This window comes from Onychostruthus taczanowskii, unplaced genomic scaffold (assembly GCF_017590055.1).
Source record: "Onychostruthus taczanowskii isolate IOZ18803 unplaced genomic scaffold, ASM1759005v1 scaffold1, whole genome shotgun sequence".
In the NCBI taxonomy this organism is placed as follows: Eukaryota; Metazoa; Chordata; class Aves; order Passeriformes; family Passeridae; genus Onychostruthus; species Onychostruthus taczanowskii.
The window spans coordinates 17,464,983-17,609,161 of NW_024496525.1; the positions used below are offsets into that span (position 1 = coordinate 17,464,983).

At 38.3% G+C, this 144,179-nt stretch overlaps 6 protein-coding genes across 9 annotated transcripts in view; 3 read left to right on the top strand and 3 right to left on the bottom strand.

The window, feature by feature from the left end:
• Positions 1-37,186: 37,186 nt before the first annotated feature.
• SEC23A (SEC23 homolog A, COPII coat complex component) lies at positions 37,187-65,589 on the bottom strand. Its single transcript, XM_041399415.1, has 20 exons — positions 65,443-65,589; positions 61,752-61,991; positions 59,893-59,950; positions 59,549-59,635; positions 58,187-58,423; positions 58,010-58,089; positions 56,991-57,135; positions 56,489-56,647; positions 55,595-55,710; positions 54,100-54,223; positions 52,962-53,042; positions 51,168-51,257; positions 49,819-49,925; positions 48,679-48,832; positions 47,843-47,920; positions 46,711-46,872; positions 45,171-45,257; positions 43,529-43,684; positions 42,868-42,933; positions 37,187-38,631 (listed from the first exon to the last, which is right to left on the bottom strand). The coding sequence occupies exons 2-20, from the start codon at positions 61,970-61,972 to the stop codon at positions 38,542-38,544; spliced, it is 2,298 nt and encodes a 765-aa protein (XP_041255349.1). The 5' UTR covers positions 61,973-61,991; positions 65,443-65,589; the 3' UTR covers positions 37,187-38,541.
• Positions 65,590-68,515: 2,926 nt separating this feature from the next.
• GEMIN2 (gem nuclear organelle associated protein 2) lies at positions 68,516-76,683 on the top strand. The gene is made up of 10 exons (XM_041399180.1): positions 68,516-68,689; positions 69,209-69,293; positions 70,477-70,566; positions 72,507-72,566; positions 72,726-72,836; positions 73,412-73,456; positions 74,174-74,242; positions 75,545-75,655; positions 75,870-75,928; positions 76,246-76,683. The coding sequence occupies exons 1-10, from the start codon at positions 68,568-68,570 to the stop codon at positions 76,283-76,285; spliced, it is 792 nt and encodes a 263-aa protein (XP_041255114.1). The 5' UTR covers positions 68,516-68,567; the 3' UTR covers positions 76,286-76,683.
• A 735-nt stretch (positions 76,684-77,418) lies between these two features.
• On the bottom strand, positions 77,419-83,000 carry TRAPPC6B (trafficking protein particle complex subunit 6B). The gene is made up of 6 exons (XM_041399194.1): positions 82,301-83,000; positions 82,151-82,218; positions 80,971-81,088; positions 79,379-79,462; positions 78,228-78,321; positions 77,419-77,596 (listed from the first exon to the last, which is right to left on the bottom strand). Exons 1-6 carry the CDS (start codon positions 82,379-82,381, stop codon positions 77,565-77,567), a joined length of 477 nt encoding a protein of 158 aa, XP_041255128.1. The 5' UTR covers positions 82,382-83,000; the 3' UTR covers positions 77,419-77,564.
• Positions 83,001-83,315: 315 nt separating this feature from the next.
• PNN (pinin, desmosome associated protein) lies at positions 83,316-93,587 on the top strand. Its single transcript, XM_041398339.1, has 9 exons — positions 83,316-83,495; positions 83,773-83,844; positions 84,509-84,577; positions 86,016-86,088; positions 86,172-86,266; positions 88,172-88,253; positions 89,807-89,962; positions 90,045-90,183; positions 91,202-93,587. The coding sequence occupies exons 1-9, from the start codon at positions 83,383-83,385 to the stop codon at positions 92,485-92,487; spliced, it is 2,085 nt and encodes a 694-aa protein (XP_041254273.1). The 5' UTR covers positions 83,316-83,382; the 3' UTR covers positions 92,488-93,587.
• An 8,493-nt stretch (positions 93,588-102,080) lies between these two features.
• MIA2 (MIA SH3 domain ER export factor 2) lies at positions 102,081-137,089 on the top strand. 4 transcript variants are annotated; one of them, XM_041399610.1, is made up of 28 exons: positions 102,081-102,209; positions 103,467-103,553; positions 103,872-105,018; positions 108,205-108,420; positions 108,570-108,670; positions 111,437-111,568; positions 114,053-114,074; positions 114,192-114,280; positions 114,663-114,734; positions 115,411-115,521; positions 115,858-115,929; positions 116,344-116,448; positions 119,979-120,101; positions 120,625-120,748; positions 121,574-121,620; positions 121,803-121,893; positions 123,111-123,249; positions 124,876-124,977; positions 126,577-126,637; positions 126,953-126,988; positions 127,916-127,983; positions 128,671-128,753; positions 129,111-129,242; positions 130,763-130,903; positions 132,376-132,507; positions 135,023-135,099; positions 135,493-135,727; positions 136,524-137,089. In XM_041399610.1, exons 1-28 carry the CDS (start codon positions 102,081-102,083, stop codon positions 136,670-136,672), a joined length of 4,023 nt encoding a protein of 1,340 aa, XP_041255544.1. In that variant the 3' UTR covers positions 136,673-137,089. The 4 variants fall into 4 exon arrangements, with proteins under 4 accessions (XP_041255544.1, XP_041255527.1, XP_041255518.1 ...); XM_041399593.1 differs by lacking the exons at positions 102,081-102,209; positions 103,467-103,553; positions 103,872-105,018; positions 108,205-108,420; positions 108,570-108,670 and adding an exon at positions 109,797-109,954; XM_041399584.1 differs by lacking the exons at positions 102,081-102,209; positions 103,467-103,553; positions 103,872-105,018; positions 108,205-108,420; positions 108,570-108,670 and adding an exon at positions 110,285-110,414.
• Positions 137,090-140,625: 3,536 nt separating this feature from the next.
• Positions 140,626-144,179, bottom strand: part of FBXO33 (F-box protein 33) — a 19,223-nt gene continuing 15,669 nt past the window's right edge. Inside the window, exon 4 of the mRNA XM_041399622.1 lies at positions 140,626-142,608. Within this exon, the coding sequence (XP_041255556.1) occupies positions 142,337-142,608 (272 nt within the window). The 3' untranslated portion in view covers positions 140,626-142,336. The remainder of the gene's footprint in view (positions 142,609-144,179) is intronic.

Below are 144,179 nucleotides of genomic sequence, written 5' to 3' on the forward strand. Positions count from 1 at the left end.
GTCAACTTAAAAAGAAGAGAAACTCCCTAAAACTAAAACTCAAGAGTGCAAAAGAGAACAAGGTTCATAGACCTTGACCTCACAATGTAGACAACCTATATAACCAAGAGTTATTAACATTTTAAGGAGCTTCATTGCATATTTTATTAAGAATTTCTTTGAAATTCAGCTTTTAAGGGGAGGAGGAGTGCTATCAGTAAAAAGATGAGGGTACCAATAAAGGGTGCTTATAGAGACAAGTTTCTTCCATGGGATCTAAGCATCAGCAAGCTAGGAATAGAGAGCAGAGAAGTACCATACTTGAAGCAGTCCAAGTTTGCTCTGAAAGTGATACATCACTGGCAGGGTTGTTTAAAGTTATTGGTTTGGGGGTTTTTAATATCATTATTATCATCATTATTTGTAGTGGAATCACCATCTCTGGAAGTGTTTAAAAAAGCTTGTGAATGGGGCACTTGCAGACATGGTTTAGTGGTGAACATGGTAGCTCTGGGTTAATGGTTGGGCACAATCATCTCAGAGTTTTTTTCCAAACCTAGCAATTCTGTGGTTATTATTCCAATCAGTATAACATTTGAATACATTCCAATTCTTTGGTAATCCAAATACACAGAAATAATGGGGAGAGTTTTCTCTCATTTCAACCGTCAAAAGAAAAATCAGATACTGTAAGATTTGCTGAAGTACTAAGCTTCCAACTGACAAGGTAGAATAAAATGAAAAGGAACTTCATGTGAATGGGTTGATTGTCAGCTAAAACATGCGACTTTAAAATAGAGGGGGAAAATATAATAGCAGGTTAAAATGCTTTGAAGACTGCATTATATGCTCTGTTCTTAAATATGTTATTATCTATCACTGTTCCTACAAAATATATGGATGAAGGACATACTGGGGGTTTTTTCCTTACATTAAAATCCACTTACAGATCAGTACCATTTTTTTTCATATTTGGTACCCTATTTAATATTCTTAATTTAACCCCTATGATTTACCCTTTCTCAGCATGTCAAAGATTTCAGCAATATAGGACACATTCTTTTGGACATGAATGAGATTCCTGGAAAAACTGAAGGCTGGAAATGATCACAGAAATATAGTCTGCCTGATGCATTATTTTAAAAAATGCTATGAACTGCCACACAGCATAGCTCAGTAGCAAAGGAGATCAAGGAAGATCTTCCTTCTTTAAAAGTTTTGTTGATTTGGAGGTGGAGGTTGGGGAAGGAACTGCAGTCAGATTGCAGACTACTCTGGTGTAGTCTCCAAGGGTGTCATAAGATACTAATAATAATTCTGGAAGTTCAAGAAGTTTTGAAATGTTTATAGGCTTAACTTTTGAAAGCTTAGCTGTTGCCTCAGATTTTAGCACCTGTCAACTCAAGCACACTGGAGCAGAAGGTGGCACACTGGTGTAATAGCAGCGGGGAGTGTGAGCCTCTGGAATATCACAGAGGAGAACCAAGTGAAGAAGGTTTCTTTCCCAAATAAGAACTGAACATGTGAAGAGGACACCTAGACATTTATAGTGAAATAAAAATAGTGAATAAGTTATGTTTCCACATGAAGGAAACATAATTGAGTGTGACTAATTTTTAGGTGGTCTCTGAATATTTTGTTAATTTGTGTGGTTTGTTTGAATTTAAAAATTTTGTTTGTTTTGGTGTTTAAGGAGAATAAGCATTGCAGGAAGCAGCACTGCAAAGTCTCCAGACTGGTCCACAAGGAAGACACTAGACTGCTGGTCCAGAAGGAAAACATGACACAGCATGGAGGATAGAAATACATGAATAATAATAGATGAAATTGTCAGGATGATCAACAGCTCAGGACAGAAACGGAGAGCACGATGTGGGAGCAGCAAAAGAAGGATGAGAAAAGGGGAAAGGAGGGGGAAAATATTTTTTAAATTATAACTAATTACTAATGCAACTAGAATTTTTCTCCAAAAATTTTTGGAGAATTCTTCAGCATCTCTTGGATGAAACTGCTTCTTTGGGACTGCAAGACTGGTTCTCTCTTTTAAGTGTCTGGCATAAAACTCAGTTTAGCCCTCTGAATCAATTTTCAAATCTGTATAATTCATCACAATAATAGTTAAAAGACTTTAAGATAGCAAGTATTAATTCAGTATGTTTCACCTGCACATTACCACCAACAGTCTGTCCACTGTCTTACTACCTTGCACTGAACCCAGAAAAATATATTTTTCCTGGATCAGAGCTACTACACATCATCATCATCATTCCAGTCTGAATGTTTTTTATGCCATGGTTAAGTAACCATACTTGAGGCTAAGGATGTAATCATTTGTTGAGGTTTTATTAAATTTCACTTTGTTTTGTTTACCTGGCATTAAGTTGCTTATATCTATGTTGGTTTTTAAATACCACTGGTGATCACCGGATCATTATACTGGATAATTTTACTTAGTTTGGCTAGACTGCTGTGTAGTTTGCATGTACTACTACAACCATTGCTACAGCAGTAGTTAACATTTATTTTATTTCTACTGTTTAAAGGATATCACATAAGCAAAACTAACATTTCTTTTGCAGTAATATGTGAACTTTATCTCAAATAAAGCAAAAAACATTAAACACTTTTAAAGGGTAAATCTGCTCCAATAAATTCTGCAGAAACTATTATTATTAATAATTTAAATTAAAAAATAGTATTTCATTATTTTTGACAGTGAAACAGCAAGAAACTTATGCCAGTCTGGTTTTCTTCCCCAAGAATGTTTCATAATAGACTACTAATATTTACAAATTCTCTTGTCATAAAAAGAGCATATGAGCACTGATTTAATTGCTGAGAGACAGTATGTTCACATATGCTCTGGACCAAAACTGAGCTGTTTTTCAACAAGAGACTGTCACCATCAGTTTCCCGTAGCACACACACACACAAAATGCCAAAGTCTACTCTTCTTTGTACGAGGCCAGTGGAAAGTTTTAAGATTATTTGTACTTTGCACTGCAACTTTCACTAATCAAAAGAAATCATTGGTATGTTTTTTTAAGCACTTACTTCTCTTTGTGGCACTAATTGAGAGTATATGTATAGAACCAGCATAGAAAAGCAGATTACTTTTATTTTAAAAGCATGTTATATTTTTGCAAATATCAAAACTCTCTCTGCATAAATGAATCTCAGAAAATCTATGCAAAAAGACACAGATTTCCAAGAAAACTTCAGAAAGGGTCTCTCTGCAACTGATAAAAAGCCCAAAAAAGCACATTTTAGACCTAGCCACACTAGCTCTTCCTAGTGGCATGTATTTGCTCATCTCAAACTTGTCCCTTCTTCTTGTTATCCTTTGTGCAGTTTCCTTCCTTGTCTTGTACCTTCCTTGTCTTGCACCCCACCCTCTCTCCATTGCCCCTCAGCCCTTGGCACAGCAGATCACTAACACACCTTGTGAGTAACTTCGGGGTTTATTGTGTTTTTAAGTGAGCAAATACTCTCCCTCCACTTTCAGGAAATTAATTTCATATGACAGGTTTTATGTCACAGCCCCCCTCTTGCTCTGTCATATCAGGATGCTCTGACCTCTGGCTATGTCCAGCAACCGCATCCAGGAGAACCAAGCAAGTAATGCGCATTGTCCAGTCTCAGCAGCAACTATTCCTTGCCTCAGTGACAGCAAAGGTACTTGCTATATTTGCCAAGTCCTGATTCAAAAATCCAGACTGCTGAAGCTGTCAGAAGTATTAGAGAGCAGTATTAGAGAGAAGTATTAGAGAGCTCTTTCCTCCCTCCTGATCCCAAAAGCCATTTTCCACCCCTTCCCAACAGATTTATAAAAGGAGCAAGCAGTATAATCCAGTGGTTTGGGTACCCTTTTTTCTGGCAAGAGGTGTTTCCCCATCTGTTCTCCAAAGAAAGGAGAGACCAGATGGATGGCCCAAGCCATCTGCACTGCAGGTCTGGGTGCAACAGTTCCAAGCTGAAGGAGGCTCAAGGTTGTTCTCTCTCACCCATATACTTTCCTGAAATGCAAATTTCCCCATTTTGGATTTGGGCTCAGAGAACAGGGTCCTCATGTAAATTTGGGGCTCTAAGCACAAAAGGTAAAAATTCACTGGTATACAGCTGAACTTTTCAGGAAGCATTTGAATGATGCACACAGAAAGGTACACACAGATATAGGCTTTACATGCATTCTAAGGAATTTCTGCTCTTTCCTTATGGGGTAAAGCATACAAGAATGCAGAGAGTTAGGAAATAAACTACCTGGCTATAACATCCACACACTCTGTTTGCCTTAACCTGGAAGACACAATTGTATCTGTGACAGCAGTGTTTAGAAAAAATTTCCTTCTATCACTGGATCTGTAAACTAGGACAGGGTGGAGTTTCAGGGGTCTTTTTTAACATTTCAATCATTTTCTTTCACTTCAATTCATAAAGTGGAGACTTATTGAATCACCAAAAGTCATCCCTTGGTCCTAGGAGCAAGGGTCTGTAAGAATATAGTAAGTTTAGTGATATGAATTTGGTTCTCAAGCCAGACACATTAGCATTGTATTTAATAGAATTTGAGAAATCTTTCTAATGTTGATTTTCACAATTGCTCATCTCTCTTAATTTCCTGTGGAAAATCTTGATAAGATTTACAAAACTATACAAAAATTCTGCATTTCTGTTGTTTACCAAAATCTTCTGTTGGATAGCCCTTATACTCAACAGTGGATGATATTGTTTATGTCTTCAAAACATTCTGAATTTTTTATCCCTTTCATGTGTCTACCTCCTCTCTTCAACACAGAAGACCTCCATACTGTTTAAATTTTCTCATGAGAAGAGGGGATTCAAGTCATAGGATGGAACAGACAAAATTTTAGAAAAATATGTAAGGTACCTCATATTTTCTGTTTGCTTCTTTCCTACTATTCCCTAGTACTTCATAGTGCAAAAACCAGTGTTGATAAGATCTTTACTGGGCAGTAATAGATAGCTGAAAGCTCCTGACCCATACATAGAAAGTGATGATAACACAAAAGCTGAGATTTTTGACAGTCACCTTTCATCTGACTGCTTTGAAAATCTAGTGTCATTGCTGTTTTCCCACAGGATTACTCAGCTCCCAGAATCATATATGAGTAGAATGAAATTATTAGGTACATGCACAGATTTTTCCTACACATTATTTCCATTCTCCTCTACCTTGTTAAAAATGTCTCTGTCTCTTCCCTTTTCCTCTCTCTTTGTTAATTTTGTTTTTCAAAGTTCTGAGATAATCTAAAGACACCATAAGACAGAAAGGAAAGTTTTCTCACAGATCAAGAGTTAACTAAGAAACAGGCACAGAAGAACTGGAATAAATGGATGGAGCTCTTTGGTACAAGTAGTTGAATGTCCTCTGAATAGTGAGCTTTCAAAATTTTGCTTGCTTGGTTCTAGCCCTTGCCTCAAAAGAATAACCAAACACTTTAAGCCAACAAAATCTTCTGCTGTGCTTCCTTTTTTTTCTTCTGCAAACCCTCTTTAACAGCCTCTTCTGTTAATTTGTCTGATTTTTGTACCCCTCGCTGATGAGCTGATGGTATTTTTCAACTTTCTTTGTCTTCCCCCACCCCCAAAGCAAAAATACAGAGAACTTATTTCCTTTGTGTTTCCATTACTAATCACAATGGAATAATCATCAAGACTAAATTATCTCTGTTGTCCTGCCTGATGAGTATACACGTGAACCATTGCTAGTCAGAGGAAGTGTATTCATAGTACAGTAATTTTCATAGCAACAACTATACGAAAACAACAACATTCAGAGGAGTAGAATTTCCTTTAACTTTAGAATTTTTTTTATTGTTTACTTCTACCTAACCCTATGTCATTATCTATCATTGACTTTTTAGGAATCACTTAAGTATAATTAGTAATTTGGAGTATCTGTTCAACTCACAATTGAAAATCCTAAAACAGACATTGAAAGAAAGTTGTCTTCTGTGGCACACCAGCATTGAATTTCTGCTTTAAAGCCAAGTGGAGTATAGCAAAAGAATTATTTGTAGCAGTCAACAATATTAAACCAGAACATATCAAGACATATAAAGGTCTCAGAAAGCCTTGAAGCTGTTTGTTAATAATACAATTTCCACAGTTTGGAACAGAATAACTACATTTTACTGGCAATATTATTCTTAGATTTGCAATTCATGGGACTCTAAACACCTTAAGTGACACCACACAATTCTATTCTTGTGTGTTTTTTCCCATCTGGGTATTGCAGGATAGGAACATCTGGAAAAACTTGCCTCAGGGTTTCCAACTGAAGGTCCCATTTTCAATGCTGATAAGCTTCCTGAACTCTATGAGCCTGGACTAAAATTTCCTGCGCCAAAAGTGTGCCTTGGAACAAAAGGAAGAACTATTTTACTGTGTGAAGGAGTGCATATTGGAACAGATTGCCCAAAAAGATACCCAAGAACTGTTTGGAATACACAGCCCTGTGCCATGTGCTCTGGGATGAAACTCCTTGAGCAGGGAGGTTGAACCACATGAGCCCCTGTGCTCCCTTCCAATCTTACCCAGCCTCTGATTCTGTGATTTATTTCTGTGATTTTCCATTACACAACGAGCTTTTTGGGAAAGTGGAAAAAAACCCCAAAAAACACAAGAAACAACACTATAAGGTAACTAGTTTTTCACAATTAAGTTTTCATTAATGCCGTTCCTGCTATGCTCTTCAAGTTACACATTGCTGTCTTTGCCTAATCTGACTAATACCGCGTATGCACACAACAATAAACCGGTTTTAACAAACACATCCACGTGCTTTCTCTCCCACGTGATAAAATAGCACTGTCAGTTGCTATGATAAAAAGTCTTTTTCCTTGTTATATTAACTTTTTTCATGTGTGCCTCATTATTTCTTCATGTTGATTACTCAGTGGAAGAGTTAAATTCTATTTAAGGCTATGGAAAAGGTCACGGACAAAAGGGAACTCGAGTCTCTGTTTGCCATTTAAAAAGAAAACTACCACACTTGTGTTAATATTTGCTTTCACTTACAGCAGGTATACTTAGGGTATCTGAATAGCAAATGATGGTGGGCAGTGTGAATGAAAAAGTACTGAAGTTATTGATCTCAGGAGAAAGATGTAGACATGTAACAACTGATTCTTTTCCAACAGAAATCTCTGAAAATACTTGAGATTTTCCTGTTATGGTTAAAAGCTGTTCAGCTACCCAAACTTATCAACTACCCACTGCAGAGAAGAGAAATGGCATCATTTGTGTCTGATATCCAGAAAAGTAAAATAAGTAATCAGAACATGCAAGTTAAAAGAAAAATCTATTAAAATAAATGAAACTGAATGCTAAGTAAAAGTTGCTACAAAAAAATTATTTCAATAAAAATAAAGTTACATGAGCACAGGACAGGAATGACTTCTGGGTTTGGTCAGCTGGTTGATTACTTTTGGTGGGGGGAGTGAAAACATTGTGAGAAGAATTTTGGTGGCAATTCCAGTCGTAATTCACCAGACACACAGTCATTTTTAAATGCAAATATTGCCATCTCTTTCAAGGAATGGTGTCAAACCAGGTTTTCTAAGAGATAATAAAGGTCAGGATTTGAGATTTGCTGCCTGGATCCACTAATAACATTCCAAAGAACGGTGTATTTTATATTGTGAAAATTTATTGAGAGGCAATATTTCATAACTTGCAGAAGTGTTTGATTGCTACTTGTGAGAGTTTGCACAGACTGTAAAAAGGCTTCAGTCAGGTCAGGATCTTCTAAAATAGGCCCTGACAGATACAAGCAATTCTTACCTTGCCTGCTCTGCCTTGATATCTGCCTTGGTTGTCAGAAGTAACCAATGCAATATATCCCTTCCAGCATGATATTATCTCTTTCCTCAAAATCATTCATCCTTTTGCCATCTTGTCCATCCTGTAAGTGGGAGCGAACAGAGAAATTAAGCACAAGAAGATCAAGTCTGTCCCTGCTTCCAATTAGGAGAAAGGCTGTAAGCAAAATGGAAAGTGCACTGAAGGAATATGCAGAAAGACTATACTAAAAATGCAGTTATGGTCCAGGTAGAAGAAAAATGGCAGGAAACTGCATCTTGGAAAAGTTGATACAGAATGGTATTTCCTCCCACACAGTTTTGGTAACAATATGCTAATGCTGTATATTTGACAGTAGTCTGCTCCAGCCTCTGCATCTGTGACAGCCAAGGCATGAAACAGCATTTAAAATAGCATTTGCTTATTATTTTAAAGTATTATCTAAATTCATAGCTGCTATGGTATTAAAATATGACTCAGATAATCACTAGTCACTGTTCAATCCAAAATTGCAGTTAAACTGGAGTTACTTACATGAAAATGGAATCCTAACACATATTAAATTCTGCCTTTAGATGTGTTGTCTAAACAGACATCCTGGAAATAACACTTCATACATGTCAACACATCAGGAATGCTAAGGAAGCTTGCTATACCATGTGAGGCATGGTCTCTTGATGGGATTAATGTAGGTGTTATTTTGCCTTTTCAACCTAAATTAACTTCTTTTTTGCTTTTATAAGCTTTTAAATATCTATAAATGACAGCTTGGTTCAGCTATTCACTGCAGATTGACTTTTTCAGTCTAATTACTTCTTTTCTTATGTTATATGAAAGCATTACTCATATGTTCAATTTTACTGGATGACTGATCTAAAAATATACCTGCATCTCCAGTCCATTTTACACACTGAATGAACAGATGAACAACATAATTCATTTTCACCAAGGTATTTTCTTTAAGAAAATTGTACAGTTCAGTCCACAGAATTAAAAAAATGAAGTTGTACTAAGTGATTAAAAAGCACATAGATGGTTTTGAACTCTGCAGAGATTGAGAACGTAGAAGGCTGTTAAAAAAAGTTTCAGACCAGAACTACCAACAAGGGAATAACATGACCTGGGGTGCTAGGGGAAAATTAAGAGTTCAGGATTGTGTCAGAGACTGCTTCTAGTGACTCATTTGGCAAGAAGAGAATAGTTTCTTTGTATTAATCCTCAGTGCCTCTCAGTTCACCCAGAAGAGGGAACATTTTCTGTAACCTGCCCAGAATGCACTCTATTTCCTTTCCCATGGCCTCTCCCAGAAGCACATCATCAAAATGTACCCTACCCATTCAGCAGAGTATCCTGGGGAGCAGGGCATGAATGAGGAGAAAGTATCCACACCCAAAGCGAGCAAATAAAGTGACGGTCACCATGCCCTCTCCAGGAGGAGCTCAGAAAAAAAAAAAGAAGTTTCTGTATTGCCTCTTATTTTCTCTGTTCCCAATAACTTTTGAATTGGCTGCTTTCACAAGGCATACTTTTCACTATACTCATATCCACATAGGCAAAATGTGCAGACCAAAACCACAAAGAGGGAGAAGGGGCACACAGGGAGAAACAACTTCATCTATTTGTCAGTACCTTCTCTTAGTTGACCAATATAACAGTGCAAGAGTTTCTATTGAACATCAGTGGTTTGAAATATTTCAGGATTATTAGTAGGTCAGGGATAAAAATAATCTATTTCCAAGATTCACAGCACAATAGTTTATATAATTCTGCGTCTTTTCATACCTCACAGTTTTTATAATCTGACATTTTTCTTCTTTCCAAAACAAATTTCACCTTCCTTAGTGCATTGCTGCTTATTTTATTGCTTTCATTTCCATTTTCTCCCTTGCACTAAGATTCTACCACAGAGATTACATAGCCATTCATATTTTCAGCAGGGCTAAACACTTACTGGACAAATCCCAAACCATCTTACTGCCTGGGGGCCAAGAAAAGGAGTTTTCACAAATCTGCAAAACCATTCTTGGACTGGAATTAGTGACCCTGAGAAAGTTCATACCATCATCTTTTCCTGCTTGTTAATTGCACTGCTCATTTCCAATCAGCATGTTCCATCTTGAAATAATTGCACTCAAGAGATTACTTCTACAGTCATGTGCTCAATCTCAGAAACTTCAATTACTTGCACTCATCACAAACAACTTTGGCTCATTTTTTATGTCACTGAAAAAATTCTTAGAATTTCACTCTCCTTTCAGAGGGAAAACATGGAAAAACAGAAAAAACAACCTTGTCATACAAACTACTGCAGTACCAAAGCACTGTCACCATACCACCCTAGAAAGGGAATAGTGTGACAAGTGTATAATAAACTATTTAAGCTTCTTTCTTCTTCACACTAAAATGACTGCTTGCCTCACATATTAAAAAAAAAAAAAAACAAAGTATATAAGTTGCAGTTAGGACTGTGATTTCCCAAGCACAAATCCTAAAGTTGGACAAAATCCAAGTTTCATATTGCACTTCTGTGTTCCAGGTTGCAGGAAGCTCAGATTAACAGCCCTGGGACCACTGCTATTTGTGAACTTTAAAACCAGCTCTTCCCATCCTCAGCCCTGAGTTTGCCCTCTAAGAACAGTGTATTCCTAGATGGGTTCCTCTTCCTGGAAACAGGAAGAGTTTCAATCATGAACACTGCCTGACTCAAGAAGAATTTTGAACATCTGCAGTGTTACCAAACACCATTTCCTTTCTCAACCAAGTATTTTCATAGAATCATGGAATCATTTAGGTTGACAAAGACCTTTAAGACCATCAAATCCAACCCTTAACCTGGCACTGCCAAGTCCACCACTGAACCATGTCCCTAAGTGCCACAACTATAGGAGATGGTGACTCCACCTCTTACCTGGACAACCTGTTCCAAAGGTTGAAAAATCTTTCAGTGAAGAAACTTTTCCTAATATCCATCCTAAACTTCCCTTGGTTCAGATATGGAAGGGAGAATGGTAATGTGACACAGCTAGTAATGGTTGATTTACAAAGATGTAAAAAACCTAAACATATTAAAAACAAAAAAGAAGAACTGAGCAGGTATTTTGACTATCTGATGATGTACAGACATAGGAAAAAATACATCACCTTTTAAAACTGAGTTTTCACCTCTAGATTTATTAATAATTTCTTTAAAAAGCATCCTACAGAGTATATTATTTATAAGCTAGCATCAATATAAGGAAGAGATGTTTTAGGAGATGTAAAAGTAAAGTCACTATTCAGTGTAAAAGTAGTAACCAACGATCATCACATTCTTTCAAAGACTGCTGAAAGTTCTGAACACAAAGAAAATCTTTTAACAACCTTTGTAAAATGGCCACAGATTCCCCAAAATTATTCTTTTAACAGAGATAGAACATTGTATCTGCACAAGCCCATGGATACCTGAGGACACAACCATTCAGCCTGGTACCTGCATTGCAAGTCAGACTTCCAACCCTTTCTATGGCCTTCAGCTTTCGATACAGTCAATACACTTAAACATTCCATCTGCTGTTGCAGTGTAATTTTGATGTGTTGACTTTCTTGTTCTCTGTGACATTTGCTTTTCCCTTCCCTTATATATTCTTCCTCTGTCAGCCTAAGGCCTCCTTCGCATAGCTACCTCTTTCACTATGCCATTAAACCACTTTTTCCTGTGATTCATTGATTTTAATTCTTTCCAACTAATAATTGCATATTTCTATTTTATATGAACAACTGCCCACAAAACGGATTCCTGATTATATTTTCTGCTGAAAAACAAAGCAGATTCTCCTTTGTTCCAATCCACTTTTAATATAGCTGAAAATTGGGCCCTATATTCATATTTTCCCCTGAGATAATACATTTACATCAATATTTCATTATATAGTTGACTTGAATTTTGGGGATTCTTCATTTAGTTTGGCCACAGTAGATACCAGTGTTCATAATGTGTTCAGAGACTGCAGTGACTACTAGAAGTCACAATGGCTTCTCTCAATCTTCCAGAACAAGGGGTCACTCTGAAATAGCAGGACAAATGCAAGCAAAGAGCTTTTCTGAGGAAATAACCACAATTACTGTAACGTACCTGATCCAAACAGACCAAAGTAACAAAGATATATGGGCTGATTTTACTGAAGATAAGACATAATTAAGTCTGGTATCTTTTTTTAGAAGGAACATACTAAATCCTGTTTCTTCAGAGTGCCAGAGAACTCAAAAGGAAAAAAAAAAAAAGTCTTCTGAAATCTTCAGCTTTTTTCCACTGGTCAGTACCTAAGCCTCAACACTGAAATCCAGCATTTCTCTCAGAGGTTCTGTGTTCTGTAGGTATATTTTCAATTTTCTACTTTAGTTTGTCATTCCCCACTTTTTACACCAATACAGCAAGATTCCTCTGCCCATACAGTCCTACTTTCTGAAGGGTCTGACTATACCACAACTAAGCAGTGACACATGCAGTTTTAGATGGAACTTGCTTCTATTTAAGGAAAAATAGGTTTTTCCCATCATAATTGGCAAAAGATAGCATTTGCACATGTTGACTTTAGTGTCTTTTGCCCAGAACAAAAAACTCCAATAACTACTTGGAATTTCTATGTTAGATTTATAAGTGAGGACAACAAAGATTTTTAGACTTAGTATGAAACAGTGCAAGTAGGGGAAGATAAAAGGCTCAGCTGCCTCCTCTGCCATTTACTACAGTAAGAAATTCATGACACAGCTATTATTATTACCTCAGCATGGGACAGCTAACCATAAGTCTTACTGCTTGCATTGCAGTGGGAGCATGGACATTTTGTTGCCACTATGAAATAATGGGAACATCACTGTTGCACTGTATGTTCTGATTCAAGGATGACAAGATTGATATTTAGAAGTACATGTTAGCCTAAAAACACAACCCAGCTCTTCTGAAAAATGCGTATTCCATGTTTGGTACAGTGAAGTTTCCTGCAGTTGTAAGCTATTAAAGATTTGTGTAAAAGCTTATTTTTAGCAAAATACTTTGAAGTCACTTGAAAAATGCCTGTGTTTTCTGGTAATTATTGCAACCATTATTAAAACAGATATTAATTCCCACTTATCAGCTCTACAGCAGATGTTTTAGTCATTAAACTGCAAGTCAAATATTTCTCAATTGTTAAGCTACAGATCCTTGACGTTTACCAGGGCCAACCAGGACTCTCTAGTCTTCTTCTATTGACCCTTAGGTTCCAGGAACACTTAAGTTTTTTCAATGTATGGCCTTGGGTATAGGGAAGGCAGACTAACCCTTAGGCTTCCTGAGCTGAGATCATTGGAAAGCACTCTTTCCACCACAAAATGGGCAGATACAATTAGTTTTTAAAGCAGCATCTCTTTAAGAAAAAATGGTACACATGCAGTCTGAGCAGGTTCTGAAGTTATCAGTTCAAACCAATATCAAGTCAAAACATCCTGTTTTAATGGTAAAATTTTCCATTCATTTCTCATCCCAGACCTTCACTTATTAATCTTAGAAGAAAAAGTGAATTTCAGGGAGATCTGAAAAGAGAATGGTACTAATTATTATATCCTGTAGTTGTTCAACCTTACAAACCAGAAGAAATCAGAATGACACAACTTGCCATAATACAGCTAAACTCTTCGACAGATGAGTCACCATGTCACAAGAATGAAGAAATTCAAGTAATGCATTTACTAATCTTTCCAGAATTAAAGAAGTAACAAGACTGTGAAATAGAAAACTAAAGATAAAGTAATAAATCAAAATTCTTCTAGAATATTTGTTCCCTAATACCAAATACTATCACAGATATGATGTAATTTCAGAAATTCTGTTGTTTTCAGTTCCCATTACAATTTTAGGCAATTTCAGGGGTTTTTTTTTAACTCTTTGGCTTAGCACATGATTTTCACCATGGGTATCATTGTACAACTTTGGAAATATGCAATCTCATACTTTGAAATCATCAAATTTCGTTCCCTCTATACAAGCTTAGTTTTATTTTAGAAAATATATCTTCCCCTAGTGAAAGAAAATTGGTGTAAGACACAGACACCTAAGAAAAAAAAAGTTGTAAGAAATCTAGACTTGAGCAATAATGATTTCCTAGATTCATAGTTTCTAACTCACTCAGTAGGATTTTCAAACTTCTTACAGATCCCTGGGCAATGGAATCTTATGTTATGAATTTGAGGCATGACCTTACAGACTACTTACTCTCCTAGTCATCATATTAGAGAAAGTAATCTGGCCACACACACAAAAACCCAACCACAGCTACGAGCACTAACCAACAGAAAAAAGATAGGAGAGCCAAGCAGGGTAGAGATCAGTTGTAAGTGGACATAAATAGCTTTTAGAAACTCGGGTTAGAGAACTAACACCTTCCCACCATGTTTTTAGAACACTTTACCTCAGATAGCAAATGCATCATGTTCACTACCTATTTGGATTTCTACCTAGGAAACATTGGCAGTGAATTCAGAACTCTTTTGATCCCAGGAAGGTCATAGGAGAGCTACCTGCTTATGAAACATTCTTGTACCAATAAATTCATTTAACATCTCTTGTAAGCTGAAACCCTCATGGTGCCCCATTGAACCTCTTCTGCTTCGCTGCACCTTTTTTTATAATATGAGGCTATATTTTCAAGTTGCAGCTGTGTCTATAAACTCCACACAAAGTAAAAGGAAACCTAGCAATATAGAACATGGATTTTTTTCCCCACTTTTTTGGGTTTTTTTGGTTTGGTTGGGGTTTTTTTGGTTTTTTTTTTTTTAAGCTACCAGATCTCATGGGGAAATAATTTAGAAGAAAAACACTGCAATTTCATAGATGTCCTAGTAAAGATGAACAAGATTCAAAGTAACACATTTTTGCTGTGGAGCATGCATATATATTTTGTAGTATTTGTGACTGAATTTCTACACACCAAAAACTAAATCATACCTGTGACAAGATGACCCTCCTATTGGCAGCTTAGATCAGTTTTCCCATTTTCCCTTTCTCAGCCAGTTGACATCTACTGATATTTTATCAGAACACTTTAAGGTACTGCAAATGTTTGTTTTTATAAAGAAATACATACAAGAAGCACTCCCCAAAACTGATCAAATCTTGTATTTCTCAACACAGGCTTCGTTTTTCCAACAACAACTGAGAACTTCTGCACCATTACACAGCTTCTTGATACATCACAGCTGAGATAAAGGCTTCAGGATCTGTGAAACCTTTCCAAAGGACTGAACTGTCCTTGCAGAGACGTTCTGAAGTCTGTTTCAGAAGCAGAGTTATGGATTCCTGAAGAAGTGCATAGGACAAGTTCTTCTACAGGACTGCAGCTTGCTGTCAGCCTGGCACAATTCTGGCATATTGAAGCTGGTGTATTCTGGCAAAACGCACAAACACATCTCAGAGCTGATACATCAGTGCCAAGACCCACTCCCAGCTGGCAGGATGGACAGGTTGCACTAGGCTTGGCTTCCTCCCATCCTCTAAGACTATCCCAGACAGCTTCACACCCTAAAGCATACTTGCATGTTCTTGTGCCAGGCTCCGGGTTTTCATGCTACAAAGACATGCCATTTCACAGGTTCTAAATTCATCACTTCTACCCTGGATTATGTTTGAGTGGGACTGAGGCTTTGCATGGGGCTTGCAAGAGATTTATGGCAACTACTACAAGTATGCTGTGGTACTTGGCCTCAGTTCCCTAACACAGTTCCTGGCTCCATTTCACCTGGAACAGACAGAGGCTCAGATTTCTTCAGTCTTGTAACAGAAAGGTAATAAAATCAACAAGATGTCCTACTCTTTCACAGATGCTCCACTCATTCCCCACACCAACCTTCACCTACACCCTCAACATTCATGGAGGACAATAGACTCTATGTTTTGCTGTCCCTTGTATTCCCTCCTTCCTTCTTCATCTGTGTTGTGAACTTGTCAGCTCTCAGGTGAACTGTTGTGGTTTTGCACTGACCGGTGCAATTGTCTTCACTGCAGTCATCAGCTCAGCTATTCATTCCCCAAAGGAACAAAGTTATACTTTTTTTTTTTGTTCTTTTTTCCATCGATTGGGTTTTTAGCTGTTGAAGCACTCCTAAAGCCACATGTAACAAACTGAATTAATTACCAAAGCCCTAAGGCACAACCTCAGCATACAAAAGAAACTTGCCCATAAGAAAACAGATTCACCACCTGCAAAACAGGCAACAACAAAACAAAAGAAAAAAATGTAGAAAAGTCCAGTTACATCCTTCTACTGAGATTAAGTATAGCCACTGGCAAACCAATATTTAAAATGCCAGTTTGAAAAGTGCATACAATGTTAGAGTACTCTTTTTACTATGAGGTTTTAAGAGAAATGTTGTCCTTTTCTTTCCACCATTATCTGATGTCCCAAAACAAAGAGGGATAAAAGCCAAACACTCATGGCAAACAAAACATGCCATCCATCTTTAAAAAAAAAAAAATTAAGCTTGCAATTTAGAGAAAAATATGTTTGAGCAACATGTATTTAGACAAAAACCTCTTCAGTGGTTAGCCTAGAATAGAAGTCTGAGAAGCTCTCCTGCACCCAGCACCAGCTAACAACGTAAGATTTCCTGGACTCGAGACAGATATCTCTGATCGGTCACAGGGGAAGTGGGGAAGATGTACTCACTCCACCACTTCCAGCACAGCTGACTGAACCTGACACAGCAGCATTACTGGGGCACTGACTAATTGAAACAAATTAATATTGATTTTATTCCATTTTTCCAGCTCCACTCAAGGTTTTGTTTCCCTAGGTTTTGCAAATACACAGTTCTGCTTTCTAAATTAATCAGTTTTATAACACTATCCCATATAATACAGGTTCTTAACACTGGTCTCTGTAAAAGGCAGAAGGAATAATCACAGAATCATTTAGATTAGAAAAGATGTCAATGATCATTGAGTCCGACCTACTTGATGGCACTAAATGCCACATCCAGTCATTTCTTGAGCACCTCTGGGGATGGTGATTCCACCACCTGCCTGGCCAGTCCATTCCAATGTTTAACAATTCTTTCCGTGAAGGAATTCCTCCTGATTCCAAACTGTAGCTCCCTTGGAACAGCTTTAGGCTAAGTCCTCTCCTCCTGTCGCTAATGTGCAACCAAATGCCAGGAGAGGATGAGGGATGGCCAGAAAACCAAACCCAGTCCATTTTACTGGCAGGTCAGAGGGCAGGTGCTAAAGAACACAGATGGCAGCCATATCTAATACCCCAGAAACTTGAAGCCCAGAGCTCCCCAGCAGCAGCACAGACACATCACTGCTGAGCAGGCAGAGCAGATAAACCTGCATGCTTGCTCTTACATGGTGCAAGGGAATGTGCAGCTACCTTTCTACTGGAGCTTTGACGGAAGAGACCTACCCTTGTCTGACACAAACTGCAGAGCACACAGCCACTGCCAAATGCTTACGCAACATTATCAGCCTAGTTACCAACAGAAAGGTCGTTTCTGTTTAATAAAGATAAAACCAAAGCTGTCTTTTAAGCATAAATGAAGGGAGAAGATGAAACAAACACGCCTTTTCTCTTCATGAAACCAGGAAAATAAAAGACATTTGTAAGAACATGATTTATAGATCACTTTTCCTTGCTTTTCTCAGGGGAAGATCAGAAATAGCCACAAATAGACTTATAGGCAGGCTAACTCATTTAAATGTTAAATTGCAATCCAATCTGGCATGAGCTAGAGCATTAGTGCCTGGCTTTCCTATCTGTTGACATCCCAATTAAAATGAAATTTCTATTCTGCTGGTGATGCAGAAGGGAGTTTGGGTGGGGTTTTTTTCTTGTAACTTGATGCTAATGTTTTCCATTGGCCTGGGCATTCCTGAGGCATTAACTTGTCAGTGATCTGCCTCTTCCCCTTCCATGAAGAGTTTTGCTACAGTTGCTGCAGAGGCTTGGATGAGCAGGTCTCATCAATTGCCTTGCATTGCTCAGGTGTCAGATTCCAGTTCAGAAAGTCTCAAGGTCTTAAGGAAGGTGTGCCCAATCAAGACACAATTCCAGGGAATGGCAGACTGCTCAACAGGTCTGCCTCTTGTGTATTATTCACAACATCTCATAATACTTCTCTTCCAGGTACTTTGTACCCTCAGTCACTTCTATGGGTCAAACCTTTCAAGTAGGCGCAGTCTCCTGTGATGCACCACAATGCACCAGAGCACACGGTGCTGCACAGGTGACAGAGCTCAGGGCTCATCACTCCAAGGGACAACACAGATTAGTAAAGAGCACAGGGACATATGTTACCACTCCGTAGAAAAACTTTGGAATTTTGTGTTGTTAACCACTGTATTGCATCTATCCAAAGCTGGCAGTTGAATTAAACATATAATTTCAGGTATTCCAGAGAGAAGCTTAAATATTTTAGCATGTCAATGACGCAAAATTCCTTTACAGTTCATCCCTGTACTAATATTTGAAAATCTTTGCTAGCTAGTGGAGGTCAGGGAGGATAGATTGGATGTGTTTATCTGGGAGGGTGTAGCTTTCAGCACTGGCTTCCTTAGTAATCTATAATGAAGCCTCAAACCTAACACTTAATAATGTCTGTAATATTTAGACCACAAGTCATGAATCCTGGTGATGACATATGTAGATAAAAATTAGAAAATTTTAAAAATAATGAGTATAGCATGTAAGCAAAAATCCTGTCACTATGAAGCCAAGAATCTCAGCACATTCCTTAATAGTTTGCTTAAGCAGTTTTATCAAATTATCTCTTCTGCTTCCAAGGGCTGCACTAACTCTGCAATAAGTGGGTGTGCATTTAGATGTGATGAAAAACTACTAGTGAGCCCTAAAATTATGCTCCAGTTTCTTCCCAACACCATCTGTATTGAGATGGGATTAGTAGTTTTTTAGACATATTCCAGCCCACATTTCTTTATCAGTTCTCTTAGTTTTTCATATTAAACTTTCCTCCTGTGTTTCCTCTCAACGTTTAAGCACTCCCCTACTGTCCTTCTGCTTGCTATTTTTCTTGGTGTCACCAGTCTATTAGAGGAAATCCCTCACTTGTGGAAATTCTTCTATTATCAAGTTCCATACTGGTACTTCTCTTCCACCAAAAAACACAATAAAATATGGCTATATTGCATTGATACTTTACTATCTTGGAAAATCATCTTTAAAGAGAGGCTATGCTAAAAAGTAAATAAAAATTAATTAAAATTAAAATATAAGTAATGTGATTTCAACATTTTTATATTAATAGACAGAAAAATGAAACACTTCTATTTATTTTCCTTCAGTTCAAGAGATTTGTCTCTTCTTGTGCCAGCTGCATTACTTTGAAGTTGTACTTGCACACAGAGATCATTTCTACTCTCTTTCCACTTCCCCCTTGGTATTAAAAATATTTAAAATATTAATAAAACTTTGTACAGATAAATGCAAATACCTCTGGCAGGAAACAGAATCTGTAACTGTCCTAAAGATTAATAAGCTAGAAATAAGACATTGACACTTTGCATGGTTATGTGAAGGAAATAAGCATAGCATTCCATTTTCCATCTTGGAATGACAAAACAAGACACCTACAGAATTAGTGCTACCTGGTTTTTATTGGCTTTAAATGAATCTGCACAGTGGTAAACATTCCGGGGTAGAGATGTGTTTCAAGTGACTTACCACCATGAAAACAGTGACTATTTTATTGCTCTGCAAATATATTTACTGTAACATATGAAAGTTGCTGAGAGGGCTAATTCTAATAGAAGAAGGAAAGGTAAGAATTAAAAGGTCATTTTGCTTCTTAAGAGAAAGTACTGGAACTCGGGGCAGGAGTTAAGGGGGCAAGCAGGGAGAAACCAGTCATGCAGATAAGCAGGACCAACAGGCTTCCTTTGATGAGGTGGGTGAGGAAGTACTAATTTAAAAACCCAAGGTGAATGATAAAGCATCTACAAATAAGTTCAAGATGCTGGAGGTGCCAAGTGTGACCTCACCATCTGGAAGTCTTCCAACTTCTGAATTAGTCCATGGGGGCCTGTTCAGAACCCTTCTAAAGAGCATTCAACCATCAAAACACACAGATGCCAGCTATATCATGAATACCATAGCTGCAAGGCTTGTTCTTTAATACTCTGTGTGTGCATACATTGAAAACCAATGGGAAAACAATGTGCCTTTTTGATTATTTAACTTGACACTCTGCTCCATTATATCTGAACCTCATTTATTAAAATAAAAGTCAATGGAATATTTATAAGTATCACAGAACACTTCCAAGAATAAAAAGTGTTTCTATTTCATTCCTTGTGAATGTCTTTAACTAGCGCCAGACAAAGCATACCATTGTGTTAGCCAAAATGAAACTAATTGGAGAATTAAAATCCTTCCTGTTACTGGAACAGAATTCATTCTAATACACATCATTTGTAAATTAATCAGAATGGATAAGCCATCACTTATAACACCAATCTACTTGACAAAATTACTTCTGTAGTTCTGGGCCTGGTACTGAGCCATCTCCCAACCATTGCAATTAGCTCCCAGTCAAACATACTGGCTTCCATTCAACAGCAAAGTTTAGAAATGTCTGACTCTTTACTTTGTGACTGAAAGCATGTTCACATTTCTAAGGACACAAAGAAGGGCTGATAGAAAGAGGAAAAAGAGTGAAAAGAACATTATCAAAGCAGGTCAGTCGATATAGTAAACTTAAAAGTAACCTATTAAATCTCAGTCTGATCAGCACACAGGGAAGATTGCTGTCCTTTTTTCTTGTGTGAACTTGTACACTGGCAACTGCTATAGAAGAAGTATCTCGTAGGCCTTTCCTGGTAATGTTGTATTACTGGCAACATCTAAGAAATGAGATTTTCCCATATACCCCATGTGAGAAAATCAGTTCAAGCTACCAAGATGGTCAGAAATCTGTCCTGCATAAGCCATGTGAAAGGAAAAAAACAAACAGTAACTTTTTCAGGAACTTGGCTGAAAAATGCAAGAGTTACTACTTTTATTTCTTGTAAAAAGTTTATCCTAAATGTAGATTAATTTTTATTAATAAAAATTCCATTTTTATAATGGAAGTTGCATAGTATTGCATTTACATGACAATTTTATGTGGTCGTTAATATTTCCTATCCTTGTCACAGTTTATCGCACACAGGATGAGCTAATAAACAGGTCTGCTTCACCCACTAAAGCTCTAGACTGAAAATTCCACAGAACAGCTTATATAGCAGAGATGAGGTCACAAAACAGTTACTGTTGCTATTATAAGCAGTTTCAGAACTTAATTGAATGGTTTAAGTCATAGCCAGAAGTTTGGTGTAAGATCTAGGAGTCATGCACAGATATCTATCCATATCTCATGTCACTGAAAACCCTTTCTGGATACTGAGCAGTAATACAAATGTTAAATAGCAAATCAGCTAAGCCTGGGTAGGAAAATAATTGAGTCTAGTGAGTTTAAGAAAAGTGGGCTACATTAGAACCCAGTAATTACAGCCCTTCATTTCATCAGCATTAGTGAAATTCTTGCATACTACACCAAGAATAAGACTTTGGGAACATGGCAGCAAGAGAATGGTCCTGGAGGATTTGTTAGTATGAATGATAACACAGCTCACCTTATCTTATCTTTGACAGCTAGTGAAAGGGAAAGCTCAGGCTGAATCTCGGAATCAGTCAGGTTGGTATGGACCAGAGTGGGTCACCTGCTCCAGCCTCCCTACTCAAGGAATCCCTGCACAAGTTAAATCTCAGCAGTATTTGAGCTAGCACCTGTAGATGGCATTCCAACTCAGGAGCCTTGCCCACAGGGCATAGTAACAAACACGAACTCTCACCCTCACTCAGCAAAGGTCATCTGGAAAGCTGAAATTCGTGTGCTGAAGATTGAAAGATACTTGGATAGAAAATCTGTTACTCTTAGAGGTAAGAGGTTAGAGGTAACTTAAATCTCTATATTTCAAAGACTATTTCATATCTGCTGTTGTACAGCTGTATTTGTAATGAATTCTTTTAAAGAAACAATTTTGTTGGTGTGTTTTGAAAGCCAACTTTTTCTATTTATCTGTTTTCTGTTCAAGGTCTTATGCTTCTCCAAGCATACAAAAAATCCCACCATAATGACTGAGTTGTTAAAAACTATTTTTTTTTCCTGTAACAGGAATGCCTATACAGGTATGACACAGTATTTTCAAGCTCTAAGAGGAGCATGAAGACTTCGCACATGACCAGTGCTATATATAGCACATATCCAGTGCTATTTCAGTTTATATATGGTTAAGAACCATTAAATCTAAACAATCATTGCATAACTAAATTTGTGAACCAGTTCACTGAAACAAGCCAGAAAACACTGGGTAAGCAACACGCACATCGAGTAATTTTGCTATTGCAGTTGAGATAGTGGTCACCTCATCATAAACCAAATTGCAAGCAAATCAAAATTTTCTCAAAACTATTTTAGCAGTACAGACAAAAATTAGCAAAGAAATAAAGGAGCCAAAAATAAATTTAAATCTTGAGGCCCGATTTGACTAAATTATTATCAAGAAAACTATTACCACAACATTAGTTATGGCCTAGGCTGAAGCTACACACCCATTTTGAGAATAGACAAGTTAATTCTTTAAATCTTTATTCAGTTTTTAATCAGTACAGTGACATGATCTGAGGTAGATCCCTAAATGTAGTGGACGTGCTCTCGACTACCATGTCAAGAAGAAATATAACTTAGTCCACAGTCCAAAAAGCATCAGAAGGCAACCTTAGTTACTGTGGGTCTGAGGAGAGTTGTGCAATAATCCTATGATAGCACTGAATTAAGACAGGGAGCTCTACAGAGAATGACAATCAGTTTTTGTTTTGTGCATTTGAAGATCATTACTGTGTTGACGTATGTTTCGGGCCAGAATACTGAGGTGTCACACTTTCCCTTTAAGGTGGGGAGCATTCTCTTGGGATAAGATTACCTTCCTCTTGACATCAAAACTTTAGTGTTGGGGAAAATGGAGTTTACCAGTTCAGTTTGGTTTTCCTTCTACGTGATATCCCATTAAGATATCCAAAGACAGATAAAGATTTTGTTCCTCTTGTCAAGTCAAGGACAAAGACCATGCAGTCATGCCAGAAATGCCTCAAGGAAAATTATTTGCCAGCATTAAGTGGCAGCTGCTCCAGTTGTCTTCCTGGCTTGTATCCACACACCATCCTTCTGTTGAATCAGGAAATATCTACAGTGGCACAGACAAAACTCGTCCTGCCATACCATACTCAGAGGAATTTCTTAACACACTGGTCTGCACAACCGAGCTGGAGGCAACTTGTACAAAACACCTCTGGTGGATTTCTAACTACAGCTGAGAGTGGACTCTCAATTTTACATGAAAGATTATCAGTGTGGTATATTTCCTTAATGAAAAAAAGTTGCACTATATTTCATTAGGCTACTTCTGTTTCTGCTGTCATCAGCATCATCTACCACTTGTTATTCCGCTTTTTTAGCTGCTATGTAATATTGCTTCCCTTCCACACCATATGATTTTTTTTGCTTGAAGACTTCAAGATAGGTAAGGGCTGTTTAAATCTTACTTAAATATTGCTTGAAGAGGATTTCAACTAGGATAAAAATCCCCAAAAACTTTGAAACAGAGAAGGGCTGGGGCAAAGAACAAATAGGAATGGGAATTGTGCAGGATGACAAGAATTTCCCTAGCCACCAAAGTCTGGATTTGCAGCTGGACCACCAGAGGCTTATAATGACATTTCAGTCTGTTCTCTTGGAGGTTTGCTCTAAGTGCAACAAGGCTGAAAACAATCAGCACTGTTAACTGCAGGCTGTACACTGACATGAGCAAAGAAAATGTCTGAAGAGTTTCATGTTCACAGGGTCTTCTGTTCCTCTTTCAGTATCAGAGTGGGGATAATTATTTCACTCACTCCATATGGTGAGTTGAATCTGGACTATTTTCTGGACTCACGTGCATATCAGAAAACTCAAGAACTGAAGAGCAACTGTAACTCAGGGTACATAAAACATATTTAAACAATAGCCCTTTTTGCCATTAAGGAGCCCTAGAATTCAGAGAGCAGCAAAAGCTCAGATGTTTCAAAAAGTCAGAAAATTTCTGACATTCAAGAAATTTTAAGCCAGCCTCTGTTCTCTTACTTCACTTTCAAACTCTGTTGCTAATAGAGCATCATCCATCTTCCATTCTACAAACATAAAGTTATTAAACACTACGGCATTTAAGAAAATTAGTTGCTAATGTTAAAATAAAGAGTTTCCTGATTCTAAACACTGAGGCTGTTTAAACTGACAAGTCTCCCAGCCACCCTGGGTAAATGAAATTATTTGATACATTTCCCATATGTTCATGCATATTCCACTAGGTCCACAGACACTTTTGTTCTCTAGCTCCCTCAGTCCCATTCCTTGTTCTTGAAGTACTTCAACTGTGAACCTGTAGCTTTTGTTTTACTCTTTGATGGTAAAGGGAAAAAAATCCATTGTATTCAAATTCTGCAGAGTCATATGGGTTTTTTCTACCTCCTTCCTTGTCTACAATACATATTAGAATAATAGTCACAGGATTTCTATTACATTCAGGTAGCATTAAAGTAGATAATGAGAAAACGGATTTGTTTTCCAACATTGATAGTAAAAGTTTGCATTGGTTTATCTTGCAACTCAAAGCAAAAGGGTTATCAAAAGGCTAGGACTCCTGTCTCTACATCTGCTGTGAAAAAGCATTATGAAAAACAGATTACTACATAAAGGATAAAAGGAATTCCAAGTGTTATGGCCTACATAGTAGTAACACCGAGGATGTGACTTGCCACCAAAACTCAGGCATACCTGTGTCTTCAGTTATGTGTGTGTCCTGACAGCCTGAAGTAGAAAAGCAATCCTTTTCCACATTGAAGTATACATAGTCTTCAACCAGAAATGCATGCACAGTTAGAGCAACCAGGACTTTGCCACGACAGTCTCACACCTGAAACTCATTCTGAGACATTCTTAATACTCATCAGCATCAAGAGTGGCAGATCTTACAGGGTTGGGTGAATTCTAAATAACTGAGTTCACAGTCTTTATTCCTGCAGGAACTTTATTAGTCTCCTATGAAACCAAGTAGAAAGTAGCAGCACAGATTTAGGGGAAAAATTTCTAGGTCATGCTGTATTCCAAAAGCCATGTGCTGAATACATAAGGAAGTAGATGGGTTTGATTTTAATCAGCACTGCACTTCAAGCAGGCTCTCATCTAATCCCGTTTGAGGATGCAGTCACACTGAATAAGGGAGCTGCACTGAAGGAAGAACAATGCTGCACAAAAATCTGCTGTACAGAACAGGCCACAGTGGTGAGGTATTTCACAGCAGTACGCAAACTACAAAGAAGTTAAGTCACTGCTACTTTAGAAAGCAAAAAATTCTCTCCAAATTATTTCCTTTCTTCCTTCTCGGGTTGCAGGATAATGTTGAAAACTGCCCTTATTTCCAGCAAATAGCAAAATGAGCATTCTTTTCTGTAATGAAAAAATCACTGTAAAGAGTGATTTTTTGTCAGGTTCTGTCTCGGGTGCTCGAATGAATAACGGCGGCATGAACATATGCATGGCACCACATGCAGGCCTTGCAGACGTGCTCTCTACCCTCACTAGAAGGTCCTAGAGCAGCTTTAAATAAATCCTTCTCTCAGGTCCTGCTGGCACGCTGATGGGAGTCACCAGGAATGTACAGCCACCCAGCACCGCCTCACACAGGTGACATTCACCATGTCACCCTGCACGCGGCACCCGAGGCCTAGCCAGACCGTCTGGTGACCGCACTCCAGAGAGAAAACAGCTGCGCCAGCCCTTTCCTAGCATGGAACCCTGTGCCTGGAGATGCTCCCAGAGCGCACAGGACAGCACGTTTGGCCCTTGTCATGGCACCCCAGCAGCTTTCCAGCAGGGAGACTGTTTTTGTGCTTGAGGTGTCCGCAGTGACAGGAGGCCAGGACTCGCCTCACAGCAGGAGAGAACCCAGTGCTGGGTGTGCTGCAGAAATGGCATTTCCTGCACTTCCTTGGAGACTGAAGAAGCCAAATACCTCAGTCTCTGACAGGATGCCCTGACATATACTCCTTCCGCCTGAAACTGAAGGTAGAGCAGCCAGGCTGTGCTGCCCTCACAGGAGGGAGGACACAGCCAGGCTGGGTGCAGAGCAGGCTCCTGATCCAACACAGTAAGCAAAATGAGGTGTTACGTAAATCAAATGTCTTAGAGCCCTTTCCCACAGCTCTGTGGGTTCACAGCTCACTCCCTCCAAGAGACATTTCATGCTGTAAGACAAGCCTGAGCCTCTACATCTGTAGCCACAGTTTGGGAAATCAGCTAATTCAATCACACGGTGAGAACTGCTGCTTCATGGTGCAGCAGCTCCTGTCTGCAGCCTAACCTTTGCATGCAATAGCTGCTTGGCAAGTGAAATCAAATCCTGCCCTTACCAAAGTCATCGCTGGATGATCCTGTAGTAGAAGGTAATTTTACATTGCCTGGTTCTGGGTAGATTTTTTATTATATAATTTTCTCTGTTTTGAATTAAAATAATAGGTTTTTTAAAGCTATATATTCAAGCTATTTCCCAAAACACAGGGTCAATATATTCTTACTACTAGTAATGAATCTGAAAATTCATTCCATGATCACAAGTTACCACTATCACCTTTTTCCTATAGATTTTTCTTACAGTCAAAATTGCCTTTTTTTCATTGCTGAGCTCACTCTCCCTATTACTCATGGTATGGAAGAAGCCTTGACTTCACACTACTGGATATGCTGACCTTCAACGCCTCTTTTTCCCCATAGAAAAATCTTCAATTCTGTTTGACATGGGAAGACCTTAGCAAGGTCTCTGTAGTCCTCACATACATAAAAACCTTCTATCAAAATTGAGTTCTTGTGACCTGAGCCTTCCAAGCCAACAATAGAGGCTCTAATATTTGTGGAACAAAGATTTTCTTTTCCCAATTTGTGTACCTTGAGTGTTGTGTTCAAAGATAAAAGCATTGCTTTATCAAAAGCTGGGTCCACCAAAAGCCATGGCCTTATGCAATATGCATGTACAATAAACACATTCCGTGGTGTATGACATTAAAGACTTGGAGTTATTGAAGAATGTATTAGCAATCTGAATAAAGATAGGTCACCTGGATCTGAGCTACATCTGCATCTTGCAAAGGTTACAAGTGAATGTCACCTTAACTACATCTGCATTGCATTAAAGTAAAAACTCCCAGTTACTGAACAAAGAAACAGAAGGGAATCATTCAGATTTAAAGTGGCTCCTCCAGGGCAGGATTGTCATAAAAACTGGGTCACAAGATCTGTGAGTTGGCCAATGGCAGAATTTAGTCTAAAAATAATAAATTGATAGATGTACCAAAAAATACCCTTGAATTCTAATTAAAGGCTAATTTTGTGTACTGCCAAAAACTTTGGCAAAAGGCCCAACTGACAAGGCAAGAAGCAGCTAATGAATTAAATTTTTTTAAAAAAATCCAAAAAGCAGGAACAAGGACAGGCAGCAAAGGAGGACTATAAAATATTGCTTAGGCAGTCAGGGATGGTGTCAGTAAAGACAGAGCCCAGTTGAAGCTCAAGCTGTCTGGGGCATAAAAGGTTAAAGGAAAAGAATCCTGTAAGCAGCCTAGTAGCAAACTGACATTCAAAGGAAATGTGAAACTGGTGTTTAACAGGGAAATATGGAAAGATTTTTTTGCCTCAGTCTTCAAAACATTTCCAGACCTCCATACACACCTGCAGTTTGAGGACTGAGGAAACACACAAGTGAGAGAGTTAAGGACTATTTGGAGACATTGGGTATATTCATGGCTACAGAGATAGATGGGACATAGAAGGATGATAAAAACCCAGGGGATATGATTGTGAAGCACATCATTATACGCACATGTAATCATCCAGGGAAGTCCAGGGAAAGGGGCTAAATATTGTAGTCATCTTTAAGAAGGCTGCAGAGGATCTGAAGAACTACATGCTGGCCAGCTTCAACTCAGTCCCTAGAAAGACCTGCAGCACAACTCTTGAGGATCCATTTCCAAACAACTGAAGGACATGTAGGCAGTGAGAAAAATGTGGATTTACAAAGGGCAGATCAGCGCTGATAATCTGCTTTCTCTTATTAAATTACTTGCCATGTGGACAAGGAGGCAGTAGTGAATAGGATATGCACACCACAGTGACTCCATGCATCAAAGCCAACAGTTTTACCGTTGTAAGAACTTCTCCCATAATGTGTACAGGTCACAAGTACCATGCCTCAGCTGCAAAAACATCTATGGCTGCTCCAGCCCTCCACAATCATTTGCTTCTCTTTCCTGAGCCTTAGAACCTCCTGCCTCAGGTTTGCCTGTTTTCACAGAATGATAAAATGGACAAGATTGGAAGGGAATGCGGTAGGTCATCTGGTCCAATCTCCCCGGTCAAGCAGGGTCATCCTAGAGCACGTAACACAGGATTTGTGTCCACGGGCTTCTTGAATATCTCCAGTGATATTGGAGTATATTGGAGACTCCACATCATCTCTGGGCAATGTTACAGAGCTCACTCACCCACACAGTAAAGTTTTAACTCACGTTCAAGTGGAACCTCCTGTGCATCACATTCTGCTCGTTGCCTCCTGTCCTCATGCTCAGCACCACGAACAGCATGGATCCAACCTCTTGACACCCTCCCAGGGGAATCGGCTGCTCCTCCCCACTTTGTGTCCTCAGTGATCTTGCTGAGAAGGCATCTACCCCTTCATCCGAGTTAAACAGTACAGGGCCCACTATTGAACCTTTTGGGATGCCAAGGTTAGTGACAGGTCTCCAGCTAGACTCTGGTTTTGCCTGTTTCATGCCATAGAACAGCCCCCAGATGAGTATTCTGTAGAGATGCTTCACTGTACGAGACGTAGAACAGTGATTAGGTGTGATGGTCCTCTTGTTCTATGAACTAATAATTCTTTATGTATTCCACAGGGTTTTGTTCCCAAAAATGAACCTGGAGTTATCAGAAGCATTCAATCAATCCTAAAAATCCTAACTTAAGAAGTTTTCTTCAGGTCATTTTACACCTTCTAGATAATTGTTTTCTTATATTAGTTCCAGCTGAGTAAACATTTTGGGCAAGACTGTGACCAGCCCCTAGACACAACACATCTCATTTCCTGTAGTCAATCACAGCCCGTTTTCCTATTTTCACAGATATAAAAAACAAAAACATGCATGCAAATCACTGTCTGTGTATTCAGTTTCTTCTCATTTCGTTTATGTGTTAGAAGATGAGGATGAAAAAACAGGATCATTGTGCTGAATTCTCTCTTTCATGTTTATTTGTGCACATCTCAAAAATTCACCTTTTTAAAAGAATATGCTATGTTACACCTAGGGGAATTTCAGTTTTACATCAATTTTTTTTTAACTCTTTTTATATTATTTCTTAATATAATGTCAAAAATCATTATGACAGGTTGTTCCCTTTTAAGTGTTGTCATTTTTACCATAAAAGTTCAAAAAAGTTCTTAAGAAATATAGAAAGAAAATATTCCTGTGTTTTTCTAAGTGAATGTGAATTTAAGTGAAATTCTACACTGATTGGGCCCACACTTTTATGGATGTGTTCTGGTTTCAGCTGGGATAAATTTATATTTCTTCCTAGTAGCTGGTACAATGTTGTGTTTTGCATTCAGTATGAGAATAGTGTTTGATAGCACACTGATGTTTTAGATGCTGCTAAAGCCAAAGCAAAAGTCATGAAGATTTCCTAGTGCACAAGAAGCCAGGAGGGATCCTGGCCAGGATAGCTGACTGAACTGGCCAAAGTGATATTCCATGTGACAGAATGCCATGCCCAGTATATAAACTGGGGGAAGCTGGCCAGGAGCTGCCAATTGGTGCTCAGGGATGGACTAGACATCAGTCAGCAGGAGGTGAAAAACTGCATTGTGCATCACTTGTTGCTCTTGGGTTTTATTCCTTTCTCTCCTTCTCCTTTTCATGACTATTATTATTGTTGTTTCTGGTTAAAGGAAAATGTATTGTGAGGCAAGTATCAGGACTTAATGTTAAATAAAGAAAGATAGCCCTGTCATTTGCATTCTGTGTTTTTGTAGGACTGCAGGAGCAGGGCAACTTTAATTTCTTTTTTTTTTCAGTTATTAAACTGTTCTTATCTCAAACCATGGGTTCTACCTTTTCCAAATCTCCTTCCTATCACAGCAGAGGCAGGGTGGGCAGTGAGCAAGCTGCTGAGTGGTACTTAGTTGCTGACTGGAGTTAAACCACAGCAGCATGTAAAAGAGGAACAATCAAAGACACTTGATTACACCAGTAACTAACTGGAACAAGAATCAGACCAGAAGCTTCATGTATCTACTGCCGTCTGGAGGTTTGCTCAAGGTAATGCAGTGATGGAAATACTCCCACTCACTGGGAAGCTGCAAATCCATATCACTATTTTCTCTGCAGTTGGTCTGCTACTGCAATTCTACAAAAACATGGAATAGCAGCCAGAGTGTGGTGGAAAGGGCTTAGCTGTTAGCATTAAGTACTGATACTCATCTAGACGAGAACATTTTCTTTTAACCAAAGCTCTGATCCTTCAGGAGATTAGCACACACATTTGATCCACAGAGCAAAGCAACCACTTGTTCCATTGGGATCAAAGCTGCAAAATCAAATTATTCCATTCCTTTGTGAAACTTGAGGCAGAAGCTGTAAAAGTATTCTCTGCTTCTTGCAAGGACTCGGGAACTGTCAATTGCAATAGGCAACACAGTATTTCAAATATTACATCTTTTTGAAATATAGTTCTGTCAGCAAATTAAATGGTTGCATCTAAGATTAAGAAAATGCAGAAATCTGACTAAAACAGATGTCCTATTTGTTCTGTTCAACTCAATTCCAATTATTTCAAGCTCTGCTTTGAATGGCATTATATCATACATTGCCAAATATAGCAACTCCAAAAATAAATCCAGACTTACTTATATACATTACTTAACTAGGAAAAAGTATAATTTTTCATGCTGATGCAACTGGTCTACTCTGCGGACCTGTCATTTCATGTATTTAAGAATCTCACACATAGGGAACAATTTAATTTTTTGTTTAATCTGCTTTCAGTCTACTTATTAATATGGATTTGAAAGCGCCCTGCCCAAGTGTTTTGTTTTCAGTTAAAATCATCTCTCAAGAATTACTCCCTGTGTGTTTATACATGTAGTTTTGCACCATGCCAAAAAGAGCATAGGAAGCAGAGAGATTTTGGTCCACCTCCTGCAGTTTGTGGGACTATTTCCATTTGGGCTACAATTATGCCGGATAACAGGTTCCTGTGCCAGGACTTCAGTTTGTGAATTTTCAATTCTTTTTCAAGTCAAAAAGAGCCCTCTACACAAGATGCTGGGTAACCAGCTGCAGGTGGGCCTGCTTGAACAGGCTGGACAAGAAGGTCCTTTCCAGAGATCCTTTCCAATCTTCACCTTCCTGTGATTCTGTGAAAAGTAGCACATACAGTAAAAGGATTCTACCCTGCAGGAGTTCATATGTAATTACCAAATCCATCCATTTTCTACAGTTACCTATCAGGGTTGTATTCTCCCTTTCTCAAGGAAAATGCTTTCATATCCCTTAGCCAGAAAGAGGATATGAGGTTAGTAAGTCATTTAATCACTTCAATCTGGAAGCTGGAGCCATCATTTTGTGCACCTGTGATCAAAAGTATCCTGTCAACATGTGACTAACGCATCTCATAAGTACAAAGTAAATCAATTTCAGGTATTCACAAAGGAAATTAAGTAACAGCAGAACATTTATGCACTAAAATTTCAGCACAACCATCTATTTTATTGTAGTCAGCCAAATTATAAAAATAGCAATCACAGTGTACTCGGCTCGATTTGCTTTTGATGGGCCAAAAACCAGAAAACAGAATTAAGTAAAGAACTTTTTGCCATGAATATACTGTATAATCTATTCTGCAAGGGCTGCAGTAGTCTGCTCTACCACCCATTCATGGCACAGCTGTGCTTCTGAGGCCTTTTTGCCTTCCTCGGAAACAGCCACTAACAACTGCTTGCTCTAGGATGCCAAACCGGTGCTCATAATCAAATGAAAGCTCCAGGGTGTCTTGCTAGCATTTCACATTAAATTAGCTTCCTGATTGGAACATAGCAAGGATTTTTCTGCTCTGGTTAGATTGGCAGGGACCTCCAAGGTACGCCATTTCACATGGCTAACTTGTTCCATCACCTGAGCATTTCACTTAAAATTCTTTGCTATTGCAGAGAATCCCAGACACTGTTACATGCCTCCAGTCTCAGCTGGTTTTTCTGCCATATCACAGAGCAAATTTTATCTTACATTTTTGTGAGAGAAGTTAGGTTTTCAATAGATGGTAAAATATCTTCTGTGGCTGACATCTCATTCACAGCAGAAACAGCAAAACATTGACCGACCTGAGCAAAGTCTCTGTTACTCAAGTATGACTGTGGGGACTAAGCTGATGGCAATCTCTCTTTCCAGCCCCATCTGCACTCCAGTGAGAAAATGCTGGATGTTCTGCAAATGGTTTTAACTCCAAGGAGACTGTGATAAAACCCTCAGTTTCTAAATGACACAATATACATTCTTCAGAGTTCTGCAGTAAGTTAGCCTTCTCATTTCTGCTTTTACAGGGCAAAAAACGGAGAACAGTTCCATCGTCTGATTCAATGCCATCATTTATGGGGGGTCACTGCATTTACCTCCTCCTCTAGAAGGTGAGTGGGAGCAAGTCTGAAATGAGAAGTTATATCCCCCTCATGCTCAAGCACTGCTCACACCACATCTGGGCCATCTTCCCCCTCAGTGCAGTGTGTAAACCCAGAGTGGAAGGAAACATCACAGCAACTTGTGCAGGAGGGTCACATTTTGATCCTAACTAGACTGGCAGCATTGCCTGAAATCACAAGCCACAATAGCCCCAGCCTGGCCCTGGAGAGGCAGCTTGGCCAGCTGTTAGTACCTCCCCTTGCAGTTTGTCTCTCACATCTGCTCTTGGACCAACGAGTGTCAGCAGCTGGGCTTCCATGCAGACAGCGACTGGGGTAGCAAGAAGAGATCTGAGGGTCATTCACTGCTCTTTTGGCAGTTTCACAGCACACCAGAAAAACACAGTAAGTAGTGTTCTGCCCACCTATAAACTTCCTGTGAGTTTTCTACAAAAGTTCAAGTCCTTTTAAAAAACAGGACTAACAAAAGTACACTCAAGGATGAATAAAGAGCAGTAGTGCTATAAACTCCGTATAAAAATACTTCATTAGCCAGGTGTGACAGATAGCTCAAACTCTTCATGTTTCAATTAGCAATGCAAGCTATCCTGTTATGCTGACATATCTAGCAGGAAGAAACACAATAAGAAAAAACAATCTGTCTCCCATGGAAGCACTTGCTTCAGGTCACACAGGATAGGGCCTTAAAATGTTCACAACAATTCAGAGCCAAGACTCAAACATATCTGCTGCTACAGAAAACAGCAAAATCCACACCAGGTCATGGTATGCAGCTGAAAAGGACCTCATACTTGAATGCTAAAAATAGAAAAGCCTCTTCTTTGGTACTTATTAAATGCAAGGGCTACTTCATATCAACCTAGTACCACCTAAGCTTTTCTAGGTCTCTGCCTCGCTTTAGTTTTTCACACATGGCTATATGCTCCCTTGCTAAACTTTTACTAATAACCCTATAAAAGCAATGCAGTTCCACCTGCTATCTGTAGACTATGAACTCTGGTACATGAGTCACTGGCATGCCTGCTGAGGTTGAAAGGTTGGTAACCACAAAGAGGTGAGTTCTAACCCACAAGGAAGTTCAGGGAGTTCAGAAGCATCTCAATTTTATTTTGACCCCACTTCATTATGGTTGTAATCCTGATCCTGATCATGTAATTTATACACATGCTTTGAAAGTGGTAAGTCCCTTGAGCAGTTGTCTGTTCCCAGTATTCAGGAAGTGAGACTATGACAGGGCTGTCATGCCTGGACTTTATAAGACACAGGTTCCTTTTCTAGTAAGGTATATTGGTATATTGGCCATTCTCTAGACAAAGAAACATTCCCTAAATGTGAACAGGTCCAATGCATTAAGCTGACTGCAGATCATGACAAAATGTACGTATTTCTCCCCAAGAAAGCAAAAGAACAGCCTATTGCTTGCTCCACACACATAAGCCAGCAAGCAAAGTCCTACCCTGCTTCATGGCAAGTGTACCACACAGCTGGATACCTCCAGGCAGTCATAGAAAAGGATGGAAGGACACACAAAATGGATGATCTGTAAGAACTGGGGACAGGCTCCCTTATTAAAGTATGTGGGGATTATTTTGCTTAATTTTTTTCTAAAATCAATTTATGGACATTGATTAAATTGTTTATCTTTTAGCATCGCAGTTCTTCCTTCAGACAAAAGCTTACACTATTAGGAACAATCTGCTATTTTAAACAAGATTTTAGATTAAATTCAGAGCAGAGCAACAGCTTCATTAATTTTTCCATCTGTTCTATTCAGGCTTGTTGGCTTTCATGTAACATTTAACTTTTGTATGAACACAAAATTCCAAAAGTTAAACTGAGCTCAATTTTATTGTGCTTCACAATCTGACAGAAGGTAATCTAATAATTTGTCTCAGATTTTGTTGAATAGGATAGGTTTCTCATCACTGTTCACCAACTATTCTATTTAACCAAGGAGAAAAGGAAATATTGAGAAATGCAATTTCCCTAACACTGATGGCAGCCATAGGACCACTTATTGATGTCACAGTTCCACACACCAAGACGTGAAGTTCTAGGAATTTAATAGGCAAATTATTCTAGGCAAATCCACATGCCTTTAAGCAACTTAACTTCAACTTTTGGCTGATCTTGTTAAATATGTGTCTAAACCTGGGAGTTAGCCCAACAGAAGACAGTCTACAGTTAACAATCCAGTACTTTTTCCTCAGGAAGAGGAAAGCAAATTATTAACAATTTATATTTTAAAAAAAACCCAGAAAATACAAAACTGAGAGTTGCTAAAAAAAACCAATCCTAGACTCTCCAAAAAAAAAAAAGATATCCTGAAGCTGTATTGCCACAGATTAAGTTACCGTCAAGTATTTTCAAAGATTCTTAACACACTGACTGCACCAGCCCTAGCCCTGTGAAGCAGAAGCAGCCAAAAGGCCAAGCCAGGGCATTTATCACAACAGCTCAGAGTCAGCAAGAAACTGAACAGCTGAGGCTTGATGTCTTGCTAGTGAAAGAACAGTGCACTGTCAAAGATATTCTGACCTTCTTTCTAGCATACTTAAATATCTATGTGGATGGCAACGATTCTCATTTTGAGTCAGAGTTTAAAGGTTTTTATACATATTAAATTATCATCCACATTTTAGAGTATAGCTTCTATTGCTCTAAATGGCTTGTTTCAAAATAATTAACCACCATCCTGAACAATGGGTAGCTCTCACACTTACAAGGTTCAGAAAACTTTTACCTAATCTTTAAGACACTGACAAAAGGAGCTTTGTGTTGTGGGCTGATTTAACACATGAATGGCATGCATATATATATATATATATATATATATATATATATATGTCATAGTCCATAATAAATGGACCTGACTTCAGGACTTAAAGGCACTGGAAAGAGAAGAAAAATTTAGATGGTTATGTAGCGTGTACTGCCTGTAAAGGTGTGCAGAGAAACAGGCAGCAGGCTAGAACTAAGCAGCTTATAGACCATGCACTATGTAATCATTGTCAATCAAATGTGGTTTTCTATACGTCCTAACACCAGACACAAGAACATCAAAGAACAGGAACAGCTGCTATATTGCTGTGAGCTCCATCTGATTTTATGATCCTGGCAAAAGTTTAACTTCAAAATCTCCCATGTTGCTCTCTGAGACGAATGTATTTCCCAGATGGCAATGCTTCAGTTTTATACATGTCAAGTGAGGAACTTCAGATCAAGAACAGATCTTGCACTGTTCTCAAACTCACAGCCTGCCTAACATGAAGAAAGCAGCACCTGGCTGCTTGTTCCCCTACCTCAGACTTGCCATGGCTGATTTTCAGTCTTTAACTTGCCAGTCCTTAACAGAACAGTCAGCACTGTTTTATCCCTTGTTCTGCAGGAGGTAAGCTCTTCCAAGTCTTTTTTTCAAAAACATTTGACCAACTCTTCATCTGATTTCTGAGCTGTTTCCAGCCAAAATCATATGTTCAAAGGAATCATAAATAGATAATAATTTTGAGTGTCATGAATATTGCAGATTGGTAGAAACTCTTCACCAAGAAACCCAGTAATACAGACACTAGCAAGGACTTCAAATTGCAGCAATTTATCTTTTTTTAAACCATTTTCTCAAATGGTGTAACCCTACAAACACACTAATTTTAAATGTTGATCAATTCTCAGGGAACAAATGGCTTCCTTCCCCTACTGTAGCTCACCTGACCTATGCCAACGTGCAAGAGGTATTGGATCAAGCAGATGAATGAGATGTTACAAGTTACTGGGACTGGATGGCCTTCACTAAGGAATTCTAAAGGAAGTGAGACACAGAAGGGCAGACATGCCAGTGAACACTTGTAACTACCATTACAGGCAGTCCCTGAGTCAGACAACTGGCAAATCACTGCCCATGTCATTCTCATCCACAAAAAGGCCTGTTGAGGGAATCCTATAAGTCACAGACTGATGAGTCTGATTTCAATCCCTGGTAAAAATGTAGAGCCTGTAATAAGACTTATGAGCCTATGGATAGATATGAACATTTTGGAAAGAATTTACATGCTTCTAAAGAAGGAAAATCCTGTCACTAACCAGAGTCTCTGAAGAGGTGAATAAGCAGGAGGAAAAAGGTGATACATCAGACATATCTGGATTTCAAAAAAGTCTTTGGCAATGTTAAATACTTGATAAGCTAGTGTTGCTAAGAAATTGGATTTAAAAGAACTATTAAAAGGTGAAAGCTGGTTAAAGGGTAGGAATGAAAACACAAAAATCCCCATGCATTATCATGACTTGGTGATGAATCGATTTATTATGCAAACTACCTAACTATCAAATAAACTGAACATATTTAGTGTTAAAAAAAGTAGTTCAAGCAGTATTTAACTTAGTTTAAATTAGTTAACTAGTTAAAATTAGTTAACTAATTTAACTACTGGAAGTTAAATTAGTTTGACACCAAAAAAAGTGAAGTTATTCTAAATTTTATCACTACCACCTTTATTTCCACAGTTCATTTCAAGAACTGACAGAAACCAGCACAATAAATAAAAAAAGTGAGAGAAGAACATGTATTTTATTTGTTTTGAGGCAAAAGGAGCTCATCTCATTTAGATCAAAGAAATGGAGAGCAAATGATTGAAACAAGTTTTTAAGAATTTACAGAAAACAGAAAAACCATCTTCATGTTTATCACACCAATAAACAACTGAATTTCCTATGAACTCTCTATTCCTTTAGACTTGGCACATTTTTTTATTGCCCACTACCATACTTCACATCTTTGCTTGTCAAAATGTTATATTACCTATGTAAACATCTGTTTTATGTGTAAACTTCAACAAGTAAATGGGAAAGCCTACTAATTTATCCACCCCCCCAAAAAATCAAGTATGAACTAAATATCAAATTAATTACATCATATTCTATGTAATACTGTTTCAACAAGAACTATAGCCTGTTGAATTCATAACAAAAAGGATGCAGAAACAAAAAGCAGATGTGCAGTGTCATGCATTAGTGTAATAACATTATAAGGCAATAATAAAAAAGGTAAATTTTATTTTTAACTATACTTACCAAGACAAAAATCAAGCCTGTTCTCTTAGTTCATTTTGGTAGTGTAGGATTTCTTCTTAGCATAAGCTGAAAGTGTTAACTTTTAGCATATTCACCTGTTACTGTGTTTGATAATAGATACTTTGGTCAAAATACATGTGGATTTAAAATTTATGCAACAGTGGAGTTTTTATGTTTTTAGTTCAAATTCTTTATGTTGAAATAAAGAAAAACTCTGTTCCCAAAGAAACAAATACGGCAAATGGGAAGAAATACTTGAAATTAAATACCCCTAAAATAAACAATTCATGAACAGTAATATCTCTGCAGGAAATAGAAGTTCATCAGCCTAAACCAAAAGACTGAGTTAATACTATTCTTATAGGCTTTTTGTTGTTGCTTTGTTCACTTCAGGCTCAGACTGAGTGAACAAAAGTTATCACATGGCAGTCTGGAAAGCCAGACATCACCAAAGATTTCCTTTATTGTTCAATGGGCCTTTGTACTGCAGAGCATAATCAACCCCAACCATTTTTAAACAAGAAACTGAAATCACATCTCAAAGTTGTTGCAAATGAGCTCAAAGTAATTATAGTATCACAGTAATCAAAATGACTGTTCTTTTTCCTCTGCTTATAACTTAATCTACTACCTGTAATTTTTACAAACTGCAGTTCACATTAAAACATTTGCTGATAACAAAGCTTTTCTTTGAAAACAACACTGCTTTACATCTAGTCAGGCAGCTTGTGCATATCAGAGCATTCTGTCAAGAGAGACATGGAAAAGGGTAAAGGAGAAAAAAGCTGAAATATGGCTGCAGTTCATCTGTGCCTCCAATGCACTGCAGAATTTCAGGCAGCACTTGAGACAGCGAGTTTCTTCAGATGATCCATAAATACTTGTAAGCTGACATCATCAGTAAGAATGGGTGCTCCAGACTCCTATGAAATAAGGGGAAAAAAGAGAACTGATTATACACATTATGAAGAAAAAGCATTTTAAGACACAATATGTTCCACTGAACAAACATTTTATAAATTTAGCAAGATTTTAGAAGCGTATCATTGCTGAAATTCTAACAAAAAAAACCCAGCAGACTGTACATTTACATAAATTTTCATACATTTACATGAATTCAAGCATAAACCACAACTACATTCTCTTCCATTAACACACAGAGCAATGACTTGCTGGATAGCAAGATCTTTACATCAGCCACACAAAACTCGAGAGCTGCCAAATATTAACTTACAAACTTCTACATGTAAATAAAATTTCCATGGCACAGTTCCTGCATCATTCCTACCTCAGTAGAGCAAAAAGGAGAGAAACAGTAATATGCAAATGACACAACAAACACATCAGTATCAGTCAATGAAGCTCAGACATACTGAAATGGTGAAAGGAGGAAACAAATCCCCTAAGGGTCTGATTTGACACCAAGTGAAGGTCATCCAGCTTCCCTAAAGAGAGGTGGTCCTGTTTTCTCCTGTGGCTCTGGACCATGTCAGAGAAAGACTAAAAGCAGCTGAAAGTCACGAGCAATCAGATCACAAAAGAACTGAAAAAACCTTTCGGGTGGATTCTTGCAATTTCACAAATCCAAGAAGTTCAAAATGGTCACATTTTAATTCCTATTTTTAAACAAATTTACCAAATTTAACAAAGTCAAAATAAACAAGCAGTTGGCAACTCTGCAAATATTACACAGTAACTCCCTTAAGTCTTTTGAGACCAGTCTGCCACTATTTCCATTTACAGATATAGGAAGAATTCCTGAACAGCTCAACACTTAAACCTTTTCAAAAGTACTAAGCATCCATATTTCCAAATAAAACCAGAACTGTTGGAACTCTTGTAAAGTCTTCCAAACCACAGACATAAAAGTCCTAACGAGGAAGCTCAGAACTGGTGCTGGTTTTCTGAGACCTGACCAGAAACAGTTGTCAGTGAATGATCAAGAGACAAATCCAAGTGCAGCAAGATTTCTTGGATCACTACGATGCACAGCCTCTCTCAGGGAAGGCACACTAAATTAGCTCATCTGATGGCAGCAAGATGAGATTATAGATGCGCTACTTCCAAGCCTGTAAAATGCTAAGTCTGAGCTCTCTTATAAAAGAATCATAGAATCATTTACGTAGAAAAGACCTCTAAGGTCAGTGAGTCCAACCATTAACCCAGCACTGCTAAACCCACTGCTAAACCATGCCCCTAAATGCCACATCTACTCAACTCCTAAATACCTCCAGGGACAGTGACTCTACCACTTCCTTGGGCAGCCCAGTCCAACGCTTGACAACACTTCCTATGAAGAAATTTTTCCTAATATCCACTCTAAATGTCCTCTGGCATATTGAGGCCATTTTTTCTTTTTGTATTGCTTGTCATCTGTGAGAAGAGCCCAACTCCTACCTGGCTCCTTTCAGGTAGCTGTGGAGAGTGATACAGTCTTCCCTGAACCTCCTCTTTTCCAGACTAAGCACACCCAGCTCCCTCAGCCACTCCTCACAGGACTTGTGCTCCAGAGCCCTCACCAGCTCCATTTCCCTTTCCTGGACACACTCCAGCACCTCAGTGTCCTCCTTGCAGTGAGGGGCTCAAAACTCAAGGTGTGGACTCGCCAGTGCTGAGCACAGGAGGACAATCCCCTCCCTGGTCCTGCTGGACACAATATTCTTGATCCAAGCCAGAGTGCCATTGGCCTTCTTCGCCACCTGGGCACACACTGGCTCATGTTCAGCAACTGCTCATCAGCACTCACAGGTCCTTTTTGAAAATTTCAACTGCATCTTCAAACATCAACCACATAATCGAGTCACACAAAAAGTTTATCATTATTTTCTGAAAATGCTTTCTATATTATTAAGGCACCTGCCTGCTAAAGGTTAAAGAAAATCTTTACTTAGAATATTAAAAACCAAACTAGGCAATTCATCACCTCCTGAAACATATTTCAGTGGTGTGTGGGTGCCCTCTTCAGGTCAATGTGGACTTTCAGTTGTGCACAAAATAAAATATAAAACAATCCAGGAATGTCATGAGAAAAAAAAGAGCAAGATGCAAATCAGTTTTAAATTTCTTCCAGGTATAACATTTCTCATTTCATAATTAGTACTTCAACTTTTTTTCACAAAAAACCTGCAAATGCTACCATATGAAGTACTAGCACACTACCTTGAGCACACACACTGCAGTGCCCCTGGGGAGGTTAATACACCATTTCTTATGTTACCCTAGAACTAAATTCTTTTCAGCATTAAAACGGACAGCTATGTTTTTTAAGATGTATCAGTCTCACCTGTCCAGCATGAAACATTATCTTACAGATCAGTTGAAGATTTTTCTTTTTAAATTTACATTTGGAATACTGTTTCATTTGCTTATTAATTAAACAAACAGAAAACAGTTGTCCTATACTGAAATGTGGAAACTTCAAAAAATTCCAGGTAATATTTAAATTAAAAATAAGACTTCCAAACTACAGCATTTGTGTGTATGTTGAGGGGAAACATGATGAAGAGAAGCACTAATGAACTTCTGGTAAGATTACAAACTTTGGAAGCAAAAGAATTTGGGATTTGTGTTCAAATTATGGTGGACCTGACTCAGTACCAAATTTTCAAGTATTTTCACTCTGGACCTCAGTGCTCTTCATTGCCAGAAGCTTCATTAGAATCAATTCATCCCTATGAAAACGTAGCCTGATAAAACTTACTTGACAAAGTGACTGCCATGAAATTGCTACAGAACTTTCTCCCTCATGACTTCAATACTGTACATCATTTAGCAAAATACTCTAAGAGCACAACTAAAATGTAGCTTCAAATGTCTGATGCCATTAGATTTGCATGAGAAGATGTCACTGCATTAGCACTTGCTATAGAAGGTAAATGTGGAATGTAAATCATGGAACAGAGATGCGCCATTCAAGAATACAAGCTGCTATAGAATGTTTAACTTCTGAATAAAGCTTTCTAACCAAAGACTGAAAACTGATTCCTGATCAACCAGGCCACAGAAATTCTGGAAAACATCAGTACATTGGCACTGATGTATTTTCCAGTTCTTGCTTATAACTACCTTCAACACTTCTCTGCCCTATCACAAAAAAGTCCCTTAGACTTCCTGTGTGGAAAGTACTCTCATTTCCAGTATTTTGAAGGTATTGATAGCGATGAGCTCTAAAGCTCTGTGATACAGGTGGACAGGAAGATAACAATACAAGGCTGCAACATGCTGACTTAAAGAGAAGGCCACCAGCCGAAGGTCAAGCAGCCTTTCTAATGGCTCAGCCAGGCAGAAGAAGGAATACTGAAGTGTTACTGTTCTGTTCTGCCCTGGAGCAATTTTCATTCACAAGACAGCTCAGCCTGACTAAAGCTGCCTAAGCCCCCACTGTCACTAATTTATGTATGAAAAAACACACCCACAAATATGAAAATTATAAAGTGGCTGCCATTCTTACATCTTTCACAGCAGCAACAGGGAACATCCTATTTGACTACAGCAGGTATAAAATTATTCTAATTCCACCGTGGTGTAGACAAGAATATGATTCTATCTTTCTACCTTTCAGATAGGCTGATGGGTTTGCTCCTCTCTCCCTCCAAAGCAGAAACACTGTTTGGTAAGACCTGCATCTCTGCTACTAAGCAGAATGAAACTAAACTTAATTACTGGTGAAGTTAAGCTTAATGAATTATAAATGGTATATTTAGCTTAATCAATCATTGTCTAGCCTTAAAATATTTAGCACTAAGGCAGCAAGTGCATTTATCAGTGACTACTCCAAATCTTTTTATCTGTTGCCTCAACAAAATATCTGCTTTTGATTTTGCAAAACTGTTTCAGTGAAAGTCCTTGGAGGGGCTCTGTCAGGCAAACATCAAACCCATAGTCTTAAGACAACGCTGTCTAACAAAGTAGGCTAGACATGAAAGCAGCCTAACAGAAGCTTAAAATAGTACACCAGATCACTCGTGTATGAAGAAATAAATGCCACTTTTCTTAACACTTGTAATTTTGGTCACATCAGACCAAAACTGCACTTCTTTTTCAGTTTCAAGAACTTTGCAATATTACTTATATGTATATAACATGCCACCTCACTTGCCTTCTAAAATAGGGGGGGAAAAAATCATGTATACAAGCTTCATCAGGAGACTCATACTCACCTGTCCCCACGCATACATATTGTTATGAGTCTGAGAGGGATTTACTTTTGAAAGCAGGAAACGAGCCTTTAAAAAGATAAAACAAAGACAAGAAATTTATCTTCTCAAACATACTTTTCCTGCACTCAGAAAAAAATTGTGTACGTATGAAATATGTCATTTCTATTATCCAGAGATACAGACACTGCAAACAGCACCTCTGTAAATAAAGCCACTCACTGATTCCACAGCTCTAATGAAGAACTGCTAACAACTTTCTGATACAGCTGAAAGTAAGCTCTTGTATTTTTCCAGCACTAGGAAAGCAAATGTGAATATCAACAAGACATTAAGGAATAAGTTTTTAAAAAATGATGCAAATAGTAATTCTGGTATTGGTCTAGAGACCCAGACAAGTACTGTCTTTTCTGCCCTATGCACCTTACACAAAGAATCTAAGGGTCCAAGTCGGTATGATTAAAATAATAATACATAGCAGGATTCACAAATTAGGGAGAAAGCTACTATTAAATATCTTGTTCTGTAAAACCTTTAAGAGTCAAAACACTGATTTGCAATTTAAGTATATTTTAGCAGAGAAATGGATGTTTACTACCAAAGATATCTCACAGCATTACTAACATATCATTTCCAAGATTATATAATATACATTTCACCATACCTGGCTTCCTCCATGCTCTGTATCAATGTATCTGGGCATTGGAAATCTGGAATGGAGAATTTCTTGAGCATCGTCTACTGGAGCTTGCAGCAAGTGGTGGAAATTTTCATATTCTGGCATATCTTGGTAGCCCGACTTACGCCACTGTGCTATGGTCTGGGGACAGGAGAAAGAAAGAAGTTTAGAACTGATTCACCAAACTTTCTTAGAGAATACACAGGTCTTTTCAGAGGAGAATGTGCCATTGCTGGCCTCTTTTCTATCACTCATCCCTTTCTGCCCTAGAGTATGCAAGTTAATTTTTAAAAGCCAAGACATGCAGGTAACATGCTACTAGATTTTTTTTTTCAAACTTTTAACGATTTGTGGTCCATTTGAATTTCCTCTTTTTTTGTCATCTTTAACATGCCAAATATTTTGTTTGGAGGAGGTCAAAGATATTATTTACACTTCTCTAATATGCATGTCTGTGACATATAAGAAATAAGTATTTATACTGATACCTTTCAGAGTCTGTAGCACAACCTCACCATCATCTAGGAGAGAAGCTGCTGCTCAAGGTCAGCTCACTGATTCTGGCAGCCGTCAGCAAAGCCCTGGAGGGACCCTCAGCAGGGGCTCCTCCCTGCTCTGCTTGGCAGCTGCTTTTAAACTGAGGGTCTCATTCCTGGCTCCTGCCTGAGCTACATGCCTGGACCAGGCCATGTACCTACTGATCTGGACCCCCCATTCAGGACTTGACTTCATGGCCAGAACTTGGAGCTGCCTCATCCCCATCAACTTGTCTGGTGAGCTGGTCACTCAGCCTGAAGGCTGAGTCTGGCTACAGCCCACAACTGCTCTGCTTGACTTGCTCAGGTACAGTGGGGACAGGTCCTCAGTGACAAGACCCTGCCTGCCTTGCAGTGATGCTCAGCCCCTGTTCCCTCAGGGAGAAGCCCACCATTTCTGTTTACTGATAGCACCTCACAAAAATGAGATAATATTTTGCTACTTAAGAAGTGTTGAAGTTTAGTAAATATTTTTATCAGTGCAGCTACAGAGACATGATCCAGAATAGTATTTTTCAAATTCTCAGCTATGAACCATTTACAGCTGCAAAGTAGTGAAAACCAGCATCTCAATTCCTGCAGGGAGGCAGACCAGTAACAAGTCACAAGCACTTTAATTTTATTACTAAGGAATGTCTACCTACCAAACTGCCAGGAGCAGCTCCATTCCTCCAGGAGAGTACAAACAAAGGGTAACTATAAACTTGATGCTCTGACTACCCATCCCTGAAGAACCAATTTAAAGGTCTAAAATAAAGGAGTGAAAAGTGGGGAGGAGGGGGAGGCAGGGTATAACACTCTCTAAAGTAGGAAAAATATTGATCTAAAAAGATACTCTGCATATTAAAGCTAATTCATCTCAAACTCATCTTAAGAAACAGGACCAAAATGTCAAGTCATGTCAGGTATCTGCATATAGACATTTTAAACTACCAAACTACAAACATAAACCTGGACTCTGCTGTCAGCCACGCAGATAAGACGGCCAAGCATTGGAGGTGCATGAGAATTGGAGCCTGGCTTCCAGTGATTTCCATAATGTAGCACTCCTACAGAAAAAGAGTATTTGTGTAAGAAATGACAACTCTTACCTCTCCATGATAAATAAGGATTTGGAAAAAGGTGTCCATAAGGAGAATGCGATCTGGTAAAATGCTGCTGCTATCCAGAAGAACAGGCTAAGATTTAAAAATAAATTAAAATTATCAACTGATGCAGAATTGAGCAATCATATGGCATTGCCAAATTTTTTTAATCAGTAACTTAGGAACTTTTTCAATCACTTACTAAAGCTCCATATTTGCTCCTTTTCATGTTACACATCTGCAACCCACACAATTTCATTCTGGAGTTATCCTGCCTGATTCTATAGCTGAAACTTCATGCAAGTAATAAAAAATGTATTCAAGAGCTAAAACCCCTTTCATTATTATGCACTTTACTAGTCTTTCATGTACCTCTTATTTACCCACACAATGCCATTAATTTGAATTGTATTTTAATGCATAAAGATTCAGCAGTTCAAGTATAAGATTTGGGATTTGTGGGTTGTTTGGGCGTTTTTTTTAAGTCTTGTTCTTGCAGCATATTAGTACTGTGCATATATATCCCCCAATAGTGTATATAATAAATACTCATGACTTATGAAATGTAATAAAATATTTAAGGTTTTAAGTCACCTTTTTAAGGGTAGTGACACTGTATCAGTGATATATGATTTAACTGAATCAGTATTACTAGAGATTAAAAAAATGTTAACTATTTCAAGAATCAAGAAAAAAATATTATTCATGCTACACTGAGACATCAGCTCCTGTTTAATCATATTTACCCTTCAATCACCAATGGAACTACTTGTTTTTCATACATGGAAGACTTGCAAGCTGCTCTTCACAAGCCACCTTATTACTTTCATTTGAACTCCACTTCTAAAAGTCTTTTTTTTTTTTATATCCTCATGAATAATCTAAAAAAAAATCCTAAAAAAAGTTAGAAATACAACCTGCCAAGATCCTTGACTACTATGTTTGTTTTCACTGCCTCACTCTCTTTTATGTAACAGACTACTTTTGTTATCTGCTGACACAAAGAAATGCCTGATACTTCTTTCAGAAGCTTCTTGGAAGACCAGCTTTTTATTTTAAGTTTATACAGAATGTGCCATGACAAGGTCAGCTGGAAGGTTCTGTACTAAATCTACACATAATGGGAACCATACTAAAATTAGAAGCTTTGGATGAAGGCAATAAAATCAAAGAAATTTTGTCCATTTAAAAAAAACCTCAACTTTTCTTTCAGGCAACAGTGAAAGTACCTTTTAAATAAAATAATTTTTGTTTATATTTATATTCTGGCTCCACAAAGCCAAAAAAAGCTCTCAAAAACTAACAAAAAATACCATCTTTAAGTTTAAAACATAACTTCTTTACAAAGTGACTTTTATTCTCAAGATTGCTTCATCAAAATTCTGAGATATGCCTTATTCATAGCTGCTTTAAATTAAATGAATGTTATTTCTCATACAACAAATTTTAAACCAACACATTTTACAACATGCAACAGTGAAGACAGCAATCACCTCTTTCTCAACAAAGCACCTTTTAACCCACTATAGAGTTATTTTACTGATACCTCTGGAGGTCCATTGAAAGAGTAGGCATAAAGAATTGGCTGAACCATGATAAGCGACTGGGTTAGATCTTGACGCATAAAATGATGACGATAGTAGGAGCTCTCGTCTGGACTGTTGTTAAAAACTTGTAAGAAAGGAGATCTTCTCAAGTGAAACATGAACTGCAAAACAATAAACCACTGTTTTGAACTTTGACAGAACAAAAGGACAGTTGTACAAAGAGAGAAATATTTTCCACAAACTGCGTGAGACCAATGCCACAACAAAACTGAATTCCAGCTCCTTTAACATTTTCGATCTCTATAGGCACCTTTGCTAGTTTTTACACACTCCCATGACAGCAAGAGAGGTAACAGAATGGGTAAACCTACAAAGCAGCTTTGAAATGCATCCTTTACTGTAAGTTCTACCATTTCTATGAGGGAGGTTGCTGTTCTACAACGAAGTTATAGCACATGAACAGAAAAAGGAACATTAACCACAGCAAAGTCAAACTTTGCTAGTAAAAGCATATGCTTTCATTGCTGAAACAAATTCTCCACCTGCTGATTCAAACTCTACACAACACTTAACACCTACAGACAGATTAGTTCGTAACTGAAACAGAAATATCATGGAAGTGCATGAAGAGTCCAAAAGTGAATATTTGGAGCTATCAGAAGGGAGAAATTTATCTAGCAAAGAAACTATTTGAAGTTTAATACAGTGAAGGTCAAGTTCATTTTACACAGAAGTGTCTCTTTTCTGGTCAGCATCATAAATCTTATGGGAGAGAAACAGTAAAGCAAATCCATTTATTTTCCTCATGTTTTCTGAATTTCTTCATTAGAGCAGCCCTTTTAGAAGTGTCATTACATGAATTACAAATTCAGGTGAGACAAGGATTTCATCGTAGGAGAAACAAAAAATATACAGAGTTAGACATTTAATTGTAAGGGTAGAGGAAAAAATGGAATGCAAAAGCACAGACAACAGAAATGATTTTCCTAATGTCACATGCCAGACAGTAGTTAGGGGCAGGGTTTCTGTTCATCCTGATATGCCTTATTGTACTTAGTGTGACAAGGACTCTTTCTTCACTGAGCATTCTCTTCCATCCCTATAGACAAACCTTCCTATAGACAAACTCACCTGTGGATAAAGTGAAAATGTTTCTGAAAATCTGAAAGAGCTTGGATCATCCTTGTGATATTCTCCAAATTTCTGACACTGGAGTAAACAAGAAAGAAAATCTATATTAAGAAGTAGACTTGCATGGTCATGCCATTACTGTAAGTTTGGTTTTAACAGGCACATGACTTGTGGTGCTTGCAACTTTGAGAACAAAAACCTAGCAAAAACACTGACACAAGTTCTCTTTTTAACAAGCAGTGATTTTCTTGCATATGAAGCTTTAAGAACTTTGTGTGTTGGCTGTTTTCCCCTCAAAAATCACTAAGCAGACTTAGATGATTAAACAGCCCTGAAGAAATTGTTTAAAATTAAATTATTTATAACTAATTACTTACAAATAAAAATTAAAATACATTAAAAAGACCAGACAGAAAATTGAACTGTTGAAAATAAAAAAAAATCCATATGGTTTTCTAATACTTTGTCTCTTTTTTTATTTTGCTAAAAATATTTATTCTACAATATTATTACAGACAACAGAAAGCAGAAAAAACTACTTCTGAAAAAAAAAAATTCTGCTAATCGCATGCTGAAATTTCTCTTAATTCCTGGCAATTATAATATGCTGAGGAAACAAATAAATGAAAATACATGAAACATAAACTGAAAATACGCCTGCTCTTTTTTAAATTTAAAATATAAAATCTTTGTTAATTCTGTATAATCTCACATGGAAGTTAAGCATTCAGTTCATTTTTTGCTTTTAATTTAAAAGAAACGATCACTGAACAGTAGTCACTTCTGTGTCTGCAAACAAGAAACGCAGCTGAGTCATTCAAGACAGCTCGTTTTACCAGTCGTATAAGCTGTCTGTCCAGCCACCTCAGCACATCAGGGCCCTCCTCTGTCTCTGCCCTGTACACTGCCAACCTGGCCATGAGAATTGCAGCAGCTTCCTGGTCAAAAGATGCAGCAATGTTTTGAATCTGGGTCTGTGCATCTGCCCAGCTGCAAAATAAAAATACAGGGATTTGCATCACAGTGAAAGGAAAAAATCCAACCTCAAAACATCCCTACAAAATTAAGGCAAAGAAACCTTAACAGTTAGCAGTTCAACAAACTCATGCTGAAGTTTCAAAAAATCTACTAGACAGATTAAATGAGCAGCCTCCCAGTTAACCATTCATTAATTAGAAATGTTCCTTATTCATACAGATGCCATGCAACCAGTGAAATAAAATGTAATGCCACTAATAGAACAGGTACCGAATTTTTAAAAAAATTAATGATGAAAGGTTGTTACAGAAAACACCATCCACTAATCTAATCACACACTCCCACATAAGCAATTTTCTTGTGCACTTTGCCAGTTCTTTTTAATTTATAGAGTAAACTATTAATTAGACCTTTCATCAGTCACCAGAAGTCTACTAATACAACTAGTTAAGTTAACAACATAGTCTTTTTAACAATTAGGGCAATACTTTTTTCAATAAACTGAATCTTCCATTGAATTAACCAAGAAATGATCTTCAGCTTAGAGTAAATAAATGTCACTGGACATTGAAAAATGTCTTCAAAATATTAAACATAATTTCCTAAAATTGTGAAGCATATTGAATCAAGGAAACTGCAGGTAAAGGTTGTAGATAGAATACCAGATATTTACATCCCTCTGAACTGCAGTTAGCATTCTCCAGTTAAGCTATGAAGTGATTTTTTGCCATTCTCTAACTCCAAACATATCCTCAGTTTAGGCCACAGAATTTCATTCAAAGTTTCCCCTTAGTCTAAAATCACTTGGCTTTCTTCAGAGCACTCCTACAATAACATTATACAGCCACTGTAACCTCTCTGAGAAAAAACAGTCCACAGAACAAGAGAGGAAACTGTCTTAAACAAGAGACTGCTTACAAAATCTACAAAGTAAAAGGCATATATATAAGATATACACTCTGACTTTTCAAAAATTATTCACCACAAGTAAAACATACTTTCTGGCAACAGTGGTCACTCTGATACGTCTCTGTCCACTGGAATGCTGGTACTGAGTCACAAACTGGATTGCACCACGTCCTCCTTGAGGAATGGGAGCATTGTGCTAAGTACAAAAGGGAAAGAAAATGAAAGAGAATCTCAAGATTTTACAGTATAATTTGAAAATGTATAACTAATTACCAGAAAATTGTAACATTCTTTCCAACAGGCAGCCCAAGTTATATTAACTCATTGTCTGGTGCTTTTGTTATGTTGAGTACCTTTATAATCAACTTGGAGATTGTTCAGGGATGTTAGAAGCAGCTGCTGGCTTCACCAGATATCCTTCAAGCAACCAATGCCCCCTCCTCACACATGCCCCTAAAGATACTACATTTTCCAAGGGGGGCCTTACAATTCCTGGTTTCATCACATTCTATTTGAACACCATATGACTCACTGGAATTACAACATAAGAAAACTGATACTAGTCTAAAATATTGATCAGTGGATCTCCAATAGCACTGTCAAACAAAGATTGGAATCCGGGAGTAAACTGAAATTTCAAAACGCTGCTCAGTGAAAATACAGGTTTATATGCTATATAAACAATTTGAAAGAGAAGAAGAGTTGAAATCAACTATTACACTAAATAATGAGGTCAGTTTTAGAGCTACTAATAAAATGAGCCAAACATAAATACACAATAAGTAAAATCAAAACCTGGCTAATGTAAGTTCAAGTTTTCAAACCTTTGCATAGATAACAAACTATGAAATACAGCATACTAAATATACAGAAACTACAGTCAGCTCAGTTCCCGAGCTGCTTCTTGGAATAAGAAATGGTATGAGAATGAATACCACACTTGCTCCTCATATTTTCATCCTCTTTTCCCTGAGGGAAATAGGAAATCAGACTATTTGTCCTTCACGCATTTCAATGAAACCAATCTTTGCTTGCAAATAGCGAGCAATAAATTAAAATGTAACACTATGTAGTAATTACCTTGTAATTAAAACATCAGAGAAATACTGAAAAGCACTTTTAAATACACAGATTACAGCATTTCCACATAATGCAATTAAAATACATTCAATAAGTAACACATTGAAATAAAAAAAAATTAAGAGATTATGAACTCAAACCAAAATTTGTAGAGTTCTTTAGTGCTTATTATCACACACAAGAAGATTAGCCCATCATTAGCAGTTACTGTCCACCTCTAACTTTGACAACACAAAATGGCAACATCATTTTTATCCCTGTTACTGTGCTTGGGGGAATCACATAAAAATACAAGCTATGACAGTCATATAAAGTAAGATTACTGTGTTTGGTAGACAATTAGACAAATATTTATTACCTGGTTTACCACCTCAAAGTAAAGTGCAAGTGTTGTAGTAGGATTAAGACCACAAATCTTCCATTGACAAGTGCCTCCTGTTCCAATCTCCTGCAGAAAGATTTTGTAATACTTTTATAAACAAGAAGTATTTCCTGGTTTGTGAAATACAGCATCTAGCCATACAGGTCACTGTTTGCAACTACTCTCACCAGCTTTCCCCCCTGCTAACTCTGTCACCTTCTCAGACAAATACTGCTGCAAAGCAACTGCAGTGCTGGATGTAGGAATAATAGTAATAATAAAAAAGATTGTTGTTTTAAATAATTAATATATTACAAAGATCAGAAGCTGGCATTAGAAAAAGACTGAAAAAGCAAGTCAGAAACAGGAAAACACCAGATTTCGCTCAAGCAGAGGCAAAAAGCACATGCAAGTGGAATGATTATTCTAAGGTGCAGCAGTAAAACTTTAAGTAATAGCTTACACACTGTATTTTATTTGGTTACACAGTCTCTAGTAACTAACAGGGTAACTGTACACAGACAGCAATGTATTTCAACTAACAATTCCCTTTTGGCATCAAAGGAACATAAATATCCAGCAAAACCAATTAAAGTAAGCCATCATCTATAATGGACACAGGGAAAACAAATAAAACTTCTAAAGAAAACTATGCTGGCAATATTGTCACTGTGCCTGTATTCACTTGAAAGCATTATGGCTAGAGGACTTGTCCAGTTACCACTGAAATCAGCGCAAGCACTCTCATTGTTTTCATAGTCATTTTTAATTCAGATAATTTCAGCAAAAAGGGGTTTGTAATAAAAATTAATCATGATGTAACTGCAAAGCAACAGACAACCTCACAAACGAATTTCCATTACCTCCTATGAAATAGACATGTAGCTTAAATAAGGATATGTACCTTTAATTTATTTTTGGGGGTTTTAACGTTTATTGCAATGTATTCAATGGAATGAGAAAAAATCTGTACCAAATCATCAAGAAAAAAAAATGCTGGTTATATTGAATTTTTTATATTCATAAAGATGCAGTTATAAATACAAGGAAAATATAAGGAATAAAAGTGCTTGATTAAAGCAGGCCATTTGTGAGCATTTTCATACTGGGAAGTGCTCTATTATGCAGATTGTCAGGAACAGAAGTGAGACTTCTCAAATATAAGACATTTTGGTCACTTGCAGGAGTTGTTTTTTTATTGGAATCACAAGTTAATATTATCTGATAAGAAAATAAGTGATTATTTAAGTCTAATATAATTTAAAGTTATTACTTCACAAGCCTGCAATAGCTGGATCTTTCAATCAATTAATTAAGTGTGCATTTGGTGAAACAGCTACAGAAATGGGATGACAGAGTTCAGATAAAAGGGATGTTTCCAATCTTGTGTCTTCCTGTTCTGTCAAATCTTTAAAAAAATGTATTTTTATGGTTCACTTTGGATAAAAGGACACAGCTCTGATTTTAATACTAAAGCAGCTAACTCATTTTCTACTTGGTTTCTGCTACATCATCATATTACTTTTGTGTAATAATTTTAAAGCAACTAAATCTAAATAATCTAAACAAGTGGACAAATCTAAACAAGTAACAAGGGATCTGCAAGGTCTAATACAATAGAATCTGACCTAGCAATGAATGTAAGCTTGCATGTATTTAATTTGAAATCCGTAATAAGTGACCACTTTGTTCCATTTATGGAAGTTTCAGACTCTCTTCAAATCCAGAAATCTTAAGTCTTATTTTTCCATAGTAGGACATTTACCTTTATTTTCAGCAAAGTTTACTTACATTTTCTGAGACACAAGGTCCCTTAGAGTTGAGGGAGACACAGGGTCCAATTGCTCCAGAAATCTTTACTTCTCTTGAAGTCTTCATATTTCAAATAAAAATATACATTAACACGCCATACTAAAGAATTCAGTCTCATTTTATTGTTAGATAATTAAAATCTCAAGCATACTGCATTACTGATACCTTTGGGAAAGGTTATAATAATGCTTGATACATCTGGAGATACTTTTCACATGCTCAGTTTCTACACTTAATTATGTTTATTTGCTGTACTAATTAGTATATCTTAACAGCATGAACATAAATTAAAATATGGAGAAAAGCTGCTTGATTTATAAACACAGGAGCCTAGAAAGTATACAGGGTAATGTTTCCTTTCTAATGAAAGGATTAAAATATTCAAAGGTAAGATTAAAACTGAAGACTTTGTACTGTAAGATAAGCCGACACACACCTGATAAAGAATTTCTACTCCATGTCCTAAACATATTTAGCTAAATTAGTTATTTATGTTCTACCAATGTCACCTTCCTCTTTGAAGTGATCTGTAAATCCCTCTAGAACCGGGGCTCCCTTTTTACATTTTCTGGGATCTTTCAACAAAATTCACATCAATATGTATATGAAAAAAAAAGAGGGTTCAACTATTTGTCCTATTAGTAAAAATTTAAAGAGAATTTTACCAAAAATAAAAATATTGTTCTACAACATGGGATTGAAACATTTTTCAAGAAATATCAAGGAAGGCAGTCCCTGAAGCTACAGCATATTCAGCTCTAAGCTTATCACAATGATGGAGGCAAAAAACAACACTGTCAAGATGCCAGAATGGATTCTGCTAAGGATGGAAAGTGAAAGAAAATTTGTACATAGAGAAACTGACTTCCCTAAAACAAACCACTGAGATCAAAATCTAAACATTCACATTGAATGCAAGGTGAGAAGAACTACCATTATACCTAAGTCACATTTACGGAATCCCAGAACTACAGAAAGATAGCTAGGACTATGTACAGGCCCAACTTAATATATCTGTTTAGTATGTTCCTAAACATTCCTTAAAAGGGCACAGATTCCAGTTTGTAGCCATCCTATTCCATTGTTTCACTAACAGACTGCATTTTTGTATGCTTACCTTTATTTCTAATGTGCCACCAAATCCCATCTTAAATTGTCCTTGCATATCTTTAGTGAATACTCTCTGAAAAGTTTGTTTGAATAATGATGTATTGAAAGAGTCTCCCATTACCATGTAGCCTCTAGACAACAACACAAAAACCCATGAGTTGAGGTAAATTATGTATAGAGCTAATTTTTATGAGAGACTAAAACTAAAGACAATTCACTGTGAGACATATTTTTACCTTATTAAAATAGACTAATGTTAAATTAGTATTTTGCTACAATGTTAAGGATGAAAGTTTGAAGTGAGCTTCTTGCCCTATGCATCTTAAGATCATTATAGTATGTAACAAAATCTTTCACTGGGAAAATACTGTGGACTTTGAAAACAAAAGATGTCTCAAGACCCTGTCATACAAAGTCTTTACTTCTGATAGTTATTATTCCATACTGTAGTATTTTGTGTAGTTCATTCATTACTTCAGGGTTAAATCTATGCTCAAGAAGCACGATTTAGTTTCATGCTTAGTGATGTTCTGTGGATGTAACTGCAACAGTTGCCACTTGTCCTAAAATATCATACCCCACCTTTAGAAAATATTAATGGGAGATATTATTTTCAGTCATCAAAAATGTTAATTAAAACATTTTATTAAAATATGTCAATAGGTCAAACATTACAGCCAAAAGAAATTTCCAGGTGGATACTAAAAAATAGAAGAAAATAAATATGGATAGAATCAGAAATTCCTCCCTGTATGCAGGATAGCCAAAACCAAAATAGAAGAGCTGTAGGAGAAATAAACAAATTATACATTCAGGCTACAGAAATAGGGTGAGTCAGAGGAACAGACAGAAAGAACAAAACAGTATAAACAAAAACACAACTCAAGTTTGATGCAGAAAAGGAACAGGTGCCAAATATGCAGGTAAAATCAAATTTAAACATAAATATCCTAAACAGTGAAAGCTCCCAAGCTAAGGCTATACCACAGCTCCAAAGAGAAGCAGTGATTTGCATGGCCAAGCTGGCCTGAAACTCAGGAGCTGTACCTGATAGTCATCTAAACCACTAGCTGAACCTATAAACAACAATATATAAAAGAATGGCATAAACAAGACAGAAAGAATAACAGAGGGTTTTATACCACTCTGAAAAACAAGAAAAATATGAACAGGTCCTTATCTTTACTGAAACCTGCCACTTACACAGATACACAAGGAAAAACAGAAACAGTGTATCTGATAAACTACTTGTTTGAAAGATATCCATGTCATTCAAGCCTCAAAAACATCACATTAAAAGAAAGAAGCAAACCCGCTTCTGATTAAACCCAAAATTGTGGTGACAAATCTGCCAGAGGCCAAGATATTCTAAAATTCCAGTACAAATGCAGCCATCATTTACGCTTTTGTTTTTTTAATAGCAGAATTGTTTGCAAGTTCTTCCTGTTTAACAATTTTAAACTTCATCTTTATTTACTACAAAAAACCAAACAGACACATACCCAGTGTAGTTGGGACAACACTTCATCTCCAGCAGACCAGTCTGATCCAATGCACATGCATAGATGTCAATAACATGACCATTTGTTGCAGCTCGATTAGCCAGGGCTTCAAAATGCTAAATACAAGATGAAAATACAGTTCATATCAATTTACAATGTGAACTCTCCTCATCTGCGCATTAAATCCTAAGATCACAATATTTTTTCTAAAACAATATTATTAGATTCTATTTGCATAAAACTATATTTTTCCTAAAGTTAATAAGACTGGAGTTTTCAACACTTGGGGGGGTTTTTCCTGGTCAGCTGAGAGCTTGACTCCCACTAAAGAGAACAGTGGCTGCTACTTAAGCTAGAAAATTAGTTTGACCATCTTCCTTTTAAACACTGTGTTTAGTGCTAGATCCAGAACGGAACTGAATTTACTGTTCTAATCTCAAGTGCCTGCAACTGAGCTAATTGTTTAAGCTCCCATTAAAATCAGTCAAGATCACTTCCAACAGGTTTTGGATGCAGTTCACCAACCCAAAGCTACATTTTAAATTAAATTAGATACGACTAAACTCTACAGCCTAATCCTTCCCCAACTACAGAGACAGTTTTGAGCACCTGTCTCAGAAGCACCAGCCTTATAACACTAGATATACCATTTGGTCACATAAATTTCTTAATTAAACCAAATAACCTTAATGTGAGCTATACAAGTCCTAACTCAATATACTGAAATTTCTAAAGAAATTCTTGAGACACACCACTATTCAGAGCCTGGTGAACAAAACCACACAATTCCCACCTCTTTATACATTTGCTATTACTAACAGCATTTTACAGTGCCCGCCAATTTAAATGTTTACTTACTAGGAATATATATGAGATCCCATGACCATCTCTTACCTTAGTACCCTTTTTAACATATTTTGCATTGTCTTTTTCAATGTCATGCCATGATCTTATAGGTAACTTCAGTTCATCCCCTACAACCATGCCAGGTCCCTGCGTCGCTGGTCCTCCAATGAACATCATTATGCGTGCACCAGTATTAGGGAAAGTGCACTGCAGGAAATAAAAGGCAAATAAAACTTTTGGGTTTTGCTACAAATTGAACAAAAGAATTAGACATGTGGGTATTTATCACACTGATAGGATTGTAACAATAACACCACTTTTTCACTCCCAGAAGTTAAATCTGCCAGTAATTCAAAAGCCTCAATTTAGCCTTACTAAAGTATGTAAATGTCTATGAAATTCTAAGCATGTATGGGATGACATCCACCAGAATCATCCTACAAATCTAATACACATCAATTAGTAAGGTTTTTACACATTGATTGTGGAAGCTTTTCTGCAAGAAAATTATCTAGCTGTAGTATAACACAGCTGTAGCTAAAGCTCTTACCTCAAGGAGCCCAACAGCTATAGATAGGGCCACTCCAGAAGAACGTAAGGGCCGCTTTCCTTGTGGAACAGGCCAAGGATCCCGTTGCAGTTCACCCAAAAGATCAGTGAGATTCATATCAATCTTCTGCACTGGTTGCAAAAATCTATAAACAAATAAATGGAAGTAGTTTAGATTTAAATTATTAAATAAAAATTTTATCAATTGCTCACTAGCAATATATTAGACATATATTTGCGATGTGTAATTCTAGATTCTGGTCTGAATCCAGACCAGTGTCTCTGCTTCATCAAAATAAAGCAGTTTGCAATTACTACACACACACTTAGCTTAAGAAGTTGAGCAAAGAGCACACAAAACTGAAACTATCAGACTTACAGATACCACCACTATCCAGAAAGAGCCCTACCTAGCCAGGTGATGACCCATGAATTTCAAAAAGAAACACGTTTCCCTACTTCACTGACAATCAAAGACCAGGAGAAAAATTAACATAGTACGATCTCTTTCATGCTGCTGCAAACAGTCTACATATGCAGCTAATTTTTAGAGGGCAGAGACAGCAAAACTGTCTTTCAATAATTTCATAAATTTCTTCTATGTCACAGTGAAATACACAGGAAAATCAAACACCAGCCCGTGGTTTCCAAATGAGAGACCAAAGGGGAGGAACAGAAGAGGGGAAAAAAAAGGAAGGTACAACTGGATATCTGCATAAGGGGCACTAAAGCATCTATTAACACTTTCCAGCACACCAATAAACAGAAAAATCATTATTATTAATGTATCTATAATGTGCCTCTCAGAGCATGTCCAAAAATCATCCAGATAATATTACTATTACGAATTAAGTCAATTCTTCCCAGTACAAACTGTAGGAAAGAACAGTCTACTAGTAAATTTGTGCCTGACCAAGAAGTTTGGCTGTCAGTTTATTGTTTTAATGGTCATAAAACCTAGATTTTCCAATACAAAAGTGGAGTCAAGGTACATGTTTTAAGATGTTTAAAGTAGATTACCTGTTAGAAGGTGGTGGCTGCTGCACCTGAGGACCCCGACCGACTTGTGCAACAGCTACTTTTGTAAGCCCCAGCATTTCCTGTAATGAAATAAATAAGATTTCATTACAAAATTTGTTTACAGTTTATTTCACCATTAGCATCTTAATAATTTCTTTTTTTTCTTCTGTTCATTACCTGAAGCTGTTTTGCAGAGAGGTCCTTTGTTCCTCTGAAGACATAACTTTTGGAAATTCCTTCACAGCCAAGCTCATGAACTTGCACCATTCGGCCAAAGGTAATGAGACCTACTAATGCTGTTGGTGGCAGGAGACTGAGGGACATTTGCATGGATTCCTTCAGAGCTTGCAAGTCTTCATCTTCCATGCATGTATCCACAACATAAAGAAATATCAACGGCATCTGAGGACCGCGCTTTGAGAAACAAAATTAGAATCATATGAAAAACAACTCTTGCAATATTTAAAGGATCAAAAATGAACAAGTAAGACACATCTCGTAAAAGTTTTCATTTTAGTCACACCAGTAATGTCAATGTTCCATCTAACTTAACTGTCTCTCAACTAGTAATCAGGATCCAGGAAAAAAACCCCACCAAAATGAACTCCGTACAAAAATTAAATGCTTACAACAGAAGAAAAGAAAAAATCCTTTCAGGATATCAGGTAATTTTGAAGCATGAGCCAATTATATACGTCTTTTACAATACAATGACCTTTTATTGCTCCAAGTGTTAACAGTCATATAACTATTCACAATTATAAAAGATTCTAGCCTGATGACAGTCCATGGTATTTCACCTCCTAATTTTACTCTAGAGATTATCTGTACTTTTTATTCTATCTAAACTAATTTTGCTATACTGTAAGCAAACATTCCATTTACTGTGCATTACAGGAGTTGGTAAAAAGTAGATTCTGTTCAGTATTCACTCTTCATTCAGATTATGATTTGCCTCACTGAGGTCTTACAAATTTTAATCCTCAAAAATTAATCTGGAAGTTAAAAATTTGAAATTGCAAATATTTGCAATTTAGACATTTAAGTCCATTTTTTATTTCTATTCAAGTAACCTCTACCCTGAAAAAGGATGAAATTAAAATTCAAGCACCTGAAATGAATATGTATTAGCTGTTGTCTCTAAACCAGAACTACTCATCATTCAAATGCAAACATAAATTCAAATGATTAATGAGAGGTGAATGAACAGTCAAATCTGAACTGAAATTACTTCAGCAAGCAACAGAGGCAAGCAGCCTCCTGACACAAACACAAATTAAATTCATTGTAAAGAAACAGGCCTAATGGAAGTATCACCTTTAGAGGAGAACTCTCTTTTTCTTTTGAAACCAGTCATATAAGTCATCCTAACACTCTTATAAAATGCTTTATTTTTCCAACTGATTGCATCAATGTTCAATCTATTAACAAGCACATAAATACTCAGTCACTAAATAGAGTGAAGAAGCCAAACTGAAATTTATTCTTTTTGTATATTGCAGGGTGTTAGATGTTCAATATTCTATTTAATGATTTTACCTGTACTACATATTCAATGCTGGAGAATTGAGGTAAAAGTTCAGCTGGCTGATTCATTTCAGATATGCCAGCGTAAGTAGGAGGAAACTGCAAATAAAAACACAGAAATTAAATGTAAATTAAAGACTACAAATTCTACAATGGAAAAAAAACCCCAGACCTTTTTAAACAAGTATTCACTATTGCTGTTATGGAAAAAAATCTCAACGCAATGTCTCAAGATACTATTGCACACTCCTGCTCTTACTGTCAATTTCAGTTTGCAACTGTAATTTGAAAAATCAAGGTTTCTATTTCACCTCGTAAAGAATATTTTCTATATACTGAACATTTCATTTTCTTACCTGGTTTCTCTGATAACAAAAGTTGCAAGCCCAGAGCTTTGCTCGATAATCCACTTGGCTATAAAAATAAAACAGGAAAAGTTTACATAGCATGAACAATTCATTTTCCTCCACTGTCCCTAGAATACATGTCTTTAGAACTTTAAAAAACACACTGACTTTAAAAAGGTTCTTTCAAATATACTTTCTCCTAAATACTCACATTACAAACAGAAAATAAGTGGAGCCTTATACAGATGTATCAGGCAAATTATTGTGTTTAGGGAGAAATAATGGTTTTCAGGAAAAAGACGCAAATAAGAAAATTAAAACTACAGACTCAGCACCTATTTTAGAGCCTTTCTCCATGGTTTTAGCATATCTTTTAAACTCTCCCTTCCTTTCAATTTTTCATCTTTTTCTGCCTCTATCTATTAGCTGTCAGAGTGTGGGACTAGCCCGAATATACTTTATGCCCTAAAAAAACAGGTTCCAACATGACAGCCATCTCTGTAACAAAAACAACATTGCTTTCAAATGATGAGTCTACCTCCTTTTGTCTACATTTTTATTAGTATTCAGACAGGTAAAATAAAAAATGCAAATCCTATATTCACCCCACAGAGATGTCTTAAAGTCCTAATCACTTCTTAAGGTAAAGTCACCTTAATAGTTCTCAATGTACACTTCTTGCTATTACATCTTCTCTGTCTACAAGAGCAAAAACATTTTTCAAATATCATTGAATCTTCAGACAAGTCCCAGCATGCTGTAAACAAAACGCAGATGTATTGCTCTCTAATTATCTTCACCAGTTACAGAGGCTGCAAATTACCTAGCCCAAAGTGCCACAAAGGCTTCAAGTCTCCTCAGACTGAGCCTTTAACCACCCTTCCAGGAGAAAAAAAAAATCCAGTCATTACTAGCACATACAACACAGGAAAAATGTACACAGTTCACTATAATGTCAGTATCTGTCTGACCCTTTACAACTTTATCTTGTCATTGTTTTTCTTCCAGCCCTCAATAAAAGATAATGCTTCTGACAAAGTTAACTAAGTCTGACTCCCAGTATAACCAGCCACTGCGGCTGCTTAATACTGAAACACAATTTTACGTCTGCTTTGAAGCTGTCTTTTCTCCCAAGCAGGGACAAGTCATTCATAACATTAAATTTATTCTACAGGTTCTCTGACATCATGTCTAATCTCTATCAAACAGGACCCTTCCCTTGCCTATTGAACTCCAACCTAGAAATCATTCTGCTTCTTTTCCATACTTCTATGACAGCAATGACATATGAAACCCCTCCTCTGCTTGCAACCCAAACTTACCCATGACTAGTCCACAATGATTTGAGCTTGTGCCAACATCACCCTTAAGCTTAAACAGCTTTCTAACCTCTTTCATGCCTACTTCTGATGTTCTATATCCATCATCTGTTTTGGTTAACTAAAACAGATAACCTGCTTGGGTCCACAGATGAACTAATATCAGTAATAAACGTAGTTTATTTCACTTGGAAATTAAACTATATCAGGGTCCAACAGTTCAAAAGATACAGTATTGTAACTTTTTACCCAAGTCACTTTCTAGAGGCAAAATGCAAGAATATACTAAATCCCAAGATGTACAGTTGCAGAAAAATAACATACCTAATCAATACTAAGTACATTGAAATGACTCATTAAATGAAAGCTATGTTTTCAGTAAATATGTTACATATGCAAATCTATGTGCAGAACCTTCTAAGGCTTCTAAGTCTGCGCTGTATAATGATACTTGCACTTCCATACACCAGATCCTGTGCACAGTTCAGCCAGCACTGTCCTCAAGATTCTAAGGCAAAGAACTGGAACAATAACATGCTTTAAGTTTACCATAAGGGATTCAGAACAGCTCGGCACGTGGTCCTACTGCACAACACTGGCTCATACTGAATGGGAGGCAAGTCCGGCCGTTCTTTCAGGGGCGTGAAGAGGGCAGCCACCGGCACTACCATTCTTGTAGCTTCAAGACGACTTGAAGGCCAAACATTCCAGCTGAATCTAACTCCATCTCTGTCCTCATTCTGCTGGATGAACTCCAGGAAGGTTGTCATGGTCAACTTCTCTCTAACACTAAAATAAAAAGATACCCATCAGCAGAATGTTGACACGCAAAGACTTTTAGCTACTAAACGCTGAACGCAGGTAGTAACAGTCACACACTCAAACACTGTAACTGAGTTACAGTCAATAAATCACTGAGTAGAGCTTCTTAAATCCTAAAAGCAATGTGCAGAATTCTAAGGAGAAAGAAAATACTGCTGTATAATTTTTTTAAGAGTTTCAACCATATTTTTGGTATCTCATGATGCAGCCTACATGCAAACATAAAGGAATAACAACATGACATTCCACAGGAGCACATTCCTACAGCAATGCTAGAAAGTAACTTTGTAAGAAATACAAGTGCCATATTCCAATATATTATGTACCAAGAAGCACTTTTCAACAATTCTTTGAATTCAAATTTACCATTTTGGCCATTGACTTAAGGCTTTCAAAATGTTCTGCTATGATTACTCAGAAGCTGGAAAACTGGGGAGCACAGACACATCTGAAAAGGTACCTATGAACATCTGGTAAAGTCACCAAAGAGCACTCCCACCTCCAATCCCAAACTCTCTCAGCTATATACACACTGTTCCAGAGTATCTGCTGCAGGCTACACAGTACCTTTTATAGAACATACAGCACAGGCTTTTCCAGGAACTAGGATATCTAAACTCACACTCCCTAATAATTAAGGATTTCCTGTAAAAGCCCACATGAACCACCTAAAGGGAAGTAGAAATACTCCTAGGTCTCAATTTATACTGTAACAAGTTAATGAACAGCTATTATAAATGCTGGAACCCTCCTGAACTGGAATTTAAATCAGGAGTTCTCCCAAGCACATTGACATTCTTAGTTCTGACCTTACATACATTACAGCAGACTTACAAAAACTCTCAATTTATCAAAACCTACTTCTATCTATCAAAATTATAATGGCATCGCACCCTTAGTTTCTACGACAGCTAAAAACTTTTCAAGTTATTTTAAATAATAGCCCAACTTAACACTTTTATTCTAATTGTAACTTTTAAGAAAACAGATTAACAAAACACATAAAGCAAAGGGAAGTGCTGCATTTCACAGTTAATATCCTTAAGAAACAATCAAGTACAAATATTTTAATGGGCACATCTTACTAATATTAGGAGCAAATCTGCTCCTATCTAAACACATCATGGCAATTACAACACAGGGAGCATGAGGGACTTTGGCATAAGAGCATTTCCACCATTGCTTTTACTCAAATTTCTGCAAAGCAAGGGAACAAAACTGAGCAAAAGAGAGAGTATCTGGAAGTTGTAATGACTACAGAAAAATCAGAGACAGAAATTAACTCAGCTAAGAGAGGAAAGAATAGCCTGGCATTTGAAGAGGATATAGAATTTAAGAAATTTTTCTCCTAATAAATCAAAATCCATCCATGTTTTGTAAAAAAGTTGAAAAATGGGGTATTAATACAAGAATCTGCACAATGCAACTATCTCCACTATAACCACAAATTGAATAATCTCTCCATTTAAAAATTATTTCCTGAGAAGACAGAGAAAATTGCAACTTAAGGCTATTTCAGCCATTCACTGGCTGCAACTATAGACTCACAAAATCCAGCTCCAAATACTGCAACGTGTCACACTTTCTATCCTGGACTTCAAAGCATTTTCTCCTCATTTTGCTCTAGCTGTGTTTGAAATGGCTGCACAAGGATATTACTTTTACCACCCAGTTATTGCTCCTTAAAGGGCAATGTACAAACACCAGTGTGCAGTGACTAACCACATGCACATAGATACACAAACGACTTGCTGGATTTACTGAATTAAATACTGTTATTTTCTATAAAGTATGGATTTCCTGTTCAGAAGGCAAAAGTAGCTAATAAGTTCTCCACCACCTTCTCTTCTATCCTTTTCTTCCTGTTCAAGAGCCAATAATGCTTACCTATTTCATCATTCATCAAATACAGAACTCTCGGTCTGACAAGTTACATTCAGTGCCATTGTTACAGCTATGCAGACACTTTTTCTGAGATAGGTGTGGAGATGCATAATGCGGGATTGCATTATACAAGAACAGCAAACCCTCCTGGCCTACAGGCTACACACCAAATTTCGGACACCTCAATGCCATAAAATACACACTGCCCACCTCAGAAAACTTCAGAGCAGGGATTTTCAGAACAGCTGAATAGCAACAGTTCCCACTTTGTGGTGTCACTGCTTTACCTTTGCTGCAGATTAGGATATCCAGAAAAAAACAGAAGCCCTTTCTGGTTTACTTCCTCCCTCCCACTGCTATGGCTGAATGTACCTCGCAACCCCACACCATGACAATCTCAACTGTGTGTCACAAAAGAAGCAACATTTGAATTGCACTGAGAGCCACTGGTTGAATGTCAGCATCTTTAAATGTTTACACACCACAGATAAATATGTCCCAATATAGAATATCCCCAAAATAATATCCCCTAATCCCTGCACACATACACAAAATCAAAACATTTTTCTCTACAGCATTGTAAGAGTTCCAGCATAGATAGATCAAAGTCCCTCATAGCACCCTGTGTTTAACTACCACTAAATGAGCACAGTTCACTGGACACTTTTCTTACAACACACCTATTCTCTCAGTTTATTAGGCACTAACAACCTGGTAAAAGAGATTAATAATAAACCCTTAATTAATTTTTTATGCTCAAATTACATACCAGATACAAATATATTTCAGTTCCAAGAAGGAACAAAAATACACGAGCAGAATGGTTTAAATAGTTATCTAAAACAAATCGCTGACATTTTCACCACTCAATCGCAGTCATCCTCCAAATCTGCTCCCCCAGACTTCTCACTGAAAACTTTTTTTTAAACAACCACGGTATGTGATAACCCACCTAGATTAAAAAAGCAACACAATCAAACGCAGCAGGGCCTGTATCTCTTGTAGTTTTACCTACACTGGAAGGCACCCTCGTCAGTGGCACAGCGGCATAGCTACAGCGGAGCTCCGGGACAGGGCACCACAGGCGCTGCCGGAGTGCCGCCCTTTACCCCCGGCCGTGGAAAGGCCGTGCCCCGCCGGCCCTACCCGAGCGCCGGCAGCCCCGGCCGAGCTGGGGGCTGCCGGGGGCCGCTCGCCCAGCCCCGGCCCGGCGGGCTCTCCCCGCCGCACGGGAGGCCGCGGGCAGTGCTGATCAGGGGCCGGCGGTAGCCCCGGACACTCAGGCCGCCGGGGGCCCCGAGAGCAGTTTCGGGCAGCCGGAGATCCCCCACTGCCATGGAGGGGACGCGTGGAGCTCCCACCACGCTCGCTCCAGGGCCGGCAGCCGTGCGGGGCCCCGCGGCCCGCGGTGCCCCCCGTGCCTCCCGTGGCAGGGAGAGAGACTACCGCCTCTCCTCCCCGCGGCACCCCAGCTCCGCCGGCTCGGGCTCCCCGCGCCCTGCGCTGCCCCCTCAGCGCTGCCGTGCCCGCTCACCCGCGTCCCGGCCGCCGCCGCCGCCGCTCCGGCTGTGCTCGCTCTCCCCGCCCGCCCGCTCGCAGCCGCCCCGGCGCTGCCGACGCATCAACATGGCTGATGGGAGAGTCCGCCACGTCAAGGGGCAGAGAGCGGGGGCGGGCTGAGCTCCGCCGCTCCCCCGCCCCCGGGGCAGCCCGCCGGCCTGCCCGGCCAGCGCAGCGGGGCTGGCCTCAGCCGTCCCACAGCTCCGGCTGTCGCTCGGCCGCCGTGACAGCTCCTGCTCGCGTGTGTGCGTGTTCGCTACTCTGTTCGGCGTTCTTCTGAAGGTCGGTCGTCTGCATCTCGATCCCAAATCCATTCAGGAAAAAAGGCATCCCGAGCACCGGGGGCAGTTCTGCCGTCTCGGCTCCGCCGTGCTGCGCCTGTGCCCGCGGTACCGGGGCTGCAGCTGCGCTGCGCTGACCGCTGCTGCGCTGTCCGGCACGGAATTCCTCGGGAGCGGAACAGCCGGGCTTCCCGCAGTCCTTGAGCTCACCCTGCTTGTTCCCATCTTCCACCATGTGTACTTAAGGCAACTTTTTAATCTGGAAGATTGTTTACATGTTTCTTCTGAGTGCCTAGGGAAAAAATATATATATATATTGAAATTATGTTCCTGAGGATTTTAGCCTGAAACAATCCTTTATCTTGTTAGTGTGGTCAGGTTTTTTTCCCCTCACTCAAGTTACAGGGACTGTTCAGTTTCAGGAATTGTTTTTAACAAGCCTGTCATAAAAGGCCAGAACAGTAACCTCTGCTTTCCTGAGATGTCTTAGTGCAATTAATCCAGACATGGAAGAGGACTGAAAAACATTCTGCTGACTACCATATTCTCCCTCCCTCATTGCAACTCGGAAAACATTCTGGGACCACCAAGCAAATACAAATTACTAGAACAACCTTAGCCTCTTTTCTTATATGTCAAACGTGATTATGATAGAATTTCTTTGCCATTACTATCTCCAGTAAGGTTTACCAGTCCTCTTCAGACTAAAAACATGAACAGTTAAGCAACAGCGGAATTTACAGGAGGGATTTTAAATTTTCTTGTCCACAAATCTCACTGCCGTTTGTGGGAGTATTAAACAAGAGCTTGTCCATGACATGTACCATCCTCACTCTGAACTCAAAAGCAAAAAAGGAAAAGAAGACAAACCCACAAACTGCACAATACTGTGAACTTCAAACAGATGCACAGAAAGTGACTCGGGGTTGTAATTTCAAAAGCATTCAAATACCTTGTGAAACAATTTCAGAAAAAAGAGGCAAGTCCTGAAGTTTAAACTGCAGGATGAACTCCGTAAATAGGAGAAAAAGAGGCAGCTGACATTTAAATATACTCAAAGGGCAAGAAGGGAAAACAGCAAAGTATACTACTCTGAAAGTTCACTACAAATAAAATATATTCAGTACTTTTAGTTAATCTTCAGCACAATTAATTTTCACTCCGTAAGAACTCAATCCAATGCTCTAAACTTAAAGTCATGCAGCTGTTATGATGGTGTGAACCACAGAGAAAATCAAGGAGAAAGAAAAGAAGTAGAAAATAGGTATAAACTCATTTACTCATTATAAGAAAATACTTTGTTAGCTCTCTATATTCATATCTAGAATGTAGATTTGAAAGCATTTTAATTTTTCATAATGCAGAATTTATGTTACTTTGTTTTGTTTTGGTTTGTTTTTTTACTCAATGGGACATGTCCATTAATGCAGCTCACCCTTTCTTGGGAAAAGTACTCTTCCTTAATGCCTAAGCAGTTGAGAAGAAATAGATACATTTCCAGTTTCATTTTCCTCTTTCTCCACTGAGTCATATTTGCTAGTCATTGCATCAGCATTGTTGATAAGACACGTTAGGAATAATTTTATTACCTGTGGAAGACTATCTGCAATAATTAAAAATATGTTGCTTTGCTTAACAAGTATCAATAGTAAGTTCCAGAAAAAGTAATCTAAAGATAGAAAGTATATTTAAAGTGTATTTATATCTGTGGATTCTCTTTCTGTTCATAGTTCTGGACTTTACTGCGAACAGGAAAAATAAGTTCTGAATATTACTAAAGTATTAGAAAAGAACTTTATATAGCTGGACTCACCAAAGTTTTTGTCTTGATCATCAGTCAACCTTCCCAGAATTATCAGTGTAGGCTTAAGTAGGCAGGTTTTATTTCTAGTGGCGACTGCAATTGTTGCATACTCAACTAGGATATTAGATCCGGGTTTCAGGGAAAAAAAAAAAAAAACTCCCTGGTACACGTAGGTGCTTTTGGAAACACCTTAAAACAAACAAAAGCCATTGGAGAGGAGGAGTTAAGGTAGATGTTTATTTAGAAGTACTGAAATACAGACTTGCAAGGGATTTAAAGAAAAATTTTTATTTTTTTGAACTTATGTCCGAAGTATCTAAAACTACTGTGAAATATTAGATCTAAATAGACTTTGCATGCAGAACTATATACTGATGGACATTTTGTGTAACAGGAATTTCATAATACACAATGTCAATGATTGCAACATCATTCTTCTGCTCCCTATTTTATCTGGGAAACAATGCCCCCTTGTGCAAATGCTGCCTTGCTCTCTGCCATGTGGATGCTCCCACATGATAGCCTTCAGAAAAACTCACACAGCAACAACTGACCCTTCCAGAATGGGAACTCTGTAAATTTATAATCAACTTCTGTGTAAGTGACTTTAACCACCGATCTCAAAGCATTTCAAGGAAGGGACAAATATTATGAGTACTGGGTGTTCACAGGTAAAATAAGAGCGTAGTAATGGGTGAGCTTTAAAGAACCTTTGTCAAAAACTTCAGTCTATTAGAATAATGGCACAGAGCCTAATGAAAGAAGTTATTAAAGGTTTACACCTATTCATCACAAAAATAGGCCTAGTCTGATGGGCGGTGAATTGGCAAACCCCTTTCTGCCACTGCTCTTTGGCCGTATTTCCTTTATTCCCCTCCGGCGCTTTCCAGGGCAGCCACGACGCCCGAGCAGCCCGCGGCCCAGCAGCGCGCAGGGCCGAGGCTCCGGCCCGGCCCGCCGCTCTCGCGAGAGTTGCGGCAGGCGAGCGGGCCGTGCCGCCGGGGCGGCGCGGCCATGGAGCCGGGCCTGGAGGAGCTGATGCCGCGGCTGCTGCCCGTGGGCGACTGTGACCTGGCCGAGGACTTCGATCCCACCGTGCCTCCCAGGACGCCGCAGGAGTATCTGAAGCGCGTCCAGTGAGTGGCGGGGCGGTCGGGCCGGGCCCGTCAGCTCTCCGCGAGAGCGGCGCGGCAGCCGGTGCTGCCCGGGCCGGGCTCCGTGTCCGGGCGCGCCGGGGCGGCCGTGGGGTGCTGCCCGTGGCCGGCACGGGCGGTGTTTTACACACCTGCAGGAGGGGCGGGTACCGATCTCTTCCCTCTCGTGACCGGCCACACGGCTCGAGGAAACGACACGAAGCGGTGTCGAGGGAGGTTTAGGCTGGATGTCAGGAAAAGGTTCTTCACCCACAGGTGGCTGAGCGCTGGAACAGGCTCCCCAGGGCAGCGGGCACAGAACCAGGCATGGCAGAGCTCGAGAAACATTTGGACAGCGCCCTCAAGCACAGGGTGTGATTTCTGGGCTGTCCTGTGCGCGGAGTTGGACCAGTATGATCTTGACTGGTCCCTCCATGGTTTTATGAGTATTTCAGAGACATACGGTATATATCGACCTGTTACAGGAAGAAAAAATGCAGCCCACTTGATTCTGTTTTGTAGGATTGAAGCAGCTCGATGTCCTGACGTGGTCGTGGCACAAATAGATCCCAGAAAATTGAAAAAGAAGCCGACAGTAAACATTTCAGTAAGATTGAGAGTTTTTACACGTTTTGAGACGAAAAAAAGGGGGGGAAGATGTTACTATAATGATGTTTTTATTAATTTGGGGGAGTCATTGACATAATAGCACTGCTAGATTCGAAAAGCATCCACAGAATTAAATATCTGTGTGTGAAGAAACCCCTGCTCAACTGCTGGGTAACAGTAGTTTTTAGTTTGAAAGACTGCTTTTAGTCAGTTTGATTAAATTGAAAATCCCCATACTATTTGATATGCAGCAGATTATTTTACTGTCTGAGGAAATCCAATGTTGCATTAAATCTTACAATTATTTAATCATAAAACCTGCATAAATTTTAGAAGAAAAACATATCCATACCTGTCTTTGGGTTTAAGTCTATATCTAGCATAAGGGTAGTAAGTGCAGCTAAGCTTTATTAAAGATAGATGAAATTCTAGCACCACTTCTTTCCTTTTGGAAAGAATCTTTTATTGGAACTTCTCCTTACTGTTGAAGCAGATTTTTCTATTGTTGCATTGCCCTGCCAGCTTGGTTTTTTAAGCTACTTTCAAATAGTTTGCCTTCCTACAATGACAATGATGTAATCTGAGATTTCACTACTAGATTTCTCAAAGAAAGTTTCTAATACTGATATGACTTTGTAACTTCTGTAGCCATTCTCTTCATTTGTCTCATTTGTAATGATATTCTTAAACACTTGTAGAAAGATTTTGTTTAATAACCCTTTCATGCTAGTATTTAAAGCAGTTATATCTACTTAACTATCAAACCTAATTTTCTAGATGGTTTTATAATCTTCTGTCTTCCTCAGCTTACTATCTTGACAGGTAGAATGCCTAAGATTGATACTATCTGTCCCAGATAAGGAAACAGCATCCTGCTTTTTATGAGCAGGGAGATCAAAGCAGAACAATTGCTGAAAGGAAGACCTTAAGTAATTATTTGACAATGTATTTTGAACACTTAGTTTTCCTTCTTATCTACCTATAAAAAGAGTTAAACAAAAAAAAATTGTCTAAACCAAAATCTTAACTCAGCCTTGGATATGGTCATGAAATTACCTTTCTTAGATGAAGATTTCAAGGATATTATTTACCTAACAGTAAACATTTACTGATTCTGTTGTTCTTAAGGATTCTTCTTATAAACCTCCCTTACATTATAATTATTGCCAGTGTTTTCTCAGATTTCTGGATGTCAGCCTGCTCCTGAAGGATACTCTCCAACGCTCAAGTGGCAGCAGCAGCAAGTGGCCAATTTCTCAGCTGTTCGTCAGGTACAAGATAGTCTGTGAGGGTCTTGCACGGTCTGGATAGAACATATCTATGCTTTACAGGGGATAACTTCATGTCTAGCATAGAAGTGTTCTGATTTTGTAGAAGGATAGATGTTTATAGGTATGAGTTTTAAGCTCTTGAAAGCTAGTTGAGGGTATACTGTGTGGCTTTTAAACCTCTGATAAAACTCTTGAGAGTCACGTTTAAGAAATTCTCCTTCAACAAAAATATGTCCATATTTAGATTAAATTATATAATGTAGTTGAGGAAGGACAAAAAGCCCAGTGATGTTATGCAGTTACATTAAAACACAGTGCTAGCAGGAAATGTTCTGCAGAACTCAACCTCAACGTGAACTAAGAACCAAGTGGATTCTAACCCATCAGGAGACTGATAAATTCCATTCATACAATCCATTTAGGAACACCTGTTGACAGAGGTGGCAACCCATTATGAGGAGACTTACTGATTTGGTAAAATGTATTTGTAAGGTTGTAGAGTTAGCACAGACTTTAATCTTTCCTGATATATTTGCACCCTTGAAGTAACACAACAAGAACAGAAAATTAAGCAGTCTCAAAGGGTAAAGGTTCTAAGTTCAGCTAAGCTTTACTAAAGTTTTAAACTGAAGGATGGTTGATTTAGATTAGATATAAGGAAGAATTTTTTTACAATGAGGGTGGTGAAACACCAGCACAGGTTGCCCAGAGAAGGATGCCCCATCCTTTAAAACACTGAAGGTCAGATTGGATGGGGTTCTGAGCCTGATCTAGTTGAAGATGGCCCTGCCCATGGAAGAAGGGTTTGACTTGATGGCCTGTGAAGGTCCCTTCCAACCCAAATCTATGATTCTTCTATTCTGTATGCACATTTCAAACAGGGTAAATGGAAAATATAATAAAAATGTAGGTAGAGGTCATTTGTGACTCCAGTGCTGCAGACAGCGTGTTTACAGTGCATTGATGCTGCATTGTAGGAGTACGAGGTGTGACCAGCTATGATGTGCTCTAGCACTGAACTCTGCATGAGCTCATGTACCATGTTTTTTTCAGGGAGGAAAATTTAGTGAAGGAGATCTGTACTACTGCATCTACATTGTAAACAGTTAACTGAGCTACCCCTGTTTCTGGGATCACATTGCATCCTGTATATTAGGCATAGTCTAAGGTTTTAGTGGAACTAAGGAGACTGACATCTAAAGGCTTATTCACTGAATAGGTATTTCTTTTATGCTCAAATCAATTGTCTTATCTGTGCCAGAATTAACACTGTGAAATATGAGACTATCCTAAAAAGTATTTAAAACAAAAAAAAAACCACCAGAATTCACTTGTTCAACCACTGCATCAGCTGCTGTTACTTTGAGTGTTTCAGTGGTCTTTTATATAGCTACAGGAACAATTGGAGTGGGAGACAAATTCCTTCTGCCACAGAACATTTACAGCTCTCTACAAGTTAAGCAGGCCAGTTTGTCTACACAGGATTCCTGCCAGGTAGAAGAAATGTGCTAAGAAAGCACACTTGCCTTCTTTCATACAATTCCGTAGACCTCTGATACAGATACAGACCACTGTTGGAAACAGGATATTGGCTTTATGTGTGCTTTTGGATTAAATCTAAGTAGGCTTTTTCTTAAGATTGTTCTAACGAGTCTAGAAGACTGTTAAAGCTTACTACATCAGCTTAACCTTATGTAATAGACTTCAAAATGCCTTCAGCTTTAACATTACTTCCAAAATCCCAGCATGAAATTCTTAATTAAATTTCTGCTAAGAGGCATGGGAATTATTTAGTCAGTTGTGCTGGCTATATATCTACTGATTTATAGAAAGTCATAAAATATACTTTTCATGCATTTTAAGAATAATGAAGAGCCCTTGTGGCAAGGATAAAACATCTGCAGAGTTAACTGAGATTTGACTTTGTTTTAATTACTCAGAGCCTGAACAAGCACAGGAATCACTGGCGGTCACAACATTTGGACAGCAATGTTACTATGGTGAGTAGAATTCGTAACAGTGCTCTGTGGTTTGTTTTCCCAGTTATGGAATCCACAGTTAATCTTGCTTTATACTTGCATGCAACACTTCTAAGTCTTTTCTCCAGTGTCTTCAAGACACAGTATTACACAGTTTTCATTTATTTTTATTTACTTCAGCCAAAATCGGAGGATGAAGAAGGCTGGAAGAAGTTCTGCCTTGGGGAAAGAGTATACTCAGAAATGGATGCACTATCTGATAATGAAAATTTCGGAATTGATTACTTGAAGGTGAGTATAGGACTTCTAGTTAGTTTTCAGCATCTATTTTCTAGACTAACTGCCGGAAACAATCCTACTGTTTATTACCACTTTGTGCCAAATAGAAAGTAGGCTCTGGTGAGCCCAGAAAGTCCCATGTACATTCTTTTTATGCAGAAACCAAGTGAAACAGGAATTAAGTCTGTGTCTTCTGTCAAAATTTGAAGAGTTCCTTCATCTCTTATCAGCTAAAGTCATTATTTTGTTCTCACTGAACTGGATGGAAGCTTTCTTCATAGTCTGCTTTAGTGTTTTGTTGCATAGTGATATGTGGTTACCCTCCTTATATGTGACACCCTACAATCATTTTCTTTTCTACATCACTTTGAAAAACCAAAACTTTAACAAGTAACAGTAGAAGCAAGCTGCTCTGATACTGGACGTTTAACTTTCTTGAAGATACTTTTTTAATAAATTTTAAAGCTCAGAACAGACTTTCAAATCACTAGAAGTGTCTGAACATCAAATTAAAATCTTAGTGTGTTCTAAATTAGAACAAAGATGTTTGTGATAATGTTTACATTTTCAAACTTGTTTTTTTTCAGGTGGGCTTTCCCCCTTTGCTAAGTATTGTAAGCAGGATGAATCAGGTAAGCCTACCTCTTAGAATCATATAGTGACATTGTCTAAATCATTGTTTCTCATGTTCTGTGGCAGAAGGCTTACATATTTTTCTTTGCCTAGAAAATTGCTCATTACAAATTCTATTAATTGTACACTCAGAAGAAAAATATGTATTTATATTCACATTCAGCTACAAATAACTTTACGAGCAAAGATTTTTCATTTCAAGACTAGTCCTGAAATTATTTTGTTATTGTAGTTTCTCTATAGCACATTTAATGTTTGAATTCTTGCTGAATATCCCAATAGGTGCTTTACAATGTTTTTAAATTTCTCATTTAGTGTTTTAAGTGCAGTCCTTCCATTTGATTGTGAACTTTTATGTACATTGCAAGGGTAGAAAAATCACTATCTTTCCTTTACTACTTTTCCCACTGCCACCATTATACAAAACCAACCAACCAACCAACCAATCAATCAATCAATTGGTGTGATGGTTCTTTCCTAAACTGTAGCTACTTATCCATAACTTTTCATTAACACAGACAAATAATTCATTTAATACAAAGTTATTTCCAAAATGTGGTACTTTAAAACTTATTTTACCCTTACATGTAACTTCAAACTGAAATAAATACTGTGGAGTAGAAATACTTTTTATATAATAAAATCCTTCAGGTAGAAGAGCAGCAAAACAAAACATTGCAGATACTATATTGTCTCTTTCTGTTCCTCTTTTGAAGGCAACAGTAACCAGTGTCTTAGAATACCTGATAAGCTGGTTTGGAGAGAAAAAATTTACTCCAGAACTGGTAATTTTTAATTTATTCTAACTACTTGCACATGAATGCATTAAACAAAGAATAAATTGTTTTCTATTATTTTAATTTTCTAAAGAGTTCTCTAAATGGTTGTGTCATATTGTTACTTTCAAAACATTATTGATTAGATACTGAGTATTCACATTTGTTTCTGGAAGGTTAAAATTAGAAAACTTAACAGATACAGACATAAAAAGTACTACTCAAACTCTTTGTAATACTCCCTTTGTATCACTTGCCCCACTAACTTCAGCCATGAGGCTTGGTATCAAGGTTTAGAAGAGAGATCACAGCAGCTTTGGTTCTGTCGGGATGCTGCACATTATTTACCAACACCTCCAGTTTAGTTTGGAGGTGCATTACAGTGTGCTGGCAAAGACACATTTAATCCTTCCACATGAAGCACAGACCAGAAAGCTTAGCTGCATTCATGTGGTGACAAATCAAACCTTCTAAGAACTCCTGATTGACAGGCTACATTGGCATGGAGCTTGGCCACAACTAGATTGACCAGCTGTGTAAGAGCACCATATCTACAGCAGACCTCAGTGGTCTCATCTCCTTCAGTACCACAAAGCAAAAGAGTAGTGAAAAATTAGATGATGCTTATTATAGTTTCACTGGTTTTTTTTCAGTCACTTAAAGACCTTTCATGTTCTGTCCTTTCCTGTAGAAGACTGTTTTCTTTTTAACCAGTACATATGTTGCAGAGAATGTACCCAGTGATTTTAGGTTAGGTCCCAGAATGAAGGCCACTAGACACTGTGATTAAATTATGAAGTTAGGCTGGTACCAGAAATTAGATTTGTAAGAATGCAGTAGCATTCAGAGATTAAAAACTCTTAAAAAAGGACATATTTTCACAGTGGTGCAAATCTTAAAGCAGATCTAAACACTAATTCCATAAAGATCTGAGTTCATGCATTCAGTCTTCAGGAATGTTTTTTCACAGATTGTGAAGTTAAACATTAATAGCCAAGTAATAATGTTTAGATATTAGTAAAGTAATCCTTCCTTCAGACTATAATAGCATCAGCTGTAATAATTTATATCTTGGCCAGCATTCAAAAAAATGCCAGGAAACCCTGTAGTGCTCACAAGAATCTTATCTAGAGACACAGAACTCTACCATGCAGTGTCTAATGTGGTTTTGAAAATTTAATTATTGCACATAGCACTTGAATGCAGTTTTGTTTTGCATCCTACACTTCAGTCCTGCTCTATATAATATGAATTGCTTGCATCTTCAAGGAAATGCTCAGAATTAAAACTTTGTTATTTGAACCTTCACAGGGTAGATGGCTTTATGCACTGTTGGCATGCCTTGAAAAACCTTTGCTACCTGAAGCTCACTCCCTTATTCGACAGCTGGCAAGACGATGTTCAGAAGTCAGGGCACTGGAGGTAAGATTTGATTTAATATAACTGTGCACAGGGCTTGGTGAATTTAGCAGGTAAGGAGGATCATTTTTCAGAAGTCTTAATAATTAATTTTTCACGTCTTAAGTTTGTTTGAGAATGAAGGGAAGACTACAAATACACATAACATGGCTTGTAACAGCTTCTCTATTTGACACAGGTAACAAAAGAATTGCTGTAATATTTCTCTCTTTTCCAGGAGAGCAAGAATGAAGAACAAATATCAGCTCTGAACTTGATAATCTGCTTAGTTAGTAGGTAATGCAACTTATACACCTCCACTGGTAATGCATGTCCAGCATAAACGTCTGATTATTTGTACTAACCTACATCCTTTTAAAAGTGAAAGTCAATAAAAGTACCCTGAGCCAATGCAGCAAATATACTTAGCTGAAAGGATTTAAGATATACCTAAAAGTATGCTTATTCCTGTCTTCAGATGAGCCCCCTGAACCATGAAGCCATAATTATGATAGAAACACTAAAAGATGAGCTAGAAAGCAATGGGTCAAACAACTTGAAGTAAGGAATATGTTGCATTGGAGGCTTCTTACCATATTCCACTTCCTTCCTAGGTACTTTGATCAACGTGACCTGGCTGACGAGCCTTCCTAGGCTGTTTTGAGAACATCCAGTATTTTGCATTGCCACAGTACAAACAGCATTATCAGAGTTAACAGCAAGACACTGCACTGTTCAGACCTGAAATATTACACAATCCCTTCAGAACACCCTCACACAAATGCATTTGGGACAGCTGTGAATAACTTCAGCTGAGTTGTCAGTGTCTCCAGTACCATCATCACCATCGTTGTCAAGTGGTAACTGAAGTGTCCAGCATCATCTCTCAAGCTCCTGTCTTTGACTACATTCTTGGTTAGAAATTTCTACAATCTGAGTAATCGATGGACACTGCTATTAGGTGAAGTCTGAGGTTACATTACAAATTATTATTCTTTTTCTAACAGACTTATTGGGGTCTTTTTTAATAAAGCTAAAGGATTTTAAAAGACTGTTCTGAAACACTGTGGGTTTTCTTACTCCCTATTGTTTAACGGCAGCCTTCCTGTAGAAATCCAGAGTTAGGGCTGAATGTGTTTTTGCAAGTTTTGGTGCCTGAATTCTAGCACTGCTTAGCAGTTCAGCTACAGAGCCAGCAAGTTACTGAAACAACTGTTTCAGTAAAACGTAAACATTACTGCTTTTTGAGTAGTACATTACAGAAGTAAACCATAGCTAGCAATTAAAAACAATTACATTGAGTTTATGCACAACAAGATGGAATAAATTTCCTTCTTTGGCCAGTATAGATGACCTTAGGCATAAATCATTCTAACACAAGGAACAGTTGCTAATTTTAGGGACGAGAGAAACTCCTGAATTATGTAAAAACAAGATTTCTTGTATTGCCCCAAACTACAATCCTACAAAGGATTAATGATGTGTAAGCTGTTAGCTCACATGTTAGCAGGCTCCATCAAAGAAACACAAAAGCACCCACTGCCTCCCAGTTCAGAGGGAGTGTGGAAAGGTAGCAGTTGGGCATTCAAGTTGGGCAACACAACAGGCATTTGTTTCTTATTCAAATGTAGTCTTGGTCAGGATTTTTCTCTGTTCTCAAACTGTCTCTGGTCTTCCAGGCTCCTTTGGTAATTGAAATGTTTTGCTGAATGTATGGAGTACACGGTTTTTACCGGGTATAAATTATTACTTTAGTACAGAATAAATTTCATACCAAGACACAAGCATAGTGTTATTTCAATGAGCATTTATTATATATTTTGCAATTGTGCTGCACACTGCTATAATTTACATGTTATATACAAGACTGAGCCAAGATACTGAATCCACATACAAAGCCTTTTTAAAGTAGATACCCAGATTTGAATGTGCTCTACATCTTCTGTATCATCACCTGGAATTTACCTGCAGGAAAAGCAGAGTCAGATCACATTATTACCATTAGAATTATTTCTCCAAGTAATTACTTTCTTGTAATTTTTTTAAAGAAATAGTAAGGAGCATTTTAATCTTACAGTTTAATTGTAAGCAGTTCAGCCATTATTTAAATTTAGCATTTAAATTTTAATTCCACACTGAACACCTTTCCTCTTTTCTTTTAAGTTCACCATGTCCCACATCACAGAAGTTTTGTCAGCTAAACCTAATATTTGTGCTAAGTCTGTGGAAACTTTTAATTGAGCAGCTTTTGTAGTTACAATGTAAGTCTTCACTTACTAACATCCTTAATGGCTCCTATAGAGAAAGAGCTTCATTTGTGCAAATAACCTTCTGGACACACATCCTTACACATCTGATGCTCCTAAATGTAAATACAACTTTTTGGTTTTGCTTTCCACTCAACATCATGGAGGCTTATCCTCTGTCAGTATTTTCTAAATACTGAAGGATATAGTAGCAAGCCATATCCTGAAGTTCACATGGACTCCTATGGCCCAGCAGCTTCAAACAAATCCCACCTTGAAAAATGCTTATAACAGCAACACAGCCAGTCAGAAAAGTGAGCTAATAATTGAATACTCCAAGTACTACTTACATGCAGGCATTGATGAAACTTCAGCTGTTACAATACTCTTTATTCCCAGATTTGATAGGCCTCCTCTGATCAGTCCACAGGTGAATGCTAAATACTAAATAAAAAGTTGCACTTCAAATGAGTGTGTACAGTGAACCTTGTTGATAAAGATTGAAAATAAGTGCTTAAGAACACAACTTAATACTTGGGCACCAGAAAACCATGGAGGTTTTGAGAAACTTTGTCAGGTCTCTAATAGATGAAAGCTCCAATACGTGGTAGAGTGGAGCTCACTACACAGACTGTTCTCATTAGAGGCAGTATTTTGAGTCACCTTCTCTTTCCATTAAACCTGTAGGAACTTAATATCCTTAAAAAGAATTATTCGCAAGACTTGGCTGAAATTAGCAACTGGTATTGAAATCAACAAAGGAGAAACAGTCCAAGACAGCATTCTTGTGCAGGCCATACCTTAGAATACAAACACCTGCAGATATTTAAAATGTGTGGTGCAAAATAGAATAAACATTTCATCAAACACACACACACACACAAAAAAAAAAAAAAATCCCATGGACAGCAGCCAATTGGGAGGACTAAGATCAAGAATTAAGAAACCATAAAATAGAAGTGAATGCCCCATTTTTTAATCCACCTGAACCAAAGTGCTCTATGACAGGTTCTGCAGAGGGACTGATTTTACCTGACTTATTACCATAACTCAGCATCTGCACTCAAAAGTATTTTTAATTGGTGGAAGATCCTTCTGAACATTCACATCATCTCAGAAGCTTGTTTTATGTAACAAATAGCATCTTCCAAATGTGTTCTGGGAATTTTAAAGAAAGTTTCTGAAAACACATGCTTCCCAAAGAGAAATAATCTGTGTGACAGTGGCAGGTAGTGGCAGAAGAGCACTTGCACCATGAAGTAACTCAAATGTCACAGCAGCAAGTTTCACAATAACCAAGACCATTTTTTGAAGTATAAATCCAATCCACTGTTCTAAAACAGGGTGCCTTTCTAAAAAGCACACAGGTTCTGAAGGCGTATCTTTGGGTGCCATTTAGAAGAGTTTGTATCTATTTAATTAAAAAATGTAAAGTTATTAATAGATCCAGGTAATTAAAATGAAACTGGTAGACCCTCCCCCACACAGAATCAAAGGGTACCTTTGGTGCATGTTCTAAATACTGCTTTCCTGCAGACATTTGTGTCAAGAGACGGAATTTATTGTCTTGAAGAACATAAATACCCTGTTTAAAAAGAAAAAGTTGAGAGCTTCAGTTAAATGTGCAGTAATATAAAACCCACATTTTCTGTGAATGGATTTGATTTGTAGATAAAATATATATGATCTCAGGCTGAAAAATAAAATTTTAGATTGAGGCATATGTGATTTAAGTTTAAATTGTATTATTTACTTACAAGGAATATCAAAAGGAAATATTCTTAATTGTGAGTAATTAAACAAACAAAAATTGTGAGTAATTAAACAAAAAAAAAACCCTAGATAATAATATGATCAGTTAACCCCAAACACTGTTTATGTACATTTCTTCTTGGAAGAGTCCTTCCACTGATTAGAAAAAATAGTTCCATACTAGAAAGTCTTTGGTAATATATCAAATGCATACTGATTTTTACATTCAAATCTATCTTCATTGGGTTTTGCACATCTCTATTCTTATTCTCAAAGTCAGTGGGAATTATTTTTCTTAATAGCACTACAGGCAACAACACCCAGCAGACAATCAAAGTAAAAGTCTGGTGTTTTCTACAATACAATTTAGTGCAACAGTATGCATGTTAATAAATTAAGTATAAACACAGTATAGCTTTAGCTACACCTGCCATGGTAATTTCCTTGCTACTGACTGTGCTACTTCAGAATTTCATAAGACTTGAGCTTAAATTAAGGCTGCATATACAATTAAGACCTTAAGCTCAATACTGCAGCTTTTTGCAATTAAAACCCCAGATTTCTAAAGTAATAATTACCTCTTATTACTTGATAAGTCACTGAAAAATAAAACCTATTTTATTCGGCACAATCCTTGTACAAATTCTTTTCTTCCTGATTTTACACAACAGGGAAATGGCCATAAGAAAACCAAGTGATTCAATTAGGAAAAAGATTTGGTTTTACTCTAGTAAAATGGCTCCTTAAGTTATTTTGATCTGGCTGTTGATATAGGAAAGCACATGCATACAGCACAATGTCACCAACATGCAAATCTGAGAAGTTTCTCTGCTGTTTCTCATATAAATATTTTCAATAGATTACAACTGTCTCAACTGCTGAAAATTCTTAACATTCTTCACAGTAAAAAAACCTCTTCACTGCAGCAATTCTATTTAAATAGATGTTAAGACAGTAATGTCACTTTTTCACTATTTTTTACTAACATTTATTAATTTATTTATTTAAGAGACAGATTAAAAAGTTCTTGTTTAAATGTTAATCAACTGTAATCATTGCTGTTCTTTCTGTAATGCTGCAACAGTGTATATGAAATTGAAAGCATTTAGTCTTTTCAAACAGGGTGGCAATAAAGACATCATAGGCAATTATTAAATTATATTCTAAAGCTACATGTAATATGAATATTGAAAAACACACTTTCTACACAAAACAAATATGGAACATTTTGGGTTTCTTATCTGGTAATTAATTCTAGACCAAGAAAAACAAAAAAATGCACTAGCAATTCAAAACTCTCACCACCTTTGTAAGTTAAATCTTAATCTACAGCATTAGTACCTGGTGATTAGTCCTTAGGTTATCTATTTGTTTTTTGAATACCGTTGTCCAAAAATCTTTGCAAATGAACTTCATAATATCTAATTCATCCTTGAACCTGGCAGTGTCTTTTGTAAACCTAAGAGAAAAGTGAGAAATATATCAATAATGATGGTACACATAACCTGACCAATTAAACAAAATAATTTTTTACAACACCATTTTTGAGGTTATTACAGAAATTAGTTTTCCAGCCTCATACAGTAGATCATACAGTATCATTCTAGCCTCACTGTCCATTCATCAAGTATTTTAACTTAAGAGCGACACAGTGTTATCTTAGTATCTGCAATAAGATAGCAGAATAAACTGTTTTAATTCCATGATTATCAAACATAGTTGACATACAGACAGGTGGAAAGTGCAAAGTGCTCCTTCAGTTTTATCTTCAAAAAAGTATCTAAATAGAAGATAAACAAAATGCTCACACTTATACTACTTCTTGGAAGGAGTACTTTAATTATGCAAAAGAGCTCTAACATAGGAACAAGCATATAAAACTTGTTCCCGTTTTTAATGAGAGACTCTTTCTCTTGCTTACTTCAGATTTCTCTCCCTTTATCCTCATTGAGGGTCTTTATCTGGCACTACGGGACCACTTTATTCAACAAAAGCATGACTTCAGAAACTCAGGAGGCTCCACACGACCTCGGAACGAGGGCTCCGCCTTGCATCGCCGGTCCCCAAGGGGCCCGAGCTGCTCAGTGGCGGAGTCGCGAGGGCTGAGAGCACTTTACAAAAATGAAATAGAGTAAGAGCCAATCATGAAATTATGCTCAAGAAGTAAATCAGAGAATGAATGAAGTCACAAAAGGTACCAGAAGCAGGAAACATGCAAAAGTCTACACAAAGTAGTATTAAAGATAATGGTAAGCATTAAAAGTAACCATGTACCCCGACTCGGTTTTCATGACGGCAAGCACTAGGAAAACAACACACTCCAAAACAGTCCCGTGATACACAAACACAGGTCCCCACAAGAATGAGATAGGAAAAGAGGAGATGCCAGAACAACTGATGGTAACAGGAACGCATTCTCCGTCCGGCCAAACCACCACACTGTGCCCGGCCAGGCGCGCTTTACCGGCGCGGTGAAAGCCCCGAGGACGAGCAGCGGCTGCCCGGGCCCGGCGGGACTCACCTCTCGATGAGCCCCTGCCCGACGCGGAAGCCCATGCTCTCCAGCTTGGTGGTGCAGCGCCCGTTCTCCTGCAAGACACAAGGCGCCGCGGCGGCCGCGTCAGCCCCGGCCGCTGCAGGACGGCCCCGGGGCGGCCCCGGCCTCACTCACCCCTTCGCCCTGCTCGGCGGCGCGGTACAGCCCCGCCACCATCTCGCTGTGCAGCAGCAGGAACAGCGCCTCGTCCGCCATCGCCGGGGCCGCCGCCCCTTCCGGGCGGGCCCGGACACCCGCGGGAGCTCCCGGCCGAGGCGGGGCGGCCCTGCAGTGTCGGCCGGGCCGGTTCTCCTCGCCGGGGAAGCTCTGGGAAAGGGGCTCTCGCGCTAAGGCTCCGCAGAGTCCGCGGACTCGGGCGCAGCCGGCAGCGCAGGGTCCTGAGCGAGAGCCGGAGCCGGGGATCAAACGCGCGGCTCCTGCGGAGCTGCTCCGCCCACCCTAACGCCGGAGCCAGGCGGCGCGCGTGTGTCACTGCCTTCAAGAGAGCGCCCGCCCCGCCGCGGGGAGCCGCAGAGCGACGTCGGCTGCAGCCGGCGAAGAGCGTGGTTTAAAGCCTCGCCGCCGCCCCGGGCGCCATGACTGAGGCGCACTGCGGAGCTTCCCCGGCACGCCGCTCCGGGCGGGATGTGAGGGCAGGAGCGGCCCCGGCACGCGCCGCCCGTCAGGCCGCCACCGCAGCCAGCGCCAAGTAACGGCCCCGTCTATTGGCTCGCCGGGCACAGGCCCCTCTGGTAGCTCAGCGCTGATTGGCCCGAGTCCCGCGCGTGCCGGCTCCTCGGCCCCATTGAGAGTGGGAAAGCAGGATGCGTCCCGGGCGGGTGGGAACAAGCGGCCTCGAAGTGGTTTTCTGATTGGGCTGTACGGAAATGACGTGTGAGTTCTCATTAGCTCTGTGTCATGTCACTCGGGCGGCCCCCTTCATTGATTCGCCAAGCTGGCAGGCAGAGCATTCCGCTAATTGGGCGGTCGGGATGCCAGTCTACCCTGGGCTCTGAGATTGGTGACCGCTTTTGGCGAGCCGCCCTGGCGGGCGTGCCCCTTCCTCTCGTGCCCGGTGATTGGCGGTCAGAGGGGGCCAGCGGAGTGCGATTGGCTGCGCCGTCGGGGCCCGCGGCCACCGGGGCGGGCGGGGCCTGTTCCCCCCGTTTCCCAGCGCTGCCTCGCGCGGGGCCCGGCCAGGCCGCGCGGCGGGCGCTATGGCGGTGGCGGTGCGCGCGCTGCAGGAGCAGCTGGAGAAAGCCAAGGAAAGCCTCAAGCACGTGGACGAAAATATCCGCAAGCTCACGGGCCGGGACCCCAACGATGTGAGGTGAGGCGGGGAGCGCCCGGCGCGCCGCCGTCCCGCGAAGGAAGGGCCGGGCGGCGGGGGGGGCGCGCGTCGGGCCTGCAGGGCGGGCGGCGCGGAGCGGGCCGCGGGTCCCCGCGTCCCGGTGCGGCCGGTGCGCCGATGGGGGAGCTCTGCCCCGCGGGGGTGGGGCACGGCCGCGGAGCGCAGGACGGAAGGGCCGCGGGCCCCTTGGGCCGGGCGGGCAGCAGCGCCCCGGGGCCGGGCAGGCACCACTAACAGCGCTTACCGTCTCTTTCAGGCCCCCTCAAAACAGGCTGTTAGCCCTCGCAGGCCCCGGTGGAGGTAGAGGGCGTGGGAGCTTATTGCTAAGGTAAGGAGGCGCAGGGCGGACAGCGGAGTTTCATCCATCCTTTCCCTGGCGCTGGTTCGTGCCATTGCCCTGAGTGCCGTGCGCTCCTCGTTCGCCTCGGCTGCTCGCTGCGGCGCTGTCTGAATGAGCGCCAGAGCTGCCCTACGGGCCTATGGGGGTTAAGTTTAAAGCGCTTTTTCCTTTTGAGTTGCAGCAAGTCTAAATGGGTGGTTTTCCCCGACCTTGTCAGCTGTTAGGCTGAAAAATAAGGGGAAACGTCAAAAAAGGCAGGTATTGCGTGGTGGCTGGGACCTTGACTTTGAAATCGTTCAAAATCAGTCTCTTGCTTATTAAAAAACTGGTAGGTGCTCTAGGAGGGATTTGGAAAAATATGTGGATAAAATCACATCCTGAAAGTTACTGCAGATAAGATTATTTGAACACAATTGGATGCTTTTTTCAGTGCAGCTACTCAGTTAAATAAGTGCAGAAATTCAAGGTAAAATTAGATGGTTCACAAGCAATGTGTTTGAACATTTCACTGCAGTACTAACAGTAAGTGGTGATAGAGCTGAGTAAAATTTATGTTTAATCGTGATTAAAAAGCAAAATTATAGTTCAGTCCCTGAAGTGGTCCAGGGATTAACCTAACTTTGCTCTAAGACCATGAGAGTTTTCTTTTTAGGCGTGGATTCTCGGATAGTGGAGGAGGACCCCCAGCCAAACAGAGGGACCTTGAAGGTGCATCCAGTAGGTGAGTGCAAAAACTTGTGGTAATCACACATCCTCTGAGCAGAGGGAGACAAAGCTCTCCCAGGATTTTCCTGGGAAGCTGTGAGAAAGCTCAGAGAAAGAATTAAAGCAATTATTATCTCAGTCTCTGCACCTGGCAGGCAATCTCTGTCAAAGATGGAGTTGTCAAGGAGTTGTCCCTTCTTGACCAGTAGGTGAGAGAAGATTCCTAAGGGCCAATCAGGTCTTAGGTCCACCATTGTTTCCATAAGAACTGTGGATTTCTAATAATAAAGTGTCTTTTCATACCTTCTGGTGATGGGGTCTCCATATCACCTTTGTCTGTCCCTGATACCCTCTCAGTGATAAAAACTAATGCAGCCAACTTGCTTTTCCAAATGAGAATTTGTAACAGTAAACCAAAAACTGGTAATAACTGGTGACTTCCACTGTCTTCTTTGGAGATTACTTACTGAAGACTTGTTGGGAATAATTTGGGTGATAGCAAATCACTCAGTGAAATCTTTTTCATACCTTAGAGCAACATTAAGATGGTAGCAATAACATATAGATATAGCAATGCAAAGATATTTGGATATTTTTTATGTTTTATTTGGCATACAGTGTGCTATATTACATTCTTCTTGGTTGTGACATTTGTTTGCAGTGAACACGAATTATGACTGAGATCTGTTCAGTAAATTGAATACAGGCAATGTGACAATGGACTTGGGTTTTGAGCTTTCACATCTGGTTGCAAATCCATCAGATGTGACTGATAATGGTGAGCTTGAGTGCTGTAGGCACTTAATGTGCAGTGGTAGTTCTTGACCAAAACAAAGCTTACTTTGGAATTTTTGAGTTAGCAGAAAATGAAGCTGGGAAACAGGACAGTGCTGTGCCACAAAGCTGAAAAAAAACTTCAACCTTAATTATTTATTTTAGGATTTATTTTATTTAAATTGTTTGTTTTAAAGTTGTTCTTTGTTAAAGCCTTAGTTCATCCATGTCTCAAGTGGTAAGCCCTCTGCCTCTCTCCCATAGGTATTTCGTAGGTAATTTGAACAGCATTTCCTGTTTAAGAAATTATACCAACCTGTCCATGTCAGTGCATTCAAATCTGTCTAGTGACAGATTATACCAGTAGCCATTTTAGAGGTTTCTGGAAAAGCGCAAACATTTAAAAGAATAAATTCCAAATGTATTTTTAAAAGTCAAGTATGGTATTTGTGGATTCTTCTGTTTTTATTAGTCTGCAATTAGTATTAAAATTTAAACTCATAGATTTTCACCAACAGTAGATTCCGCCTGTAAAATATTACTTACTGGTTGTTGGAACAGTGGGGAGGTTTTCACCAAAGTGTTGGTTCTTCTGACTAGACATGCTTGTATTTTCTCCTGCTGGAAGAGATTCTCTCCTAAATACATGTTCTCTAATGGCAGCTGGCTTTCTTCCTCAGGCTGGGTGGAGAACGCCGGACAAGAAGAGAATCACGCCAAGAAAGCGACGCAGAGGATGATGATATTAAAAAGGTAGCGTATAGCAAATGGAGCTGTGCAAGAAGGAACCTACCTGCAGCACCATGAACTAAGGAGTTTGTTTTTCTTTCTTGTAGCCAGCGTTGCCATCTTCTGTCGTTGCTACCTCCAAAGAGCGAACACGTCGAGACCTTATACAAGATCAGAATATGGATGAGAAAGGAAAACAAAGGTATGCAGAAATCTCTTTTACACTACCTGATACTTTTAAGTTCTACCATAGAAAGTAGCTTTAGATTTGAAAGATATTGCACACAAGCTGTTGTGTATCAAAGATTATGTACAACAGCTACCATTATGACACAAAATTTAATTTAAAAAGTATTCTCTGAAAATACTTCACAAGCAGCAACATGTGCATTGTTCACATAACTGACATGGATTCTGCTTTTTGGGCCACCTACAGGAACAGGTTTGCTAGTGCTGTTTTAATGTCGTTCGAGTAAGACAGAAATATCTGTAGCTTCATTGGTTGCTTAACGTCTTGGATTATTAGAGCTGTCTTGGCTCATCATTTATTTTGTTGGTTAAAGTAGGGTTTTGGATATGACTCCTCACTCCCTCTGCCTCTTTTTTTAAATGAAATAGTTCCATCGTGTTTCTTTTCTCGTACTAGTTTGATTTCTTGTTGTGTGTACACTCTTGCCTTCATTTCACCTGCTGCTTTTTTGATTTCTCCTATGTATATCTCCTTTTTCCTATATTTTCTTTTTCTCAGGGCTATTAAAATTCTAACTGAAATACAGCTGTATTGGTAAGAGGTATTTGAAAATCAAATTTGCAACTGTGTTTGACCTCTTGGACTCCATCTACTTCAGACTGCAAGTCACCTGATGCAGTGATAGTTATACCCCAAATAAACAGAAGAATTAGAACTGGAATAAGGAACTATAGAAATCTTCTCTAATAAGTCCCCACCGATCAACTGTCACAGAAAACTGGCACTTCACTTGCTTCTTTTTGTTATAACCCCACTTAGAGTCTTCCATTACTAGGTTCTAATTGCTTCCCTCACAGGGAGACTTCCAAAATGCTTACTGAACTTCCTACATCTTCAGACTAAAAGCTTGTTCCCTCAGAATTGTAGTTTTACTGCTTGTCAGTTCAGTAGTCTCTAGGGAGGTGAGAAAACCAGTGTTAGTCCCTATGAATTGTGGTGGAGGGAGGTTCTTTAAGAGGATAACATCCCCTGAACTCCTGATTTTGCTCAGTGTCTTCTGGGATGTTATTCATGTACAAATGCACTTTCAGTTTTTGATTTTTATCTGTTCCTGTTTCTATTATTTGATACACTTTTACCTTTCCATGTGAGGTTTGTGCCACTGTAATAGAGTAGTGCTTAGAGAAGACAGTAGCATTTCCTTTCTCACTTTATCAGGTTGAAGGCAAATAAGAAAGGCTGCATGAGGTTGTAAAGACTTTAATTTGGGATTGAATGAAAATAAATTGAAGGTGAAAGTCAAGAAACTAGTTCTTGCTCAGAAGAAGGGAATTTGTTGAAGAATTTTACTTATTTTTCTCAAAACAACGCCTAATCGAATGAGAGCTGTTTTCATACCACAGTGCAGTGTCTCATTGCTGGGCAGCTCTGACAGATAAGCTTTCACTCCCCTGTGGCTCCATTTCTCCTTAATAGTCTAAGCAGATTGTGGAGAGGGGAGTGCATGCTTTTTAGAAAACCCAGTTTGCTCCCTCATTGATAGCTCACACTGTATTTCCTTCACTTTTTTTCTTCAGTACTCTCTGCTTTAAGATTTTTTTAAAGTATTTCCTTAGTGTTATTATTTATAGATGAAAAATGTGCAGGCTGCCAGTTTTGCCAGTGCTAGCTGTTCTGTGTTACTCATAAGAGCTGTGTCTTACTCATAAGCAAAATGATATGTCACTGTAAATTATATCCTGGACTGTTGGCACAGTCAGTATGTCTTCTATTGCTAATGGCCTTGGGTACTACTGGGCCTTTAAAAATAAGTATCCTTCAGGTGGAAAATTTCTCTGATTATTTATACAAATAAAAATCTTAGTACTTGAACTGAATCTTAAATTTCTTTTTGTTGTGCGTTTGTTTTTTTTTCAGGAATCGACGTATATTTGGCTTGTTGATGGGCACTCTTCAAAAATTTAAACAGGAGTCCACAGTTGCTATTGCTACTGAGAGGGTACTTACTTTAAATTCTATCAGATTGTAAATAATAAAGCAAAATTGTTTGGTTAAGTTATTACAAGTAAGAATGAAAGTTCCCTACAGTGTAGGTTGCAGGTGCAGCAAATTGATGAGAGTGCATGGAGATTTTTGTTTGTCTTAATTCAGGGGAATGAGGGTGGGAGGCAGGAAAGGCATTCTTGCTATGACTTTGTAACCCTGTTTCTGACCTTTGTGGAAACAGAAAGGCAATGTTAAATGGAATTTAATCAGGTAACTATTTAAGAGGTCATAGGCTATTTTTGGAAATAATAGTGATGAAGTAGTGCCTACCCTGGTGTGTTCCAGATGTTTAAATTACAACCAAGTATACAGAAATCTATGCTTGGTTATGCTATCTGTCTAAAAATATCTTTTGTGTTCCAGTACAGATAACCAGAATTTCTGATTATAATTAATGAATGTGTCATTGTACTGAAGCAAAGGCTTCGCGTAGCTTAGTGATTACTTTAAAAACTTTTATATGGGATGGTGGTAACTTTATTCCGTTTTTAATTTGTAAAGACTATGGTATTTGTTTACTGTTGCATTAAATGGGTTATTCAGTTAACACTAATAACTTTTAGAATTAAAAAATAGTGTTTTAAAGGTCGAATTTCAGCAGTCCAGTTAAGCAGATAGAAAGATTTAAACTTAAAACGTTTTCTGTATAGTGTCAGCAGAGCTGACTCACAGTGCTGGTATTGATTATTTTCAGATGCAGTATTTGGGTGGTTTACCTAACTTGTCATGTGGCACATAAGACCAAAGTTCACTTTTGCCTGCTTACATTAGAACAAAAAGCTGTTTATCAGGATGGTCTAGAAACATGGAGTCCCTGTCTAATTTATAGCAATATGTGATTGCACAAAGAGACTTTGAAGAGTTACTGCTCCTTGCAAAATTTTTCTGAGAATACCTATGGAGATCTTTTTTTGTTCATACATATACACTTGCTATAAATCAAAGTTGAGGCCTGAGGGGTTTTACAACACAGATATTCTTTTGTTCAGGCAGTAAATTCTTTTTGACAGTTATTGTACAATCTGATCACATGGCAGTTTAGGGCATACAAACGGCATTCCTAGATATATAATTAGCAATTAATATACTGGAAGTGTTCAGAATCTAATTTTTGTTGGTCACAAACACCAGTCTGCAGTCCCTCATTTGTTTTTGGAGTAGTTTAGTTCTTTCCCAAGTGGGAAATTTACCTGATTTCCCTGATACTTCAAATACATTGCTTTTATTTTTCTGCCACTGAGGGGGAAAAAACCAACTTACTGACGTTTATATAGAAAATTTAAGTCCAAACTGAAAGATAGTAATGCACACAGAAATTCACATAACTATACAGTTAAACCAACAAAAAATTAGGTGCCAGCAAGCTGGAGTTTAGGAGGTATTTCCTAATATGTTTTGAGGAATGCCTTTAATGGTGTAAATAATTGAAAATTATTAAGTGGATCAAACTGGAACACATTCTCTTGATGTAGAAAAAAAATTAAGATTGTATTTCATTTATTTTAGCAAAAGAGACGACAAGAAATTGAACAGAAACTTGAAGTGCAGGCAGAAGAAGAGAGAAAGCAAGTTGAAAATGAGAGGCGAGAACTGTTTGAAGAAAGACGTGCTAAACAGACAGAGCTGCGGTTATTGGAGCAAAAGGTTGAGCTTGCTCAGTTGGTGAGTTTTTGTTTTGTTCTTGATCTTTCTCTTGTTTAAACTATTCTTGTGTATCTCAGGGTTATTTTCTTTCATTTCTCAGCAAGAAGAATGGAATGAACACAATGCTAAAATAATTAAATACATAAGAACAAAGACAAAACCTCATTTATTCTACATACCTGGCAGAATGTGTCCTGCTACGCAGAAGCTGATGGATGAGTCACAGAAAAAGATGAATGGTAAGTGGTCTTTGTGATACAAAGCTCCTTGTTCTTGCCTCCCTTTGTTTGCCATACAAATTTATTTTAAGTCTCTGCTTAAATACATTAATTTCATGCTTAGGACAAACTATATTCTTACATGAGTGTTCATCATAATTGGAAATTACTCTTTCAGTGACTTATTTTTATACTGAATGGGATTTGATTCTCTTACAAGAAGTCAAAAGATGCATATGCATAATTTCAGAGGTATGTGTTTGAAACAGTCCTTAATATTAGCTTTAGTACCCAGATGTATCCAAGTGCAACAACTTCATTTTTGAAAAGGCAGATTCTATGAAGACACAAGGAACTGCAGGTGTTTACAAAGCATTTGAGAAGTATTTTCTTAAGCATAACATTAGAAATTTGATGATTTTTTTACTTCAATGTGTGTTCATTTCTGTTTCACAGGATGACTATATTTTTCTTTTGGAGAACAATTTAAAATGCTCCGATTGATGGTAGTCTTACTGTTCTTTTTTTATTAAACTAAGAATGTATTGGTTTGGTTTTTTCTTAGGCGATTTTCTTTATTTTGTGGGGTTGGGGGATAAGAGAAGATAGCTTACCTGTCTGGATAGTCTACAGTAATTAAGCTTTCTTAATACCTAGCTAGCTTTTTGCTTTTTTTTTACTGTCTTTTGTTTGCTTTAGAAGTATAACCTTAATAGGTAAATATCAGGACATTAAGGTATTCTTTTGTTACACTGTTAGTTGGTTTGATTTTAATGAAGTCAAAAAGTTTTTGTTAACTTAGATTTAGGGCTTTACTCTTTGAATACTCAGCTGAGCTTACTTTCCCTTTTGCTTTGTTTTCTTAAGGTAACTAGCAGTCTTTTTCTTTATGCATGAATGGCTTGCTACTTCAGAAAGGACATGGTTGCAGTATTTATAAGTTGAACAATTCGATAACTTATTAGCTCATAGTTAAAGGGTAAGTAGACTTCAGTGTCTGTAGATTATCTTAACTATTATTTATGCATTTATTCCCTAGCGCTCTTTGAAAGCAGGAGAAATGAATTTGCAGAGCAGATTAACAAAATGGAGGCCAGACCCAGAAGACAATCTGTGAAGGAAAAAGAACATCAGGAGGTGCAGAATGAAGAAAAGAAGGAAGAACAGAACAAGGAGCAGGAAGAGGGTAAGGTGGCTCAGCAGGTGGAAGAGATGGAGACAGGTAATCAGCATAATGATGTAGAAATGGAGGAGGTAGGGGAGGAAAAGGGAAAAATAGGTTCAGGTTCAGGGCATAGTGATGCAGAAAAAGAACAGGAAGAGGATGAGCAGAAACGTGACATAGAGATGAAAGTAGAAGAGCCTACTGAGGTGAGGGAGAATGACAAGCAACAGGATGATCAGCATGAGGAGGTCACAGTTGTAAAAGAGGAGAGTGAAAACATTCAGCCTGTGGATAATGAGCAGGATGTGGCTGAAATGAATGAGACAGATGGTGTAGAACCTGTAGAAAATGAAAATGGCAAAGAAATAGAACCAGAAACAGAGTGTGATGCTCAGCCAGAAAAAGTGTGTAATGTTCCTTCTCCCAAGAAGGAGAAAGGTATCAAAACAGAAAATAATGCTGAATTGGAAGAAACACAGGAGAAAACACCTGAAGCTCAGACAGAATCTGTGGCTGAGGCTCTGTCTCAGCCACAGTCTGTGCCACTAGCACAATCACCTCAGTTGTCTCAGTCCACTCAGGATACGGAGCCCCAGACAGACAAGGATGAAAATGCTGTGGTGTCTGTAAAGGTGGTTGAAGCCCAGGCAGAGCAGAATCAGACAGCGAGTGCAGAAAGTAAGAGTAAGACTAGGAGTAGAAGCAGGGGTAGGGCAGGGAACAAAACTGGTCATACCCGCAGCAGCAGCAGTAGTAGCAGTAGCACTTCAAGCAGTACTACCAGTGCAAGTAGTTCCAGTACTGGCAGCAGTTCCAGTCGGAGCAGTTCCACCAGCAGCAGCACTACAAGTGGCAGTACGAGCAGGGACAGTAGCAGCAGTAGCTCCAGCAGTAGTGAGAGTAGAAGTCGAAGCCGAGGCAGAGGGCATAACAGAGACAGAAAGCGCAGAAGGAGCACAGACAGGAAGCGAAGGGATGCTTCTGGAGTAGATAGAAGTCACAAGTCCTCAAAAGGTGGTAGTAGAGATACTAAAAGCTCAAAGGATAAAAGTTCGAGGTCTGACAGAAAGAGATCTATATCAGAAAGTAGTCGGTCAGGCAAGAGAACTTCACGGAGTGAAAGAGACCGTAAATCAGACAGGAAAGACAAAAGGCGTTAACAGAAGAGACCAAGCTTCCTTAGCCTAATCTTTGCAGCAGAAGATTTATTTGAGTGAAAGGATTCCTTGTAAGGAGGAAGAGAAGGCTGCCTTAAGAATTGCATGCTGTAAAAAATCTTTTGGAAAAATGCAGACTGTTTACCAGGCATTCTTGTACTTTTTACATAATTTTGTAAAAGGTTACTTACCAAAATTATGTGAAGTTCCTGAAAATGTAAAAATAAAAGATTAACACTCCTTTGCATCTTTTTTTTAAATATCCTGTACTCATTAAGATCCTCTGTATATTTTAATAGGTAAACCTTTAAAGTAGATGTGATCATTTCTTCTGTATCATACACTTTTTTTTGTAGAAATAAATGTGCATTTTAAATAAATTGTTTGAGATGTCCTGTTGACAATTAAATTCCCCTTTTAGATTATATGTAGGAAGGCAGCGTTGCAGGAAATATACAGTTTTGCCTTTCCCCTCTATTCCTTGCAAGAGTGAGAATTTTAAGACCTAGTACAGCAAATAATCTCTCCAGTGCTGGGTAGGAAGGCAAAGTAATTGATTTTAATCTATTTTTTTTTTTTTATTCTGTAACTGCAAGCTCTTAGTCAATTCTATCTTTCAGTTTTATAAAATTTCCTATCTGTAGGCAAGCAGTAATTAAATGGCAATGTTAACACTGGCCAAGGTAGCTCAAGTCAGTCTGGAAAACCACTCTTACCTGCTTTCTGCAGGTGCTTTCGTAGTATTTGAATCTATGTTCTAGATATAGGTAATACCTCTTCAATGATGATCCTTGTTTTGGTGGCCAGTGGAAGAAAGGCTCCAGCTTGCTTCTCAACCACGATTCCTTTTGTTTTAGTTGCAGACTAATCTTTGATCCCTTCATACCACTAGGAATAATTACATTGCAGTGTTGGAGTTACCTGGGACTACCTAATACTAATGTTGTGTGCGTGCAAGAATGCTTTCTGAATGTATTTAATAAACCTAAGGTGGTATAGTGTTATCTATGAAGGTGAATACTGTTTTTATATAATTTTGTATGGAAAACTATAACATCTGTTGCTTTGTTCTGTACATGTGCAAATAAATGTGGCTTTGTAGACTACTTACTTTCTCGTTGCCCATGATCTTTTCTATTAACAGGTGTATTACCTTAATCTTTCTACACTTAAAAGTATGAATTGTAATTGCAGGTGGCTGTACCTTACAAGCTTTATATCCAAAATTATTCTTAAGGCTTTTAATTGTCTATTAACTGACTATGAAACTGTAGTGCTATAATCTATGCTGTCTTGACAGGAAGAGAATTGTGTTATCTGATATGCCAAATCACAGACCAGGAAATCCTAGAAAGATTTTAGTATGGAAGGACACATAAGCTTGGTTTAGTGTACAAAATGCCATACACCCCATTTTTCTGGAAGCTAGTTGCCAGGTTCTAGCTTGGAGTGTGTCAGTTTTCATCTCAACTCTACAGTAGTGACAGATTTATGTGTTCTGAAATGCTCAATGTCATAACAAGAAATGTGTCTAGTAAGGGATGGAGTGTAGCACAAATAGTCAATGGGAAAACATGGGCCTCCGCTTTCTCAAGGAGTTCAGATTCCTCAGTCCATTTGCTATTTCAATATCCTATCTGCCTCTGTCTCTTTACAACAGAGTAATTTTTATTCTTGTCAGTATTTTCCAACAATGTTTCCTTCCCTTCAGGGAATCTTGTGGTTTAACGTAATGTCTTTTTTGAAGGACAAACAAAAGTTCAAATGCCTTATTGAAGATGTTAAACAATGTTCTACCAAAAAAACTTAATCCTGAGTAACAGTAAATGTTATTGGTCTACATGTTTTGACTAATTTCAGGTTTCAGATTGCCTTTGGAAGCCATTGTCGTTTTTCAATTAATTGCACTTTTTTTGTAATGTTGAATAATTCTAACATTTTTTATTTTGAGCTTGTGTGATTCACTGCTGTAGTGCATTTGCAGGTTTAAATGGCTGGTACTGAGTCAGTTGTGCAAATCTTCTGACCTATTTCAGAGCAATGCATTAACAGGGTTTATGGAAACAGTAAGATGGGTCTGGTTGCTGAACTATGGACTGGATTGATCACATTGTTTCAGGTTATATTCCCAGCTGCAATGTATTTTTGACTGTGAAAATACAGGAGCTTTGTTGCTGCATACAAAGCTGATGATGTAGTTGATAATTTAATGCTTGTTAGAAGAAACTTACTACCATTGTTAAGCAGTGCCATTAGCATTCCTAGGTCTAAGCAGGTCAGTGTAATGTGAATGTCAGTGTGTGATAACTTTGAAGCTTCCTAAAATCTAAATATTCCAATCAATATTCCACTACAGAAATAGCGTAAGATGGTAATGTACTATTATCACCATAAAGCAGTAGTGTGTCTGGTAATTGTTACATTTTCCTTCAAGGTCTCTTCCTCTTGTCCTGAAATTATATCAGAGCTGTGGATAGGAATGAAAATAGCTGACAACTTTAAGACGTAATTTGATGGAACAGTTTGTATTTTCTATGTATTTAGTGCAGATAGCATAGAGGTAGGAAATGACTGAAACATTTTCGTATCCCTTCCTCACAATGGTGAGTGGAGATCAAAGGAAAAATGCCTTGTTCACTTTTCACTCAAATAAAGTGGACAAAGGAACAACAGTTTTTCCCCTTTTCTAAGAATGAAGTAGAGATGCATTATGTGAGCAGGGAATATACCTTGTATGATCTATGCCTGTCTTTTGAAGTGCCTCCATCACATGGTCCCTTCTAGCTTTCAGTATAGTTTAAGAAGGTAGTTGGTGGTTTAGTTGGTTTAGAACCTCTACACTATGCACTGACTCTGTACCATTACTTGCTGGTTTTTGCTTCAGTCCTGAGGCACAGATAAACTGCAACTCTCCAAGAATGTGTTTTTCCACAATGCTCCACTTGGAGTGCTTTGTCAGAGTAGATGTTACATAGATTGTTCATTGAATATAAGCTGAAACATGACTTTGGATAAAAGGCATACTTCTTCAAATTCCTCTTTTTTTAGGGTGATATCTTTGTGCTTGGAACAGCTTCTTTATATTTTATTCAAAGGAAACCTGCACATAATTTTTCTGCAGACAGTAGGTATTAAAGAACTGAACAACCCCCTTCCAACAAAACAAATTTCAAAACCAGTAAATTTGCAAGTAGATTTCTGGAACATCTTTGATTTCTCAGGAAAGTAATGGTCTTGTGATTAGGCCCAGATCCAAGATTCACGTTCAGCTGCTGATTTTATAGCAATAACCGTGGTACAACAGGGTAAACAGACTCATTTCGATTTTATGTCAAAGATCTTCGCAATTAGTTTGCCTGGTCAAAGAAGAATTTCTCTGAAAGTACATGATGAGAGTATTTATGATGGGATGAAATGCTGCAGCAGTGGTGCATTAGTAACACATAGAGATCTGTGTTATGGAGTATGTTCAGTCTTGGGGTTTTTCCTCCTGTTTCAGGCAGTTTTTATTACATGACAGTATTCTATTACATGGCAAAATGTGAGGTGTTCAAAGTTTGGAAATGTGTTCTCAAGATTCAAAGTAATAAAAGTCACAATTTCCATTATTTTTTTAAATGCTCTGTCAGTTGTCATGTTTGTAACTGTCTTTGTAATAGAGAAGCAACAGTGGCTTTTTCTTGCTACTTGTTATTCTGGTTAAGAAAGTTGGTTTAGGTCTGGATGATGAATGACTGTTACATGCTTAGATTTGTCTAACTGAAAGAGTGAATTAGTGTTACTTCCTCTTACTTCTTAAAAGTTACTTGTTTAAAAAAACAACATTTTGCTGACATGACATTTTATTAAATGTAAAAGTCAATTTGTATTTTCATTCAAATATCCGAAATCAAGAGAACTCTATTGTTAAAAGTGCTGTGCCCATGGACTATAATCTTCCACATATTGTGCAATATTCTACACTGTGAAACTGCATTCTGTGTGGAGCCCTTTAGTGCTGCCAAAACAGTATAGCTAAAGCTGTATATTCTGTTCATAGTATGAAATGGGTATTAGGATAACTTCTACCAACTTCTGATATGCTTTGATCTTTATTATCAATGCAGATACTGAACAATCTAGGAAATGTAACATCTTCACTTCTACAAAGCCATGTCTTAAAAGAGCCATCCAGGGTGCCATACTACTCAGATTATTTCAGTTACTCCATTAATTCTGATCCTTCTTTGAATTCTAGTATGCTTTAAGAGATGTCTGCTTTCTACTTCAGTAGTTACAGTTACTAATGTGTCATTGCAAATAAAAATAGTTCCATTCTAATGAAAGTTATTGGAAATAGATATTTGTCATTATTGTTGTTTGTCTTTGCATGTGCAGTAATACATTCATTGCTTCAGTTCTCCAGAACAAAAATTAACTGAAGTCTCACTCAATCTACTATAAAGCTTTCAACTTTGTCCTTTGGAATCTAGCTATAATAAACTCCATGAATCTTTGACTTCAGTTCAAAGGTGATTAGAAGTGCTTGATAGCCTATGCTATGTATAGGATTTGCACCCAAAAGATTTACTAGTGAACTTACTAGAGGAATAAATAACGTAGAACAGAGATCAGAGCAGTGTTTGTCAGCACTTAAGCCTTGAAGAATGCTTGTGGAGACTAAGCAACACAATGAGCAGTGCCTAGAGTAACTTGAAAATTTCAAATGTAGTTTTAACTGAGTAGCCGAGATTACTTCCATGTAAATATTTGGACTAAGTTTGGTATCTATATGAAACTGAAGTCAGTGCCATTTTCAGGGGTATTTTCACAAATACAGTAATGTACAGACCTCAAGGTGTGGGTCTGATTGTTCTCCCCCAAAAACCTACTTAAGTACGTAAATTTAGATGTCAGAATACCTCACTTTTCCATTTTTAGGTGAATGGGGTCCATGTTGCCAGGCTTGAAAAGGGACTGTTAACCTTTCTAGGCCCATTGTTGCGTTTTGTCCCATGTTCTGTGGTTGGTGTGCAACACTATGAAAGACTTCTGATCAGTTTGATAAAAATGTCCTTTTTTTCTTCTTTTTTTTTAATTTGTACAACACTAAGTACACAGAAAGTCTCTCCAATATAAATTACTTGTATATTCTTTCTCACCAATCTGTTTTGCAGAGACTGGGGTGAAAAAAATGGGGCAGCATTAAAGTTAGTCAGGAGTGACAGGAGGTGCTGATCTGCAGGGTATTCCTTGGTGCTCTGTAGTGGATTACCTAACAGCAGAGACAGCTGGTGTGACAGGTCATAGGACAGGCTGCCTGACTATCAGCTCATGTGGCAAAGGAAGGGGCCAAAGTGTTAGATTGCAAGTGGGGGACATGTCGTTTCTGTAAAGTTTCTGTTTGCAGGCCACTGCTGGTTAAGGTGACCCTGGCTCACTTTGTGCCCTTTTTTGCTGGCTCTGTAGATCAGGCTAAGCACCAGTGTCTGGCTTTGAGAGACCACCGGGTCTGAGGTGTGGAGCAGAAGGAAACTATGCTGCAAGTAGGATACAGCTTAGGTTTGTGGAAGGAGAATACAGTGACCTTGGCATGAGTAATACTCAGGACTGAAGGAGGGGCAGGTTTACTAGGAACCTGCAATATATGACTGCAAAGAACAGGTTGGAAAGTAATGCAGATTCTTGGGGTGCTATCAAGAAGGCAGGGTGAAGAGGCTCCCTCATGCAGGACAGTGGGAAAGGAAAAGTGAAGGTTTTATTTATAGGTTAATAAGATACTGTGTTTAGGTCACCAAAGAAGTCTGGGACAATGATATGAAACCTTTGAAGCAAAGCCTGTTTCTGATGCAAACAAAGAAGGTGGAGACTTTTTTTTTACAAGTAGTCACATGTAAAAGATAATGAGTACAAAATTCAGAGGAGATTCTGATTAGACAGAAGAGGAAAATATTTCACAGTGACAGCAATTGGCCATGGGAACAATCTCCTCATAAAGTGGTGGATACCCAAACGTTTTCACATTTCTAAGATTCATGTAGATCATCTTGCTTATACCATGCTTTTACAAAGAAAAGTTGGACCAGATAAACCTTAAGGGCCCCTCCCAACCTGGTATTCTGATTCTCTACAGGTTTCCATTTATGGCAAAACTTCATGCCTGTATAACTATTGTACATCTCCCTGCATAATTACTAATTTAAAGTATAACAAATTTGAGAAAAAATATTTATAACTACATATTAGATAATAGGTTGCTAAGAAACTGTATTATTTAAAAAGCAGGGTTTGTCATTTGCATAGCTTGGCTGTATTGCTCTGTGATATATGATGCAGAGATAGCATATGGATTTTCTACTTGTCTTACAAGCCTGAAAACTGCCAGGCACCTTTAAGACTTTGGAGCCAAGTAAACATTCCCCATGCTAAAGGATGGACTGTACTTAGATGTAGTGCATAAGAAATCTCCAAAAGAATATGTGAAAAATATTGCTGTTCCAAGTTCCCAATAACCATCTAAAAATTATCTAAAACATATCAGTAAACAGGAAAAAAAATAGATTATTATAGAAACAAACAAACAAAAAAGCTAGAAAATTGTCAGTAGCTAGGTTAGTATTAATGCAAATCAATATAAATAATAGAAAATTGATAGTTCATCTATCATGTTAATGATATAGAGATTGACAGAGAATAATGAACCCTGCATTCCAGCTGGACCTTAAAGATCAGAGGGTCTGAATGTGGCTGGGCTTGATTCATGATTATAATCAATTTGGCACTATAGGTCTGTTGGTGCTCAATAAGAACTTTCACAAGCCCAGATTCACAAATAGTGCCACTTACCAATCCAAAACTACAGGTCAAGCTGTGCTCAGTAAGAACCTTCACTGTCCTAGATTCACACACAGCACACAGAGTTTGGTTTACTGAAACAACAGAAACACAGACTTGGAACTGCTGTTGATAAACAGCACTAGATGTGACAGAGCTCCAACAATAACAATAATATTGTGTTAGCCTGGGTAATAACAATAATCCTATGCAGAAGCTTACCAAGCAAGCATCTCTGCTTGTGAAGAGGGAAGAGTAACCCACCAACTGACTCCAAGATCTTTTTGGGTTTTTCACTAAGTACACGAAAATTCTATCCAGCTTACATACAGCCCCATCTTATTCTCCTCCTCCTTCTTTACATGTAGCACAATCTAGGTGGAGGATTGAGTAGTACAGTCGTGTATGTGGTAGCATGTACTTCAATAATCTTATTAGCATACTCAGGAGTGTGTGCTTTAATATTTAAATATTTAAACACTTACTGAGGCAGAAGTTACTTTTTTGGCCATGGTGTCCTTCAAAGTTCCAGTCATATGATTTTTTTCTTTTCTGTTCAGTTCTTCAGAGCCAAAACAGGACAATCCTATCTCTACAGGACCTCCTCCTTTGGCCCACTCATCCTTTCTTCACGTCAGCTATGCAGAAATCCATCTGCAAAGATAAAGTAGAAGGAAAGTGGTGTAGGCTGTAGATGGTAGGCTGTCTTAGACCTTACCAGGCTTCTTGGTCATCACACTACACCATCTTAAAATCAGATGAAAGAGGTACATTAAAAATGCATTCATAATCCAGAAATAATCCTATTACAACTGCTGCTGAATTTCCCCCAGCACAATCTTGTACAAACTCGGTACAGAAGAATCTGTCTGATAGAGGCTAAATTTTGATTTGACCAGAACTACTTTCTTTGTATTCAAAACATCAGCCTAGCTATCAGAACATAGTTAATTATTAATGCATGTGTATAATCAGGACACCTGACTCTGCAGATTCTTAGCAGGTTAGCATAGTGTACTTCTGTTTAAGCAGATCAGAGAAGGAAAACAGGATTGAAAGTTTACTTGCAATGTTTTGTTAGGCTAAGAAAAATGTTGAATATTCTTGCTAACTGCACATCAATGCAGTTTCCACAGTTTCAGTGCATTCTAGATTTGATCTAAAATGTCAAGGATCTTGGATCAGAGAATTCTGTTGTTAGTAATTTCATTTTCAGCAAGTGTGCAGAGTACAAAGGTACTTTCAAAATGGAAGAAGTGTGGTGATCCGGAATGTGAGAGTAAGTAAAACTTTGGCTTTTTCAAAGGGAGTCTGTGGTGTATATGCAATTATTAGGAATCATAATGTCGAAATTAGCAATGAAGCAGACTGAAAATGAGTAGCCATAGCAAATGTTTGTGATTAAGCTTAAGAGCAATAGGTTTAAAATATTAAAAAGAGAAAAAAAAAGACTTGCTGGATTGTTGTGTAAGGTTATACAGATCAAAGTTCAGTAAAAATATTTTTGAATAGCTAGTTTTCCTCAGGTGTCCCCAAAACAGGCAGTATAAAACAGCTTTAAAGTATTTTTAACTCATTGTTTACAGGTACAAAATGAAATAAACAAAATATAAATAAAATTTAAATGGTGGTTATAAACTGAGAAAAAAGACCCTTTATCATGTGTTTATAATACATTCATAGCCCATTCTGCAGAACTCTTGGGTTTTTTCCACCAGTAAACTGGTTTGGGATTTCTTTTGTAATCCTTCTTACAAAATACTCTGTTAATATTTATTTACTCTTTACTTATTTTTTATTCTTTAACATGAAGTAAGTACTGTAACTACTTATTGTGGTTCTCAAAGAGTAAATAACTCTGCAGGGGGCAGAGCCACTGAATCACAAGTGGACAAATACTGTCCTGTTTTACTAATGGTAATCCACCGATTACCATTGTGAAACCTGTCATAATAATAGTTGAAGCTGTTTCTAAGCTGCTTCCACTGGTTCAGCAGACTTAAGTGTTGTATTTTCAATGTATTTTCAATCTTCCATTTCCCCTGAAGTGGGAGAGACCTTAGATCTTCTCTGATGATGGATTTCTATTTTCCTGTGGAGCCATCCCAACTTCAGTAGGTTTTGGATGTTCAGAGATGTCTATCTTTGTGGAACAGTATGTGAAAGGGGCTTCAAACTGACCAGAGCACATCAGTAGTGGTTTCTGTGGGGAGACGGGGGTGGAGACAAAGAAAACTTAAAATAATTCAAACTGAATTGGAAACTTTGATTTTAACAACATGTTTAAGGTTTATATTCCTAAAATCTACGTCTTTTCATCATAAGATAAATGTATTCAAAAAAGAGGACAAAATCCCTGAAATAATTGCTAGATCTTAATTAGAAATTCTAAAATATAAAATTATACATATGCCTGGGAAATACTTTTTAGCTGTTTAGATCTACTTTATTAATTGAATTTGCTAATCCTGCATACATCCTTTCAATTTAAGCATTGAAACTTTGGCTAAACAAGCACTGAAAAATGTCCATATAGAACAAGAGCTTTTCCCCTTGATGTCTGCAGTACATGGGAAAGAAAACAACACAAGGCTGCTTTTTGCATTGGTTGATTTCCATGTGATGATATAAATGGATTAGTATTGTAACAAAGCACGTACATAAAAATTTTTTCTACTGCAATTCATCAGTATTTGATATATATGAGATTTCTTCAGTAACGTGACTTCAGACAAAATGGATGCTGTATTGTTTATTTCTTTCCACATATTGTTCCAGAGGCAATGAGCCGAGTTCAAGCCACTATCGACTACTTAGGGCCTGACTGCCGGTATCTTAACTTCACAGCAGGGGAGGAGATCATCGTATACTCCAAACTTTCAAGGGAAAATGAAAACTTGTGGATAGGAAGTGTAAGTACTTCAATCTGAAAGACTTTCCCCATAAATATTTTAGGCAAAGTAATAGCATAGCAACCGCAGTCTGCTTGCTTCTCAGGATCTTCTGTCTCTTGGAATATTAACCAGTCATAGGGAAATACAGTATTTGGGAGATGGGTCATTGTTACCATCTTTATACAGAAAGAGAAAATCAGATCTTGGCAAAGATCACTCATAGAGAAATTAAGTCAAGATCCAAATACAAGTTTTCTGTTTCCTTCATCTTATCATTTGGCTGTAATTATTTAATCTGGTTCCCTTGAAAACATTCAGATCTATGAGGTCAGGTTCCTACCTACAGGTCTGTGGGTAAGACATCCAGTATTGGGACCTGACTTCACAGTTCAGTGCTTAAGGGAAGCTCCCAGAGAAGTTATCATGCATATTTAATGACTTGGAACAAATGTCAATGAAATTAGAGCAGTCATTTAAGAAGGAATGGATGCGTTGATCCAAATCAAGTTTTACTGCTAGTAAAACCATGTAAGTGCTTCAAAACTACAAGACATTAGTACATTTGGGGTTTTTTTTCTGTAAATAATCTGTCACATCTATTGTTTAACAGTGAAATTCTGTCTTCCTCTTTTTTTCATCCAAGAGTATCTTTGCAGGTACCTCACTATTCTTTGCTTTCCAATATGTATCCCTCCATTAAGGGCTACATGCAATGGTCTGAGGTAAAGACAGAAGTGGTTTTTGGCCAGAGGGACTGGATTCTTCTGGGCCCTATAATTAACTTATTTTCTGTAGTGTTGCCATCTTTGTAATTTTTTCTTGAGCTGCAGTTAGTCTTATATCTGAATTTCATATCCTACTTTTCTTGTAACTTAATGTGGGTCATTAGTTATTAAGGCATGACATTTTTCCCATTTGAGACAATGGGAAATTTGCAGCCAATTTTAGTAGGAGCTGGTTGTGACCATAAGTGCATACAACACAGTCTTCAGCTGAAGCAGCTTTAAGGCAACAGCTCTGGTACCGCACAAACGCATGTCCATAAAAATAATACAGAATATAACAGCATGGAATAATATACTTCCCTTTGCTTTCTGAAATGGCAAGGGGAACACTTCTGTGAAGGAAAAATAAACCAATCTTTTGACAAAACAGAATTAAGGAGATAGGGGGCTGTTCTATAAGCTTATTCATCCATACTTTTCCAGCACATATGTAAGTACCTAACATATCACTGAAGTTTAAATGCTCTTATTAGTTTTATATTTTTTACAGAAAGGAAAGGATTTTGGATATTTCCCAAGAGAAGCTGTGAAGGTTGAAGAAGTTTTAACTGGAGAAGAAGTTGAAGTGCTCACTAAGGTAAATCAACATCACTAGATCTTCCAATGTAGTTTACGACAATTGAAAATCTAATATCCAGTTAGAAATTCAATGGTTGATGGATATTTTATTTCAGATTATTCAAAACATGTTTTTATAATTGTTCCATTTGTGTGTTTATTGTTCTCCAAAATAATTTCTATTGATACAGATATATCTGTATCTAGATACAGAACCTTTAGGAATAATGTAATTAATTACAGTTCTTTGTGTAAAGTTACAACAGAAAGAACAACAATATATTTTGCTGTAGAATTACACATCAGAACATTCTAAAAGTTAATATTATTCTTTTAGGAAACTGATTTCCTTTGTCTTCATGAAGATAAGTACACTTTTGAAAATGAAGATAATGCATTACATGATCACAACAAAGAAAGTGAATATTCATTGTCTGATGCAGAATCAAAGCAGCATGAAAACAAACTCTTAAAATATACAAGGGACCCCATGCAAAATGAAGAAAGAACTGAATCCGTTTCTGAAAATGACTCAGAGGAATCTCACATTCAGGAGTCTGTAAACAAAAAGTTGGTTAGAAAAGATGATACTGAAGAGCCACAAATGCAAAACAGTCTCCCAGTAGAATCTGTTCAAACTCAGTCTAGTTGGATTTCAGGATGGTTCACCACAGAAAGTGAAAATGATGAAGAGCCCTTAAAAGCTGTTACTGAATCTTCAGAAGCAAATAATTATCAAGGCAGAAAAACAGAAGTAGCAGCTGAAAATTACAGCTTCACAGATTTACAGGAGTCAAATGATAAGGAGGAACAAGAACCCCCTGCATCTGGTTGGTTTCAAGGTGGACTGACAAGCTTTCTGTATTTTGGTGAAAAGAATGACGATGTTGATTTGGCATCAGAAAAAAATGATCCACAAAACCATGATGTCTCTGGTGTGCCTGAGCATTCTAGTACTGAACAGGAAACAACAGTCACCAAGATATTGCCAGAAGAAGAAAAGAGTGGAAGACAAGAATCCAAATCAAATTGGTTTAATTTGGGTTTAAGTGATGTTCTTAATTTTGGCCAGGCTGAGGAAGCTACAATTGCTACAGAGGACCAGAGAAGCAGAGAAACAACAGATCAAGCAAAGAATGAGGAAGAGCAGACTTTAGACCAGAAAGAATTACATATGGGCAAAGAATCAAAGGAAATAGTTAATGCAGTGACAGGTGAAGATGAGAATTATGCACAAGAAATAACAGATTCAAATAGTAACAGGCCGAATCCTGGGGAGATACCAGCATGTGCACATACTCCCAATGACACCAAAAACACCTCAGGTAGCACAGAATCATCTGTTGATACACTTACATGTGACAAAGAGAAGCCAATTGAACTTTACAGTTCAGAAGAAAACTTGGTATCAGAAAGCCAACTGCTGAGAAATACTGAAGTTGAAAAGAAAAATCAGGAGTCAGAAAGCAGACGTGGCCAATCAGGTTGGTATACAAATATCTGTAATAGTTTTATTAATTATAATATGGGCAAACATGATAATCAACAGGAACATGAATCAATCGCATCAAATGTCTTGTTTTCATGAGTCTCTCCTAATTGTGATCCCTCAGACATAAAAAATACAGGAGAAAAGCCTGAAATATCTGAAGACCAAAGCCATTGCTTCTCTTTTAGTCATTTTTTTGAGGACATTCTGAAGTTTCCGAGTTCAAAAGCGAAAGAAGGGCAAGTGCAACATTATGGGGAACTACCAGGAGCTGCAAATAATCATGTAGGCATCAAGAAGACCTCATGTGACAGTGAACTGAGTCTTAGTCTGAAAACATCCAAGAAAGACAAACTAGTCAAATGTTATAGTGCACAAAAAATTCAGCATCAAAAAGCCATTTCAAAATGGATAGTACTGTAAAAGATTAAATTCACAAATCAGAGAATAAGAGTGTCTCACAGGGTTTTTATGAAAACAAGATCAAATATTTCAGTCATGACATTTTTAATGATGAACATCACCAGAAATCTGGGGAGTCCCAAGAACTGACTCCAGACCAACCTTCCTCTCCTCACCTCTCATCGAATGGGCTCAGTTTAACAGGTACCAAAACTTCCAAAGAAACTGGCCATTTGGAAAAATATGGAGTTTCAGAATGGAAGGTAAAAACTGCTAGCTGAGAAGAACTAAGCTTCCATAATAAAGACAGACTTTGAAAAGCCTTGATAAAATACCACAGGGCAAAGAAACTGAAGGCACTTCAAATCAGAAGGTTAAACATAGCATATCGGGTAACAGTAACACAAATACCTCCACAGATAATGATCTTTCCTCTTCAGCTGGCAGTGTGAAGTAACAAACAGGGCAGTGGAGAAAAAACTTCAACAAAATCTACCAAATGAGCAGAAGATTGGACAACTCTTGCTAATAGCAAGATGATCTTGATGATCTTGCTAATAGCTTGTCAGAGAGAAGCAATAAACAGAACAAATTCCTATAAAATTCCTCCACCAGGAAGGTGGAGGAGAACGAAAATGGGAAGATTCATGTTCCCAGCATGAGCTTCTGGTAGCAGAGAATGGACAGTCTTAATCTAGATCTCAGGAAGAAATATAAAAATCACCTGTGATATAGTAAAACAAAATATTAATCTGCATCCTCAGATTTAGGCCAGTCAATTCAAACCACTATGACATTGCAAGATGCAAAAGCATAGAAAATTAATCTGAGTTTTGAAAGGCATACTACCTCAAAAGACAAAGTAATACCAGTCTTCAGCTGAATTAATGCCCAAAAAAGTATTTATAAAGAAAATTTATTGAGAATAAAAGCAACAGTCATGTGATATGTCTGACCAAGTGTAAACTTTTACCCTTGGAGCTCTCTAAAATAGAAGACATTTTTAAAGAAAAAAAAATAGACAGCTAGTATCTTCTAAAGCCATTTAGCTAGAAAGACAGACTGCTATTAAAAAAAAAAAAAAAACTTTTAAACTGGATTAATTAAATCCTGGCAACCTGGGATTTTTCATAAACCTGGCTGATAGAGTAGATGTTGAAAAAAAAGATGCTGTTGCAACTGAAAGGATGAGTAATGCTGAACAAAAAATTGCTGCTACTAAAACTAGTTAGGAGAAGGAAAAAAGAAAGATTCTGAAAATAAGAGTCAAAATCCAGAAATACAAGTAATAGCAATTATATTCTAACAAAAAGGATTTCAGTAGTATTTTTACTAGACAATCAGGGTTCATTTGCAAATATATTTAGTAAAACTAACCATTAACCCTCTCAAAAAAAGTCTAAGCATATATGTTTGATCAAAAAACCCAAATGAGAATAGAAGTGACATTAGGACTAGTACACTTGAATACTGCACAGAAGAATGAGAGGAAGTTGAAAGGAATCTGACCAATGTAAGATACTATTAAATATAGAGAAGGTGCAGAAAAAACCAAAACCAGGCAAAAATACTGTATGATAAATAGATTTACCAAACCCATTAATTACATTTCAACAATTTTATTTAAATTAAAACAAGATGTTAAGCAACCCTTAGAGTATCTCTGTGATGGAAGCAAACTGCTGCAGCAGCACCAGCAATTTGAAAAGAATCATACTGAAATAACAGCTTACTCAACTAAAGATAATGCTATGTGGAGGGAAGAGGTCATTGTGTCTGCACAAAAGGGGCACAATTCGGACACTGAGCAGGAAAAATATACAGAAAAAAAGGAATGTTCTTCTAGAGCTGCCAGAACTTTTGTCTGCTATAACAATTAAGTGTGCTGCCCAAACTGCAGCTAAAGTTACTAATGTTTCACTAACAGGGATTTAGCAAGAACAAAATATCCTTTGTTGGCAAAAATAAAACCACAACAGATAGAACACTGTCTCCTGGTGATTTAAAATGAAGAGGTAGTGAGCCTAACTCATACCAGTTACGGAATGGTCTATGGTATTTCGAGAATCTGATAACACAAGTTGAGTTAATATAATGGTAACAGTTTCAGAGCAAACAACTCATCTTGAACTACTGGACTACTTCTGACTTCTGATGTGTATCTTTGGCCAGTATAGCCTTGAAGCATATGATTAAATTAAACAATCTGTACCTTTTTTTCTTTGTGGGTAAGCACAGTGTGGAGTTTTTTGCAAGCAGTATTTTATTGGCTTCAGACAATTTACTCCAAGTCACTAAAACTGAGGCAGCCAGGTGCCTTCAGTCATACTTCTACATGAACATGCCTGTGGTTTCTTGTATTTTGCAGGGAAGCTTGGTATCTTGGAATTTGTTAATCTTTAATCCTACATGGTATTTTTAACTGTTCTCGCTCTAAAGCTTACCCCACTTGTATTTGGATACAAAAAAGAGACCTACTAATCCTGACCAGGGAATCCATAAACTATCAAAATCAAACATATTTTTTCCTGAACAGTTATTTTTAATTACTTTACTACAATGTAAGTTTTGTTTAAAGCTCTATCCTTCAAATTCTGAGATCATTATTTGTGTAGTGTTTCTTAAGTCATACATCTGTAGCCCATTTACTCTAGTGTTGGGCTTTAAGTTAAAGAAAATAAAACCAAAAAAATTAAAATATCTGTAGAGGTTAATAGCTTATAGGAGTAAGTTGAATCCTCTAAAAGTAACCATGTTTTCCCTTCGTAATTATGTGCAGGAGTAGGCAGAAGAAAGCTACTAGAAGAAACACCAGAGAAGGAGCATGAAATCTATGTAGCTGTAGACAGTGCACATGACAGTGACCAAGATTCAAAAGCAACAGCCATTGCGTCAGTAAATTCTGAAACAAAAATGGAGGGTTCAGCACCTGACTCTGAAGCTGATGTCAAAACATCTTTCTCTGATGCCATCCAGAACTATGTTCCAAGTAATGGTAAGTGCTAAGTTTCATAGTTTTAAGGAAAATAAATTTGCAATCTTAAAAAAAAAGGCAAAGCAAAAATCAATTAATCCAGTTGGAATTATATGAAGAGGACAATAGTAATGTAAAACCTCTTGTTTTATTCCTTATGATCAAACCAGAAGGAGGCTGGATACAGCAGATACTTCTGTGCTTGAATGCTCTTGAGTTCAGAGAAACAATAAAATCTGCATCCTCAGCAGTGGTGATTATCATCGAAACGGTAAGAATCCTTTCTGCGATATAACACCGACATTAGTGCAAATTTAAGCCACATAGAAGTTATGTTCTGCAGGAAAATCCTCAAAAAATTAAAGAAAATCCTTTTAAATAAACCTTCTGTAGTTCCCTGCTTCCAGGGTTATCTGATACCAAATGAGACAGAGCACAAGGAAATGTTAGGTCAGCTGCTCATCATCTGCCCCTTTGCAGTGCAGAATCTGATGAACTTAGGGTGTGAGGATTTGGGGTTTTGTTTTGTGGGCTTTTTTAACAGCCAGGAAACACCTGAGTGGTGTTTTTAATGAAACTAATAGCTCCCTCTAGTTCTTAGAACAGTACTCATTAAATTTGCTTGGACTTAAAAAACTTGGCTTATGAGGAGTAAAATAACCAGACAAGTTCCCTTGTTTTTAAGGAGTATTTTCAAAGCCTTGATTCACAAATCCTCCCCTCATTTGTAATTGCATTAAAGATACGTTTCTACGCAAAAAAAAAATTATATATATATAATAGGAAATGGGGTTATTATTGCTATGGGGGTGTCTTAAACATCAAAACGTAATGCAGAGTGAAGGTGAACCTTAAGGGGCACAACTGCACAATAAACGACGCTCCCAGAGCACCGTGAGAAAAGGCAGCTCTTGCTGCACTGTCTCCCCTAAATCAAGGAGTGGTGGCCGGTGAAGGCTGAAGTGCCATTTGGTCAACTTCACTTCGCTGCTTTGGTTGAACTTCGTTTAGATGGGGTAATTGAAGAACCACATAAATTTATTTCTGATTTCCAGTGTACATATATAGAATATGGCTAAATTGCAGTTTAGGATGAGGAAAACTGAGGGCTTTGTCCCTCGTGACTGACCGCAACTCACTGACGGTTCCCTGCTACGGCCAAACTCGTTCTTGTACTGTTTGATACAGCTAAAAAAACTTTAAAAAGGCAATTCCACCTTCCACCGAACCTGGTCCCTTAGGTGCTTCGCAGCCCAGCAACTCACTTGGCTGTGTGGCATTGCACCTTCCCTTACATCTGGTATCAGCAGCCCGGCAGGGTCATTTTTAGCACAGGCACCCGGCAGAGCTCGGCCCGCCCAGCCCTGCGCAGCCGGGACCCACCTGCGGCCCGGCCCGGCCCTCCCCGCCCCGCCGGGCACTGCCGGCCCCGCCGCCCGGGCCGGGACACGCGCGGCGGGCGGCCCGCCGGGAGCCAGGCCTGCCCGGGGAGCTTTATTGCCGTGCCACCGCTGCCGCCCGGGCGGGCATGGAGGCGGCCAGCGCCGCCCGGGAGGTGAGCTTCTCTGAGCCTAACTTCAGGGAGGAACAGGAGCAGGTTCCGCGGGGCCACGTCTGTGCCGGAGGACGGGGGCGGGACGGTGGGCGCACGCCGAGGGCAGCTGCCGGTCCCTCCGGCCGGCGGCCCCCGTGCCCCGGGGACGCTCTGCCGGCAGAGGTGGGAGCCGCGCCGGGCGGGCGGGGAGAGCCGAGAGCCGGGCCCCGGCGGCTGCCACCTGTGCCGCGCGCCCCCCGTCACCCGCGGCAGCAGTGGTTCGTCCCCCGCCCCCCTGGCGGGCAGTGGTACGGGCCGGTTGTCAGGCAGCGGGCCGGAAGGGGCGCGCGCCGCCCGCGGGAAGATGGCGGCGGGCGGGCGCGGGGGGCCCGGGGCCGGCACCGGCACGGCCGGGCTGTGGCCGGGGCTGCGGGACAGCGCCCGCCGCTACTGCGGGCTGGCCTGGGAAGGGCTGCGCTGGGTGAGTGACGGAGTGACGCGGGGCTCGGCGCGGCCCCCGCGAGGGCCGGGGTCTTGTGCAGCGCGGCTGCCGAGGGGCTCGGGCAGGGGAGAAACTGAAATGAAGGCTCAGCTGCACGGTGCCGTGTCCTCAGGCACGGGTCACGTGCAGTAAATTTGAGCCACATGGAGAGCGTCGTATCTTTGAGCAAATAGATCCGTTTACAAATGAAACGTGAGTGTATCGAAGTGTTTAAAATGTGTTAAATCACCGGTGTGTTCAGTATGTTATTCTAGCATGAGGTTGGTTGAACAGGTTTTTCTACCAAGTAAGTTTTCTACCAGACGATCAAGAAGTACTTACTAATGTTGATTCTTCCAGCGGTGAAATGTGTAAGAGAACTCAAAGGAGAATTTTCCGTAGTAAGTTCTTAGTACTTCAAGAGGCCAACACAAAGGCTGGAGAGGCACTTTTTACAAGGGCACGTAGTGATGGGATGAGGGGGGATGGCTTTAAACTGGGGAGGGTGAGTTTAGGTTAGGTAAGAGAAGGAAATTCTTTACTGTGGGGCTGATGAGGTGCTGGAGCAAGTTGTCCAGAGAAGCTGTGGATGCCCCAGCTCTTGAAGTGTTCAAGGGCAGGCTGGATGGGGCTGTGGGGAAGTAGGTCCAGTGGAACATGCTCTTGCCAATGGCAGAGGGATTGAAACTAGATGATCTTTTAGATCTGTTTCAACCCAAATCATTCTGTGATTCTGTGATAATTGATAGTCTCAGAAAGAAAAAGTTTCAGAGCTTTATCTGTTAATTTTTGTACCTTGTTGGAGCTGCTTGCTTTTTTTTTTTTCTTCACTTGGTGAATTTATCATTTAAAAATCAAATTTTAATTGTTAACCATTTTACTGTTAACCATTTTCTCAGAGTTTTGAAAAAAAAATGGATACACAAGCCTTGCAGGTAAATGATGCCAACATGTAATGTCTTTTTCTGTGGATAATATTAATCTCTTTTCCTTTAGCTGAAGCTTTTTACTTTACTTTTCAGGCTGTGGCTTCACTGCCTGAAGATATGAGACCTGGGCCTGATCTGTATGGTTTCCCGTGGGAAATAGTGATTTGTGCTGGCATTGTTGGAGCCTTGACAATTCTCTTGTTCCTGTACAGAAGTTACCAGTCAGTAAGTGTTGTGGTCTGACCCCAGACAGCAGCCGAGCACCCACAGCCGCTCTCTCGCTCCCTCTGTCACATTGGAAAGAGGGAGAGAATCAGAGGACTGAAAGCCAGAAAACTCATGGGTTGAGATGAAGTTTAATAGGAAAAGCAAAAGCAGTGCATGCAACAAAGCAAAACAGGGAATTGATTCACTGCTTCGCATGGGCAGGCAGGTGTTCAGCTGTCTCCAGGAAAGCAGGGCTCCATCACATGTAGCAGTTACTCTAGAAGACAAACTCCATCACTCCAAACACCCCCCTTCCTCCTCCCTCCCCTCAGCTTTCTGTGCTGAGCATGATGTCAGCATGGTGTGGGTTATCCCTCTGGTCAGTCGAGGTCAGCTGTCCTGTGTCCCCTCCCAGCCTCTTGTGAACCTGCAGCCTCCTTGTGGGTGAGGTGGGGTGAGAAGCAGAAGAGGTCTCGACTCTGCGTGAACACTGCTCAGCAGTACTAAAACATCCAGGTATTTCCAGTGCTTTTCAGCACAAGTCCAAAATATAGTCCCATACCAGCTACTGTGAAGAAAATTAACTCTATTCCAGACAAAACCAGCGTAGAAAGTGTTCAAGTTAGTTGCAGATACATAGAGTGCATTATTAGTTTGCATTGAAGTTGTTATTCTTCCTGTTCAAGAATGCTTCTGAGTTTTAAATCTATTGTGGTTGAATTTAGAATCTCTCTAAAAGAGAAGTTGAAAAGTCTGTTTGTCAAGATAATAAGTGTTTGGATATGTAGTGAGTGACTGTTATAAGAGGAAACACAATGAACTCGCTGTAGTAAGGCTTCCTCTTTTCTTTTTAATTTCTGCACTGGGTTTTCAAAGTCAGCCCTTAAATTATTTTCTCGGGATGTAGATTTCTTCCCTAGGGTGTATGTATTGCTGTGTGTATTGATATCTGTGTGTGTATTGATATCTCTGACTAGTCTGGCCATAGCCAGAGCAGCTCAGGTCTTTCAAGCAAAATCAGTCCATATGGTTTCCTGTCGAGGGAGGCATTTTAAGACTCTTTGGACAGTGACACCTGGATTCTGTTCATTGCAGCGCTGGAACACTGAACCAATTTAACTGCATGCTCTTTGTAGGACCAGTTTAACTGTGTGCTCTAATATGATGACTTTGAGAATTGCAGTACTGAAACCTTTCAATGCACAAATCAGATTATATTTTTGAGGTAATACCTGTTTCTCTTGAGAGTAAGTAAAGATCTGAGTAATAAAAGTTGCCAACCACACTATGGAAATTGAGTCAGTATCTGTAATTCAGTATTCTAAATTTCTTCCCATTTTTCATATACTCTCATGCAGTCAATGTGATTTTGGTAGTAGGTGTAATGATACTCATGTTTTAAGACTGGTTCCATAGCTTTTTAGTTTTTTAGATATGAGCAACTGAATTTTTAGGGTTTTAACATGAATTAACCTTCTCTGTGAGGGGATCAGTGTTTGTGTAAGTTAATGTAGCTATAATTTGGTCATACCTTTTGTTCTCTAGAGGCATCCCTCTAGGTGGTACAAAAGGCATCTGAGCTGAAATCATGCAAGCAGCTAACCTGGTATTGTTTTCCTCCTGTACTTGCCACTTAAGGTAGGAGATATTACAGAAGTTATTGATAGCTTTTTCAGTCATCCATACTTAGAACTGCACTGACTGCTCCTTGAAGAATTGATGGTTACTGAAAAGTAATGGAGTAACTAAGCATCCATTGGGGATGATAGGATAAAAGCACACTTACAACTTCCTTACCCTTTTTTTCTTTATTTGGACTCCTTGGCTTTAAATTAGGAGGAACCAGGGAAGGTTTGAGGGCCCCACTGTTACATTAGGCACATGACCCAGGCCCAGCTGTGAGAGAAATACTGTGTTGTAAGAGTTCTGTGGGTTCAGCCAAGTTCTGCATCTCTTGTGCAAGCCATTTGTGAAAGATTTTGCCCTGCAGTTTGTTAGATTTTGATTCTAGGGCACTAGACCACACGTGGCAGCTGCTCACTTGGCACTTGAAGGATGCCCATCAGGGAGTACCTTACTGCAGCTTTAGCTGTTGTGAGTTGTAATGTGTGGGGGATCTTTCCCAAGAGGAAATCTGAGCTCATGTGTGGAGCTTCCCTCTCCCTTCCTTTCCTACTCTTCTGACTGTGTGTCAGTGAGGCAGTCGTGCTTATGTGATAAATATACAGAGGTGGGTTATTAAATTGATCCAGGTGAAAACTAATCTCCTTTCCCCTCTTTTTTCTGATAAGAGTAGGAGAAGGACGGGGCAAACTCCCAGACATGGAGGGGGTAAGAGCAGAGGATATGATTGCCTGTTTTTAATAGGACCCATATTTATATTCCTTTTTTAAGTTCCGTGGTTAAACTTGGCATGGAATCACAGCTTAAGAGATTAGTTTTCAGGTACTATGTGAGAGTAATTGATCAGACACTTTCAATATTTATTCTCTTTTTTCCTAGGTTAGAAGTCGACTTTATGCAGGTATGTTTATTTTTGATACTTAATTTTTCATATTTCTTTGGAGTATGACTTTATTTTTTCTTTTTTCACCTTTAATTATTTGGATGATGCAACATTTGCTTGTCTTTCACTTTTTAGGAAGGGAAAAGCAGCTTGCCAATAAAATTGCTGAACTAGTTGAAGAAAAATGCAAAATTCTTGAAAAACTCAGCCTCTGCAAAAAAGAGGTAACAGTCCTCATTTACTGCTTTCAGATGTGTTGTAGAAATGGATTCTATCAAGTAAGGTATTAAGTTTTCTAAAAGTAAGATGTTTTAAAGCTTTTAAAGGGATTCTTCAAATGCTTTTTTCTTAGTGCCTTTAAGAGCAATTAAGGAGTTAGCAAGTTCTCAGTACAATATATTTCACTGGAAGCAACTTCCAAATGTCTTTTTTTTTTGTTTACATCACTGGGATAGTGTAGTAGGGTTAAGGCTTTCCTGATTTTCAGCAAGGTGCATTTGTGAACACGTAGGTGATGTCTGTGTTTCAGAGTAGAGCATTGCAAATTAATGCTAGTATTTAATCAATTATTTACCTATATTCTGACATAAAGTAATTCCTTTTCAGTTTGAAGATTTACAGTTGTCTCTGAATGATGGTAACACTACGAAAGAATCCACAGACACATCTTCTTTTGAGGTAAAAAGATTAATGGAAATTGTTACTTCTACAGTATAAGGCAGTATTTTAGGAAACATGTGGCCCGTATTAAAAAACACCCAAACAAAGTAAAAACAATAGCAAAAAAAGTCAGACAAACCCAAAAACTCCAATGCAATAGTTTTAATTGGGTTACTGAAAATGACTTAAAATCAAAGCATTTAAATTAAGAAAAGCCTTCTTTAACAACTGCATTGAGGATGAGTAATACTAGAACAAATGGCATATTGGACAATATTTAAGAAGTAAATTGTTTCCATTTCTAGGAGACAGGGTAGTGCATTAATTTTTTTTTTCTCACATCTTATCTAATTCAAATAATTTCCACAGTCTACAGGTGCACAGTTTTAAAGAAAAATTCCCACTGCATTGTTTATATCCCCCAAACTGGGAATATATTCAGAATATAGAGTTCTGGATAAGTGTATCAAATACCTAATACGCTCTATAAAATTCATGTTAAAAAAAGCAAGTAGGTTTATTTCATTTTGCACCTCAGATCCTAGAGAGCTAATTCATGCAGCTTTTGTTCATGTAGGAGTCTCTAGAGTATTTGAGTGAAACTTACTTTGCTGTCATATTTAAAATATACTTGTCTTCTTCATATGTAATTAGTATCAAATGTTTTATTAACTCACAAACCAACTTGATTTAGGAAATGCATGAAAAGCTGAACAAGTCAAACTTGAAACTCAACGAGGAAATAGAGAATCTAGAAAAAGAACTGGAAGAAGAAAAATTGAAGCAGTCAGAAAATGATACCTTGGTAAGAATAAATAGAATTCTGTCTTTGTTTCTATTAATTTTAAAAAAATTCCCACAGAAAAAAAATTTCTGCAGATAAGACAAACTATTTTCTTTGTGTGTTCTGAAATAAAAACTACATTTTCCATTTTGTCTTCCCTCTAACATTAGAAAAATAATAAAGGAAAATACTCAAAAGAAGAAAAACTGGTTTTGTTGCAACGTGTTTTTACACACATTTTTACTGACTGAGCAGTAGAACTTTCTCAGTTTGAAAATAAAAATAGTTTTATCAATTGCCTAGACATTGTCAGTCAAACATGTGAAAGAAGCTGTATGACAACTTAATAATTTTCAGGTGGCTGAAATTCAAGAGAAAGTGGAGTCTTTAGAGAATGAAGAAAAATCAATCAAGTCACAAATTGATGAGGTATGTCTGACCTTTATAGTTTCTGGTTTCAAATCTGCAATTTCTCTATTCCCCATGCTGTTACTGCTTTAGTATTTTTTTCTGTTAAGGGTGCAGAGGTTATATGCTGTGTAAACCAAAAGAGTTTGTAAAGCTTCATTTTGGTGTGGCTTGATTGAGCAACTTTTAATTTCATATAGTGATTGGCATTTATTGAGAAGTAGTTACCTTGTCTTTTCTTGACTTTCTTACTCCTCAGTGATACATAGTATTGCAAAACTACAGTCAGCAAAACCTGTTGAAATTGTAGAGAAAATGTGAGAATGTGTATGTAGCACAGCCAGAAAACCTAAGACAAGTCCAGTAATACCATCATGACCCTGCCTATATCTTCACCAATACCGTTTAAACAACAGACTTATAAATTTCATTTAGGCCAAGTCCACCCTAAAAGTGTACCAGATTAATACTGAGAGACTCAAGACATCTGTTCAAGATGCACTAGATGAAAACAGCCATCTCCAGGAAAGTGAGAAACAGGTAGGTTCTTCCTAGTTATCCTTAGAAATACTGTATTTTCCTGTGATACTGATAAATAGGATTTCTCCGAAGAGATCATAGTCAACAACTTTTCTTATACCTCTTGTGTGTTTTAGTAAATGGAATGAGGAAGAATACGTGGTTTTTAAAACAATTTTACATTTGTCTAAAATAATTCTGTTTTAAAAGAAATGCAGTAGTTACAGTTTGTGGGGAATCGTGCATGGAGCTCAGTGGAAGGAGAGCATGTGGTAATGTAAGTCTAATAAGAACTTTGCTGAGACCTGTTGGAAAGCAGAAATATCTGAACAAGTCCACTGCTAGGATTCTCTACAGAGGCAGAGAGAAAATTATTTTACTTGATCTAGAAAAGCAAGGAAATTGAGGAATTGCACAGTATTCAGAAGGTGGGAAAAAATGTACACTAGTACCACTGTAGATGTATTAATTGAAAGTCAGTTATGTAACAGAGGGGAATAGAAAAGATTGTTACATCCCAAATTTTAGTAGTCTGTTTTCCTTAGTGCTGTAGCCAGATCACAAAGAACACTGAATATGTTAAAATATTTAGCACGTGCAATAGTTGTCCTGTGCAAGTTGCTTTACAGTGAAGCTATTTCGTTTTTTCTTACAAATAGATACTTTCTATGAACTTCTAATGTTCTGTGTAATGTTGGTTTGAGGTGGTTTGTTGTGGTTTTAATGGATATGTGCTTATTTTCCTGACTGATTGATGATCTCCCTGTTGTTTGAGGAATAACCTGATAGATATTTGCATGGGGGAAGGAGTAGTGGTGGGAGTGGAAGTACAGGCCTGTTGCTGTTTAGCAGTCTTGTAAGAAGCTGGGGAATGCTTTAGTCTTCTCTGTCAAAACATGGTATGTGTCAGGCTTAGAGGTTCAGAAAAAAAGAAAGGGATACTGGAATTTTTTTTTTTTTTTTTTTTTTTTTTTGCAGAAGGAATATTTCAGTTCTGCACAACTCTTTTAGTAAAATTTGATCTTTAATTCTAGAAGGAGTCTATGTTTGTGATTGCCAAAAAAGGAAGACAGTTTTATTAAGAGCTGTGGGTGAAGAATCAGTGGATTTGACTGTTATCATTGTGAGATTAAGTTGCTTGAGAATTATTTTCTTTCAAGAGTCTTTTTTTTCCTAATCTCTACATCCTCTTCGTTTTTGTGAGGAGGAAGGGTCTGGTCTCAGTGCTTTGTTTTAAATGTGACAGTATTCTTATGTAATAAATTCTGAGAAGCAATATATAACTTTATAATAGAGAGGAATTTTCTCTTTTTTCCCCCCTGTGGTCATTTCTTGGGTTCAAATAGAAGTAATCCAATTATTTGTGTGTGTGACGAAAATCTTCACTTTCCTTCCTTTTTAATAAAGTAAAAAATAGTGCTTAGAGGAAGATGATACAAAGTGCTGGCAATTGCCTGTATTTCTTAGGCAATCATTTTAGATCAAGGAAAACCGGGGGAAAAAATCAATAAAAACAATTTCCAGTGTTGGATTCCCATGTTCCTAGATGAAAAAAAGTTCTTTTGCATTTCTTTCAGATAAAACAACCAGGGTATAAGTATTTCCTTAACCACATTATTTAGGATTATTTGCTACACTTTGTTGTTAGCTGAGGCTTGTTGCAGTTTTTAGTAGTTTGAGAACATTTGTGCATATTGTAGTTTGCTGTGCTTTTTAGTAGATAAATAACATAATGTTAGTTGTTGCTGGAACCTGATAAGTAGAAAAGAGAAAGTGTCTGCTTTATTTATTTGTGTTCTCATTTCTGAGTTGCTTTCTAATTGTGAGTTAGTTTACTATATCAGAATATCCATATCCTACTTTGTTTTTCTTTCTTGCTTTTTTTTTTTGAAGATGGAATTTCACATATGTTCAAAAGGTAACAAAGGTGTTATTTGTTCACAGAAACTGGAGTCCTTTCTTCCTCTTGTTCATTTGCTTAAATGGGTCATAATCTTCTGGCACATCATAGATTAAACTTTATAAGAGATGTGCTGTTTTAGGTTTGTGGTGTGTCAGAGAGAGGATTGGGCCTTTTAGGTTGAACTGTTAATGAACTTCTGTGCTATGCTGGTTTTTTTTTTTTTTTTTTTTTTTTTTTTTTTTTTTCTTTAGGAACATTAGAAATATATATTGCTTTAGCTCATTACACATCCTTGCTCTTTCTCTTTACTGTAATTCTTACACGTGTATAAAATCATGTCGATTTATTTTCTCTTGGCCTTCATGAAGAAGGAATCCCTTAAAAGTCATCTTTTGATGATGACAATTAATGATAAAAATAGTTGTCTGTGTATGTCTTCTAATCCCTAATACGGTGTTTGCATGATGCTGCTAATTCATACGTGGCTTTTATGGCTTGGAAAGTAAAATTGTGTGCCAAGGGGCAATTAATTCAATTCTAGTCACATACCTTTTGTTCTGTGCTGTCTAGTTTATCTTTGATAAGTAGTGTTCAGGCTTGCTTGTCTATTTGCATGGCAGTTCCCCTGTTTAATTACCATTTTCTGGTTGTATTTTTAGTATAACTGCCTGTTATGTTCTTATTGCTCAACTTAGTTATTCTTTTTTGTACATTTACTGCTCTTTAATTGATTGCCTGTTGTGCAACTTCAAGCAGTATTTTTTGACACTCTTAAGACAATTTGGTTGTACTTTACCCCATGTTGTGGTAGCACGTGTTTTGTCTTAACAGAAATTTGCATCTGTTCAATTTTGTTCTCACAACGTCATTAGTTAATATGTTGCAGTGGTTATTTTTAATAGCTAGTGATGAGGTGTTCTAATCCCTTTATTCTGTAAAATATATTTTTGTGAAATGAGATTTTACTAGGGAATATCTGTAAAATGTAACCTTGGAACCTACCTTTCATCTTAGTTAAGCACAGTCAGTTGCAGAGGTACATACGAGGTGTTGATTATGCACAGCTGTGAGTTTCATTAATCGGGAGGCTTTTTAAAAATAAACTTTTAAAACTACTTCAAGAGGTATGGAGGAGGAGAAATAATGCAGTTTTGCAAGTCACATGAATATAAATAACTGCCTAAAAGCTTCCTGTTTTCCCTTACTTCTTTGACCGCTTCTAAATTGAAAAGACACAGGCACCATTCAGAAATGTGTGTTCATATTGGGGTGTGTTTTCCATCCATTCCCCAGTGTATGTCATTGTTAAATAAATTATCACTATTTTGTATTCATTGCTATTGTCACATCAAGGTTTTTAAACTCGAACAGAATAAACTGAACTCTTCCTATAAATGCTTAAAAATATCCTAACAACTAGTTACAATGGACAGCTATAGCAGCTAAAGCAACTGAACTAAACATAGAAGTCTTAATTTTCAGCTCTTTGGCTAACTTTCTTGTAGTCTTATCTCTGCTAATTCTTACTGGTGGGCGAGAGGTTTAAATCCTGCTTATGTATAGACAGTACATGTAACAGGCTCAGTACTATTCATCCTCAATTCTTGGTTTGTAGACAATCACACTAATCTGGTATTTCCCTTTTTAGCTTTTACAAGAAGCTGAAGGATGGGGTGAACGACTTAGTGAACTAAATGAACAAACAAAGATGTTTGAATCTTCTAAAACAGATGTAGAAGAAGTTTTGAAAAATAAAGAGAGCCAAATCAAGGTAAATTATGACATTTAGGATTGACTCAAGTTATTCAGACTGATGCTAATCATAGAGTTCCAAGAGAGTCTGACAGCCTCTCCTTGTTGCCTTATGCTCTTTTGGGCTTTTGTTTGCTGTCTCTGTTCTCTCGTCTAATGTTTCTGGCTAAGCAAAAAAACCGTGTCTGATAAAGACAACTAAGGAAAAACTCTTTTAGTTCTGATAGAGTATTGGCTTTCCCCCCTGTCCCCAGTCTGTACTGTGGAACTTGGGTGTATATTCTTATAGTTGTGTACCCTACATACAGAAGCCACGCTAAAATCATGCATGCTTAGAGCTGTCTGAAAATTCTTCACAAGGATGTGCCCGTTGACCTGCAGATACGTGCTTTGATAGAAAAAGTATTACCAGACATCTGGAATCTTGTATGTGAGGCTGACTTAATCTACTAAGGGAACTAAATAAAGGACAGAAAGCTTAGAAAGTAATTGTAATGATAGCTACATTTTCATTGCTTGTATTTGTTTGTGTTTTTTCTTAGTCACTCACACAATACATACTGAACATGAAAGACTGGAGTTCAGCAATACGAGAAGATGCTGACACTGAAGACAACCACTGGGACACAGATATAAAGGGGGAAGCAGACAGCGGAGAGCACTTAGGTATGGTTTCCCCATTTAAATAGTTTGCAGATGTTTTAGAAGTACAGAACTGATTAACTGCCAAGAAAGTTGCAAGATTAGCTTTATAGAAGTCAGATATTTAAATCTCGCCCAATATCATTCATGTTGGACAGTTAACTGATACTTGAACATCTCTGGAATAGCAACCTATCCTCCTGTTCAGCACTGTGTGGCACAGAGACTGTCATAGAGCAGTGTAAAGACTCAGTGGTCAGTCTCTTGCAGAATTCTGCACTATGTGCCTGTATATTAAGCAGTGACTTTGTGGTATTTCTTGGTGGAAATCTTGCTTTTATTTCTTCTTCAATCTCCTCCCAGCAGTAGTACTGAGGGTGCTTAGAGCCTAGTTTTTGCTTCTTTGTCCTTACAGAGGTGTTACTTGTTGCAGGCAGTGTGGTTACAGTGTCATCTAATGAGTGTAGTTGTGAGTCCCCTTAAACAGCAACACAGAAAAGCCTTTCTCCCTCCTCTTTCTTGCTGCAGCTTCTTTTTGTGCCAATGCTCATGGTACCATAGAGCACATGCCATCAATCTTACAATGTGTATTCTGCATCCCACTTTTAGCATGACCAGTCTGAGTCGTGATTGACTGGCAAACAAAGCACTACAATAGTGGCATATCTTCTCACACCCCTGCTTTCTTTTTTTTTTTTTCTCCTTTATCCTCCAAGTATGCTGTGCCTATTATTGTTGGCATACCTGTGTTGTATGTCGGCATTGCTCTTGTATAAAAACCAAATAATAGCTCTGCCACAAACCCTTTCATGCTTTTTACGTGACTTATTGTTCTGTTCCTTCAAGCAGATGATGAACAAAAACAAACTGTGAAGAAATTGATCTATGCTGCAAAGGTACGTGATTTTAAGAAACTTGTGGGTAGAAGAGGGGAAACTAATATGTAATTATTCTGGTAATACCAGTATCAGAGTTCAGCATATTTTAATGTTTAGTTATATCTTTTTGTGTGCAAGCACTTTCTTAGTCTTGTAGTCTTATAATATTCTCCTTTTTTTTTTTTCCATTTTGATTGTAGCTGAGTGCTTGTTTAAAGACCATGGAAGCAGAAAGAGACCAAATGTATTCAAAACTGTCTGATGAAAATAAAGCTAAAGGAGAACTTACGGGTAATTGAATCTTGGTTTGCCTTTAATAAGATGCTGCTTTGGTGAAATGGTGTTACAGGCTGCAAGTATTAATTCCAGTAAAAACTGAATTAAGTTTACAGCAATAACTACTTGATTTTTAAAATTAATTTTTAATTTGCTTAGCTATTTTAAATACATGATTTAGATGTGGAACAATCGAAGTTGCAACTTGATTGTACTCTGTTGGAATATTCTGTAACTATAAAGTTAGCTATAGAATCTTAAAATACAAGAACAGAGTGGTGTTAATAAATACATAATACCGCTTTTACATAATTTCTGGACATGAAACAGTGGAGTTTTAATCTAAATTTTAAAATCTTCTATTAAAAAGGTAGCTTAATTATAGTTAGTTTGTAGTGGATGCAAGCTCAATCCTTAAAATATATAAAGTACTGCATTTAAAGAATTGAACTTAAAAACATATTGCTCTGTTTCTTTTCCTCTGTTGTATAGGACATACTGAATTAAACCTTATGAAATGAAAACAACTCAAGTTCAAATTAAAACCTGTAATTCGGTATTGCTTTCATAACCATAGCTGGCAGAGTAGCCATCTCTTGGGAATGTATGGCTTTGTTATTTGGGTGGTGAAATGCTCTGTCAGACAGTATTTTTGAGTTTTTTAACAGTCCTTTAAACATATTTCTTGTGCTAGTGAGTTCTCCAAATTGACTGTAGCTCTGTCCCATGAAGATGTTCAAATTTACTTGAAGCTTTGTTGCATTTATTGAAAAGAGGCACAGGAATAGTAAATAGGAAAAGAAACATGACGTTGAATTCAATTTGGAAAGATAAAGGTAGTTTGACAAATCTGAGTTACCCATTGAGGCTGTTGAGGAAGACCTTGTGGGTAAATCTGCAAGAGCATATGGTGGTGCTAGTTGTACTCCTTTAGTCAAATAATTACAATAGTAAGAGCCCTAAATGAAAATTTAGATTCTGAATTACAAAACTGAGTTGTTTTCAAAGAAGTTACCTGGTTTGGAGCAAAGGCCTGAGACAAGAACAGGGCTGCACTTCGTGGCAGGTAGGGAGTATAGTTGCTGGTTTCTCATTGTGTCATATATTGAAATATGTTAACTTTATATCTTACGTTACTAAGTCAACATAGGATTAAAGGTTTTTACAGACTTTTTGTGTACTAAAATATTGCCAATGTGTTATCCCAATATAATTATCTCTGAATTTGACAGAACGCATAGAAAACCTTCAAAGCCAACAAGCTTCCTTGCAGTCTGAAAATGAACGTTTTGAAAGCGAGGTTCAAAAGCTTCAGCAGAAACTGAAAGTAATGACTGAGCTTTATCAAGAAAATGAAATGAAACTACACAGGTGCTGGTTCCTCTTCTTATCTTCCGTGCTTGCTGTTTGATTTGAATGTAACTCTGATTTGGGGGACTGAAAATTATTGAAAGTTTGAGTACTGCTTTCCAGAATTTTCTGAATTGTGAAGACAATTTGTTACGCTTTCATGTACATTTGTGTTTACAATAGTTTATAGAAATTGTTTGCATGAAACAATTCATTTTAGGACTTTACCACAGCAAGTACAGAAACAAAGAAGTAACAGATTTTTAATCTTTGAAATAAGGCAATTAAAGTAGGACAGCTTGATTTTTTTTTTATTTAATTGAATTATTATATGATGTAATACATATGTCAAAGTTGCTGAAAGAAAAGCAGAAGGTGCTTTAATTGTGAGAAATATTTTATATAATAAAGAGAGCAAGGAGTGTCAGAGGAATGTCAATATATATATATATATATATATATAAAACTAAAAACATAGGCAAGCTCTTGTTGGTAAGCAACATAGGGCCCTTCTGAATCAGGCTTTCCCCACCAAGAAAACCAGAATGTGAAGGCTGTAATATCTGCCTCACAATCAGAATGTGAGTAGGGGTTATAATTGAAATCAGAAATGTGTTTAGGATTAGAAATTGAAGTTGATTGGTCCAGGGCGTGTAGTAGCCTTCTGGAGTGTGTGTGTGTGTGGCAGCAGGGCACATCAGTTTAGGGCATGATGTACAATTACAGTTTTACTAATCAGAAATTATTTCTTCAAAGAGCAGGCATAATCTTGAAGGCAGCAAGAGAATCAGCACAAGATAGATCCTGTTCTGAACAGTGTGCAGGACCTTTTTGAAGTATTACTTTCAGTAACTGCTCTGTAGCATGCATATTTGTGTAGATATTTGGCATCTTTGTAGAAGCGATAAATCCTAGAAATCACTGCATTAGCATTTTGATTTTTAAAAAAGAGCAGGGAGGGAGTGGGAAGGAACCTGTTAAAAAGAAAATACAATAAGCAGGCAGAAAGCAGACTGTGTGGATGTTATTTAAAAATAACCTCACCAAAACTCAGCAAATATACACTGCTTATCAAAGAATTTTAGAAAAGCCAAAAAGGAGTGGGGAGAAGCAGGTGGGGTGATGTAGCAGCACAAAAAACCCTTAGAATTAATTAAAGCAACTTTTAAAAACTGGGTCTATTCAAACAGGGAAAATGAAACAGTAGGAAATGAAGACTGAGTAGAAAAGAAATTTAAATCATGTTCACAAGATCCATGATTTAGACAGTTTGATTGTTAAGAGCTGCTGTTCACAGGAAGATGACCAGTTAATCCATTCAGGGCTGTACATAGCAGTGGTATCCATGTGTGCTCTGCAGAACTACCTTGTGCATAATCTGTGGACTGGAGTATGAGTTTTTCTTCTGTAATGCCCAATTAGGCATAAGGATAAAAAGGAGGACCTGGAAAGACTTTTTTTTTTTTTAAATAGTTAGTAACAATCTTTTTTCCTCTAGAAAATTATTTTTAGAAAATACCAGAACAAATCACTGACCATTAGTGTAGTTTGGGTTTTAGTTTGTTTGATATGATTTGTGGCTGCTTTCACTTTCAAAATTGTTGACTTGAAACAAAATTAACCATAATTTTTGAATTTTGTTTAAAGGAAGCTGACAGTAGAAGAGAGGGAACGTCTACAAAAGGAAGAAAAGCTTTCTAAAGTAGATGAAAAAATTATTCATGCTGCTGAAGAACTTAACAGCTACAGGTAATTGCAGAATTTAGTTGTTGTAATCACTTGTTCCAAAGTGAAGAAAGAGCAATAGATAATTTTAAAAAACACAGCATAAGCAAATGTATTTTCTTCCAGTTTCTTTATGGTGTATGTGTGTTAGACACTAGTTTATGGGTTATAATACAGACTAAGGGTGGTTTTACTTTTAAAAAAAAGTTAAAATGTTAAAATATTTGGGTGTTGATTATGGCAACTGCTCTTCCATTAGAATCCTAATTGTACTGGTACATTAGCTTTAATGGGGTGGTAGAAGGGGGTCTCTAACCTAGTTCCCCTTACTGAACACAGCTAAAAATAAAAAGTTAAGAGGATGTTGTGAAATAAATTGAATGCTCAGTTTCCCTACAGAGCTAGCATTTTTGCTGTATAGTTAACAGTATTCTGTTTATGTTTCTCAAAGCTTTTCAGATAGTTCTGTTGCTTAGAAATTATTTACTAAAATATTATCATGGGTGAGTATTTGCTGCAGCTGTTTCTTAACTGCTTTGCTCTATTTTTTGTTACACCAGCTCTGTACCTCTGGGTTTTTCCCTGCATTTCCTCTAACTGTGGCATAATCTTTCAATATGTAATGTGTATTTGCCATTTAACTTCAGTGTTTATGGGGGTATTAGGCCTAACTGAGCGATAGTGATCAATACTTCTTTGTGGATATTCTTCAGTATTCATACAGGAGGACAGAATTCACTCTTCCCGATTTATCATGGATTTTGTAGGCATCCTAATTTTAAAGAGAATATTAATATTGCAAATTGAGTATAACCAATCAATGGCTGTGTCTTTGGCCCACCTGCTGAGAAAGTGTAGAACCTAGAGAGGCTGTGCACAGAGCAGCTGGCAGCAAAGGTGGCATCACACATGAGGTCTTGAAGTAGCTTCAGTGCAGCTGCCTGTCCCTCAGGACTGACTGTGACAGTGTGGTGCTCCAGCCACATCAGTTCCTGTGCTGAGCTGGGAGAGCCTGGCTGGTAGGGCATGTGAGGAAGGACAGCCTTTATGTTGGAAACATCACAAACCACTGAAAAGTTGGGGGTGTGTTGGGGTTTGGGTTCTGTTCTCTTGTTTACATCCCTGTTTGCCTAGAATATAAGGCCTAGAATTTCCACTGTTAGTAGAATTTTCTGTACCCCATGGGCCTAAGTGACATTTCTGTCTTTTAGATTAAAAAAAAAATCTTAATCTTAAAACACCTTGTTTATGGTGAGTTTATTTTATTCAAAACTTTCCTGCGCGTTTTATTACAATATTGTCACTATAGGACACGAAATAACGCGATGCGAACATGCTGCTGTTCTCAAGGTAAAAAGGGGAAGTTTATTTCCTGGTTCTAACATTTATAGATTTCCAAAGGTGACAGTGGATTGGAGGGTGAAAGTGCCACCTCTCCAACGACACTGGACAAACTAACAGTCTGTCAAATTTCTCCTTCTCCATAAAAGAATGCAAAACAATAAATTATTTACAGAAAGTGTGTGAGAAAGTTTGCTACAAGAATGTAAACATCAGAAGGCTTAGAAAATCTTAAAAAAAATCAGGGCAACACAATATCATAAATTCTCATTTTTGTTACAGAGAGCGAGCAAAGGACCTGGAAGAAGAGCTGGAGAGAACCATTCGTTCTTATGAGAATCAGGTATTTTCTGCTTTGTGACAACATCTGTGTAGGAGGGATTTACTGCAACTGCAATACCCCTTGCTGTTAGCTTGTGAACTGTATTTTGCTTAGCTTTGTTGGGTGTCTAATTTTGCCTCCCCCTCCCTCTTCTTAATGTCATCTGGTTTTGACTGACATGATTTCATAGCAGAGATCACCAGATAACTTCATTGAAAAGTTGAATTTTCAGTTTAGGCATCTCATTATAAATTACCCACAAATATTAAATTATAAATCAAAGCATATAATCATAGGTTTTGGGGTTTAGGTGAATAATGAATCTCTCTTTCACAGATTACTTCACATGAGAAAAAAGCTCATGATAATTGGGTAAGTTCCAAGTGTTGAATTTTCTGTGTTTTCTGCATCTTCATTTTTCATTATTTGAAAAGTTTGCTTTGTCACCTTCTGTTTCATACTAAAAACAGATCATCAAAATTATCTCTAACCTTTCACTTTTAAGCATATTTCTTGCAGAAATACACAGAAGCATGTTAAAAACACTTCTATTATATGAAATAGTTGGAAAAATTAAACTGGATACTTATGAGCACAGTAGAATGATAATCTTATGTCATTTGTTATAGCAATAAATCTGCTGGAAGAACACCATATAACAAATGTGTGATATTTTGCTAATAATGAAAGTTTTTGGCCTTGTTTCAATGCCATTTTGATATTTTCTTTGGGTGTACTTCACTTCTTTTATCTACAAGTGGAATACATTATGTCCTCTGAGAACAGTATGTTCCATTGACAGCTTCCTAAGAATGTTTCTAGAAAATCCATTTTTGCCTTTTTTTTCCGAACAAGAAAATTTAAAATATCTCCTGACTAATACATTCTTCACTTTCACAGAATGTCTGAGATAAAATCCTGCTAAAAGCTATGGTGCTTTGTGGTCATAATTCCAGAGATTTTATCTATCTGATTTTAAAATACAACAATCTTACATAGAATTTGAGACTTCATATCTTCTGTAGATGCTTCAAACCAGGTATAACTAAAGAATTCAATTTCTGAAGTTTTAAGAGTCTGCAGGAAAGCCTTATCAATCCTCCAAAATTGGGGGGTTAGAGCTGCTAATATAATATCATTTGCTGACGTATGTGAGGCTCCATACATTAGTCATGTCTTGTGAAAATGCAATCTATACACTTCACATAGAATGTCATAGACCTAGGAATTGTCATATTTATGAAGTATTTAATCAAAAAATAGCAGTATCTAAGCATCTGTTATTGTCCTTTCCCAAAGCTGACAGCCCGAGCAGCTGAAAGACACCTCAGTGATATAAAAAAAGAAAATGCACATAACAGACAAAAGTAAGTGCAGTTCTTACCTACTTCTAAACAAATGCAGTTTGACATGTGTTGGATTTAGGCAGTTTGATGTTTTCTGTTAATGTATTGTGGCCCAAACACAACAGAGAGATCACAATGTTTGAGTTCTGGAAGAAGGGGAGTCACTTGAGCTTTCCTGTAATTATCACATGCAAGAAAATAAGAACTTAGGAACTATGTGAAGTATTGAAATACCTCAGGAAAGATGCAGAATGTAGTACTAGAACACAAATATTGAGGGGGGGGGGGTATTGTTTCTTTGTTTGTTTGTTTGAAGTAAGTATGTATCAACCAGATATTGTGGTTACCTTATGATTTCATAGTTTATCTCAGAAGTTAATGCTGAACTAACAGTTGGTGGCAATTCAGAGGAACTTTCAGATGTGAGGTTAACTAATATTTGGAGGGCAGTTAGAGTGATGTCATATTAGGAATGTGACATCTAAAATGCAACTTCAGCTTCTGAATTACAGCATAAACATAGCAGCAAAGAGAAATACTTTCAGGCATTTTTAAATTCAGAGTACTGTGACATCCTTTGTCTTACTTATTTAGGGAATAAAATACTTGCTTCATTAACTGGTCAGGTAGAAAGCCTGGCAGTAAACAGCGTAGTCTGGTAAAGCTTTTGCATTTCTTTGTCATTTACTACTTATTGTCTCTTTGCAGATTAACTGAAGCAGAATTCAAACTTGAACTTTTAGAAAAAGATCCTTATGCTCTTGATATTCCAATGAGACCATTTGGCAGAGGTACAGTATTGAATTGTAAAATAGAGCCTAATTCTTTTGGTTTATGGTTTTGTTTCCCAAGACCACACATATTTAATTGTTTGAAAACTATCTTGGCTATGTGTATGTACAAATACCAGTCATTTAAAAAAAAATAATTGGGTCATAAGTGACTCTAGGACACATCAAGTATTTTGTTGAAACTAAGAGCATTTGTAGTATTGATGAGAGTAGACTGGGAAACGTTACACATGGTAATGAGAGCACAGTTTTCGTTTTAGCTACATAGTTTAGTCTTTAACTTCACCTGAGAAGTTATTTATACAGTTTGTTAAACTAAGTATTGTGAACTTGAGTATTTTGTTTTAACTGTTCCAGAGCATTCCCCATATGGACCCTCACCAATGGGCCGGCCTTCATCTGAAACAAGAGCTTTTCTTTCCCCTCCAACTTTATTGGAGGGTCCTTTAAGGCTTTCACCTATGCTTCCAGGTGGAGGAGGAGGAAGAGGTACAATTCTTAAACTTGAAAATGTATCTGTTCTGGATTTCTCTCTCCTCTCCTGTAAACGTGTCACACCTTTTCTCTTGTTAGTGGCAAAAAGTATTAAAACAACCAATTCAACATCAACAGTTAATTGGACAAACTCTTCCTGTTTTACAGCTTACTTCTAAAGCTTTTTAATGTGTTAACAATGCAATTGGAAATCTAGTTTTTATTGGTAGGTTGGTCAGTGGATTCATTTTAGAAGCATAAATTAAGAAAAGTAAAAAGCCAGACTTATCTATTGTCTTTTCTTTCTTGGACGGATGGGGTTCTGCTGAAATAAATATGATTATAAAGTAAAAGGGAGTCAGTTATTTTTCTGAAGAAAGAATACTGCCCCATCCATCTCATTGGTCTACAGTCCATGAGAAAATGTTGTCAAAACATGAGGCAGTTTTATTGGAGATTGTGGTATTAGAAAGTTACTGGTTCAGTAAATTGTTTCCCTTCTCTTTGTTCTAAATTTGAAGCAGCCATCATGCATGGAGAGTGTTTCTTCCCTGATGGTAGAAGGGACCAGGAAGTTTGTGTGTAAGGAGTACAGTTCAGAGATTCCAGAGTAGGTGAAAGTAAGCTGGGGTGACGTGGGTTGTAAGGGAAGAAAAATACCCTCCATTCATATTTCTTATGCTGATGGAAGCAGTGTAGGTAAATGCTAAAGTGAAGTTCAGCATCTGTTAAAAGTAATAAAGAAGCTACTGTTTATTTTATTTTTACCATTGCACCCATTGAAGCCTCTACTTAATTAGTGGGAAATATGTCCAAATTTCTACTCTGTAAGGATTTCAGTAAGTGCAATTATAGTACTTATCTCAGTGCACAAGACACACAATGGCTTCAAGTTTTAGGTTGAATTATAGCATGGAGAATTAGAGAATGATAGCAGAATTCAGTATTTCTGTAATTTTTCAGACCCAGTCTGTTTTAGAGGAAGCTTGCAATCTAAAATCACTCATTTTTACAGTTTTTATTGCACTTGATTATGTGTTGACCTGGCCTTAGAGGGTTTTTTCTTTTGTTTGGTTTAGATTTTTTGGTTTGGTTTTTTCCTTCTCCTTGAATAAAGAATTAGAACCAGAAGAGTGTTGAATGCAGATGGGTGTTTTATAATACCTGTATTAACTCTCAGCATGCTAATTGTTAGTTTGATTAGCAGCAGGTTTTTATCACTGAGAAGATTATTTATCATCAGGCTACTGGTTTCTGGTTCAAATTAACTGAAACTTGTAAAATGATTAGTTTTTTCAAAAGCATTGCAGGTCCTCTAAGTTGTGCTGTTACTGAGCTAAGAGTTTTCCCTGCACGCCTTGGAACCCTTCCCGTAGCCGTAGCAAACACCGGAGCGTCCCGTGGAGCCCGCGCTCCTGTATCCTGACAGTGTTGGTGTTCCATGAGCTGTTCCACTGTTTCCACACTCAATGAGGAAAGCCATAGCAGAGGATTTAAAGCACAAGGGTGAATAACAACTCCATTTCTTCGATTAGGATCCAGAGGGCCAACTGCCATGTATGAAGCTGGAAGTGAAAGAGGAGAGCTGAATTCTGATGCCCACAGACCACCATCAGATACTGGATCCCTGTCTCCTCCTTGGGAAAGAGAACACAGGATGCTTCTGCCTCCACCAGGTAAAAACTCTGCTTAGCTACTGTATCCATGGAAAAGAGGAGTTACTCACTTGCAGTCTATATATTTAACTATTTTGGGTTTAAAATATTAAATATTTTCTTGGACCTGCACGTGCAACTGAACTGGTATTTTTTAATAGTATTTTTTTCCTCTTTTTGAATACTGTAATTCACTTGCACTTCTCTGCTATCTTTTAAGTACATATTGGTATTATCAATGGACAGTCAACTGGTTTCACCATTTTACTGGGAGTTTATTTAGTGTGTTAAGAGACCTGTCTGGGCTGGATAGTTAATAAGACATTTAAGAAGAAAAAAGTTCTAATTTATTTAAATAAAAAAACCCAGGAAATGTTGAAAAATATTATTAAAAAAACCCAAAACATTTATATTAATAGTACAAGAGTACCATGGTACATTCATCCTGTCTGGCACATGTTTTCCTGTGGATACTGTCTCTTCAATGATTAACAGCAGCAAAATCAGTTTTCACTCTCACTTCTTCAGCTCAACAGCTGTATTGCGCTTAACCACTCAGGGAAGGCAGAGATGAGTTAAGAGGATTATGCTGGTATTTCTCAAGTAAAAACTTGGGGGTATGGACAACCTTCCTGGATACCTGTAATAAAGAAAAAAAAAATGTTACAAGTTTAGAAAAAAAAAGGCAACGTGCACAAATTTTAAGGTACCTCAGTTATTACTGCGGTATTTCTCAAGTAAAAACTTGGGGGTATGGACAACCTTCCTGGATACCTGTAATAAAGAAAAAAAAGTTACAAGTTTAGAAAAAAAAATTAGGCAATGTGCACAAATTAAGGTACCTCAATTATTACTGAAGCAAGCAATACACATCTGTGTGAAAGCCTGGTGGTAGAACTCGAGGTCCTCTCAGAATGTAGTTTCTCATCTGGCAGGTGTGGTCTGTTGACAGGATACTGCAGAGAGGTAGTTTGGTTTCCTTGGCCTTTCCTTCTTTTTCTTAGCTCACCTTTACCCTTGGATTTCACTGATGCAGTTTATCTTGTAGCTGCATGACAGATTACTAGATCTGATGCCAGCAAGTTGGTGGAAGCATATTACAGCACTGTGAAACATAATGGAAAACAGTATGCTTACCAAGAATGGCTTAAAACATATAGTACCTTGTTTTGTCTTCCATCTTCTCTGCTAGGCTGAACCTTTGTTTCAAGGCCCCACTGTTTATAACTTAGGCAATCATAACTTTCAAAATTCTGCTGTATGTTAAACCAAAAATCAATGAACTTTTTCTTTTGCAGCTCTTTAGAAACATAAGCAATTTGATATACTTGGTGGGATTCCTCTGGGTTATTTGTTTGCTCACCCTGATTGATAGACACTTGGTATATTTACAAGAGCTTAAGACACCCAGAGAATCTTTCTGGTCTAAAATGGTGTGGAATGAAAGGAATAAATCGTCACAGATCTGTTTTTTGTGATTTCTTCAATGTTAGGTGAGCCTTATTCTGATCCAGCTCTTCCTGCTCGAAGACAAGAAAGATTTTTCCCTAATCCTCCAAATACTGGAAGACTTTCTGGACCAGCAGAACTACGAACTTACAATGTTCAGTCTTTTGATAAAACAGGTGGGAGTTGCTTTCATGATACTCTAGAAAGGAAAATCTCTGTATAAGCTGACTGTGCATGGTAAGCTGTGGCAAGAGGACAGGTTCTTAGCTACCACAGACCTGAAGTTCCATTGTGTAAGAAACATTTGAACACCTGCTGGCCTTGATGCAGCCATTCCCTGTTGGAGCAATAGCCCTCCCTGCTGTCAGGTGGGTGGGATTCTGTGAATAGCAGTCATCAGGTATTTTTGTGGTCTACCCTCACTGTTCTGTATGTTAACCACTCATAATTGGTTGAGAGTCTGTTTTGGTCCCTCCCATGAGGCTCATCTCAGCATTAAAACATCAGAAACCCATACTTGCGTTGCTGTGCCACATTTGGTAACGTTAGAAAGGGTTGGACTCGCAAAGAGTGAAACAGAAACAGCCAAATGTTCAGGTGTCCACTGGCTTGGTGCACGGAGGTAGAAGGTCTGAGGCCTCTTCCTTCAAACTATTGGCCATAGTGGCAGCTTTTTGTACTTCACAGTGAATTGCTCCCATTTTCATCACACCTTTCACTGACCCACTCATTTTGACTTGGCTGATTATGTACATTTTAGTTTGTGACACTTGGCAACTGCCAGAAGTTCATAGGCAAAATTTTTGTCACAGAGACCTTATCACTGACAGCTTAAGAGCTTAATACTTACTAAGCAGTTTTCATCTTTATGTAATGCCTTGGTAAGTCACATGTGTCTGATTCATCAGCAAAGTGAAGCCATTAAATTCCCAGAAGAAACTTCACCACCCAGGAGTGAGTTCCTGACAGGATTAGTAGGAAGTTACCATCTCCCTTGCACCATTTCTGGCCAGAGGAGAGAGAAGTTTTGCTACTCAGTGTAACAGCGTGTGAGAACTGGGAATGCTGAATTTAGTTTCAAGTTGAAGGTTCAGGTTTCAAAGTGAATTGTTCTTTACTGGAAGGCAGTTCTGTCCCTCTACAGCTACTGACCTTCCCTCTTTCCCAAGCCTCTGTCCGTTTCACTTCTGCTTTCTCACTTCTGCCTCTAATACTTCATGTTCCACTGAGGTCTTTCCTCTAGCACCTGGCTGCTGGCTGAAGGACAGGAGAGGTGCACTGTCTTTGCACTTATTAATGCTTTTTTTTTTTTACCTCTTTATTCAGTCACTGCCAAGCAACAATTAATTTAATTTTTTAAACGTTGTAGTCAGTTCCTGGGCAATTCAGAGCCGCTTGAATGGAAACAGGGTTTTGGATAAGTTTGTTGCCAGCATTTAACAGGTCATTAAGAATGTGTCAGTGTTGCTTTTTAGAGACACATAATTTCACTAGAGTTGGCTGAGTATTTGTAAAAAAACCCAAAAACCCCAAAAAAAGCCCTTCAATTAAAAAAACAACCACCAAAAAACAGCCCATCCAGCACATCTGACTTCAGAACAGCAGAGTGTCTCACAGTACTGACATCAAGGCTCCTACTCATTAGAGTTAACAAGTTACCTTTCTTAGGAAGAAAATCAAAATATTATTTAAAGTGAACAAAATAATATGAATTTTCTTAAGATGGGGTGGCAAACTATGAAAACTTTGCACTTGAGGAGGTACCTGGAGGAGGAAACTTCTTGTCAGAAAGGAGAGTTAAAAGTTGACAGTTTGTGAGGAACTTCTAAGGACCTAAAATGGAAAGTGTTGTGCAACATAAATATCAAGGCATGAATATTCTCTGTGTGACATAGCAGTTGAAATGTTTTAGATTAGGTAACAACATCATCAACAAGGCAGGGCCTGCTTGAAATGACAAGTAATTTAGAGTTTTTTAAAAGACCTGTCTTTTCATTGAGAAAAAAAGCTTTGTTTGCTTTCAAAGAGTAGAAATACAACTTACACATAAAAATTCTGTCACTATTTAGAAGTTTTGGTTTGTTGTTTTTTAGTGTAATCATCTCTATTCAAGCTGAAGCATTAAGAAAGCAATATTTTTCAATTCCCAGATTTGGGGGGTTGTTTGTTTGTTTAAAGAAAGTTTATTTAGTGTATATTATGTATTTAGTATATTTTTATCCAGTCAGATTCTACTCTCTGACAATTCCCTTTAATAGTTTTCTTAGTTGTTATTGAAAATACTTTTTCCCAGCAAAGTTTAAAAGTAAAAAGAGTGAAGTTTGTATTTATCTCTTATAAAATAAATAAGGCAAATGAGAGGAGGAGGAGGAGGAGGATGATTATTATTTCTGACTACTCGTCCAAAAATGATGTAGTTCTGGAAGTTTACTTGATATTTGTCAGCCAAGGAGGGAATTGGTTTTTGTCATACTTGAATAGGATTGGTGCAAAGCTCTGTGCCAAAAGCATATCATAGCCCAGCCATTCCCAGCATGGGGCTTACTAAATAAATAAACTATTAGTTGGAGGGAGGGGGAAAATGGAACTGTTGCTTGCTGTTTGTTGCCAGTCTATCCTGAAAAAAAATACTGAAATCAGTGGAGAGAAAGAGATCAGCCCTGAATAACTTACTGTAACTTTTGCATACAGATGGACAGACATCTTCAGAACACAGTCCACGAACAGAACCCAGTGGAGATGGGATGAAGGATCATTCTAATCTTAGTGTAAGTAGCTAAAGAGAGGCTTGATTTAAAGAAGCTTTAATTTTCTGCAAAAAACATAGAAACATTTGTCTGTAGTCCATTGGTCACATTATATTGCACTCTTCAGTGCAAATTATAAAATTATATGTATACTTTACCACAACACTTATTGTCTTGTGAATTACTTTGATATATTACTAATATAATCCCTGTTGAAAATTAATTATATCCCAAAAGATGAGACTGTGATCAAGCAGATGGTCAGTACACATAGCCTTGCTCAGGATTGCACTGCAGCTGAGGCTGAGTTGGAACTAGCTCTTAGCTAGTGTCACACCTACCTGAAAGTGGGCCTGATGGGCCTGGAGATGTTCCCTTTCCCTCACTGACTTCCCTGGTTTCCTTGTGTTGCAGAACGCACTGCCTGATCAGTCGCTGGCACCTGAAAGTGAAGCTGTCGCTTCAGGGTTTGCACCCCCACCTTTCCCCCCAGTCAGACCTCCACTGCTGCCTGTGGATCCTCGAGCACCACCAGTACCTTTCATGAGACGAGGCCCTCCTTTTCCTCCCCCTCCTCCTGCTGGCATCTATGGGCCACAGGAATGCTTTCCAGTACAAGACTTCAGGCCTCCACGCCCTCCGCTGCCAAGTACGTGGCTTTAGCCAGCCTTTGTTTCAAGCTGATGAACACGAGTGCTTTGTGCAGGTAGTGAGCTACCACAGGGGGTACAGGTGTACATATTTGCACAACTGCTTCTCAATTGAGTAAACAGGGGGCATCTTTTCTGATTAAGGTTTGTTGTGTTGTACACTTACTTTTTCACAGCAGCTCATCTTGACCTTTTTATAAATATTAGCTCTGGCTGGAAAAGACACCTACATATACTGTTCAGCATTTAAAGGATTCTTTTTGAGGGGTAGGAAAGCAAGTAGGTGGTTACCTTAGTCCTTTTCTTCCTATGAAATTGCACAAATCTTAAGTTTCATCCTCTGGCTCTGAAGTGTGCTGGTGCCCTGCAAAGGGACAACCCCAAAACAACTGTTTTCCCTTGGAGTCTGCAAGACTGGGGCAAGGTGTAAGTATCAGAGTGCAGGACTTCTTTCTGACTCTTGCTGTTCTCTGAGTATGTGTGAAGAACTAAGCCCTTTATCTGCCAAAATGTCTGCAAGGTGTGGCACGTAAGGGATGCTGTGGCAGACTGAAGGGGCAGCAGCCCAGGGGCTGGCAGTGGTTGGCTGCTGCTTTGAGATTGTTGTGGGTGACTACTGAGAAAAGTGATGGTTTTGCCCTCCTCTTTCCTGGCATCTCTGTCTCTTTGGATCCTGACATGTGACTTCTAGTTGGATAAGCCTAGCTGAGTAAGCCAGCAAGAGGAGCAGGTGTTTACTGTTTAATGTTTACTGTTGTGATTGATATTAACTGGATTACTCTGATTCTCTCACAGTAAGAAATCCATTTCCAATGAGACCTTATCCTCACTATCCACCTCAACGACCTGAATTTTTGCCTCCACCACCTCCTCCTGAAAATAGAGTTGAACCATCTCAGTCACATCCATCAGCTGTAGAACCAGAACCACAGCAGGAGACTTGACAGTCATCTGGGGAATGTCCTGAACCAGTTTTGTGCTGTCCTACTGGCATTTTTTCCTTAAGTTAAGTAACCATTGTTACTTAGGTCTATACAAACTACTTCGCTCAAATTGAAGCTTAATAGGGAAAATTCTCAGGATAGTATTTTGTAAATAAAGAATTAAATACCTATGAATATTGTGAATAAGTGATTTCCACTGTACAATAGTCATTTTAAACTACGCATTTCTAACTTGAGTAGTCTCTTCAGAGGTGTATAAAATTAAATCATGTGACCCTTATTGTAAAAGTCCAGCTGCTTTGTGCTGGTTGAGCTGTACAGGGAGTCTCTCTGCATGCCAAAAGTGATGCTTGCTGCTTTCTGAATAGGATGTGAAAACAAATGGAAACAGTTAATAAAAATCTACAGAAAATGAAAGCAATGTCCCTGGTACCATGGTATAATAGATAGGTAAAGATGAATAACCATGATTCTCCACCTGAGTCCCCTCTGTTAGTGGCCTCATAGGTGATCTTTCTGCTCTCAAGCTCTACAGTGTGGCAGTTCTCCTGCCATGACACTGAGGGGGAAGAGGCAGCAGAAAAGCTGAGCAACTCTCCCATCCCTCTTCAAAAGCTGGAGTGGAGTAATGTTTATTGAAGACGTGTACAGGGGGTTTTTATGACCTGGGAGGAAGGAGTCATAGCTAGGATATGCTCCAGCACAGCCCAGCCCTTGCCTTTGAAGACATATGTCTGCAGCAAACCAATAGGAGGGGTGTGTTTTTACTGCCTCAACATGAATTTGGTTTATTAGGCTTCATAATTTAACACCAGTATTAGGAAAATGCTGGGCAGGAAAAAAGCAGAATTTAAAAGTACAAGAAGGAAGTGGCAAACTGCAGCATTAATAAGTTTTTGTCTATAAAAGGAGTTGGTGTGGTACCTTGTTCACCTCTTCAGGTTCCTGTGTGGTGCTTCCCTGGCAGGAGTGGCTGTTCCAGCAGGCACAGTGCACCCACCTGCAGCCAGGGCGGGGCTCTGGACAGAGCCAAGCTCTGCTTTTACTGGTGACTGTACAATCTAAAGACTTCTGCTAGGAGCTGGTGGCTGTTCTGACAGTTTGGCTTCAACTTGAAAACCATGTAAGGACTCAGGTCAGTCATTTGGTGAGGGACCCTCTAAGATAAAGAAGCAAACTGGTTTTAGCAACCCCCAACTCAGCAGCAGATCAACCACCAGCCTCCATTCTGCATGTATGCACATATAACACAGTTTCAGGCTTTAATGTAAATGCAGCCACCACGCCCCATAATTAGAAGTTACCGAAAAAACCTCCAGCCCACTTTTTTTGTAATTGCTTAGGTCGAGTCTGCCAAGGGAGCATTTTCTGTTGTAGCTCAGTCTTCCTGCTCCTAGCATTGTTTCCATGTTGGCTTGTTTCAGCTGTAGAACTCTTCTATGGCTCATTCCTACAATTCCTTTATCCTTTCTGCTTCTACTTTAGTCCTCAAAGCATTAAGGTAGGCATTTGTACTCCAGTGATTCAATGACAGATTCTGACAACAGACGTTTTAAAGCATCGTCCCTGTTAAATTAACCATGTAGTTTAACGTGGCTGTTGCATCAGCTTTAGCCAATTAGTTGATGGCTGTGGGTTTGCCTGAGAGACTTCACAAGGATTCTCAAAGGAATTACTGGGTTGTCATCAACCCTAGGAGCAACCAGAACTGCTAAATACAGCCTTGCCCCTGCACAGAGAACCAGGGTATAGCACAGAAATCCTGGGCTGATAACACTGCCATAAACCTTTTTCATTCCTTGCCAACTCACCTGGGAGGCTGCAAAAACTATTCATTAATGTATCTCTTTTCTGAGCAAACACAGTGTTTTCTCCACGTGGGTCAAATATTTGTTCTAAGTTAACTCTGAAAATTCTTCCTCCACAATGCCCACAATGGTACCGAAAGCTACAGGCAAAAGGAAAGATAGCTGGACTAAGAAAATGCAGGAAAAGCATGGATTGGATCATCGTGCAGAGAGAATGGCATCATTTGAGAAATTTTTTCCCTCCCCAGTAGCAGTCCAAAATTTTATTTGCATATTTGGAAGCAAGCTCAAGTTTATGTAATAGGAAGCAGGTAGATGGTAACCTGTCAAATGCAGAAAGGCCACACTAAAGTGTACATGGGGAAGTCCCTGTTCCACCCACCCCCAAAAGAATAAGTTTTGACAGATGAAGGCTTGTGTTCCAAGCTCCTGCAGCTGAACCTAGAATGCAAAAGACTAACTCGACATTGCCACCTCTTCAGGAAATACAAAGAAATAACAAAAGTAAAATTCCTTTTGGGACTATGCAAGTTCAAAGAAATTTCACAACTGTTTGTAAGGTCCCACTCCAAATGCAAGAGAATACTAAAATTATCTTAACTTCCTAAGATCACTTGAGATCGCTTCAGCTTGAATCCCTTCATCCTGCTATCACTAATAAAGACTACTGCTGAAAATACAGGCAGACAACAAACCCCACTTCTGTTTCTAAAACAGGAGAAAAATCAGGAGTGCATTTCTCCACCACTGCTCAAGGTATGGCTTTCACCACACACTCCTGCTTTAACAGACTCCTGAAGTTTCCAAGATAGAAAGATTCTAGCCATCTGTTTTAGGTACACTGACTTCCTCCCTGAACACGAGCCACACCCAGTGAGTAGAGGGCTGTGTGAACAAATCAGACCTGGAGCATTCTAACAATGCCCAGCCATTGCTAAGAGCCAGCTCTGCCTGCAGCTGCAGTGAGTGAAAGGGCTGCACAACCCCCCTAGTCCAGTCAAGTGGGCTGCTCCCCCTGCTCCTCATCGTGTCTTTCAAGATTAAGTTAATTAAAGCAGAAAATAGGTTAAACCAAACAGACTTTTTAAAAACACATTTATACAACAGCAAGGCACACAGGTCACTTCTCCACTCTGTTTAGTAAGGCAGAGCAGTAGCTTGCAGAGATAAAATTACCATTCTGCAACTGTTCAAACCAGAGGACACAGAATTTATTTGTTTCTGGCTTTTTCTGTGTGACTTCCTGAAATCTTAAATCCTTCACAACCAAACTTCAGGTTCAGATGCTGAGCAATCACCGTCAGATTTATCTGCTACATAAAACTCCCTTCTGAGGCCGAGCACTGAAAGGCACCAAAACAAGTCCCAATATTTCACTTTACTGGAACATGAAAAGCTGTATTTACCTTATCTTAATCACCCACAGCGTCTTTTTGGTATGTTGGAAGTGATCTTGCTTACCAAATCTGGAAGATCTAGGAAACTGCCTGAACAAGCAGTGCAATTTTCACACTTGGCAGCAGCTTGGGCTATCGTACCACGGAGTTCAGAAGCTCGAATAAAGTCCGTGCTTGGCACGCACACACTGACCAGCCACTCTGACAAGCCTCACAGCACAGTCAGCCTCTGCTGGGCACAGCAGCTCTCCAACAGCTGAGCAGACATTTGCAGCTTTCATTCAGAAGGCACAGCTGGGTACTCTGGGTACGGATAAAACGTCAAACTGAAGCGTTGCAGGTATTCATAATCTATTTAATAGTGGGACACCAAAGAAGTACTACACATTTTTCTTGAGCACATTAGATTTTGATTTAAGCAATTGCAATTGATGAAGTAATTTCTCAAAAATAGTCTTCTATATTCTACAATCCACAGTTTACTGTATCAGTCTAATAGGTCATATAATGATATACTGTTTGTGCTAACTGGTCTGATCTTTAGCAAAGCATCCTTCCCATTCCTCCACCACCCCGAAAAATGTTGACAAAATTCAGCCAAATTTTAAAAAATTGTGTGACTCATTTTAGATTTTTCTGCTGACCTAAACACAATGGGAGCTACTAGTTATACACATCTTATGAACGATGTTGCATTTTAATTCTAAAAATCTTCATGCTGATAACAATAAAGTATTTTATACAGCGATCAATTTTTAATGCTTTATTCATTGATTAAAAGAATATAACATTTAACATAAACCATACAACATCAGTCATCAATTCAAACATTCAGCTGGTTTCCTTACATTTTCTGTCAGGAGTTTTTTTTTTAATCTGATCACATTTATAAGATAAAATCTCACCACATCTGGCATATACACACACTGTGCCAGTGGATTCACTCTACTGATGTACATATAAAATCCGCATGGTATGTGCTCACTGGAGACAAAACAGCGCACACCTGTCAAAAGGTCATTTTAATATAAGATGGTAAAACCATTTGTAAAACACATATAAACTTTTTCCATAAATAGAATCATATCTGGACATCTGTTGCATAAATTGTGTTTTCCAAAGCTTACAATATAGCAGCCAGGTCTCAGCACTGCTGGGCACCCACGTTGGCCACTTACTTTATTATTGCAGACTGTCCTTTAAACATTAAATGCACAACATTCGTACCACTTAAAACTGGGGTCAGGTGGAAGTCTCACAGAGACCACGTCTGTACCGCGGTTGCCCTGAAACAGTTACATCGGCTTCTAAAGCCTCTCAGATATAACAAGATTTTAAAACATACTTCATGGAATGTTCTTCATGCATCATAGCAGCTCATACCTGTGATAGAACAAGCTTTGTATTTGTTTCCTTTCCTTCCTTTACATTCACTATTCACAGTGAAACAGGTGCATGTTTGTTAAGAGTTCTGAGGTTGCTGACTGAGCCACAGCACAGCTGTGTACCACAGGTCGAAATTCGACCTTATATATTACAATCTAGCAGTATCTGGCTGGCCAAAAGTTGGCCTGCCCCTGCCAGCATGTGGGCACTTCTTCGTTTTTAATCTATTCTTTGGCAGCTGACACAGGCGCTGACAGAGAAAATCCAGTGACTTGGTTGTTAGGGATTTCACGACTAATGTTTGTTTGCAGGTGTAGACCTTTGTATCGAAATCTTCACTGTTATGCGTTTACCTCACCGGAGCGCACATTTCTTGCTTTCTCCTTTTAAACTTTGGCCCAAAGCTAACTTTTAAGGAAGATGACAGAACATGAGAACAAACAAGGAGGAGTTTGCAAAGAATCCAAAAGACTACAGCTTTATGGAGTGGATCTGTAAGTGCAGGAACCTGAACCGCTAGTGTTTCACACCGCCGCTTAGCAGCTAAGGAAAGCCGGGAATGGAGTTAAGCCATGCTGCAGAATCCGCACGTGAAATCGAGCAAGGTAAGAGTCTTACAGTGAACAGCCCTGGACAGACTTCTCGTCCCTTAAGCCTATTAAGTAGCATGCTGCTGGATTAAGCACACAATGACAGCACAGAGATCCACTGGGCTATGGATATGGGTATTAAAAACAGTTGGCTCCCGAGCACAGGACTCCAATATAACAGCAAAAGAATTCAAAACGCAGTTACTCAGTTAAAGTTAGCCGGCAACCTCACACAGCCTTTGGCTGTATCTTTGCAAGGTTTGGTAGACAAGTCCATTAACCGTGAAAACCCTAAACACTGCCACTTTCAGCTTCTAAACCAATACCCGACTACGTTCTTTGATCAAGAAGTAGAATACACATATATAATTCTATATAGCTAATACTGATTAAACACAGCACAAAAGGGGTTAATTCACACTACCGAAAAAACATAATAGGACCCTACTTGCATATGTAACCACAGGAATTGTAAATAAGGAGCTAAATGCCTTCACTGAAGCTTTGCATCTCTCTGTAAAAGTGACGGGTTGGCTCAGTGAAGACACTGAGCAGCTCTATGTCCATGACAGCGTGCCAAGGGCGACCCAATCCGAGAGATACTTGCTCAATGAAATTGTGTACTGGATCCACATCCTGGTCAGCCAGTTCTCCTTGGTCGAATTCAATGCTTTCTTCTGTGACTTCCAGTACTTTCAGGTCAGAGCCACGAAGACGAGCAATTGCTATAAGATTATGAGCCCAGACTGTGTAACCTAAGGGGAAAGAAAAACAAAGTTGTTCTGTCATTTTCCTACAAGGTATTTTCTTACTCTAGAACTTCATACCAGACCATCCCAGTATCTCTCCCAACCTATTCCATCATGTTCCATCTGGCAAAATTCCCCTAGGGCATGGTGGGGGCTTTCTGGTTTCAAGTGGTGAAGCTCCCATTTTACACTCTGAATAGGTATAAAAATATTTCAGATTTTATTAACCTTTTCTAGATCTTTTTCTCCTACTTGCAGAGCAGTGGACTACTGTAAGTTATATATATAACTTCAAACCTCCTGTGATCTACTGTGTAGTAAATTAGAACAAAAAAAGTGAGTTATCAATTAAGTGAATGCATAAAAGGAACGCTTGAAAACTCTGCTTATGCTAGAAAAAAGATTTGCTTTCACTGCTTTAGAAAGTAGACTTATTAAAAAAGAACCAAGCCACCACCAAACAAACAAAAATCAGCATGCACACAAACTGGAAGCCTCTGCAACCTCTTCATGTCACCCCAGTATGTGTGTTTATGTACACATTAGATATATATAGATATATATATATATGCAAGATAAACTACATGCATCTTGTTATTCTGTCTGAGATAAAATATAATTACAAAGCTTCCCTCTCTTGACACTATATATTAGCATTTCTCTTTAAAAACTCCTACTCGCCAGTTACCTGTAAGCTTTCTGTGCCCTGGCTAAGAGAAATGCAAAGTTCCTCCCTATTCAGATGCAAACCACAGATGGGAACTTCCCTTTTGGGGAGCTCTGCCAAATCAGCCCTTCCACTGCAAAAGGCAAGGCACATTTCTGCCATGATCATCATTCTCGCAGGTGCTAAGCTCCTTGGTGAGATGCCCAAGCAGATTCCAAGTAAAGCTGCAGTCTGCACAATATTTGAACTGGGAAAGCTAAACTGCTGAGAAGTAAAAGCTAACTGTGGTTTGGTCCTCCAACAGTGCAGTTAACATGCTCTGCATCATATCATATCAAAATAAAATAGATAGAGAATGAAGAAAAGATGTCAAAGTAATAAAGAAAATAAATTTACGTTCTGTTTTCCTTTACTTTTTTCTATTGTGTCTCTGGAAGTTGGTTAGGGTAGGTGTTCAACAAAGAAGCCTGCACATATCTGTAAGGCTCATTTCTGGTATATTAACCATTAGGAATGCATGAATTCCCACAATCTTCATCTGCTGGATACTTCACCTCCAACACAACCATCCACAGAAGATGAAGCTGTCTTAATTCAGGCACCTTAATTCAGTGTCCCTTCCTTAACAGGGACATTGAACTCAATGGAAAATTCCTCTCTGTATGATGACACACTCCTGTCAGGACATGGAGCTCACACCATCTTCCAGTTATCTTGACTGTAAAGGAACTTGCCAAAGAAATCTTTGAAAGCAAAAACAAGTGCAAGAATAAAAGAAAAAAAAAAAAAGCCCTGCACACAAAACCCCTTTACCATCATTTTGCCATATGGCTTTTGCTGTAACTTTTTATGGTGAGATCCTCTATGCACTAGAACAACCATCTTATTCCCAACTTAATCTCATTTTAAA

Excerpts from the sequence above, each read along its gene's own strand:
- SEC23A (XM_041399415.1), bottom strand. The coding sequence starts at position 61,972 with ATGACAACCTTCCTGGAGTTCATCCAGCAGAATGAGGACAGAGATGGA. Across the intron at positions 55,711-56,488 it reads ATGTTAAAAAGGGTACTAAG|CATTTTGAAGCCCTGGCTAA; the intron begins GTAAGAGATGGT and ends TCTTGTATTTAG. Across the intron at positions 42,934-43,528 it reads CAGAGCATGGAGGAAGCCAG|GCTCGTTTCCTGCTTTCAAA; the intron begins GTATGGTGAAAT and ends ATCTTTTTAAAG.
- GEMIN2 (XM_041399180.1), top strand. The coding sequence starts at position 68,568 with ATGGAGCCGGGCCTGGAGGAGCTGATGCCGCGGCTGCTGCCCGTGGGC. Across the intron at positions 69,294-70,476 it reads AGCCGACAGTAAACATTTCA|ATTTCTGGATGTCAGCCTGC; the intron begins GTAAGATTGAGA and ends GTGTTTTCTCAG. Across the intron at positions 70,567-72,506 it reads ATTTCTCAGCTGTTCGTCAG|AGCCTGAACAAGCACAGGAA; the intron begins GTACAAGATAGT and ends TTAATTACTCAG.
- TRAPPC6B (XM_041399194.1), bottom strand. The coding sequence starts at position 82,381 with ATGGCGGACGAGGCGCTGTTCCTGCTGCTGCACAGCGAGATGGTGGCG. Across the intron at positions 79,463-80,970 it reads ACCTAAGGACTAATCACCAG|GGTATTTATGTTCTTCAAGA; the intron begins GTACTAATGCTG and ends CTTTTTAAACAG. Across the intron at positions 78,322-79,378 it reads ATTTAGAACATGCACCAAAG|TATTTAGCATTCACCTGTGG; the intron begins GTACCCTTTGAT and ends CTTTTTATTTAG.
- PNN (XM_041398339.1), top strand. The coding sequence starts at position 83,383 with ATGGCGGTGGCGGTGCGCGCGCTGCAGGAGCAGCTGGAGAAAGCCAAG. Across the intron at positions 86,089-86,171 it reads AGGATGATGATATTAAAAAG|CCAGCGTTGCCATCTTCTGT; the intron begins GTAGCGTATAGC and ends TCTTTCTTGTAG. Across the intron at positions 89,963-90,044 it reads AGGTTGAGCTTGCTCAGTTG|CAAGAAGAATGGAATGAACA; the intron begins GTGAGTTTTTGT and ends TTCATTTCTCAG.
- MIA2 (XM_041399610.1), top strand. The coding sequence starts at position 102,081 with ATGAGCCGAGTTCAAGCCACTATCGACTACTTAGGGCCTGACTGCCGG. Across the intron at positions 108,421-108,569 it reads GAACTATGTTCCAAGTAATG|AAGGAGGCTGGATACAGCAG; the intron begins GTAAGTGCTAAG and ends TGATCAAACCAG. Across the intron at positions 124,978-126,576 it reads GAAGAACTTAACAGCTACAG|AGAGCGAGCAAAGGACCTGG; the intron begins GTAATTGCAGAA and ends TTTTTGTTACAG.